Source organism: Telopea speciosissima, chromosome 10, assembly GCF_018873765.1.
Source record: "Telopea speciosissima isolate NSW1024214 ecotype Mountain lineage chromosome 10, Tspe_v1, whole genome shotgun sequence".
Lineage (NCBI taxonomy): Eukaryota > Viridiplantae > Streptophyta > Magnoliopsida > Proteales > Proteaceae > Telopea > Telopea speciosissima.
In genome coordinates this window covers 43,542,252-43,686,430 of record NC_057925.1, presented here as the reverse complement: position 1 = coordinate 43,686,430, position 144,179 = coordinate 43,542,252, and the positions used below count along the sequence as shown (strand labels likewise).

At 39.5% G+C, this 144,179-nt stretch overlaps 4 protein-coding genes and 1 pseudogene across 5 annotated transcripts; 1 reads left to right on the top strand and 4 right to left on the bottom strand.

The window, feature by feature from the left end:
- Positions 1 to 1,097, top strand: part of LOC122643137 — a 17,136-nt pseudogene extending 16,039 nt beyond the window's left edge.
- A 20,627-nt stretch (positions 1,098 to 21,724) lies between these two features.
- Positions 21,725 to 25,071, bottom strand: LOC122641341 (SURP and G-patch domain-containing protein 1-like protein). 2 transcript variants are annotated; one of them, XM_043834554.1, is made up of 2 exons: positions 24,737 to 25,071; positions 21,725 to 21,882 (listed from the first exon to the last, which is right to left on the bottom strand). In XM_043834554.1, the coding sequence occupies exons 1-2, from the start codon at positions 24,999 to 25,001 to the stop codon at positions 21,752 to 21,754; spliced, it is 396 nt and encodes a 131-aa protein (XP_043690489.1). In that variant the 5' UTR covers positions 25,002 to 25,071; the 3' UTR covers positions 21,725 to 21,751. The 2 variants fall into 2 exon arrangements, with proteins under 2 accessions (XP_043690489.1, XP_043690488.1); XM_043834553.1 differs by having other exon boundaries at positions 21,743 to 22,026.
- A 20,010-nt stretch (positions 25,072 to 45,081) lies between these two features.
- LOC122642949 (1,4-alpha-glucan-branching enzyme 3, chloroplastic/amyloplastic) lies at positions 45,082 to 80,808 on the bottom strand. The gene is made up of 21 exons (XM_043836570.1): positions 80,490 to 80,808; positions 80,337 to 80,408; positions 80,032 to 80,096; positions 79,208 to 79,885; positions 78,142 to 78,314; positions 77,967 to 78,056; positions 77,057 to 77,132; positions 76,330 to 76,437; positions 69,416 to 69,506; positions 68,453 to 68,554; positions 67,928 to 68,030; positions 65,849 to 65,986; positions 65,599 to 65,670; positions 65,312 to 65,416; positions 55,620 to 55,697; positions 55,436 to 55,546; positions 54,319 to 54,399; positions 53,250 to 53,354; positions 52,935 to 53,020; positions 52,778 to 52,832; positions 45,082 to 45,128 (listed from the first exon to the last, which is right to left on the bottom strand). Exons 1-21 carry the CDS (start codon positions 80,777 to 80,779, stop codon positions 45,096 to 45,098), a joined length of 2,712 nt encoding a protein of 903 aa, XP_043692505.1. The 5' UTR covers positions 80,780 to 80,808; the 3' UTR covers positions 45,082 to 45,095.
- Positions 80,809 to 88,356: 7,548 nt separating this feature from the next.
- Positions 88,357 to 105,102, bottom strand: LOC122643076 (pyridoxal phosphate homeostasis protein-like). The gene is made up of 7 exons (XM_043836708.1): positions 104,798 to 105,102; positions 104,455 to 104,521; positions 104,016 to 104,062; positions 102,421 to 102,508; positions 90,287 to 90,420; positions 90,092 to 90,190; positions 88,357 to 88,711 (listed from the first exon to the last, which is right to left on the bottom strand). The coding sequence occupies exons 1-7, from the start codon at positions 105,083 to 105,085 to the stop codon at positions 88,631 to 88,633; spliced, it is 804 nt and encodes a 267-aa protein (XP_043692643.1). The 5' UTR covers positions 105,086 to 105,102; the 3' UTR covers positions 88,357 to 88,630.
- Positions 105,103 to 120,330: 15,228 nt separating this feature from the next.
- LOC122643077 (pyridoxal phosphate homeostasis protein-like) lies at positions 120,331 to 140,734 on the bottom strand. The gene is made up of 7 exons (XM_043836709.1): positions 140,400 to 140,734; positions 140,038 to 140,104; positions 139,626 to 139,672; positions 138,095 to 138,182; positions 121,106 to 121,239; positions 120,917 to 121,015; positions 120,331 to 120,638 (listed from the first exon to the last, which is right to left on the bottom strand). Exons 1-7 carry the CDS (start codon positions 140,685 to 140,687, stop codon positions 120,558 to 120,560), a joined length of 804 nt encoding a protein of 267 aa, XP_043692644.1. The 5' UTR covers positions 140,688 to 140,734; the 3' UTR covers positions 120,331 to 120,557.
- Between the last annotated feature and the right edge of the window lie 3,445 nt (positions 140,735 to 144,179).

Here is a 144,179-nt window from a genome sequence, read left to right as displayed (position 1 = left end):
CGGTGAAACGGCTTATACCGCCATGATCGTCTCGTCGTCCCCTACCATTCCATATAAAAATATTTGGATTTTGGTGGCCGGAGACGGCAGTGGCCGGACAAGAACGATTCAAAACCCGAAATTTTTTAAAAAAATTAAATCTGTTTCCAGATCTATGTAGGTTGGCTCTGATACCACTTGTGAGATTCAAAGCAGTACCTTGATCTCTAAACAATGATCCTACACAGATATGGAAAACAAACAAATAAAGGAGAAATAGATTCATACCTTTTTGGTTGAAACTTGTAGTCGATCCCCATGCTTGAATTTCTCCTCAGGCGCCTTCCACAACCTTTCACCTTTATCTCCCGTGAGTAGAAATAATAGAATAATCAGAATGACGGCTGTAGGGACCTTGGGTTGAATATATAGCATATTCCCTGACCCTAATCACATCCCCACAATGCGTTAGGTCAGTTATGCCCCCCTGACTAACTAGAGTGGGTTAATAACCTTTATGGGCCCAATTAAAAATACTTGTGTTAATGAGGCCCAAAACCCAACAGTATTACTCTACGAGATCAAGTTGAAGAAATACAAAGTTCTTCATTGCTTAATTAATTTCTCTGATATCTTTTGTATGTTATGGTCTAGATCTCAGACTTAGTAAGTAGTCTGCAAGTAAGCTGGCCATCACTTTCCTGTCCCAGCAGCGACGACACAAGTTTTTGGTCACGAATGGTATAAACACGTGCTCGGAATCAGTCCTTAATGAACAGGATTACTTCACAGCAGCTCTCAATCTTAAAGGCCAAGTGAATCTCCTCCAAATCCTCAAAAGCGTAGGAATCCAACCAGATGGTGGATTTTACAGTGAGAATAGTATCACACAAGCAATAGCAGGAGCAGTTGGATACACTCCTGGAATAGATTGCAACAAAGACGCATCAGGCAACAGTGCTATACCAGATAGACCTATGTGTAGACACTTCTGGAGCCAACTTCATTGAGTGCCCAATATTGCTAAGTACCAAATGCAGTTCAAGCATTGAATTCCCTTCTTTCTAACATTAAAATGGAACAGGGTTGGTTCTCTCTTGATTCACTGATGATGCCATGGACTCAATGAGAACAAGCTTCACCACATCACAAAAGAGTTTCACCCTCCAAGCTCCTTATCTCAACCCATCTATTCTCACTCAAGTCTAACTTGAATATATTCGGGTTCCGGGGATAAAGCATGTGTACAAATAAAAGCTCTCCCTTGAATTCAGCCATGAATACAGCTCTCCACATATAATTCAGATCAGTAAAACGAATGGGCATAGGTGGAGGTACAGGAAGGATACTCCAAGTATATTCCTTTAACCCATAAACAGCAAATTGCAATAGCTCATCCTGATAGAAGTGATTAATGGCAGTCCACTGTGAATCTCCGAAATGCCAAATGTTGATAGTAACACCTGGAAGTGTATCTGGCTAAGTATCTCTAATTGCAAAAACCATGCAAGCAGAGGATGTTGGAGCACAAGGTAAGTTAACTTCAAGTTCTTGAAATAGTTCAGGATCAAGATAAGGAAAATCAATTTTGGAGTTGGTGAAGGGATTTAGTAAGTAAACCCAAGAATGTTGCTGGAAACTAAAAGCCAATCATCCTTGCTGGAGTAAATCACTACATTTAATAACTCTGGGACGATCCAGGAATTCCAATTCTTACATATGAAAAACGAATGCTGTCTTCCAGGGTGAGATTGGTTTCGATGAGCTTGAGGAGATCTATTGGTAGGTCAGACCATGGTCTCTGCTTTTCTACTGGAATTTCTTCTTCCAACCTATATACACCCCATTAATTAAGTCAACAACTGTAATAACAAAAGAAAGAATATTTTTTGAAAAACAAAGAGAGGAACCCAGTGAATTAACTCACAGTTTCAGCAATTTTTTAGTCCTATACTTCCTCTTTCGACCCATTTTTGAAGAACAATCAAATTATCTAACTCTCTCTCTTCACCTCCACAGCCCACACACACAACCCCCTCCCTTTTGCAGAGGAGGAGGAGGAGGCGTATGGAGCATGTGAAAACCTGTGAAGCCATCGTTTGTATATATATTGAGATCGAAGGAAGAGCAATTTGAAGAGCCAATTCCTCTGAAAACAACACTTTTTCACGAAACGTTGCCAAAGAAAAGGAACATTCCAGAAGATGTGATGTTTCAAAAGACAGTAATGTCTGTTACCTTTTTCCGGCTTTAACGAATATAAAACTGATCTCAGTGACTCGTTGACTTTGGCTGACCTGTGTCCTATAAAATTCAATAAACCCAAGTGGAGTTGTACCTGCAATTTTGTTATATATGTGTCGAATTCTTGTATCTGTTTCCAAGATTGAATCACTCTGATATATTCTTTGTGAATTTTTCTCTTCTCAGGTTCCCTGTCCGGTCAGGTTCGTTTCTCTCTTAGGGGACCGAAAATGACGACCCATCCTTCGAATGGGATTTTTTCTGAGATGTGTGGTGGATCAACTGCGAAACAGGTACGAGCTAGACCCCATTAGAAAGCCCAGGCCTAGGCCCATTTGTGCTGGTTCCAGCCAGCAGCCCAAGCCAAGACACAAGGCAGCTGGGCCAAAATTAAATTTTTTTAAAGCGGGCCTAATTCGTTGTTGAGTGTTATAGCTAATTCTTGATTGCTGGGTTGAATACCGATGACAGTTTGGGGCAGTGAAGTTTTCTTTACAACCAAGTTCCTTAAATTTCAAATCCTCCTTGTTGGAAAAAAGAAAGAGAATCACAGGAGAAAGACGAGCCCAGGACATCATCAGTGAATCAAGAGAGATTTTTGGAACCAAGATTGCCATATCCTGAAACCATAAATTGGCAAAGCCCACAAAAAGGAACAATGGAGAGATCCATTTCTCTATAGTGCAAGAACTATTTTTGTTTTTGATTTTGTTTTTCTTTTATTTTATCATGGAAGCATGTAGTAGGCTGTGATATCGATTATATAGTACAAAATTTATGCATTACCAACTTATGATCTCCTCCATTCTGTTTTAAAAGAAAACCCACAAAAAAAATAAAGACCAAATTTTGAATTGCGATAGGAGATTGTGAACTGCCTGAGCTTTACACAAACCTGGCCCAGGATTAGTTGGGCTGGACTCAGTGTTAGAGAGAGTGGATAGAGAACATTGTTTTGAAAACTTTGTTTGATGTAAGATGAGCTTGAAGAAGTATGGGATAGAGTTACACATTGGGCCAAGCTAACCTTTGTTCTTATAAGTGCAAAGAAAAGGTCCATATTCGGCCCAACTATAGTTTTAGATTTATTGGACTAGCTGATCCTTGCTGTTGAGTACATGGATTTGTAGGGCATGCAGCCAGGCCAAGTATTTGGATCAAATCGGGCGGATCAGGACCGGCCAAACATGGATCCATCTGATACTTGCTAATATTTCATAGTATTGACTAAAGATTGTATTGGATTGGACCAGATCAGGATCAAGTTGCACAGATCCGGTATCGGAGGTTTAATTTCTTGTTTGAGATGAATGGGCTTTATATATGTTTGAAATATAGATGGACAGATCCATCTTCCATTCTCTTCAAGTTCAAATGGGCATTGTGACACAACAAATCAAAGAGGTGTGAAGACACAATAGTGATGCATGCCTCACTAAACCTTTATTTTTTATAAAAGAAAAAGAACGTTGCTTGATCGAGTGGGTCCTATATCCAAACACGTGAGTATGCAAAATTACCACCCAACCCATCCTAAAAATGAAAAAAAACCATATGTATTGATGCTCCGGTTCGATTTAGAGTTTCAATCAGGTCAGGCCATGAGTCAAATCACCAACTATATAAACCGGGCCGAATCCCAAATATTCATCCGGGTTTGATCAACACAGAGAATTGAAACCTTTTCCCCTTCTCGAGATGGGATATAATACCCTTTTCTATCATTGGGTGTACTTTTGTTTCTTGTTGTAACAGTCAAAGATATTTTCTAATTTTCTCCTTGGGAAAGATCAAAGATGATTTGGTTCAAACCAAAATCAAATCCTCGAAACCCATTGGCCAATCAAAACACGACACAGTGTACTGGCATGGGCATTTCATAGACTAAAATCTCTTCTGGTCTGTGTTGCTCCCTTTCAGTTTTCTCTGACTATAGATACTCTTTTGTCCTGTCAATCCAATCTCAAGTGCAACCCACAACCCATCTTTTAAGAGTGGGTGGTAGTGGTGCGACGATGAAATTCTTTAAACTCACCACTAAATGCAACAACTTAATCTCAACCGTTTATTTTTTGACCTTTTAATCTTATCCATTAAATAAAAAAACACATAAACCTATTCACCGTGAGAGCACGTTTCTTCTTCTTTTTCTTTTTTTTCTAGTTCTTTATTCACAGATTTCTTCCTCGTTGCAGGGAGTGCTTCAGGTTTCTCCTCTCTCTTCCCCTACAAACCTATTTTCTTCTTCTTTGTTCACAGTTTGCTCCGTCTCTGCCAATCTCTCAATTGCTATTGTGGATTTGGTTTGGGTTGCAGCAGAGTTTTTATTTTGTCCATTTAGTAAAGGTATAAAAAACGAAACTCCAACCATTGAAAAGAAGAAGATGAAGATGACCCAAATCCGATGAGATGGCTTAAAACCAAATCTTCTTTCGTTTCCTGTTAAGACTAAGACCCTTATTCTCTAGGTTCTTGGAACCGAAATGCAAAAAACTCCATCTTCCCTTTCATGAAAAAAAAAAAAAAAAAAATCATCTTCCCACCCACAATACACAGGGAGGGCGGAGGTGGGAGGAGACAATACTCTTGTTCTTCTTCAATTTTGCTATTCTTTCTCCGGTGGCTGTTTACCCCACAAAAAAAAAAGTATGAGATGGGTTTGGGGTTGCAGGGGTGGGTTTTTTTTTTTCAGGAGAGCTATACTGTATTTGGGAGCCACTTCAAGAGCCAAATTGCACTCTCTGATGGCCCTGGGGTAATCGGCCAGACCCATCTGTGGAGGTGGGCTACATCTATGTGATTTCTGGGCAACAACTTGAGGGCTTTTTCATACTTTTAAGAATGCTCCTTTACAATCCCTCTTTTGAAAGAGCTTGTTCCCTTCCTCCTTCAGCTCCTGAGACATAGTGATGAAGACGGCCGTGTCTGTTGGCCTAAGGAGACCAAAATATTTATTCTTAGGGTTTTGCATGCCCTGGGTTAACCCATGGTGTCCCATGGGTGCCACATTTTAATTTTTAGGGCTTCCCATGGTCGCCCATTGGAACCTGGTGCATCCCTGTTAGGGTTTCTCCTTCCCTCATGTGTCCCATAAAATTATTATCATAGTAGGGACGAAGAAACTCATCCCTAGTCCATCACATGGCAAGGGGGATCCATCCCTAACTCGAATGCGCAGCAGAAAAGGTCGATTCAAGTTTCTTTCGCATCCCATAAATATTAATAATCAATAAACTGAAGGAATTAATGAAGAACTGCTAACCTGGTGAGCCTCAAGTGTTGCTCCTCCAATAGAGAGTGGTTCTTCCTCCAGCGAGTGCTCCAAGCAAACAAATCTGAACCTCCAATGGTGCTACCAAGGTTCTATACGCCAGTCCCAGATACCCTCAAACTCCTTAGCACAGATCCAGGGTTTCACAAACCCTAACTCTCAAACACAGGTGAGAGAAGCAAGAAGAAGAAGAGAGATCACAAAAGGGAGAGAGAGAAACCAAAAACACAGGAGAGAGAGTGTCTGCTCCAAAAACGTGGAGAGCTCCCTCTTCTGCGTTTTATGGTCCCCTATTTATAATAATAGGGTTTAATTAAATCCTAGATAGATTTAATAGAGCCTTAGTGAGAGTCTGACTCTCTCTCTCTCAGTCTAGCAGTTCTGTTTAAACTCAAAGTGCTACACAGGTGAAGAAGCAGAATCTAATAGGAAAATTATTAATTAGTTTCTTTATTTAATTATTAATGGATAATTATAATTAGCACCAAATCCATTAATTAAATAAAGAACCAATTAAATTAGCAAATTCCAAATAACTCCCTATATGATAACAATTTATCATATACAACCCCCTCACTAATCAACACCATCATTATGGAATCTAGGGCATGTACACATGTACTGTCAAACCCCAATCCATAGTACATGTCCATATAAGAGCGTCTGTGCATCCGATCGGGTCCCGTAAAACTCGATAAAACACTTTATTTGAAATAATTATAAATAATGTAGCATTTTATGTAAAATAAATTTTGCAAAACCATTTCAAAAGCATCTGGATCCAGTTACGATCCGACCATGCACGAGCAGTCTCTATCTTGGTGTTCCCCAATCGGGTAGTGGTGACTGTATTGGATAACTCCTTCACTCACAAAGTGTTCACGCATTCCCAGAACACCGGCTTTGACTCGCTTGAGTCTCAGTCATTGATGAACCAAAGAATGTGATCACACTTTGCAGTGACAGGGTTCCCTCAGGTACAGGGTGTCGGTGACACATGTCTATCCCTTCCTACATCTGGCAGTAATACATGAGGGAATCGACAAAGTAGATTCTTTGCCAATGCACACATCAAACATGTGAGCACTCGCATTCGTACCCTGACATCACATGTCTAGGCATACCCAATGCGACGACCATATGATAAGGGTGCCCAGCCCAAACCCTAGTCGTGACTACCATTTTAAGTATAACTTACGGACACATAATGCTCAAAAAATTTATATCGCATGTGACAATATTAAACTAAAATGTATAAATGTTCAATACAAAGGTGAACCGGGTTGAACCGGACCGAACTAGGTTTGATGGACACACACTTGTCCAACAATCTCCCACTTGTACATCAAAGCCAATTCTCCATATATTTTAAACCCATGCCCTCCATGTGTTTCTCAAACACTTCTGGTGACAAACCCTTTGTCATGGCATCAGACACATTTTCAGTTGTGTCCACTTTGGAGATACTCACATCACCCTGCTGGATAATCTCTCTGATGAGGTGATACTTCCGTTGCACGTGCTTGTTCCTCTGATGAGCCCTAGGCTCCTTAGCTTGTGCAGCCCCTCTGTTGTCACATAACAGGGGAATAGGGCCCTTGACAAGATCAGGAACTACCTCTAAATCTGATAGGAATTTTCTCAGCCAAACACCTTCTTTTGCTGCATCACAAGCTGCAAGGTATTCTGCTTCGGTAGTAGAATCGGCTGTAGATTTTTGTTTCGCACTCCGCCACACAATGGCATCTCCACCCATTAGATATATCATCCCGGACGTGGATTTTCTATCATCCTTGTTAGTTTGGAAATCCGAATCTGTGTATCCCAATACTGACAACTGATCAAATCCAAAAACCAAGAAATATTCCTTAGTCCTTCTCAGGTACTTGAGGATATTCTTGATAGCACTCCAATGCTCGCGTCCAGGGTTAGATTGATAATGACTTACCATACCTACTGCATAGCAAATGTCCAGCCTCGTACACAACATAGCGTACATAAGACTCCTTATTGCTGAGGCATAGGGAATCCTCTTCATCTCTTCAATGTCTGTCTGAGACTGAGGACATTGAGATCTGAAAAGACTGACTCCATGTCTGAAGGGAACACTTCCCCTCTTAGAGTTCTCCATACTAAATCTGGCCAGGACTTTGTCTATATAGGTTGCCTGTGACAAGCCTAGCATCCTTTTCTGGCGATCTCTTACGAGTTTGATCCCAAGGATATAGCTAGCTTCACCAAGGTCTTTCATTGAAAACGTTGTGGATAACCACTGTTTTACTGATGAAAGGAATCTTACATCGTTACCAATCAGCAATATGTCATCTACGTATAAAACAAGAAAACATACTGCCCTCCCATTGATCTTCTTGTAAACGCATGGTTCATCCATGTTTTGATCAAAACCAAACGATTTGATTGATTGATCAAACCTGATGTTCCAGCTCCTGGAAGCCTGCTTCAGCCCATAAATGGACCTCTGCAATTTGCACACCTTTCTTTCTTCCTCCAAGGAAGAGAACCCCTCTGGTTGTTCCATGTAGATTTCCTCTTGAAGGAATCCATTTAGAAATGCAGTCTGCACATCCATCTGCCAGATCTCATAATCAAAGTGTGCTGCGATAGCCAATAAAATCCTGATGGATTTCATCATCGCTACTAGTGAAAAGGTTTCCTCATAGTCTATACCCTTTTTCTGGGTATAGCACTTTGCTACCAGTCTCGCTTTGAATCTTTCGACCTTTCCATTTGCGCCCTTCTTCCTCTTGAAGATCCATTTGCATCCAATTGGGTTGACGCCAAGTGGTGGATCGACTAGAGTCCAGACCTTGTTGGAATGCATCGAATCAATTTCAGAGCGCATTGCCTCCAGCCACCTAGTGGCATCAACATCCTTTAGAGCCTCAACGTATGTCATTGGATCATCATCCGATTCAACCGATACCATGTGGAACTCTTCCACAGTTTCCTCTTCGGTTAGAAGAGTTAGCCTGGTGGGTGGTCTAATAGTCCTCCCACTGCGTCGAGGTTCCTCAGGTGTTGGTATTTCAGCGGGTATGTCAGTTGGTCTCACTTCTGGAAGTGACGTTTCTGAGCCATCTGATAGCTCTTTTATGACTACTGGTTCGGACCTCCGGGTCATCATTTCTTCCTCAAAAAATGTGACATGTTTACTTACAATGACCTTTTGTTCAACTGGGTCATAGAAATAATAGCCTATTATGCCTTTGGGGTAACCTAAGAAATAGCATCTCGAAGTCCTGGATTCCAACTTGTCTGTCTGTTGCTTTCGCACATGTGCTATGCAACCCCATAACCTAAGGTGTTGAATACTGGGCTTTCGCCCCTTTCACAACTCAAAGGGTGTCTTGGCTACAGACTTAGATGGAACCCTATTCAAGATATATATCACCGTCTCTAAAGCGTACCCCCAAAAAGAAAGAGGCAGCTCACTATAAGTGAGCATCGTCCTGACCATATCCAATAGGGTCCGATTGCGTCGTTCGGATACACCATTTTGTTGTGGTGTGCCCGGATTAGTTAGCTGACTAACTATCCCTTGGGATATGAGATGTTTTTTAAACTCATTCGATAGATACTCCCCTCCACGATCTGATCGTAAGGACTTGATGCGTTTATCGAGCTGTCTTTCGACCTCGGCTTGAAATTCTTTGAATTTATCAAAGGCTTTCGATTTCCTACGCATCAAATATATATAACCATATCTAGAGTAATCATCGGTGAACGTGATAAAGTACTCATACCCATATCTTGCTTGTATGTTTATGGGTCCACACACGTCAGTGTGTATCAACTCCAACAGATCTGTGGCTCTAGCACCTTTATTGCTAAAGGGTTTCTTAGTCATTTTGCCCTGAAGGCATGACTCACAGGTGGGGAATGGTTCCACCTTCAGACTCTCTAAGGGCCCATCCCTCACCAATCTACTGATTCGGTCTACATTTATGTGACCCAATCTTAGATGCCACAGATATGTTGAGTTCACTGGAGTTGCTTTCCGTTTAAAATCAACATTTGAAACAACATTCGTTCTAATAGGGCAATCTAGAAAATACAAACCACTTTGCATATATCCGGATGCCATAAAGGAATTATTAAAATGAATAATCAATTTAGAATTAAAGGAAAAACTATATCCATCCAAAACAAGTTTTGAAACTGAAATTATCTTCCTCTTGAAAGAGGGTACAAAATAGCAATCCTTTAAAACTAAACTAGCAGAACTAAAATTTAAAATAAAAGTTCCCATAGCCAACGCCATGGTCTTAGCTCCAGTGCCCATCCGAAGACGCACTTCATTTCTTTCCAGGTTCCTTGTCTCCTTGAACCCCTGCAAATCATTGTAAATGTGAACAGTGGATCCACTATCCACCAACCAAGAATTGGTCGGTTCAAAAGATAAATTAGACTCATAAAGAACGTGAACATCACATGTACCTTCTTTAGCAGCCTCTGTTTCATCCGGCTTCTTGTCTTTCAAAGTTGCCAGGTAAGCACGACAGTTTCTTTTCCAGTGACCCTCCTTCTTGCATTAGAAGCACTTGCCTTTGCCTTTATTGCCAGACTTCCCACCCTTGGCTTTCAGGGTCTTGCCCTTACTTCCCTTTTTCTTCTTCTTCCCATTTGAAGAAGGCTTTGCCTCAATTGCATTGACCTCAGCCTTGTCCTTTTTTAAGGACGCTTCAACCTCTACCAGTGCATTAGCAAGCTCGATGAGCTCCATCTCCTTCTCGGACATCTTATAGGACATCCTAAAAGGTGCGTAGGCAGAAGTGAGTGACGCTAAGATCACATCAGTCTTGTATCATAGGCTGAAATCAGTCCCCATGGATTTCAATTTTTCAAACAGATTGATCATTTTTATTACATGATCCATCACTGGAGTCCCCTGGGACATCTTGGAGTTATGGATTTGACTCACCGCATCAGAATGTGCGTGTGTCAACTGCCTGTTGAACAATTCAGCAAGCTTATCCATTTTACCCCCAGCAGTGTGTATATCCTTGACTGAGTCTACAATTGACTTTTCCAACGATCCTAGGATATAGAGTGATGCCTTGGAATCCCTCATGAGAAACTCTTGCATCTCTTCATTTGCCTCAAAATTGTTCGGGTCGGGTTGAGGAGGAACTTGTTCATCTAGAACTGTGTACAGTCCTTCAGCAGTCAGGAGCAACTTAATGCTCCGGTACCAATCGACATAGTTTGTACCATTAAGTTTGTATTCGCTAATGAGTGTTAACAGGTTGGAATTAACGGCAGCCATCGTATATTAATCTACATGTGCACAAGTAAATAACCACATGCTAATTAATGACCATTGAAAATAATAAATTGAGCACACACACATCCATGGTCTTTCATGATTTGGGTTTCCCTCATAGCCCAAAAGATGAATTGGATACCTACAACCCTTGCATGCATAACTTACCTTGTCAGGAGTCATTATACACACCATGGTAGTGTGGACTAAGCTATCCGTCTCATGGGCTTCCAATATTTTTGGCCACCTGGGTGTCATGTCCAGATCCTATCTGCTGACATACACCCAAGTCTTGTATTTACCTATTGCATTAGTTAGAATCATGGAATCATGAAAGATGGCCCACTATCGTAGTGCCCTCTCAATATCCATATCCTAACGTATCTAGATAGAGGTAAATATAGATAAATGTGTGACAGAGGTCCTGGCAATGTCCTGTCTGCTTATGCGGGGTCATGTCACACACTTTCTACATTTATCTTCAATAGGAGGCCATGAACATGTCTACCGATTAAGACTGATCCATATCATACATGTATTGTGAATAAAGAGGAATTAATTAACTCTCACTTACATGGATAGATTTAAACAACATAATTAATCAACATTAATTAAAAGTGATTATGGGATGGCGGCATTTTTATCAGAAGCAATTAAAGAACCCTCCCAATAAAAATAAAACTAATAACTTTGGGTGCATTTATCATGCCATGGATGTCACGCCTCGATCATCTCCTCCGCCCGATTACGTCTTCAAAGTAGGTGACTTGCATCTCCATAAGCTTTGAGCACCACATGTGGATCACCATCAACATGCCCTGGGAGCCCTAACTCCTCTAAAATTATAATGGAAACCTAAGAAAAATTCTATACACTTTCCTTTCCATAATAATAAAGAAACTCCGCATGAAAAAACCAACCCACTATTTGGGCTGCCCATGGGGTGGAGTACATTTGTTTATAAAAAAGATAGAGGAAGAGAGAGAAAGAGAGAGAAGCATCACATCCACCCATAACCCCATGTATCACATACATAAACAATCCATCCATTTATTAGAATGTCATTCCCATAATCACATCATAATATAATTCCATGCATGGCCATTAAAGCAAGTAAACCAAAAATTAAAACATGGATTCCTTCAATTATTGAACCACCACATCGCATGTGATAACATGTATCCAAGCCCATAAAATTAAAATCGCATTTTAATTGCCAGTGGGTAAAGAGAGAATCTCTTCACCCATCATCATCCTCCAAAAAAACAAAACAAAATAATAAAATTCTATTTTAAAAAAATCTGTTATTTTTTTTAATTAAACTGGAGGGAAAACAAGAAGATGCATGCAGCCCACTTGCGCAGGCTGCAGGCACTCCCTGTGCATCCCGCAAGCCCAAGGCCCACGGGCAACAGCCCATGGCCAAGCCCGCAGGCCTGCTGCCCATAGGCTTGTTGCCCAAGGACAGCAGCCTGTAAGCTGCAGCCGGCAGGCTTGTTGCCCGCAGGCAGCAGCCCGCAAAGGGAATGCGCACAAAGGCAGGCAATAGGGGGAGGGCGTGCGCAGAGGCTTGGTAGCATGCGCTCCCCCCCCCCCCACACACATATAAACATGATTAAAAAAATTTAAATTAATAAAATTAATAATCACTCCTTAATTGGATACATGCTTCAATAATTGGAATAAATAAAACAAATCAAATCCATCATCACATGGGTAGGTTGTTACACTAACAACCTTGTAACTACCCATGTGCACATGGGAAGGTTGTTACAACAACCATATTCTAACCACCCATGTGCCAACTTGCATCCCACTCATAATAATCACCATTAATTATTCAATATTCATGGGTGGGAAAGGTGGCTCTGATACCACACTGTTGGCCTAACAACGGTCCAGGGATCAAACCATGGTTCCCTAGGGAGACCAAGATATTTATTCTTAGCGTTTTGCACGCCCTGGGTTAGCCCATGGTGTCCCATTTTAATTTTTAGGGCTTCCCATGGTTGCCCATGGGAACCTTGGTGCATCCCTGTTAGGGTTTCTCCTTCCCTCATGTGTCCCATAAAATTTATTATCATAGTAGGGACGAAGAAACTCATCCCTAGTCCATCACATGGCAAGGGGGATCCATCCCTAACTCGAATGCACAGCGGAAAAGGTCGATTCGAGTTTCTTTCGCATCCCATAAATATTAATAATCAATAAACTGAAGGAATTAATGAAGAACTGTTAACCTAGTGAGCCTCAAGTGTTGCTCCTCCAATAGACAGTGGTTCTTCCTCCAGCTAGCGTTCCAAGCAAACAGATCTGAACCTCCAATGGTGCTACCAAGGTTCTACACGCCAGTCCCAGATGCCCTCAAACTCCTCAGCACAGATCCAGGGTTTCACAAACCCTAACTCTCAAACACACGTGAGAGAAGCAACAAGAAGAAGAAGAGAGATCACAAGAGGGAGAGAGAGAAACCAAAAACACAGGAGAGAGAGTGTCTGCTCCAAAAACATGGAGAGCTCCCTCTTCTGCATTTTATGGTCCCCTATTTATAATAATAGGGTTTAATTAAATCCTAGATAGATTTAATAGAGCCCTAGTGAGAGTTTGACTCTCTCTCTCTCAGTCTGGCAGTTCTGTTTAAACTCAAAGTGCTACACAGGTGAAGAAGCAGAATCTAATAGAAAAATTATTAATTAGATTCTTTATTTAATTATTAATGGATAATTATAATTAGCACCAAATCCATTAATTAAATAAAGAACCAATTAAATTAGTAAATTTCAAATAACTCCCTATATGATAACAATTTATCATATACAACCCCCCCACTAATCAACACCATCATTATGGAATCTAGGGCATGTACACATGTACTGCCAAACCCCAATCCATAGTACATGTCCATATAAGAGCGTATGTGCATCCGATCGGGTCTCGCAAAACTCGATAAAACACTTTATTTGAAATAACTATAAATAATGTATCATTTTATGTAAAATAAATTTTGCAAAACCATTTCCAAAACCGTACTGGATCCAGATTCTGATCCGACCATGCACAGACAGTCTCTATCTTGGTGTTCCCCAATCGGGCAGTGATGACCGTGTTGGATAACTCCTTCACTCACAAAGTGTTCACGTATTCCCAGAACACCGGCTTTGACTCGGTTGAGTCTCAGTCATTGATGAACCAAAGAATGTGATCACACTTTGCAGTGACAGGGTTCCCTCAGGTACAGGGTGTCGGTGACACATGTCTATCCCTTCCTACATCTGGCAGTAATACATGAGGGAATCGACAAAGTAGATTCTTCGTCAATGCACACATCAAACATGTGAGCACTCGCATTCGTACCCTGACATCACATGTCTAGGCATACCCAATGCGACGACCATATGATAAGGGTGCCCAGCCCAAACCCTAGTCGTGACTACCATTTTAAGTATAACTTACGGACACATAATGCTCAAAACGTTTATATCGCATGTGACAATATTAAACTAATATGTATAAATGTTCAATACAAAGGTGAACCGGACCGAACCAGGTTTGATGGACACACACTTGTCCAACAGTGTCCTCGTCGTAGGCTTTTGTGCCCTGGTCTCCCGGCTTGCTCTTCGCATTTGCACCCTCAGGTTTCCCTTCTGCCTGTGTCGTCTTCTTCCCTGTAGGCTTCCCCATCGCTAATCAGGAAACAACACCTCTAATTTTCCTCCAATCAAACACCTTGTAATAATCCTACACAATTAGACCCACACAGAACCAAAGAAGATCGGTCACTACTCAATCGAGAGTCGAGACCGAGCTTCTCTGCAATAAAACCAATTCAGAACCACAAAATCCCTAGTAACTCACCCAGCCCAATAACTCTGTTCTGACCCAAAGTCCTCAAACACCCCAATTCTCTACAATTACATAAACAAAACCACTCAAAATTCACAGACTACAAATTCAAATGAAAAAATAACCAAAAAAAATCCCAGGGCCATCAGAGAGTGCAATTTGGTTTTTTTTTTTTTTCCTGAGTTTTGCAAAAAGTAGCTTTGCAGGGGAAGAGAGAGGGGAAGAGAGAGATGGGAGGTTTGCAGGGGAAGTGAGAGCGGAAGAGAGAGAGGAAGAGAGCGCTGAGGAAGAAGAAGTGAGACAACCGGCAATCGGTTGAAAATTGAACGGTTCTGATCAACTGGATAAATCTCAACGGCTGAGATTCATCCGTTGAGTTTAGTGGTGCGTTTAAGATACTTTATAGGTCGCGCTGCGACTTTTTCTCCTTTTTTTAAATTAAACAATTTTTTTTTTTTTTTTTTTTTTTTTTTTGGGGGTTAAAAACCAAACACTTAAAGTACTACTGAACTTTTTTTTTTTTTTTTTTTGGCGCAAAATCTAATCATTTCCTTGAATCAAAAAACAGGATACAATATTCAAGATCTCCCTTAGAAAGGGGGACCAAGAAACAGCTCTCCGGGCAAGAAAGAACCCATTTTGAAACCTTGTGGGCTAACACATTCCTATCACGATTAACATGGGCTAAGCTACAAAATGAAAAAGCAGATTTTAGGATGCAAATATCCTGTACAACACTAGAGATAGAAGTAGGAAGATTTGTAAAAAAGAGCAAACACTGGATGAGGGAGAGACAATCCGATAATAACCAAATCGAAGAAACTCCAAGCTCAATTTGATAATAGTACAAAAGGGTCATTTTGCACTTATCCACTTGCATATATGTTAGGTTTATCATTATGATACCAATGCAATGGATTGTACAAGTTTATAGTAACATAATGGCGTACAAAAGGAGTCGACCACCTACTCTTCCCAATTGGGTTCACCCATTTCTAGGTAAAACCTAATCATTAAAACCAGGCTAAAACTTTATGGCCATGAGAGATTGAGAGCTTATAGTGGCCAAGTGCCTAGTGCACTTCGTAGCTAGTGGTGCGTAAAGGGCCATTGCTATCAGGAGGTCTTGAGTTCAAATCTCCTGGTTCACATCCTACATCCCCCTATCTATCAAAAAAAAAAAAAAAGAGCTTAAATCACCCCAACTAAAATCCTATTTTTCTAAGTTTTTTCTTTTAAAAAGGAAAAAACAATCACCATACATATTTTTGTGCACTCCTCACAAACACCCATGGATCTCATACACCCTCTTCTCAATAAGTGCACTCTCTATTGGATGATTCATCACCCTACTCTCCTATTGGTGCAAAATTACAATTTTGATGTCATATGAAATCCTCTCTCATTTTTTTAGCAAAAGATTTTTCTGATTTGATGACCAAAGATTGAACAAAATGATACGGATTCATACACTAATAAAAAAAATTACATTAGCATTTTTTGTCTCCTATTAGACAAAGTATTCTTTCTTTTATGAACAACCGATCACAGAACCTCTTCACATTTTTTGCACCACCAGTGAGTACAAGGATTCTTTCCTATATCACTTGACATCCTGATCATGTGGGTCTCACATTAACACACACTCTCTCTTCCTTGACCATATGAGACTTATATAATTATACTAGACAAAACCATTTCCCATGCGATGATTGGTGTAGAATAAAAGATCCCATTCACCCAACTTTCGGTGTGGGACACCCTCTCCTTTCCTATTCCTCCTAGTCTTGCCTAGTTTGGTTCGTGAGGCCTCCTTGGTCCGCTAATGCTTTATGCACTAATGTATTAATTGGATAGTATGAAGTCAGGATTAATTGGGGTGGGGGGGTGGGGAGCAGAGAAGCGGGCTTACCAAACCAATTGGACCAGATGGTTTCTTGTGATGGAACATGTGGTTGCCAATGTCGCTATATTGTGGGACTTGTAGGTCAATTACCAGTTAATGTTAATCCAAAACATTTAATGAGCATAAAAACGAACTGTATGGCTGAGGTTTTGGTAATTTCTTGATCTAGTTGAACATGTTTATGTTACATTAGGCAGCAACTTGCCAAATTGCTTCCTTTTTTTTGGGTTTGAACAACTTGTCCAAATTGTTTCTCTTTTTTAGTTGAAATTTGGATGAGGGTCTTAAGTATTCAGCAAAAGGCAATTGATCCTCTGAATGTGATGGCTGAGGCTTTTTCACTTTTTCATGACTTACTAAACTGGTCTATTAATGGTATAAAATGGAAAGTTTCAAAAATTGTATAGCATGCAGCTTCTATTCATAGTCCGAAGGTTTACAATGTTATTTAGTTGGTCAAAGACTTCCTTATGGTTTGTATTGAGAGCATGGTTCGTAATCTCAGAAATTGGATCCGGATCGGTCTCAGTCGATATTGCATCGGATCGCCCTGAATCGAGCCAAATCAGACAGATTTATCTTTTCTTTTAACAAAAATTGGTTTTTATTACTTTTTTACTCTTCGATCATATCCGATCTGAGAATACGAACCATGATTGGCACAGCCATGGCACATGAGGAGACATGCGTGGGTGTGACTTGTGGCTCGATAATAGCCCTTGTCTTGAAATAGAGTGTACGTAGTAATACCATGGCATCATGCTGACATTATAGAAGAAGGAACAGGAGCGATTTGGAAAACCAATGAGTCGTGACAATTCAAAACATGACAATGTGATTTTTCGAGGTAATTGATGTCTACTTATCGAAAAGGGCGAAACACTTAAGAATTACCCTGTGGAAGGGTGGTGTGTGTCACCCTCCTTATTGCTAATGGATCCTAGCATGCAATCGTGGTTCTGGGGGTTGGCCTCGCTGAGCATGCATGGACAACACATGTATTCAATAGATGGATCCTATAGATGGGCACTCAGAGCGAGAGTGGATGATGGGTGTTTCCCTAGTAGGTTTGGTTACTAACAAAGATCATGTTCAGCAGCAGCTGCTATCATAGTGTATTGTCGAGTATGTGGAAGCTCAGGATTGTAGATGTACTAGCACTAATTATGCTTCAATGCCACACAGGCTTAAGCGAGTGGACTATCCAGCCAATGTATTATACGAGGGTGTGCCTATCTTGGAAAACACTTGGGTTTAGTGTGCCTAGGATGAGTCTATGTTGGTGTTAGTTATCAGCACAGCTTGTGCGATAATGAAGACTGATATGGATGAGTGTATCGCAGATCTGGCACACCTTCAGTGTACATTGTGCTATTCAAGTGGTTCTATTTCTACATCTTAGGAACATGCATGATGGTCAGCTTAGTGGTAACCTTAAATTGGAGTGGTATAAACGATAAACTAAAATGACTAAATAAAAAATTAACCCAATATTAGATGATAATATATATACACGATCACTTATCACTCAAGTTGAAAAACTCAAAAAATAAAGAATAATTTAATTTGCTCCAAAAAAATAAAGAGTTTAAATTGATTTATGTGCCAATTTACAAAATCACCCCATTCTCATTCAGTCATACTCGATTATTAAAAAGAAAATGGGTTATTTCCAAATGCCTATCTCAAAATGGTCAAACTTACAGTTGCCCCCCTGAACTTTCACTAATTCCACGTGCACCCTTGCTTTTCAAACTAAGTACCAATATAGTCCCTCCCGTTAGTCAGAGACGTTAGTTTTTGAAAATTTATGGACCATTCTACCCCTTGATAGGGTAGAATGACAAAAATACCCTTATTTGAAAAGAAAAAAAAAAAAACCCTGCAACTCATCTTCCCCAAATCGTTTAGGGTTTGGGGAAGATGAGTTTTTTAATCTGAAATGAAACAATTTCCCACGACCAACTTCTCAAGGTACCCTAACCTAGGGTTTCTTCTGGAACCGATCTTGTTGAGCTTCTACAAATCGATCCCTTACGGGAGCTTTGTGGCATTCTCTGCTCTGTACCTGGGCGTCGTGAGAAACCCTAGGTTTAGCAGTTACGTGAGGTTCAATTCGATGCAGGCAGTTGATGAGCACATTTATGTGTGAAATCTTAGGGTATAAAACATTCATTTTTCCACATTGAACAGCGCTACTCGGGTACTTTTTGTCATTTTTTAGGTTTAGGGGCATTTTTGTCAAAATGGAGAATACATGTCTAGTTGGACCGCCAAACGCTGGGTTACAAGGTTGAAGAATTCAGTCGGGTTAGCTTTCCAATGCGCAACATCGAAACACTACAAGAAAACTCATTTTTGGCGACGGTTTTTTTCCGTTGCCAAAAATCGAAATCCGTTGCTAAATATGTTGGCGACGGTTTTCTGAGCCGTTGCAATCACCGTTGGCATAAATGGCGCAGCCAAAATTAGGCAACGGAATAAGGGGTTCCGTTGGGAAAAATGTAATTGGCGACGGTTAAAATAATACCGTTGCCCTAAACCATTCTTTAGCAACGGTTAATAATAAACCGTGGCCGAAGATAATAGTATGGCGACAAAATAAAACATACTGTTGCAGAAAACCATATTTTTAACAACGATATTAACCGTTGTAAAAAAAAAAAAAAAACCGTCGCTAAGGGCGATATGGTAAGGCTTTTTGGCAACGGTATAAAAAAAACCGTTGCCAAAACTAAGATAACAAAAAAAAAATAATTTAAAATCAGTATATTTCCTGTAATTACATTAATATATTGGTCCATATGAAAAAAAATAAAATTAACCATACATCCAAATAAGAATACATTTCTTACACTTCACTTCAAAAAAGTAATACAATCATAATTAAAAGAACTCATGACTCTAATTACATTGTATTACCTTCATAGACTTTGCACTCCTCATCAGACATCAACTGGGTTTATCTTGCAAAACTCATTCAATGGATCAAAATGGTGCGACGTACAGTAGTTTCAAGACAGCATCACCAGCTTGGGAATCAACTCTCAAGAGATCTCCTAGACCAGCCATCCAAGAAAGGTTTGGTCATAGCAATCTCTGGTGTGAGAACCCATCAATATGAGAAATCCATCTTCAGTTCTAAGCCAATCTGATTGTATCACTATACCAATTAAGAGTCAGTGTACCATTAAAACTAAATTTCAGAATAAAATGAGAAAGCTTCATCTATCTATCTGCATTGAAAATTCATTGACTTGTGTGCAAAAGATCTAATAGGTAATATGATTCAAAATCATATCAAAAGATGAAAACAGTAAAAGATCCAATGATACCTTATCCAATGTAACTACCATAGGACAGCAAGGATGAATCAAAAGATGAAAAACAGTAAAAGATCCAATGATAGCTTATTCAATGTAACTACATAGGACAGCTAGGATCAATCAAAATATGAAAACAGTAAAATCCAATATATGATAGCTTATCCAATTGAACTTGGAAGATGACAAAATTTTGAATGTAAGCTCTTAGCAAGACAATGTCTTACAATTCCCCTTTTCCATTCTATATCATAGGTTAACTCATAATTACTAATGTTTCCTCACATGTCAACCCAATTCTTTTCCAGCTCTTCCCTTGTACATCTACCATTACCAACTTTAGCAATATCAATTATTTAAAGTTACCATAAGTTGTCTTTGTTCACTAACAAAAGCATCCAATTGACCTTCTGGCTTCCATCATCTTTTGACTTGCTGGTGCTGCTCCCAAGTGCACTCAGATTCATCTGTCTCTTATTCTGTCACGCTAGCCTTCATTACTTCATATATTTCTACCGAACAACTTATATTTGCAAACAAGAAAACAGAGAGTAGCACATTAGGATTTGAATATCCAGAATCAAATCCGTATACTTGACGTAAATATACATCAGATACAAGACAAATTCAAATATTGGATATGCTAATTCCAGATATTAGCTTATCCACTTCAAAATCGATCCATTTCCATCCAAGACAAGTTTGGCTGCCAACATTCCAACTAACTCTGCACCAATGACAAAAACCACTCCCAAGTATCCGACTACTTACAAATAGAAGGATCAAGGATTAACTTTGCTTTCATAAGCAAGCTGAATATCCCACCTCAACCATTCCAACTAAAAAAAAAAAAAAAGAGAAGAAAAAGGAAAGAAGAAACACAAAAGAAGCCAGTTTTGAACAAACATTTGATGTAATCAGAGCCATTAACTACCCATCTTGAGGGCATCATAGCCCAACTGCTTTATGTATTCAACTAATTTCTACAACTACTACTGTGGATATTGCTAAGCTCTTTTCCAAATGCACCTGTAATATACTGGACTCTTAAACTTCGTAAAATTAAGCATTCTGTTCACTTTCACATCTATTTGGAAATGACCAGTTAACCACAAGTAACAGAAGAATCAAGTCCTCAGCAAGGCATTTCCTTCAACAGTGACTCTATTTAGAAATCAAAAGCAATTAAAGATGGTACTGAAGACGCAATAATCGCAAAAGGAACAACAACAACATCCAAGCATTATCCAAACTTAATAGGGTCGGCTACATGGATCCTATAAGAGAAAAAAAGGTAAAAAGAAGTAAAAAAGGAGAGGGGGGGCAAACAACATCAACACAAATCTCTAAGGTATCGACCCTTCTTAACTACGTACCGCTTCTTAACTGCCCAACACTCTGCACTAGGTCTCGAAGAGGGGTGGATACACACAACGGCAACACACAACAAAGACCAACTGACCGCATGGATCTTTGATCTCCAATCAGCTCTATTAGAGGTCATACTCGGGGCAAGGCCTAAGCTAAGCATGTCTTTCTTCACTACTTCTCCTAAGCTTATCTTAGGCCTGCCTCTAGTTCTTTTGGTTCCCTCAATCAGGATCATGTCGCTCCCCTCCGGACTAGAGCCCCGGAAGGCCTCCGTTGGACATGGCCATACCATCTCAAACGATTCTCTCTAAGTTTATCATGGATAAAATTGCTAGATGAAGTTAGAGAACCATGCGGCATATAGTGACAAGCACGAATACAGTAAGTTCAAGCACAATTTCCAATACAAACAACAAGGAGATTTTACACAGTGACCATTTAAAAATACAAATAAGGTAGATGATTAGAGAAGCAATAGAAGAATTATCTTGTAGCATTCAGGGATTAAACACATAATCATAGGAAACTTACTTAAAAGGTGTATCTCCAGGATTTCTTTGACGAGTAATGTGCTCAAACTGCCTTCCATTTTTTGCTACAAAACTTGCTAATTTGTCTGCAACTTTCTTCACTCCAGGATCGCTTGGGGAAGGTGGTGCTGCATGTCACTTAAAGAACTGATTAATACCAAGAGCATGAACAGGGGAATGCAAATTACTCTTGTAGCAGGGTGTGCCACATTTTTCAATTCTTTCATTCAACATCTCTTTCCACCAAGGTCGATAGAGACTTAAGACATAAGCTGCATTCATGAGACAAGAAATGTTCAAGAATGTTCTGTTTTCACCATTCATCACTTTACGAACAGAGAAGGCATAAATTCCCAGCTGGGTTGAGGAAAACACTTTCCAAGGTGAAAAGGTAGTCTCAATGCGAAAAAAAATATAATGAGGGTAAACATTCTTGTGCTAACATAAAATAGCCCAAAATTATCAAAACTATGTATCAAATGCCCCTTATATTCTAATATAGATGTCTACGATCATCAAGCTTGGAGTCAGGACTAGCCATAGCCACTGAGGTTTTGTTTAGTTAAGTGGCAGGCAGAGGGGTTCATGCAAAGCAGAAAGCCCCCCTTCCTGCTTTTTCATCTCACCAGTCTATAAAGAGGTACTTGCATACTAACCACTGAACATTTTACCTCAGTTTTTACCCATGCGCTTTCACAAGAATCACTCCACTTCCATGAAAACCAAACACATCCCAAGTTACAACCACCTGAACAATTGTTCTAACACCTTCCTAAAGCACTCCACCCCACAGCAGACCACAACCTAAATAAGATAATAGCAGGAAATGAAAATATATATTCATGTCTCCTGATGTAGATATATGAGAAAAGATGGCATTATGTTAGTGGAAATATGCCTTGGTTTGGGTACCTATACATTGGGCTTTTGTTTCAATGGGTTTTCAATGTAATAACCACTTTAAGGAACTTAAAATCATAGTACTAAAACTCACGAAATTTCAGTCGAGATATCGAATATTTCGAGTATCTCGACCTGTCCGAAATGAAATGCAAGTTCAAAATCAAAAAATGCAATATTTCGAATATTTCGGAAATTTCGATGAAATTTCGGTCATCTCGTTTCGGAAATTTCGAAAATCTCGGTAATTTCGGTCATCTCGTTTCAAAATTTTCGAAAATCTCGAACATTTTTGGCATTTTACACCCACAGAAAAATACCATATTTCGACCGAGATTTCGACGAAATTTCGGTCAGACCGAAACACCGAAACGAAACGAGATTTAGTACCATGCTTAAAATAAGGGTAGGACTTAGGAATACGGGATTTAATTTATAGGAGTTGTTAAGTCTTTTATTAGTCAATTAAGTAGCTCTTTTATTACTAGTTGGTTTAGGAAATTTTTGGTCATGTTAGGAGTCATATTTTAAGACTTAAGAGTCTACACACACACACACACACACACACACACACTATATATATATATATATATATATATATATATATATATATATATATATATATATATAGCCAGCCCTTCAGGCACACGAATTGATGAAATAAAGGTTTCAGTTTCTCAAAATTTTGGCTCTATGGAATCAGTACTTATGCCTGTCGATTGTGGTGTTACTTGGGGTTTCCAAGTGAAGACTGATGTCGATTTCTTAGTGGAATAGTGGATTCTCTTTGCAGGCTTTGGTGGGCTCATAGCCTGTTATGTGGATTCCTAAACTGTTTTATCTTTCTATCACTGTTCTATCATTCAAGCAAACTTCAGCTTTTAAACTTTCCCAGTGACGGTAGTTCTATAACTCAGGATCCAACTATCAGAATTGGATCAAAATTTGAAGACTTCTCCCTGCTGGAGTGACCGTTCGATTACTGTTTCAAGCACGTCAGATCTATTCTGCAGAAGTAATTAGAGTTTCTAAAATTCTAGTCCTAGTTACTATTTCCTACGATTGGGCTAATCTCCCACTGGATTTTCCCTGGATCGGGATTAGTCTTTATAAATTTCTTAGGAAACCCTTCAAAGCCTCTCTTGATCCCATCTTGGAGGTGCTTCCTGGAAAAGTTTTAACCATTAGAAAGATAAGCTTTGCTTCTTACTTGATTTCCCATGCAGCCAATAACTATGAATCAAACATGGGTTGCTGTTTAATAAGTTGACAAGCATTGACAACATTAAAATTTTCTTAAAATAAATCACAGTTTCATGAACATTTTGTAACTGAGACAAACATAATGCAGAGATTAAAAACTGCTTTGTAACACACGAGCAAACACAGTGCATGCAAATAATGAGAGATAAGCAAAGATCACTCACCAAGGGAAAACGAAAAACATTAATAGAATTATCAGAAAACTGTATACTAGAATGAACTCCTAAGAGCTTCAATGCAAGTTTGCAAGAAGATAAAATTGAACTTCAGACGGACTTGCAAGTAGGTCATCTGAATGCAAAATATATTACATATAAAATCTATTATCCAGAGCTAAATAGCACAACAGCCCCATTACTATAGAAGAAGCTTCGAGAAATATAAACATATAGGGCTGACTTGCCCATGCATTTCATTATAATCAGTGGATACATACCTAGTACAGAAGCAACATCAATCATTATGCACGAAAAGAAGGATGTCTATTGGATAACGAAAGCCAACCTAGTTAGACGCTCAGAGGAATGGAATATTTTATCCAACAGTAAATAAGGTTGCTCCATTGCAACCTTGTGGTCGCGGGTTCAAGTCCAGAAACAGCCTATCTGCAAAGCGGGTGTAAGGTTGCGTACATTATGACCATCCCCAAACCCAGCAATGGTGGGAGCCTCATGCACTAGGTACGCCCTTTAGTAAATTTGGAATCTAAACAATTCTTTACTTTTGCAATAGAGAGAAAGCACAATAGGGAGAGCACAATGGAGAAAGAACCAAAATGCACTCAAAGAAGATAAAGGTATGTATTCAAGTAGTTATTACCAACATCCCCTTTACATGGCAATGGAACAGATGCATTAGGTTGATCCAACTTCTGCCGCTTTGGCGGTCCATCTACTGACCCATTTTCTGCATCCCCTTCATCTTCATCCTCATCAGCACCCAACTTAACAGGGGCTGCCGCAAGTTTAGATTTCTGTTTCAAGCTGAATGCAAGTTTGCCACCTGAAGCAGCAGGGATAGCCTTGCGTGTCTCAGGTGCTTTTGAATCCATGCCTGTTTTATAAATGGAAGGATTGGCCCTCATAGTCCCAGATGTATTTATGCTTGACTTAGACTCCTCCAATCCAGCTTCCTTTTCTTTCTCTTGTTGAAGTTAACCTGAGATATAGCCATTTGGTAGAAACCAACACTGCATGTAGACACAGCAGTAGGAAAGAAATAATTAAGGAACAGAAAAAGAAAAAATCAGTAGAGGAAACAGAAGAGTATATGTTTCTTCAGTATCTTACCTGTTATGATCTAGGCTGATATTGTTGGCAAGGCCAGTAGAGAAAGACATGACAGTACCCACAAAAAAGAGAGAAGAGTATATGTTTCTTTTTGAATGTAGGCCCTTAGTCTTGTTGGAATACCAAACTAGTTAATATCCAAACAACCTAGAGTTAGACTACCTACCCTTGGCTTAACGCCAGACTCGTTCCTTTATCAAGGAGTAACCCTAGTCCATTGTTAGCCCAACCCAATGATGGCATGCTGTATTTTTTGAAGAAAGAAAGACAATATTTTGAAATAAATCTGTCAGGTTCGTGTGTGGACCCAAGCAAAAGTAATTGGCTTTGCTTATAAGCCCCAAGGGTTGGTGTTCAAACCCTTGACTCGAAACGATGTGTGGAGGATATGACCTCCGGGCTAATGGACTGACATTGTACCCATCCACAAACTCGATTTACAGACCTAAGGGCCATTTTAATGTAAGCCAAATGACCTATTGTTGAAAATCAAGAAATGATTCAACTTTAAGATCCATGGCTAAGAAAGAAAAAGGAGAGAAAAAGGAAAATCTTTTGTTTTTATTGAAAAATACATTTTGAAGGAGAAAGAAGCCATTAAAGAATTTTCACTGAAAATAGATCAGCCTAGATCTAGACTAGATTGACCCCACAAATGAAGAGGAAATCGGTAAAACAACACAAATAAAAAAAAATCAGAAAGATATTTTGCGTTAAACCCGAAAATCAATGGTGAAACCATATGAATGCATCAAGGTACAACAATGGGGTTGTTGTGAGATGAATAACTAATATAGCAATAAAACCTCATGGAAGTGAATCTTTACATACCAACATGGATGCATGGATTCGATTATATCTCATCTTCGTATCAGCAGTATTCTCAAAATAAGTGGGACCTAAGATCTTTACCTGCAATAAAATCCAATTCTGAACCTGATTAAAATCAAGAAGAAAATGGCCAAAACAATAGTCTATTGGCCAAACCAAGAGGAAGGACCTTCCATATATATCCAAAATAGGTTTTAATTACATCCAAAGTAAGTTCAAGTGTTACACCACCACCCAATCTCCTTCCATATACTAAGGTTAAACTGGAAAAAAAAAATAGCAAGATAACTATTCCACTATAAGAAATGTATTTAGAATTACTTCCATATCAAGATTCCCAGTTCAAAACACTTTAGACCTATAAAAGATGCTAAATTTAAGTAGTTAAAAATTTCCCCAAAATGGGAGTGATGCAGAATGATCACCAAATAAGGCTTATTTCTTTAGAAATAGGCCTAGGGTTGGGTTATATACATGTTGGGCCTTTGTTCCCAAGGGTTTTTTTATGTATTAGGCCACTTTAATGAGCCTAAATTAGGGGCATATAGGTTGCATACGGGATTAGCCCAATACTTAGTTTATTTTCCTATTTTTAGATTGAACCGGTTTAGAATTGGTTGCATCCAATTGGTTCAATTGGTCCAATTTAAGTGAAGTGTTCCTATTGGTCAATAGGTCCTTATATCCTATTGGCTAACATGGGATCTACTTTAAATTAGTTGTTTTTAAGTTAGATTCTCTTATTTTAAGTTAGTAGGGGTAGTTAGGATATTTTACTGTTTTAAATTAGTAATTTGATTGTAATTAGATCTCTTCCACGATTTTAAGTGAAGAGGAGATTAGATTGTATTAGGATTTGGCTTAGGCCTTTAATTATAAATAAAGCAACCATGGGAGGCTCCCCACATTGAGATTTGAAATTAAAATACAGAATTCGTGGGCTCGTCTTGCTCCTGCTCCTTGCTCTTCAAGAGTGTGTGCATCCTTGTGGGTTATCAAGGTGGAAGGGTGGGTGGAATCCTGCGACTCCTTACGCCGTGACGGCTGGGAGGGTCTCTCTTCGAAGGTGATTTCATCCTTCATCCCTTAACTTGCTGCCGGTGGAATCCTATAGTAAGTTGAGATTTAAATTTCTATTTTTAGTTTCCTTCCCTCCCCCATTCGATCCCTCTTGTTTTTCTATTTGAATTTCCAAAACCCTAGATCATCTAGGCATTATCCAGCCATCATCCTACCTCTGTTTTACACCAAAATTAGAGCACAGCCTTCCCGTACCATCTCCCCCACTCGACCAGACTTGCTGCCCATTCTGTCCAGCCAAACCCTAAGATCCCTCTTCTCCATTGAACCCTAAAAACCCTAATTGTTTGCTGGGACACATTCAGCCATCAGAAACCTTCCATATGGCAACCGAATCTTCCCCCTAGCCCCTCTAACAGTCGACCTTAACCCCTGCCCCTGAATCCTACTGTAAACCCTAGTTTTGGCTATTTTCTTAATTTAAAAAAACCCGAAACCCTAACCCTAAATCTGCAGAATTTTGAAACCTACCCAAATCCAGATATTTTTATATCATAATGACCCTCTAAACCTGCAGATTAAAACCCTATAAACCCCATTCCCAAATTCCCATCCTAAACCCTAATTTTGCCCTAAAACAGCCCCTAATAAGCCCTAAACAGCAGGCTTACCCTAAGCTTGGTTCTACTTGGTTCCTAGTGGGATTAATTCCTATTCTAGGACTACATTATTTTGGTATCAAAGCCATGGAACAGCATGGTAATCAAGTAGTAAGTCCATCAGTAGATCCTATGGCTGCTATGTTGGAATTGTTCCAAAAATTTGCTGCTGAACAAAGGGCTGCATATGAAGCCATCTTGGATAGGTTGCAACGATTGGGAGAACAAAGAGTAACCCCTGCCAGAGATTACAGGGATAGACTCAGAGGTTCCAGAGAAGACACAGACAGGTATAGAGAACACATATTTTCATTGCCAAAGGAAGTTGAAAATAAATCTGAAGTGGCAGATAATTGTGATGAAAAGAAAGAGACAGCCCCTATAGCTTCAAAGATGGACAGTCAACATGTAGAAGACCCTATTGAAGTGGTCAATGTCGAAGAAATCAAGGAAGACAAAGCGGAAACAGCAGAAGATGAAGAGGTGGTTGAGAACACTCCACAGGAAGGCAAGGACCTTCAAGATGCTGTTCTTGAAGAGGTGAAGCTTGTGTCTCATGCATTAGATGAGAAGGTTGCTAACGCTGAAGACTCTATGGACGAGACATTGACAGTTGCTGCTGATTCAGCAAGCGAACACATAGAGTTTGTTCTGCCACCATGGTTCTTTGAAGAGAAAGCTCCACGCCTTGGAGATTTTATCCCCAATGTTCCTGCTTCACCGGAATTCTGTTTGGGGATGGTCAAAGCTGCTGGTCACATGTTGATTCCCTCTCATCACTACAAAATTCGAGGACGAATTTTTTCAAGTTGGGGAGAGTTGATGCAGAATGATCACCAAATAGGGCTTATTTCTTTAGAAATAGGCCTAGGGTTGGGTTATATACATGTTGGGCCTTTGTTCCCAAGGGTTTTTTATGTATTAGGCCACTTTAATGAGCCTAAACTAGGGGCATATAGGTTGCATACGGGATTAGCCCAATACTTAGTTTATTTTCCTATTTTTAGATTGAACCGGTTTAGAATTGGTTGCATCCAATTGGTTCAATTGGTCCAATTTAAGTGAACTGTTCCTATTGGTCAATAGGTCCTTATATCCTATTGGCTAACATGGGATCTACTTTAAATTAGTTGTTTTTAAGTTAGATTCTCTTATTTTAAGTTAGTAGGGGTAGTTAGGATATTTTACTGTTTTAAATTAGTAATTTGATTGTAATTAGATCTCTTCCACGATTTTAAGTGAAGAGGAGATTAGATTGTATTAGGATTTGGCTTAGGCCTTTAATTATAAATAAAGCAACCGTGGGAGGCTCCCCCACATTGAGATTTGAAATTAAAATACAGAATTCGTGGCTGTCTTGCTGCTGCTCCTTGCTCTTCAAGAGTGTGTGCATCCTTGTGGGTTATCAAGGTGGAAGGGTGGGTGGAATCCTGCGACTCCTTACGCCGTGACGGCTGGGAGGGTCTCTCTTCGAAGGTGATTTCATCCTTCATCCCTTAACTTGCTGCCGGTGGAATCCTATAGTAAGTTGAGATTTAAATTTCTATTTTTAGTTTCCTTCCCTCCCCCATTCGATCCCTCTTGTTTTTCTATTTGAATTTCCAAAACCCTAGATCATCTAGGCATTATCCAGCCATCATCCTATCTCTATTTTACACCAAAATCAGAGCACAGCCTTCCCGTACCATCTCCCCCACTCGACCAGACTTGCTGCCCATTCTGTCCAGCCAAACCCTAAGATCCCTCTTCTCCATTGAACCCTAAAAACCCTAATTGTCTGCTGGGACACATTCAGCCATCAGAAACCTTCCATATTGCAACCGAATCTTCCCCCTAGCCCCTCTAACAGTCGACCTTAACCCCTGCCCCTGAATCCTACTGTAAACCCTAGTTTTGGCTATTTTCTTAATTTAAAAAAACCCGAAACCCTAACCCTAAATCTACAGAATTTTGAAACCTACCCAAATCCAGATATTTTTATATCATAATGACCCTCTAAATCTGTAGATTAAAAGCCTATAAACCCCATTCCCAAATTCCCATCCTAAACCCTAATTTTGCCCTAAAACAGCCCCTAATCAGCCCTAAACAGCAGGCTTACCCTAAGCTTGGTTCTACTTGGTTCCTAGTGGAATTAATTCCTATTCTAGGACTACATTAGGGAGCCATTGCTACTCCAGTGATCCTTCTTTTCCAAGTTACCAAGCCATCCTGCAAATCAAATTCAATCGAGATATATTATTAACCAAAATCAATAGCATTGCCTACAACATGTGAATAAATTAATGAAGAATTAATTTGTATAGGAATTTAAGTCTACATTATAACTAGAAAATGCATATTGTATGAATTTGACGACCTCAAGTCTATATTGTGAAGACAACCTGAAAGATGCATCCCTTGAACTTCCAATCCAACTCCTAGACATAGTTTTCACGTGTAACTGCTAAAAAGAAAAAATCCTTAATATTAAATGTCATTTTGCATATCTCCTTGTCATCCACTAACATGAAGAAATAATATGGTCAAGACAAAAGTTCAGCGATGAGATCACAAATAGAAAGCTAGACACAAGTGCATTGATCAAAGAATTAAACAACCAAAGAGCCAGAAAACACCGGACAATTGCTCAGACATAGCTTTGGTACCAAAACAAACTACAGAGAACAAGTCAAGGCCCCTTGAACTTCACCATTCAATTATGGAAGGGAGAGAGATAGAGTAAAAGGGAAGATATAAGAAGCAAGTAAGTAGCTACAATGGAGAAAGAGGAGAGAGAAAAGAGATTGAAAGAGGGAGAGGAGACAATTATTCACACCACACAATCTCAAAATAAAATAATCTATTCCAACTAAGCTATCGATTGGGGGGTACATATCTTTATATAAAAGCAGAAACAAGAATTTAACTAGATTATATAAACTCCTAAACCTGTTATTACAATCTCTTGGGCTTTGGTTTCCAAACTCTATTGCCATAGCATCAGATGGACAAATTGCCCACCCAAATTATGATTTTGGGAGGAAAATAATAGAGGGGAAGGTAAGGATAACAAAGATCAATTTCCAATATACCATGTGGAATATGATAAAATTCCATAGTGAGAGAGAGGGGGAATACAAGTTGAACTAGATGGGTCCTTCGGCAATAAAATCATACACAAGAGATTAATATGGAGGTGTCCACCTTCAACAGCAAGGGTGTGGGCGATAGAGCATGCCAACCCATGAAATGGATTTGACTTGCAAAATCAATTAACTTGGACCAGGCTCCCAGTCGAATATAGCTTCTTGGATCTTGTAACTGAGTTACAAGTTAAATAACCTAGAAACTCTGTGAAGAAGAGTGGAGGACAGAATTGCTTTTATTTCCTTTCTAAAGTCTCTGACCCCATCCAAAAGTTGGAACTTCATCAGGTTGGGTTTCTGTAGAGTGATTGTAGGGAGGGTACATAAGCCTTTGGAGAACATCCAAGGACTAGCAGGGCAAACAGGGTTTGATTCATTGGCTGGACAAGTTGGTCTTTATTCAAATATTGAGGAGCTATACTTACTCAGCCCTAGAGCTCTTCTCCCTTGCTTCGTGGTAATCTGCAAGCCCTGAAAGGGAGAAAAAAGAAAAAGTGTTTGCAAGTTATAGTTTTGAAATTTTTTTTTTTTTTTTGGTAGTACTATAAAATTCCACTTTTCTTCATTACCACCCTATCACATATTTTGATTCTTCTTTGCCATTTCAATTTGGAATCTATAAGGATCCCATCCTTCTGCATTCTTGAACTTGCTTAGAACTACCTCTAGCATGTTTGGAACCTCAACAAATAATCATGGTCCATGTTGTGAAGTCATCATCCAAGTTTGTTCAATTGTAGAAAATTCCTTTCCCTTAAAGTTTGTCTTTTGTCAAATATAAATGTTTTGGAGAATTGTTATGACTCTTTAAGAGTCCTTATAAAGTAGATCATTGTCAAGGAAAAGGGCTCAAACTTGTCAACCATATATTGGTGTTCAATCACTTCAAAAATTTCACCTACTTTTGACTTCCATGCTCAGTATTACTGTAGAAGAAGGAGAAAGAGAAGAAGAGTTAACTAAAATAATGGGACAAGTGCAAGGGTTGAATGCTGTGTACCCTGGCCAGACAAATTTGATATTCTCTTCTAGTCTATACCTTACCCCTCATTCACTGTCCTTCTTAACTCTTTTTGGTGCTAGAGCAGGCTTATTAAAGGTTAAGTCAGGAACTCAGGCCTCTCTCTCTCTCTCTCTCTAACTTCATTGGTTCCTTTGAAAGAGTTTTCACTATCACAGGTTCAGTAAATGCATTGGTTGTGTGACTTGTGTCCTCTTGTGAAGGCTATAGTATGAAACTGTAGACTTTGTGATGACTGTTCAAACATTGCTGCAGGTTATATGGGCCTTTGTTTTCTTCTTTGAAAATTTAAGAGGGCAAGCTGCAGTGACTCAGTGAGAGAGGGGGAAATACAAGTTGAACTAGATGGGTCCTTTAGAAATAAAATCATACACAAGAGATTAATAAGGAGGTGTCCACCTTCAACAGCAAGGGTGTGGGCGATAAAGCATGCCAACCCATGAAATGGATTTGACTTGCAAAATCAATTAACTTGGACCAGGCTCCCAGTCTAATATATAGCTTCTTGGATCTTGTAACTGAGTTACAAGTTAAATAACCTAGAAACTCTGTGAAGAAGAGTGGAGGACAGAATTGCTTTTATTTCCTTTCTAAAGTCTCTGACCCCATCTATGATCTATTTCCCAGCTCCCAAACCCACCCCTATTCACTCACCTTTACTTCCTAATCTCAAGCACATATAATGCAGACCTCTTTTCCATAAAAGACATCACAAGCACATATAATGCAGCCCCCTTGCTGATCAAGTACACATTGTACTCTCTGCTGATCAAGTACACATTGTGTACCGAGTCTGTTAATCATCTTTAGGAGGGGTATTTATGAACCCACACACTCACCCCCAGCCCTTGCTGCCCCTACACTCACACACTCACCCCAGCCCTTGCTGCCCCTACATACAGTCACACACTCACACACTCACACACTCACCCCTTCCCCTTGCTACCCCTATACACACTCACACACTCACCCCAGCCCTTGCTGCCCCTACACAGGTCACACAGTCACACACTCACCCCCACCCCTTGTTGCCCCTATACACACTCACCCCAACCCCTTGCTGCCCCTACAGACACACCCAGACACTCACCTCCACCCCTTGCTGCCCCTATACACACTCACACACTCACCCCAGCCCTTGCTGCCCCTACACACTCACACACTCACCATACCCACATGTTCCCATCACCATGAAATTCTCCACCATCCAATCCAATCCAACTCAACCCCAACCATTTCCCTGCTTGTTCCATGACATCTAATTACTAGAGCCGTTGAAGAATAAATTGTTGGTTGGGGTGCCCCAACTGATTTGCAGTAGAAACCCTTCATTTAATAACCAACTATGAATTTGGCACCTTCTTCCTCAATTTACTGTTTTTTAAAAATGAATTACTCAAAGCATTTGATCACTAAAATTAATGGCTGGATCATAAAACAGAGCTGGACTCACATGCAACTAAGAACGAAGAAGAGAATATCTCCTCTGTTGTTCCTCCTATAAAAATCCTTTCTTTACAGCTTTGGGTGGCCAGTGGATTGGATTGCAAGTGACCTTCAGGCTCTCCCAATCTTTCCCAAACATGGCTTTTTCCACCCCCATAAAAAACAAGAATTCATAAGCCCACTTCTGCAACTTGCACCTCATCTCCCCAGTTGGGGAGAAAAGGCATTATCAAAAAGAAGAAAGGTGATGAACAAAGTAAAAGTAAAGTAGTGAATTGCAGATTAAGTTTTACACACATTAAATAAAGGATAAAGGGAAAACGTAAAAGTGAAGCAGATTTCTTCAATTATATTTCCATCTTTCTAAAGGAGATCCTAACTGTAACAAGAACTGGTAGGAGAAATCAAAAGACAATAATGAGTGAAACAAGAATCATTAATCATCTTTATTTCTAATCACATTTATATATTTATAAGAAAAATAAAAACGACATTACCAGAAAATAAACACAAAGCTAGCCTTCAAGAATGGGAGAAGAGTAGTAGCGGAGACAAGTGAGATACACAAGTGGAGGCCGTTAATTTCAATTTCACCATTTCTTCATTCCTATCAAGAGGTAAGAACATAGAAATAGAAGAAGAAGACAAATGATACTAAGAGAAACAACTAGAAAATCAAACACAGAAATAGAAGAAGATCATCAAGAGGATGAGAATACCTAACCCGGCTTCCTTCCTCAACCGACTGATTAATTCCCTGGATAACAGCCAAAAGAGAAAATCGATAGAGAGATAGAGAGAAATCTATGCTGATTAAAAGAAAAAGGATAAAGAGAGAGATAGAGAGAGAAATCAATACTGGTAAAGAATAAAAGATAAAGATAGAAATCATACCTTGCAAAGGCGTCGAAGAATGCCGAGAGGACTGCATAAGATGGGAGTCAGCCAGCCTCCCCGACGGGCTTGCGATGATTCCACAAAGAATGGGGCGCGTGGGTAGCTCAGAGAGGTGAGATGTAGATCCTTGGAGGATAGGGTTAAGGTTGAACAGAGTAAGATAGAGGGTTTCCAAAAGCGAGAGGGAGACTAAGAGAAGAAAAGCCAGATAGATCGAGAGGGACAGACAGAGAAGAGAAACCGCGCGCGGGAATGTTTTTTTTTTTTTGGTAGAAGAGCGGGAATGTTGAAAGACCAAAAAAATAAATACAATCTCTTACAGTAAAAAATAATCCGTTGCCCTAAGTGATATAAGGCGACGGTTCTTGTACAACCGTTGGCCAAAATTGATATAAGGCGACGGTTCTTGTAAAATCGTTGGCCAAAATAAATACAATCTCTTACACCTTAAGTGATATAAGGTGACGGTTCTTATAAAAGACGGTTCTTATAAAACCGTTGGTCAAAATAATATAACACAACGGTTTGTATTATGTCGTTGCTACAAATCGTATTTTTCGTAACGGTTATAGAATAACCGTTGTATTAAATATTTTTTTACGACGCTAATATATTTTTCGTCGCCCTAAATGAAATTTGGCGACTCTATGTTAGTGCACGTAACTATAAATCATATTGGACGACGGATTATATATTACCGTTGCTATAAATTAAATAAGGCGAGGAATGGTAAACTACCGTTGCTATAAATATATATTTGGCTACAGTAAAATTTTTAACCGTCGCCAAAAATGCTTTTTCTTGTAGTGAAAGTCACTTAATTAGAGTCGATTCGACTTTAGAAAAATCAAGAATAGGGGCATAACGATAATTTTGGAGAATCAAGAATCTTTCAGAAGATATCAGATATTGGGCTCATATCGTCTGGAATTTAAAATGGTGCAACTTCCGTTGGCTTGATCTTCATGATCTAATAGCACCCCTTTACTCTCCATCTCTTCCCCAGCTACCTTCCTCTAGTTCTTTTCAAGTGTTGGTATGCTCTTCCGTTGTTGTTCCTGAGGATTTGAAATCATGGGCTCTCGAGAAGCATAACCTAGTCTCCGGTCTTTTATTGGTCAATTTGGCGCACTTAAGCTTCTCTTCTCCTTTCGTATTATGATCAACTTCCCTGGTTTGCATGCGGGCATTTAATTCTCTGGCTATGCTTCATCGTCATTCGCCAATGCTTCTGTAGAAGGCACTACTCCTCTTCATCCACTTCATTTCCAGCTTGGTGATCAGTACCGTGTATGCGTTAAATCTCATTTGCGGCTAGATTTCCCTCTGATCTAAGGCAGTTCATCCTTGCTAGCCGTCTTTCACACCCCCAGATGTACCCCTTCTGTCCACCTCTGTGTGTTCTATTACGCATTCTTCCCTATCCTTTAGTTTCCAATTCTGCTATTGGTTCATTCGCTTCATCTCCCAATCGCTCACCAATGGATGCTAAGTATCTACAATTATGATCATCTGCATGCGTCCCTCCTCACCTCTAGCACCTTATTCTTGTAATTATGGATCCTATATGCTATATTCTCCGAAGGCTTACAATACGAGGATCTCACTCCTTCCTGCTTCTATTTATTCGCTTGGTTTGGTTGGTAAGCTTTCTCACCCTTCTTCCTCCCCTGAAGCAACCCCCTCTGGTGTGTGTGCTCCTGTGGCCAAGTCGTGCTGTGAAACATCTTCCACCATGTCTCAGCCAAGCAACCCTCATCTTCTAACCATCTCTAACCCTCTTCCATCCTTCTCCAATCCTGAGAATCCCAGTACCCAAGCCTTTGTGGAATCCCTAGCAGCTGATTTCTCTGCCAAACTCGATTTGCCTGACATGCAGATACCCCAAGTAGATATTACTGAATCTGCTCTTCAACAAGCAAGAACCAATTTGTAGTACACTATTATCGGATGGGTTCTGGACAATGTCCATGTTTCTGCGCTGGAGTTGCACGCTATGTTTAATCGCGCTGGTCACTAGCGGGTTCTTAAAGTGGACGAAATTCATCTGGTGGACAACGCCCCTGATCATTTTATCATCAAGTTCAAATGTGCCAGAGACATGCATGTGACATTGTTTGCCCAACCTTGGATCTATTTGGGGCACCTTGTCGTTATGCAGCAGTGGAATCCAGAGATACCGGCGGATCAGGTGATTTTTCCTATGGTAGTGGTATGGATGCAAATCGAAAATCTGCATTGGATGTTCTATAGCACCGAGATCCTCACCTCTATTTTCTCACAAGCTGGAAAATGCCTTGACATGGAGTGTCCCACTGGCTCGATTAGCTCCACCCTCAACCCTGCTGCTCGCATCATATTACCTCTCTCTCACAGGCTCACTCATACTGTTCTGGTTAATCTGAGTCCTACACTTTCAACCCCCATCACCTTGGCCTATGAACATCGGCCAACTCTGATATGCCCGAACTGTTTGCTCTTTGGTCACAAGGGTGCTGATTGCCCATTTAAGCCCAGGGTTGATTATTTAAGAGCCATTAGTAAGCTGGACCCTACCACTGAGAATGATCTCCTCCCTCATGCTGCCATCCCACCTCATAGGGTCAGCCTGATTACTGAAATATGCATGGTCTATGATGACTTTTTTTTTACCACTGCTGAAACCCAGTCTCAGCCCAATGCAAACCCGACTGAATCTGCTCCTACTGGAACCAACGCCATTAATTCCCATAAGCACAAAGTGGAAATCCTCCAATCCATCATCACCATGGCTCATATGTTTGGCATTGAACTCCCCCTCACCTCAGCTAACACTCGTCGGTTGGCTTTGGACATTATTAGAAACAATGCTCTTCAATCTGTTATGAATGTTCAGCTACAGCCCCAAGTCTCCGCAGGTATTCAGATTGTGTCACCACTGGTCAGCAACAATCCAACCAACAATCTGATGGCAGCCACTAATTCCAAACAGAAAGAAGTCATGGGCTCGGAAACTGATTCGACACGTGAAAACTCCACTAGGCCAAATACTCATCATGGACACTTTCGGTAGCTCAAAGGCACCCAGATTACTTTGCAGGGGGTCCCCACTCTTCCTAAGAAGAGACCTATTCTGATCGAAATGAATGATCCTCTTGCTCTGCAATTGGGCCCTCTAGGCACTGAAGAACTGGCTAAGAAAGCTAAGGCTAATAAGAAAGCAGCAACAAGCGGCACCTCTAAGGCGGTGGTGACTGGCCAGAAGCAGTCACCCAGTCAGAAATGATCGTCATGAGTCTCAACTGTTGAGGGTTAGGTCACCCCTCGACACGACGGGAGGTCCATCAGCTTATAATAAAACATAGACCTGTTGTTTGTTTTCTGTCTGAAACTAAGTTGTCATCCTCCAACCCCCTCAACGCAGCAAGATCCTTATCCATGCCTCACTATTTTTGTACTCCAGCAATGAACGGAGTTGGTGGTTTATTGTTGTTATGGTCTGATCGTGCTCAGTGTACTGTACTTTGGAGTAGTAACTGGTGCTTTCATGTAGAGGTCTTTTTGTTGGATCTTACTCAAACTTGGGTGATGACTTTTGTCTACTTGAATTGTCTTGAACACCTCAGAAAGGTTCAGTTTAATACTGTGCTTAATTTGGCTCCTTTTGTTCAACATCCTTGGATTCTTGGTGGTGATTGGAACACTTATCTTAACCCATTGGACGAAAAAGGAGGTAGGCTCATCACTAATGCACAACTCACTCCTTTTACTTCTTTCACTAATCTTGCTTGTGTCTAAGAAGTTCCATATACTGGGTACCATTACACTGGTCTAATAGACAAAATGAAGATAGGAGAGTGGAAGCTCGTTTGGACAGATTCCTCTCCAATGATGAATGGTTCTCCAAGTTCCCGGATGCTATTGTTTTTAATGAAGTTTTATCTTCATCCGACCACAGAGCTATATTCCTTCAACCTGAACGTCCAAGACCAAGAGGCATTCGGCCTTTCCGGTTTGAAGCCCTTTGGACTGTGGAACCCACCTATAATGACACAATCTCATTTTCATGGTCTACTTCACGACTTAGAGGCTCTCCCTCTTTCAATTTGCACATGAAATTACACTCTCTGCAATCGGTTCTCAAGGGGTGGAACAGACACGTTATTGGAAATATTTTTCAACAAATGGAAGAGGTTCGACACCAACTAACTGCCCATTATTTTATTCCCCCAGAAGAGCGCAATGTTCATTGGTTCCCAGAAGAGAAAAGACTTATTGTTGTGCTCAATCGTCTGCACCATCAAGAGGAATTACTTTCGCTTCAAAAATCTCGTTTACGCTGGAATCTAGAGGGTGATCGGAACACAAAATTTTTTCACCTATCCACTCTCAAGAGAAGGACAAGAAATTATATTAGGTCCATCAATTTAGCTGGAGTCTCTCTCACTGATGAAGCTGAAATTGGGAATGCCTTTGTCAATTACTTTAAAAGCATCTATCAAACACAAAATACTAGGCTGCAGGAGGAATACTTTCTCCCAATTCGAGACAGAGTGACTGTTCAAGGTAATGCTAGCCTCAACAGCCCAGTTACTGATGCTGAAATTTTCAATACAATGATGTCGATGCCCTCTGATAGAGCACCGGGACCCGACGGCTATCCGGAGTTATTTTATCACAAGTCATGGAATACTATTGGAACTGATATTAAGGAGTTTGTGAAAAGTTTTTTCAACTCAGGCACTTTCAACCTGCCCCATAATCAGACATTTATTTCACTCATTTCGAAAGTGGAGTTCCCAACATCAACTACAGAGTTTAGACCAATCAGCCTGTGTAATTTCTCCTACAAGATCATCTCTAAAATTCTTATCAATCGTCTCAGGCCTATTTTGAATCGAATCATTTCATTCAACCAAAATGGCTTTGTGAAAGGTAGGCAGATCCAAGATAACGTTCTCATTTTCCATGAACTACTTCACAAAATCAAAAGTTCAAGAAGAGGACGGAAGGGATTCTTCTCGTTGAAGATAGACATGAATAAGGCTTATGATCAGTAGGAATGGAATTTCTTGCACACTACTCTCATCCAATTTGGATTCAATAGCAACTGGGTGGATAAAGTTATGTTCTGTGTCACTACAACTCAACTGGGAATCCTTCTCAATGGCACTCCTCTTCCCTACTTCCGTCCTTCCAGAGGACTTCATCAGGGAGACCCCCTCTCCTCGTATCTGTTTGTTCTTTGTGCGGAGGTTCTGACAACCAAACTTTCACTTGCAATGGCAGAGCAAAAAATCAAGGGCATTCAAATTAGTAGGGGGGGAGAGAGAATTTCCCACATGGCTTTTGCGGATGATCTAATTTTATTTGGCGAGGCCACCATGTCTGAAGCCAGAAATATGGAGGATGTCCTCAAATCTTACTGTACTCTTTCGGGGCAAGCTATCAACCTCTCTAAAACAAGAGCTCAATTCAGTCCTAATGTTGATGCGGACATCAAAAGGCGCCTTCATGAGTTCTTTCAGATCACCCCTACAGCTTAGCTTGATAAGTATTTGGGCATTCCCTTCGTTGGAGGTAAACTTTCCAAGGCTCATTGTTCAGATCTTATTTCTAGAGTGAATTCTAAACTCCAACATTGGAAAGCTAAATTTCTTAGCCCTGCTGGTAAATGTGTATTAGTTCAGTCCACCCTATCAGCCATGCCGTTGTACACAATGTCTTGCTTTCAACTCCCATGCTTCATCAACCAAACTCTGGAGTCCATCTCTCGAAATTTCTTCTAGTCCAACGGCACAAAATCAGTTGTTCCCACCATTGCTTGGAAAACCATTTGTCTGCCCAAGAGAGCTGGAAGTCTAAACATTAAATTATCCTCCCTATGATCTTGCTATGCTTGCAAAAAAGGGTTGGGAGCTTCTGCATCCTCCCTCTTCTCTCTGGGCTAGGTTAATGAAGGCAAAGTACTTTCCCTCAACCACTTTTCTAGCTGCTAGCTGCCCCCATTCCTCTTCTTGGGGGTGGAAATCTATTTGCTCTACTTGAGCATTTCTTCAGAAGGGTGCCTTTCACCAAGTAGGCAATGGTCGTAATATCAACCCTTGGATCGATTACTGGATCCCGGATTACCATCCTTCTCTTACCCCTTTCCCTCTTCTCCCTGACTCCCCATTATTTGTTGACTACTTCATTGATCCAACTACAAATCTCTGGAATCGTGATCGCATATTCCATTGGTGGCCTCCGAACATTGCCTTTGCCATCCTTTCGATCCCCTTACCCACCCATCTTCCCCATAGAGGATAAGATTATCTAGGCCCACACGGCTTCCGGTTGTTTTACTGTGGCTTCTACCTATCGTCTTGCTATTGGTGATATCTCCATGCATCCCAATCGGCCGTGGCTCAAACTCTGGCATCTCCCATCAGCTCCAAAAGTTCAACACCTCCTTTGGAAAATGCTCCAACAAGCTTCCATTACCTGATCTTCTCAACTCCAGGGGATTTCATTTAAATCCGCTTTGTTACATTTGCCAACCGAGTCCCCAAAGTGCCACTCATTTATTCCTTGAATGCCCCACGGTTCAAAGCACTTGGAATCAGGTTGGATTTGATCAACTACTTCTTTGCCCCAACATTGAAGAAGGCGTTACTTAGATGATCAACTCTATAACGCAACATCACAGGGATCAGAACCTCAAGCTTGCACTATTTTGTAATGTGGTTTGGCACATATGGAGTAGCTATTGGGATTTGGTTATCAGGAATTTGCCATTTAATACATCTGCTATCATCCTTCGGGCTAGTGTGCATGTCAATGACTTTGTGATTCACAGCAAACCATCTTCTCAACGTAGCATTGCTCGCATTTCCTGGCTTCCCCCTATTGATCCTTATCTCAAATTCAATGTGGATGGTGCTAGCCACGAGAACCCTGGCCTGGCAGGTATTGGAGGTGTGTGTAGATCTGCTACTTCTTTCATAGGTTGTTTCGCAATTGGTGCGGGCTTCACGTATGCTCTAATCGCAGAGGCACTGGCCGTTCGTCAAGCCCTCTCATTTGTTGTTCTACTGCAACTCTCTCACATCATTGTGGAAAGTGACAACTTAGTATTGGTAGAGATTCTCAATCATCAGACCAGGAACATTCCTTGGCGAATTTTACACATCGTGCAGGACTGTTGGAATCTCCTTTCTAATTTCCAAGATGTTATTTTCACTCACACCTTAAGGGAAGGCAATGCTACTGCAGATATATTAGCCTCAGTTGGTGCTACCTCCCAATCCCTTCCAGTGTGGTTGACACCCCCCCTCCCTGTATTTCCTTATCTTTGTACTCTGACTTTGTTGGAACTTCGTTCCGGCGTAAATAAATTTCCTTTTTATCAAAAAAAAATCTATATCTTGTCTCTCCGATCAGTATCAATAAATTTCCTTTTTATCAAAAAAAAATCTATATCTTGTCTCTCCGATCAGTATCACCTCCAATTCTGACACCCTTCAATTCCCTCCAATCCCTCACATAGGAGCGGAAATGACCACCTACCCACTGCCTGAACACACTGCCCAAGATAGGGTAGGGTGCTCATTTCAGCTCCTATGTGAGGGATTGGAGGGAATTGGAGGGGTGTCAGAATTGGAGGCTCTCCCACTTCCTCTTAAATTCTCTCATCTCTCCTATCTCCTTCCCATTTCCCTTTCACGAGCTCTCTCTCCCCCCATATAAAATCCATCTTGACCGCACTCCAGCCGCTCTCTCTCCCTTCAGTCCTTCGTTTTCTTTTTCAGTTTTATTTTTCTATTAAATAGCATCAGTGCCGTTCCTCTTCGTTATACCCGGGCTCTCATCCTCTTCTTTTTATTTTTAGTTTTTAGATCTTATGTAATTAGGTTATCATATGAAATTTTATTTTTTTTAGAATCATTGTTAGAATAAATTTTATTTCTCCATCCTTTCGAACATATGTGTAATTTTCATTATATACTTTGGTAATTTGTTCTTCAATATTGGATGCGGCTTCAAGTGATAGGATTCAAGTGACGGAATCATCTTCGTTGAAGTTATTCGAATCACCATTGCTCGACAAAACTTAGTAATTTTTATTCGATGCATTGCATGCATTCACAACTACCCCGAAGAAACCTCGACGACCAGTACCTCTTCAACTCCTTCTCTTTCTTCTCTAATCACAAGTGATTCCTATATTTCTTCTCTAGAAAGCTCTGGTTCTCAGAGCTGTGGAATGAAGGAGTCAAAACCCTAAGTTTGTGAGGAACAATGGCGACATTTGAGGAAGTTCCACCTGGCGATCCAAAGGTTGGAATCTCTCTCTCTCTGCTTTACCGTCAAATTCCTGAAATCGAGCAGTAACACCTGAAATTGATTTGTGACACTTGCTCTCTTGGCCTAAAATCGATCTGCGACTCATGCTCTCTTGGATTGAAATCGAAATGCTCCTGGTTCAGCCTATTTCGCCTATTTTTCTGTTTGGTTACTTCATATTTCCCAGTGAATAACCGACGCTCCTTGTAAGTATTTTATTCTCCTCCCTGTCAAATCCATTAACACCTTGACATGTGAAGTTTGAATGTTTGGGTTGTATTTGATATCGAGTATAGCAGCACTAATCTAAACTAAATGTGGTAAGATTAATGATGGTTATGTGGAGCACTTACTGATTAAATTGCTTTCTATGTGCCTGAAAATCACTAGTACGTAACTGCGCGGACCTTTTCTTTTCTTTTTCTTTTTTTTTGTTTTTGTTTTTGTTTTTTAGTGGATATGGATCTAATCAGTTGGAAATGCAATTTTCTCTGCCAATGCTACTAATGGGTCGATATCCTACCACTGCAGTAATAGATAGAATGGCGAGTATAGAATTATTTACAGTGGCCGGAAATGGGTGGGGGAGAGATAGCAGGGGAAGGGATGGGGGAGAGAAGCTTAGGTAGTCGGACAGCAAGGAATGAGGGAGAGAAGCTCAGGTAGTCAGACAGCAAGGAGTGGGGGAGAGAAGCTCAGGTAGTCGGACAGATGGGGGAGTTAAGTCTCCAACGGTAAGAAATGTTTTAGGAATAGGTTTTTTATGTTTTAGTATTAAGGGCATTTTGGTCAAAGAAATTTCATAGGTTACCACCATTTAAAAATGGATAACGATTGATATTATGGTAGTTAGTGGGTGTGCTTTAAAATATATGCAAACGTCGGGGGGAGGGGGCGTTGATAATTTTCCTTTAGAATTATGGTCCGACAGAACACCATTCTGTTGATTTACGCAACCAAACGCTCCCTAAATAAACGCTGCCTAGGTCTTCCATCTGAATACATCCAAGCCTTATCCATCTATGAATTCTTATTCCAATTTTTATTACCCACTTCCAGTCAAATTACTGAGAAGCCCTTTTTTCTTGCAGTTGTTTCAATTACATGCTATTTTTTATGGCAGATGCGCAACCAATGTCTCGTTTGCCCTCCAAATCCTGATATATCCAACTAGATTAAATTTACTTCTCCTTAGATTACCCATTCTCCTTCAATAGTGCCCTCCTTAACCATGTCTGATTACCTTGAGCTTACAAAACCTGGTTTTGCCACTATTGTATGTAATGAGAGCTTTAAAACTGATTCTTGTGAGGCAGGATGGTCCTCTGTACTTACATGCAACAACATTTCTGTTGATGCTCGTATGGATTTTGGATTCACAGGGAGTGCAAAAGAGGGCTGCTCTAGGGACTACGCAAAGCTCAATCCTTAAAATTCGACATCAACATTTGGACCGATTGTAAGGCTTTACTGGCATGGATGAACCAGGATTCCTCTCATTGGCCATCGGAGATCTCTGTTTGGCTCGACATCAAATCTCTTTTGAACCTTTTTATCATGTATTGTATTAACAAAAAACAAGAAAACTCTGTACCGAACCAGCTCATCAACTTGCAATTGAGGCTAGGGCAGTGAAAAGAAGATAAATGTTGTTGATAATGTACTTTATTACAATATTTGCTAATCACAATCAAAGGTATCTGTTTCTTTCTCATGTATCTAGAATGATCCTGCTTAGTGCTATAAGAAAATTTGACTACTTGGTTCACAATTGAACTTGCCAAGCTCTCACCCAACCACCCACCACAAGGAGTCCCCTGCTATAATTTTTTTTTATAAAAAGTTAACAGAATCTTACATTGTACTTCAATACCAGATCAACCTATAGTCCTTACAGGAGTGAGGGGTCATGAAACATCTTTTTTCTTACTTTATATCCAAAACTATAAAACATGAACATGTTGATTTCTATACCATCCAGAAGCAATCTCAAATTGTTCAAAGTCATTGTACAAATAGCCCCATCTTGAGGTTAGGATAAAAAGGAAAAAGCATTTGAGACCAACATGTTTCCAATCAGGGAAAGCTGCGGAGTTCTCTTCGTAAGATTCAAAATTCCCTGTCTTCGATAAATTTCAGTGGTCAATTGGAAATGTACACAGGAGTCAGAGCCTTGATTTCCCTTCGGATGAAGCTATGAACCCGCAAATGTCAAAAAAACAACTGGATCAGATGATGGCAACCCTTTGAGATACGTCCTCCTTTGTGTGAGCGAGAAGCACAGCCGTGGGGACTGAAAAATGGGTCAACCAGCAGGATCAGTTGTACGATAACTAATACAACAATACCATTCAAGAATATATCTTGACCAAAAGACACGCACGGCCAGTGAAATGGTACCCATTACAAAATCATAACTCCCTTATGGTAGGCTGCTCAGCTCTGGATCAGAATTTAGTCTTTAGAAGGAGAGCCAAGGAGGTAAGGAAGAGTATCCAAAGAGTGAATTAGCAAAGGGACCAAGTGCTCATGTCCTTGAAATAAGCATCTGCACTGTAAATTCACTTGGCAAAGCAGAACAGCTCATATTCTTAAAATTCGAGTTAACTTATAAACCTGCGATGATGAAAAAAATAAATTAGTACAGGCTCTACATACTATGTGTATTTACTGATACTGGAACAGTTGGATATAAAGAACCAGTTTTGGCTTTTGATCTAACAAAACATAGTCAACCAGTGGTTGCCACACCTCCCATGAAAGACAAACATTTGTGTCTACAAGGTGTGAACTGTGGAGTGTTACAACAGGCACTTTCGAAGGTTGAAAGCATGGGCCCTGAACAAACCATCTGCAGATAACAGGATTTTGGCCAAGGTAGCCAATGATCAAAATACCAAAACCAGTAGATCCTTCTGACAGTTTCCGTACCTTTCAGAATTATTCTTTGACTCATTTAAACCAGCATAGGCTTATTCTAATCAGCCTAGCATTTGAAAGTTATAAGAGTTCTCTATGATTGGCTTGATGGTCAATCAATTAGAAATAATTGGGTAGAGGTTTGATCAAAGGCCTGCGGTCGCTGCTATTCCATAAATGCATGTTTTCAGATATGTTTAGAGTGCACTAGTTTATTTTCATATTTATTTTTTAAACTGTTCTACACTGCCGTTACTTGAGTTTCTACCATTTGCATCTATTTCTATTCAGTTTATGTATGAAGCCATGGCTCTATCAGGTCTTTTTTCAATAGAAGAATTCTATTAATTCCAGGATTTCTCTCTGCTATTTAAAATCTGCCAGTGTTTGCTGCCGGTCCCAAAGCCCGGATAAAAGAGGATGGTTGGTGCATCAAGTCAGCAGCCGGCACAGAAAAAAACCCTAGCTGAACCCTTTTACATGGATTCTACAACCTTGTATTATAAACACTATGCTAAGGCACTCCCCGAGAGAATAAGCGATGTGCTACACTATGACCCGGGTGTAGTGAAAAGTCAGCAAGGATTAGCTAGGGTGTCCCCTCTTAGCGACATGCCGTGTCGGCACCCGGATGTGGTGACAAGTAGGCCAGGGTTCTTGCACCGTGGACGAGTGTGGGTAAAGAAGCTAGTCCAAAAGCGTAGGATTAGATTACCATCTTGGAACATTGGATCTTTAACAAGAGTCTAGAATTGATAGATGTTATGAGAAGAAGAAGGATTGGCATAGCCTGTATTCAAAAGACTAGATGGAAGGGTAAAAAAACTAAGGAGTTGGGCGACTTTAAACTTCGGTATACGTGGGATAAAAGTAATAGAAGTGGAGTGGGCATGGTAGTGGATAAAGATTTAAAGAATGATGTGGTGGATGTTAAAATATTCGGAGATAGGATTATATCCATCAAACTTGTGTTGGAAAACGAGGTTGTCAATATAATTAGCACCTAAGCACCTTAAGTAGGATTGGTGAAAGTAGTAAGTTACAATGGGAACACAAGGATGGATTAGTGCAAGGTTTTAGTCAAGGATAAAAGATTATTACAGGTTGGTGATCTAAATGGACATGTTGGGAAAGATTGTAGAGGCTATGAAGGTGTACATGAAGGAAATTCTTTTGAACAAAGGAATGAGAAGGGGATCTCAGTATTAGATTTTTCTATGGCTCATGATTTATCCATTGTAAACATTTATTTTGAAAAGAGAGGAGCATTTAGTTACCTTCAAAAGTGGGCATCATAGTAGCCAAATATATTTCTTCCTAACTAGAAGGTTCGATAGACTGTTACGTTAAGGACCGTAAGGTTATACCGGGGAAGAGCCTAACCAACAACATAGATTAATGGTCATGGATATGTGCCTCCATAGAATCGTAAGAAAGGTGAGCTTATTTGCCGTAGGATAAGGTGGTGGAGCTTAAAAGGAGATACTTTGAAATCATTTACTGATGAAGTGGTCAAACAAGGAAAGTGGGACTTTGAGGGAGACTCTAACACGATGTGGAATGAGATGACTATTTGTATTAAGAAGGTTGCTAAAGATGTCCTAGGCAAATCGAAAGTAAAACCCCATTCTATAGTTGTCAAACTGTCGCCTAGGCAGGAAGGCTTTATTTATTTTTTTTTGGAACCTAGGTGTTCCACCGTCTTGTTGTATTGAATACCTTGGTATTTTTTATTATTACATAAGATTAAATACCTTCCCTATGTTTTGATTGAGTTTGTATAGAATGTTTATATAAGTGTGATGCATGGGACCATGCCTTTGTAGTTTGTATTAAAAAAAAAAAAAAATGAAAGGGAGAAGAAGATTTCATCGTGGGACAAAGGAACCAAAGTTGGAACCCTATTTACTACTTGCTTCCTTGGTCAGTTGGTTATTTTGCCTAAATTGTTTGGGTTTAATATAATGGTGAAAATTATATACAAAGGGACAAGGAAGGAAAAGAGAAAATAGAGTACAATTGGTGGATGGAATTTATCCAATTGTGCCCACATGTCCTTTTCCAACCGGCAGTCTCAAGAATGTCTCCGTGTGTCGTGTGACTCCTCATCTCCTCTGTTCCACTACCCTTACGATTCATGTGTGTTTTAATAAAGACAATTTTATATATATATACTGGGTGAACTTGTTTGTCCTTACGTTACATACTTACTTTACACCAAAAGGGGACTTCAGGGTGGACAGTTGTGTCCATGAACCCTGCCATATGGTTTGTCCTTTTGGGTTTGAGAAGTAGGAACTGTATCTATGTTTTAAAATCATTCATGCACGCTTACGGTGCCTAGGCGCAGCCTAGAGGCTGCCTCATCACCTAAGCGCTCAGGAAGGCCCTCCAACACCTTGAGTTGCCCAAACGCTTTGACAACTATGCGTCAGTCATCAAGAGAGACTTGGTGGTGGAATGATGAGGTTCAAGCAGCCATTAAGACTAAGAAAGCTAATTCTAAGACATGGCAAAGGACCAAGTATGTAGAGAATCTACAAAGTTATAAATTTACCTGAAATGAAGCTAAAAAGATTGTGGGAAAAGCAAGGGCGAAGAAAAATGAAGACCTTTATAACAATCTAAGTACAAAGAAAGGGGAAAAAACTATTTATTAGATAACTAAAGTGAGGGAAAGGAAGAGTCGAGATCTCAACCATGTTAGACGTATTAAAAGTGAAGATGATGAAGTACTAATAAAGGATGAGGACATTTCGAAGAGATGGGAAGGTTATTTCTGCAGCCTACTAAATGAAGACACTTCGAGTAATAATGTTCTATAAGACTGCATTACCCATCAAGACACCACATGTTGCCGATATATACAAAAAACTAGGGTGTCTGAAGTAAAAGAAGCTTTAAGGAGGATGAAAGTAGGCAAGGCACAAGGCCCATATGAGGTCCCGATAGAAGTGTGGAAGAGTTTAGAAATCTGCGGTTTATCTTGGCTAACCAAGCTGTTTAATAAGATTATAAGCACAATGAAAATTCCAGATGAATGGAGGAGAAGCATCGTGGTTCCGATTTACAAAAATAAAGGTGATATTCAGAGATGCAATAACTATAGAGGCATAAAACTAATGATTCATACTATGATATTATGGGACAGGGTTATTGAAACCCACCTGACAAGAAACTTCTATTATGGAGAACCAATTTGATTTTATACTAGGAAGATCCACAATAAAGTTATTTACTTGCTTAGGAGACTTATGGAAAGATTTAGAGATTGCAAGAAGAATCTCCATTATTGAACTAGAAAAAGCTTATGACAGAGTCCCTGGAGAGTTAGTTTGGTAAGTACTAGAGAAGTGTTTCAAGTAAATATGTGGACATAATTAAAGATATGTATGATGGTGTGGTAACAAGTGTAACAACTATGGGTGGTTAAGGTAGTGAACCCCAATTACAATTGGGTTACATCAAGGATCAGCTTTAAACCCTTATTTGTTTACGCTTATCATGGGTGACTTAACCAGAGACATTCAAGATAAGGTTCCTCGGTGTATGCCTTTTGGTGATAATATTGTTTTGATGGATGAGACAAAAGCAGGGATTAACGCCATGTTGGAGTTATGGAGATTAACCTTGGAATCAAATGGTTTTAATTGGGGCAGGTAGAGTAAGGGGCCAGAGATAAACCAGATTCAACATAGAAGTAGTAGAGTGGTGGATGAATCAGGGTTGGCGCTTGGGGAAGATCAAATTTCAAGCAAGTAGCCAATGCAAAGTCGGTTTTTAGGGAAATTCCGCAAAGTGATTATTTTAAGTATCTAGGTTCAATCATAAATAAAGAAGGTGATATAGATGATGTTTCATAGAGAATTAAAAAAGGATGGATGAAATGGAGAGGTGCATTCGGAGTACTGTGTGATCGGTGTATTCCTTTAAATCTTAAAGGAAAATTTTATAAGATAGTCATATGACCCCGTAGTGGCAGGAGCCTTGTGCAATGGGTATGCCCTTTAGTCATATGACTTGCTATGATGAATGGTGCGGAATGTTGGCAGTTAAGAAGTATCACATAGATAAACTTAGTGCAACGGAAATGAGGATGTTGAGATGGATAAGTGGCAAAACTAGGAAGGATAAAGTAAGGAACAATCATATTAGAGCTGATTTGGGAGTAGCTCCGATACATGATAAGCTATGAGAAAGTCATTTGAGGTGGCATGGCCATTTCAACAAAGGCCTTTGGATGCCCTACTACGGAGGAGTGATTTGATTCAGATTGAAGGAACTAAAAGAGCCAGGGGCAGACCTCAAATGACCTTAGGAGAAGTGGTGAGGAAAGACACGCATAACTTAGGCCTTGTATCAAGTTTGACCTCTAATAGAGCTGATTGGAGGGTAAGGATACATGTAGCCAACTCCATTTAGTAAGCTAAACTGGATTTAGCTCACGGTCTGATCAGCTATGCTAGAGTCATATTTTAAAGGCATTCAATCCAAATCTAAGTGACAACTTCGTCTCTACTGTCAATGATTGTGGTATATACACGGTTCCCTTCTTCTTACCTATCGTGCAATAGATTGTAGAAGAGTGAGGTGTACAAGCGAAAGAGAGAGAGAGTGGGAGATAATTAGGAGTTGGGTTCTATTGAGGAAACCCTGCCTCTTCTACACAAGTAGATTAGTGATAACCTTCCTACATTTTTCATTAACAATAGGACTTTTAAGGGAATACATGTATAACTACTCCCTCCCCTACTAATAAGAGACCTAATAGATTCCATTACTTAAACAACACACGTTCCATCACTTAACTACTCCCTATAACAATGACTCCCACAATAATAAGAACTCACTTATCTACAACTACCTCTTATTCCCATAACCTGCATAATGGGTCTACTACTTCCACGTAGATAATGCTCCCATGCATCCCATGTATACCATGTATGATAATCCAGCATATGTGCTCCATGGTTCATACGATATCCAGCTGTGCATGTAACACTCCTCTGCCCTTAAAAATTGATCTTGTCCTCAAGATCAACCTCTTCTTCATAATAACCTTCGAGTAGGAAAATTTTTTTGCAACGATGACCGGGAACAAATCTTTCATGGCAGTTGAAGTAAAGCCCCTTTGCCCTCCATTCTTGCATTTCAGCAGGTGTCACCCTTCGAATGGGTATGGAAGTGCTTCCGCCAATTGGTTCATTGGCAGTTGGAGTCATCCCTCTTGTCTGAAAGGTGAGAGATGCAAGGCCCTGGGAGATGTTCGTAGCCTCATATAGTAGGGCTAACCCGATGGCAGAAGACAAGGTGGTGGGGCGGCTGGCAAGAACATCTGCCTTGATGTCATCTTTCAAACCGCTGATGAAGCAGCTCAGCTGTCGACTGGGTGATAAGGATCCCCACCTTGGCTACTATCTTCTCAAACTTCGATTGATACTCTCTAATTGATCCCATTTGTTGAAGCTTCGCCAACTAGCCAAAGAAATCCTGAAACTGTGTAGGGCCAAACCGAGTATGGATTCCGTCGCAAAATCCTTGCCACATCACCCACATTGGCCTCATCTTGCTGGTACAGCTTGCACCATAATTGGGTGTCTCTTCAAGATGGAAACATGCCAAACCTTTTCTTCTTCAGGAGTCTGATGATACCGGAAGAACTTTTCGACCCTGCATGTCCAGCTTGTTTATGCTCCTCGCTGTTGTAGCAAGGAAAATCCAATTTACTAGCTTGGGTATGAACGATTGTTGAGACATAGTACGTTGGGCATAATTCAAAGGGGGAGAACGAGCCGAACCAAGAAATTGATTGGCCGATCTCGAAGTCCCTTCCAACTCGGGGGTGTTCGTGTTAAGACCAGCCGAACTCATTTTCTCTAAAAGTTCGGATAACTTGGTGAGGATTTAGTGCTGCCCGTCAAGTCTGGATAGGATTTGCTTCTGTCCTTCATTGGCGGAGTTAACGTCATCCTCAAGACGGTCGACCCTGTCATCCATTCCCTTGCTCTGATACCAGTCTGGTATATAGACGGTTCCCTTCTTACCTATCGTGCAATAGATTGTAGAAGAGTGAGGTGCACAAGGGAAAGAGAGAATGTGAGATAATTAGGGGTTGGGTTCTATCGAGGAAACCCTGCCTCTTCTACACAAGTAGATTAGTGATAACCTTCCTACGTTTTTCATTAACAATAGGACTTTTAAGGGAATAGATGTATAACTACTCCCTCTCCAACTAAAAAGAGACCTAACATGTTTTATTACTTAAACAACACACGTTCCATCACTTACATAACTACTCCCTAGAACAATGACTCCCACAATAATAATAACTCACTTATCTACAACTACCACTTATCCCCATAACCTACATAATAGGACTACTACTTCCACGTAGATAATGCTCATAAGCATCCCATAGTGCTCCCATTCATCCCATGCATACCATGCATGATAATCCAGCATATTTGCTCCATGATTCATACGATATCGAGCCGTGCATGTAACAGATTTACCAAAGGATAGAAATTCATGGTCCTCACATCAGTGTGTTACAACTAGGAGAGCTCTTGTTATGTGTCATACAAGTGACATGCACACCAGTTTATGCACAGTTGTCGGGGCAATTAAGTTTTCCAAGGCATAGGAGGGGCAACTAGGCAACACGGCCCTGGCCTAGGTGTAGTACATGATTATATATAATGCAGCAATAACAATTTTATATAATTATGCTTATACGCAATATAGAAGCCATATCAATGTAATATGATATAATTATGCTAGCAATGACCTAATATAAGAAAACCAACATATGATAAACAAAGCATAAGATATAATATAAACATATTCATTATTAAAAAATAAATAAAAAAACAACAAAAAACATAAATTAGTATAAACTCGTGAAGCGTCAACAAAGCGTGCTGTCTCCTTGGACCCAAGAAAGAACCGGCTGCCTTGACAACTATGAGTTGATGATATACTGAAAAAGGATATCTCCAAAGTTGAATCACACCCCTTTAAAAAAAAAAAAAACAAGGGCGTACCCAGTGCACGAGGCTCCCGCCACTGCGAGGTCTGGGGAGGGTCATAATGTACGCAGCCTCCCTGCTTTCGCAGAGAGGCTGTTTCCAGATCACAGTTTCTTTCCCTTCCTTCCGCCCAGGGGGTTGTTTGGGGGAAGAGGGATTTCCATTGCTTGTTAAATTTCTTCATTGATGGGAAAACAAATGCGTTTGATTGTGATCATCAGAATTGATTGCATCAAGAAACTGCAGGATTTACTATGCAAGAGCTACCCTCTACTCTACAGAGTGGCTAACCCACAAGAGAGAGAGAGAGAGAGAGACCTGAGCACTTCTACGAGGCAGTGGAATCTCTAAGCAGTTTCGAAGGCCATCAACTCTGCAACATACAAAGTTCAGAGACATTGAAAGAGACTCACCAAAACATCATGCAACACAAAAGAGGATCTACGCCAAAAAGATTCAGGAACTGCCATAATACCTTTTACCAATGGTTTTTTGAGTATATTGATCATTTTTTACATGTCCTTCACCTCCATATTTGATTGCATCAGTATTCAGTATTACCTGTCCAATGTTATCCTCTTTATAAATCTTGGGAAGTGACAATAGCTACTTCAACCATCAATATCTACTCAGTTATGAAAGAAAACAAAGATTATATCCAATGCATTTATAAATAAAATTTGGTAACAGAATAAGGAGAATGGAACTACAATTCAGTAAGAGTTCCCTTACGTGTGATATAAAAGGAAGAGGTGCAGGGCATTTTTATTGGTGTAACCAAGTCAATTACCTGATACTCTCCAGCTTCCTCTACACCTATACTGTATCTTGCATAGGAACTCTTAGGATGGAAATTGAATACAAAGAGAAAAGGACCTCTCATGTAAGATATCACCTGTGATAAACAACAAGTACTATCATATCCAGTGGTTCCAAGAGTGCTTTGAAGCTGACATGCTTTTCAGGTGTTGCAGAAAATAATGTAATTGAAAAATAAAATGTATACAAATGAAGTTGGCTGGATAAATATTCATACTACTTAAAGTTTGGATAATCCCATCAGTTTGGGTACTTTGATCTAAGATCAGTTTAATGTGAGCTGTCAGACTGGACTACCACCACTTCTGATTTACTTAATATCAACAAAATTTACAGGCATATATGTCCATATCAAGTTATCAACTACTTGCTTCTGTTTCCTCCAGTGCTCATGGAACCGGGAACAGATCTGCCTATGCAGATTGGAATTCGCCACATCTGATCCTGAATCCAGCCAATCCATCAGCCGATTCCAAGAACATTTTACTGATTCTAGGTCATTTATGGCCAATTCTTACTGATTTGGATCGGAATTGGCGGCAACTGATTCCAGAGCCGATTTCAATCTCTTGAACTGTAGTTTCCCCAGACAATACCTGGTTTGGGAATGACATTGTATACTTTATGGAGCAAATGCAGAATCTTTTCCCTGATTAACACAGAAGGAATGCGTCCGTGACTCGAATGCAAATCAGCACTACAGATTATCAAATCAATGAACATGTAAAACACATAGAAATTAACGAGAACAAGTTCATCATGGTCAATCTTCAGAAACCATGAACTACTGATATGAGCCCATCCAAGGACATTGCTTCAATCACTCTAAATTATATAGGAAGCTAACTCACACTGAACAAAAAGATATCACTAGGTGCAGCTCAACCTTTTCCTTACACATTAATGCATAATGCCCCATCTGAGAAGATTAATTTCCACAACTTTCTTCACCTTAGAAGACACATGCATTAACTTGCTCTTCCTTGGTTGTTGACTGAATCCAGAATAATTTTAGCAAATGAGTGGAAGAACATTCATACCATGGTAGTGTCATTTATATGGTGGATGTTGGATTGACCTCTTGAAAGCATTCTTTCATTTTCATCCAACTTCATCATGTCCTATGTAACACAAAACAACAGAAACTGCTCACACAGCCAACATCAAAAACTTCCAGATACAGTCCAAAAAAATACCGTTTATAAATTGTACAAGTTGGAAAGCGGGTGGTTATTTATATCACTGAAAATGTAATTACTGTAGAAGGAAAAGTTCAAATGAATATAGAGGACAGAGGGAGTTATTAGTGCAAGAGGCAACCAAAAGAAAAAACCCACAATTTCCGATGGGTAAAATAACAGATCATGCTCTATTTCCTCAACCAGAGGAAGCCCCTGCCAAAGCTTATGCTTTGTTTGCTCAAACAGAGCCCCCAACCACAGTGCACAAATGACAAAAATGGTGTAGAAAGGCTCACAAATTGGTGCAGTAGTGCAACAGCAAAGCTGATCCTCAATAACATCGAAGGCAACGTTTGACTATGACAAGATCAATTTAACTTTTTGGGTAGGTTTTGTGGGTTCAAATGTATCTACATGCACCTTTCTGTCTATTTTACCCACCAAATGACCAAAAGGGAAAAAATTTAACTTGGACATTGATAACAATAATCTATAAGAAAAATCTTTCAGAGAGTGAGTATTTCGAAATCACTAGGCTTGCTCTGCCATATATAGCAATATTGGTTGTACGATACTTTGCCTTCTTGTTATCAACAACAAAAAGAAATAATTGTATATTCATATTTACATGTGTATTAAGTGTACAAAACTAAAAATGGGCATCCATTATATTTCAAACTCTTCTTTTTCTACCTCTTTGAATTCTTTTAGAATGGAAAACCATGCTCACGATAAAAATAATAGCAATAATAACCCAAAAACAAACTATATGCAGTACACTTGTAAAGCATTTAAATTTACATCAACAATAAGGTTCAAATTTCTCTCTCTTCGCTTTCTTATACATCTGAAATTTTCTGCAGCATTCACACTCGAGAATTTAGTTTCTTGAACCCAATTTGTCTGAAATAAAGTACGGAGGGCCAAATTTGAAACCATAGCTCTAGGGTAAAAACATGAATGATGAAACCGATACCTTATCAAAGAGAAACAGATCATTATGCACCCCTTTATCCTTCAACAAATCCCAGTTACGGTTGGCAAGCGAATACGAGAAGTTGTTGCTAGGCATAGGGAATTCGATCCTCTATCACACAACAGAATAGTTAATCAGAGATAAAATAGAAGTTCCATTGATATTCAAGCCAATAAAACCCTACCTTTGGATGCCCAAATTCATTTCCCATGAAGTTGAGGTAAGCATGGCCACTTATGGTAAATGTAATTAATCTGATCATCTGACAAAGCAAAATGAGCATTCAGGAAAAGGAGTAAAACAGGAGCCACTGTATTTTCAATTTGGGAGGGGGGAACTAATGCCACACATAGTGAATGCCATAGAAGAATCTTTACACCAGATAAGGTTGTAGTTAAAATTGTTAAGAATTAATTTGTGTCACAGGGGTCCTTCTGTACTTATGTTTTTCTTTCAGGGACGTGTGTAAATACACATAAGTCAGGGGCCTTATTGTAATTTACTGAACTTACAATTAGGGATAACTTTCCCAATCGGTCTGCTCTCTCTTTCTCTCTCTTACTTATCTTCTTTCTTCTTCTCTTGTGCAACACTAAATACTGGTTAGTTTTTATTCTGATTCTGTTACATGGTACAAGAGAAAACTTAACCATTGTTAAATGTGTTATAAACCCATCAATTCTGGTTAGAGAGTCTTCAAGGAACGACGTGTGGTATGCGCAACAACTACTGCTGCTAGTGTACGTGATGTGTTCCCTGTTAGTTGAAATTAGGAGACAAGGGATTAATGTGTTAATGTGATTTGGTCTGTTACGTGATCTGATCGAGGTATGGCCGTGGTTTGATTTGGTGTGTGATACGGTGCCATGTACAATACTGTGTGGGATATGATTGGTTATTGGTTATTGGTTATGGTGCTTAAAAGAAGCAAGTATTCCCAGCCTTATTCTCCATTGATACATTCCATTAATCACAAATCTTTTCTGCATTCTGAATCGATTTTCTTGAAAATCCCTGTGGCAGTAGGATTGTTCAAAAGGAAAACTTTCCATGGTTGGATTCAGCCCATATTTTGTAGACTTGTTCTATTAACAAAAGCGGTCAATCGACCATAACTTCAGACCCATCAGATCTGTTTTAGTGCAGTTTTTTGATAGTCTTTATACAAGTAGGACTTTTCAGAAAGGCAACTTTCCTTTTTCAGAATCAATCCATATTTTGCAGAGATGTTCTCCTTATAGAACAGCTTATTCGACCTCAATTTCAGAGCCATTTTTTTCTTTGTGATTTGGTTCTACTTCTTGAAATCTGGCTATGTTTTCTCTTGCGGTTTGGTACTTGTTCTGCTCTGCAGTTCTGGTTTGTTTTGTCACCTGATATTTGGATCTGGGTTTGGTTCTCGTGTATCTCTCTGTTATGTTTCTGATTCGATATATTGGTGCTGAAAATTATTTGGTTCTGGTTTGATATTTGGTGTGGCTGCTGATTCTGAATTATTACAGTCACTGGTTCTATTTTGCTGTACTTTCTTTACCTAGTTGTCAAAGCACCACCTAGGTGTCCAGGCGGATTTCTAGGGGTCTGGGTGACAGTCGTCTTAGTGCAGGGCGCCTTGTACTGGTTTAATTGGTATCGAACCAGGTCCTGGCACATATTTATGCCAAATATCATTTAAGTAAATGTCTTTATATTCATTTACTTAATATATTATTCATAAATAAGCAATTACCTGCTATTTTATTCCATTTAAATAGTTTAAAAAAATCAAATTTCAAAAAGGATAAAAAGTCAACCCCCCAATTCAAGAACAAAAACTAGATTTTTGGCGGTAGGTGAAATTTTCAACTTTTTGATGTTGGGGTTTTTCTCAAATCTAAAAATTCCATAAATTTAATATGGTAAAACAGTGCTGAAAACCAGAAGTGTGGTAAAAATATTCATTTGTTTTGATATCTAAAAAAATATTTTCATTCTAAGCAATTTTGACTGCATTCGCGCACATCAAATAAGGTTTGACCGGAACATAACTCCTTCAATATAAACTAGATTAAGAAATATTGGATTTGTTGGAAACCTGGTTTTGTGCTCTGCCTAATACAAAAAGTCTCGTGTACAAATAAAACCATTAGATCAATCAAACTTCTTAGAGAACATGAACATTTCTCTAAATCGAGAGCAGTTTAATTATTTATTGATAAGATCATATTTCTAAGAACAGTATAGACCAAATGTGAGACTAGGTATACACATGGTTGGTTTTAAGTCTCTTAACTTACTCGCCCATAGTAACCGATACGTATCTTATTTTTAGGGTACCAATACGATACGGCACGATACGCTACCTAAAAAAAGTATCCATTGTATAGGGTCGATACATGACCCAATAGGATTGATATTGATCAATACACTTTATACATCTCTTATAAACTATATTTTACATATTACTTATTTATAGTGTTTTATGCTTGAACATTGTATTTCGCATGTATCCTTAACATTTCCATGTGTATCTTGCGTCTCTTCGATACTATACGATGTCTCTTAAAATCACCCTTCCAATACGATACCTGATACTAATATTTTAATCCTTGGGTATACCTGGACAATAACCAATTCCAAGAATAGTATAAACCAAGTGTATGTTTTGATTATTTCAAACTTCCAATAGCTTGCTTCTTTAGTTATGTTGTAATCTAGTTCTATGTTGATTTTTGATAACTTGATGTGGCTTAATATTGATTTTTGATGACTCGATGTGGCTCAATGTTGATTTTTTATGATATAAGGTACATATTGGAGCATACTTAATAATGTTAATGTTGAGAATTAGGGGTAGTTTGGTCATAGTTATTTTGGGTTTTGGGGTTTTATGCTATTTACTTTCTTTTTTGTCTTTATTTGTGAATTTGCAATTGGTATGGACTTAGGGGTAGTTTCATAATAATCCCCTAACTAACTTACCTTTTTTGGTTTGTCTTTTATTATTAATAGAACCCAAGACCTGCGATAGAACATAAAAGCTCTATCACAGGCTGCCTTCATCTCTCTCTCGGCAGTGTCCCTCTTCTCCTCTTCTCTCTTCTTATTCTTCTCTTCTTCTTCTCCACTCTTCTACTGATTAGTTAGTGTCTGATTTGTAGCATGGTATCAGAGATTTGTAACATGGTATCAGAGCTTTACTAATCAGTAGAAGGGTTCTCTCTAATCTCCTTCTGCTGATTCCTCTTTCGATTTTTCAGTTTTTTGGTGTGCAGCCACCTGCTGCTGCTTCTTTTTTTTTGGTTTAATGGATTGAATACTCCTTATACACGAATGGAGTACTCTTTGTGATAGTTGTTGGTGATGTGCAGACTTTCCCTTGAAGTTTTGATTGGGAAGGTTTCTATTTTCAGAATTCAAAAGAATGGAGTTTCTTCGAAAATTTGGTATCTCCTATTTTTGAGTTTTGGAGGACTATTCGTATCTGCATAGAGGAAGACTCGACCTGTTTTTCACTCTGGTTTGGTGGCCTGATCGATTGCCTTTGGTCTTTCTACATATTGTGATAGTTGTACCTGCGGCTGCTCTGTTTTCTGAGCCTTTTTGAGCCCTACAGTTGTATTCACAGTTTCTGCTCAGCTTACTTGCTCCACCTGATCTTTTGGGATTTCATTCCCCTCTCCAGGTACTAGCTTCGATCATCATATCAGATTCTTCTACCCTGCTGATTGTAAGTTCTGCAAAATCTCCCTTAAAACTGCCGCCAGTGCTGTGTTTTGGGTTATTTGGTTGGTTTTGCTGGTTCCAAGCTTGAATAGTGGTTTTTTTATTTCTCTCTACTGCCTATTATTCTGGAATCCTGCTACAGTTGATGATTTGTGTGTGATTGCTGTTCTATTGTTGGATGCTATAGTTGGTGACTTGTTATTCATTATTTGTTGAGTGGTTGCTGCCCTATCGTTGGCTGGCTGTTCTCTTGTGGTATTCTTTTTTACTGGTTTTATTTTTTCCTATTGGTGTTATGGGAGAAAACAAAAATAATCCACTGGTTACATCTCAAACTGACACTGTGAATGTTACTATCACCTCTATCAAGCTGAAAGGGAGTTCAAATTATTTGTTAAGGGCTCAAGCTGTGAAGGTTTACATTATGGCCAAGAAGAAACTCAAGTATCTTACCTCCAATCCACCTGCCTCCGCTTCAAAAGATTATGAGGATTGGATGCAAGAAAATGTCATTATTTTGATTTGGTTATGGAACAACATGGAACCAGAGATTGCTGCAAACATGAAGTTTCACACCACTGCTAAGGGTGTGTGGGATGATTTGAAGGATATCTATTCTCAGGATAAAAACATGAATCGAGTCTATATCTTATATGAGAAACTCTTTCAGCTCCGGCAGCCCCACAAACCTCTCCAAGACTACTACAACACCTTTAAAGGCCTTGTTGAGGAATTAAATGTTTTTCAGCCTCTTAACACCGATATTGACAAATTAAAAGTACAGCAAAATGAGTTTTGAGTCTAAATTTCTGGCTGGGCTAGCTTCTGATTTGAAGTCTGTCAAGGGACATATTCTTGCTGGAGAAACTGTCCCTACTCTTGCTGACACGTTCTCTCGCCTACAGCGTATCACTTCTCTTGGGAAATCTGACTTTTCTCCCAAGGAGAATTTTGCCTTTGTGGCTGGTCATGGACATAGCTCAGAGGGAGGACGTGGTGGTAGTGGTGGTGGTGATGGTCGTGAACTAGTGATCAGTCAGGTGATAGACCTTTTCGGAAGTATACTCATTTTGGGAAGACTGGACACACTGTTGATTTTTGTTGGGACAAGCATGGTAAGCCAGATTGGACGACTCAGTCAGCCAATCATGCAGCGTCTGAAGGGGGTAGTGATGGTGCTGGTCATAGTGATTCTCCACAGGTTTCCCTACCAGTTAGTGGTTCTACTACAGCTCCTCACCATGATGATCTCTCCCAAATAGGTAGATAATACAGCGTTTACAACACTTGGAGGCATCCAATCTTACATCCACTGGGCCTTCTTCTTCTTCTGCTACTCTAGCTCATGCAGGTACACCTGCTCTTCTTACCACTATTACTCCATCTTGGGTTATTGACTCCGGAGCTTCTGCTCATATGACTAATAAGTCATCTTTATTTACCAGTTATTCACCTACACATTCATCATCTCCTGTTATCCTTGCAAATGGTTCTTCTACGGCTCTACCCCTATTTCTGGGCATGGTATTCTCTCTCCCAGTTCCTCCATGAGTTTCTCCTCTATGTTGTATGCTCCTCAATTACCATTGAATCTTCTTTTTGTTAGTCAAATAACTAAAGCCTTACATTGTTCTGTGACTTTCTTTCCTTACTGTTGTGTTTTTTAAGATCTTCACACAAGGAAGAAGATTGGTGGAGGGTGTGAAAAAGATGAACTCTACTACCTTGATCATGGTGCTCCTGCCTAGCTTGCCGTTGCTGCTTCTGTTGGTGGAGTAACTCCGTTCTAGTGGCATTGTCGTTTAGACCATTTCTCTTTAGTTAGGTTAAAGTTGTTATTTCCTTCTTTTAACTCTGTGTCTCAGTTAGAGTGTGAAGCCTGTGAGTTGGGAAAACATCACCATGCCTCTTTTCCTTCTCATACTATCACTTTTAGTTCGTCTTTATTTTCTTTAGTCCATTCGGACATTTGGGGTCCTTGTCGTGTTAAAAATCAGAGTGGTTCCGTGTATTTTGTCACCTTTGTGGACAACCATTCTCGTCTCACATGGCTATACCTCTTGAAGGATTGTTCCGAGTTTCTCTCTACATTCCAAAATTTTTGTAATGAAATAAAAACTCAGTTTGGTTTACCTATTAAAATTTTTCGTTCAAATAACGCTTTGGAGTATGTTCAACGTGATATTTCTGATTTTTGTATTTCTCTTGGAATGATTCCCCAAACTAATTGTTCCTACACTCCACAACAAAATGGGGTAGCGGAACGTAAGAATAGACATTTACTTGAGGTTGCCCGCACTATTATGTTCCATATGCATGTTCCAAAGCAATTTTGGTGAGAAGGGGTGCTTATTGCCTATTACCTGATTAATCAAATGCCTTCTGTTCCTGCCGACAAGTCTCCCTTTTCCATTGTTTTTCCTGGTCAGCCCAGTTTTCATTTACCTCCTTGTGTTTTTGAGTGTATTTGTTTTGTTCACAATCTACATGCTCATTCTAATAAACTCTCTTCCCCGGTCCACTAAATGTGCTTTTCTTAGATATTCTTGTACCCAGAAAGGGTACAAGTGTTATGACCCTATCACCCATAGGTATTTTGTGAGTGCTAATGTCACCTTCTTTGAGGACTGTTCCTATTTTTCTTCCCCCTCTGTCTCAGAGGATGAGTGGCGTGTTGATGCTCCTCTTCCTATCCCTGCTCTTGTCCCATTCTCTACACCACCATTACAGGTTTATCGGCGGCGTGACAAGGAAGTACCATAGGAAGAGGTTCCAACGGCTCCACCTGTTTTACCACCTCTGCCAACTTGTTCATTTAGTGAAGCTCCACCTTCCTCTTCAACTGATGCCTTACATATTTCCTTGTGTAAAGGTACTCGCTCTTGCACTCAAAAGTCCACTTCTTTATATTCTATTGATAAGTATGTGTCCCTTTCTCACTTACCCTCTTCTATTCATACGTTTGCTTTATCCTTGTCTTCCCACTCTATTCCCAAAAATCATATTGAGGTTCTTCGTCTTCCGGGTTGGAAGAAGGCCATGGATTTGGAAAAGGATGTTGTCTTATCTCGTCACACTTGGAGTTTGGTTGATCTGCCTCCTAGAAAGGAACTTGTTAAGTATCGCCGGGCTTACACAATCAAATACCTTTCGGATGGTTCTGTTGAGCGGCTTAAAGCCCATCTGGTTGCCAAGGGGTATACTTAGACTTATGGTGTGGACTATTTTGAGTCCTTCTCTCCGATTGCTCGGCTGTATTCTGTTCGCCAACTTATTTCTATGGCAGTTAATTTTGATTAACCCTTGTTTCAGTTGGATATTAAAAATGTCTTCTAGTGTGGTGATCTTCATGAGGAGGAGGTCTATATGGAGCAACCTCCTGGGTATGTTGCTCAGGGGGAGAATAGTACTCGGTTGTGTAAATTGCAGAAAGCAATCTATGGCCTCAAACAATCACCCAAAGCATGGTTTGAGAAGTTCAGTGTTATAGTTGTATCGTGGGGGTTTTCACAGTGTTATTCTGATCATTCTATGTTTGTTCGTCGTCATGGTGGCAAGTTGGTTATTCTTGTTGTGTACGTTGATGATATTATTATTTCTGGTGATGATGTGTCAGCCATTGCTGAGGTAAAGGCTTATTTATAGTAGAACTTTCAGACGAAGGGTTTAGGGGATCTTCACTACTTTCTTGGCATTGAGGATGTGAGAAGCAAGAAGGGTATCAGTCTTTCCCAGAGGAAGTATGTTTTAGATCTGTTATCTGATACTAGCATGCTTGCATCTAAGCTAGTGGATATTCCCATGGATCCTCATCAAAAGTTTGGTGTAGATGATGGAGATCCTCTCAAGGATGTGCACCAATACAGGATTTAGTTGGGAAGTTGATTTACCTCACTGTAACGAGACCGGACATCTCGTTTGTTGTTGGTGTTCTGAGCCAGTTTATGCAAACTGCTCAAAAAGCTCACTGGGATGCTGCCATTCACATTCGTCGTTATTTGAAGGGTGCTCCCGATAAAGGGTCGATTTATCGTGGTTGCTTATTCTAATGCAAACTGGGCTGGATCGACAAGTGATCGTCGTTCAACTATAAGATGATGTACGTTTGTTGGGGGTAATCTTGTCTCATAGCGTAGTAAGAAATAGACTACTATTGTGCGGTCAAGTGCAGAGGCGGAGTACCGGGCTATGGCCCACACTACAGCTGAGTTGATTTGGCTCAGGTCTCTCCTTCTTGAGATGGGATTTTCGGTGCCTACGCCGATGAAGATGTATTGTGATAACCAGGCAGCTGTGTAACCCTATTTACCATGAGCGGACCAAACATATTGAGTTGGACTGTCACTTTGTTCGCGATGCTGTCTTAAAAAAACTAGTTGAGACCCCGTTTGTTTCATCTTCAAATCAGCTAGCTGATGTCTTCACCAAGTCATTGTTTGCCCCTAATTTTCACACATGTTGTAACAAGCTGAGCATGGGAGACCTATATGCTCCAGCTTGAGGGAGAGAGTTGAGAATTAGGGGTAGTTTGGTCATAGTTATTTTGGGTTTGGGGGTTCTATGTTATATTGTTATTTACTTTCTTTTTTGTCTTTATTTGTGAAGTTGGAATTGGTAAGGACTTAGGGGTAATTTCATAATAATCCCCTAGCAAACTTACCTTTTTGGTTCGTCTTTTATTGTTAATAGAACCCAAGACCTGCGATAGAAAATACAATCTCTACTGCATGCTGCCTTCATCTCTCTCTCTCGGCAGTGTGCCTCTTCTCCTCTTCTCTCTTCTTCTTCTTCTTCTTCTTCTCCACTCTTCTACTGATTAGTTAGTGTCTGATTTGTAACAGTCAGAAAAGAGGGGAAATAAAAAATAACACTTGGGGCGCCTTGGTCGCCTAAGCACTCAGGCACCCCTCCACCACCTTAGGTCACCGTGGTGCCTTGAAAACTATGTTTCTTTCTAAAATGCGTGATTTTAAACATTGGTGGATGTTGTTAATGTACAAATCACAGCTATAAAATTTAGTTGGGCCTCTAAGTACTTATTGTCGGCACAAGCTGTGAAGATTTACATTAATGCAAGAGGCAAACTAAAGTACTTAACTTCAATACCTCCACCTGAAGGTTCCAAAGTCTATGGTAACTGGATGCGAACAGAAGGAGAATATGACTTTACTAGTTTGGTTATGGAACCTTCCATTGCTGCAAATGTTTCATAATACTGTTGGGGAAGAGAGACCAGTACTTTCCTTGCTAATAACTCCAACAGCTCGGTCTAGCACAGAAATTGAGTACAGAGCCACGGATCATGCTGCAACTGAATTGGTGTGGCAAAATCACTTATCATGGATCATACTCATTGATATGTTCTTTGACAATCAAGCAGCTATTTATAATGCTAGTAATACAGTTTTCCACGAGTGGACCAACCATATAGAGGTTGAATTATTTTGTTTGAGATACTGTTATGCAGAAGCTGATCTCCATTCATTTTCTTAGTTCTGCAAATCAACTTGGTAACCTGTTTATCTATGCTTTGTTTCAGAATGTTTTTCTTCAAAATTGTTCCAAGCTGAGCATGAGTGATTTATGCTCTAACTTAAGCGTGAGTGTTAAGAATTAAATTATATGCTGCTTGGGATTTTCTGTAATTCAGGGACCTCATTGTAATTTATTGAATTTACATTATTATAAATATATCCTTATCAGCCGATTAGGGATAACTTCTTTCCACTTCTTTCCCAATCAGTCTGCTCTCTCTCTCTCTCTCTCTCTCTCTCTCTCATTTCTTCTCCCCTTTATTCTTCTCTCGGGCAACCCTAGACACTTGTTAGTTTTTGTTCTGATTCTGTTACAAAAAAAAATGGTAATTCTTCCGCTTTTATTCAATTCTTACATTAAAATGCACTTTATAATTTTGCAGAAAACAACAAATTCAACAAGTATAACAAGGAGTAGCATAAATAAAATTGAGGTAGTCAGAAAAAGTTTTAAATTAAATTTGCAACACCCCTAAACCTTTAGAGGGTTCCTTTTTTTAACCAGAAATAAAACCATGATTTGCCAAGTAAGCAAGCATAGGTAGAAAAAAGGAACGAGCAGTGCCAGAGAAGAGCAGATACAGCTAAAAAATTATTTCTGTAGTGAAGAGACTAAAAGAGCCATGTAGCATCATACTTTGTATAGAGAAGATCCTCTAAGCACTGGATTCTCGGAATCAAAGGAATCCTCCTTTACGTCACCAAACAGTATTTCTGCAAACGAACAGCCTCCAGATATGGACTGCAATGAAATTGCTATAATGGATCACCAAGAGATGTAACTGCTAAATGACACCACACACGCCATGGAAGCATGGACATGCACATGTGTGCGCACGCGCACACACACACGCACACGCATGTGTACACATGGGAAAAAGAATAGTAAACGTATTTCAAACTGAGCACTTGCAGAAACATTACTTGATTGTGGTTCTCAGCATACACAAGCATCTTATCTCTATTTTGTTTGCTGCCTCCTAGTACACTCACAATCTGCATTAGTTATGAATTTAGTAGTATAAGAAATACAAACTCGAGGCTAAATTTTATTAAAATCTTAATGAGACAACATAATAAAGTCACTGCAGTTAAAATTAGAAATCAAAACCCTCATTTCCAAACACAATATATTTAATGACAGATTATTAATGTGCAAATCATATGATAGAACCTTATCCATGCTCCATTCATGCTCAGGGACATTCCCAAGGAACCACAACCACATCTCTGATGCAGAAAAATTGACATAATAATCAAATCCCAAACCGCCTTGCGAAGTTGGCTCACAAATCCCAGGATAAAGTGTGACCTGCTAAACATTTAACAGAGAATATTAGTATCAGTCAGATTTTATGATGAATCTAAAATAATACATAGAAGAAAATGACTTTCGTTTCAGCAAACCAGTTCTGTAATATATTTCACCACAGATAATGCAAGGCTCTAAAAACTTTGGGAAAAAAAAACCAAAAACTTCTGAGATATAAGATTCTGGCTGCAGACTCTTAATCCTTTGACCCCACCAAATTCATAGTAATCAGACAACTCTAACTTGGCATTTAAACAGACAGGGTCGTTTTTTTTTTTTTTTTTTTTTTAGGGGGGGGGGGGTTGGGTGGATGGAGAAGGGGTGTTCTCTCCAACCTAAGTTGGAAACTCAGTCCAAAATCAATTGATTTTTATGACCATGAACTGATGCAGCCAGCCAACCCTGATTCCAAATTAGGAATCAAAGATCAGATCGGTTGCACCACAAGCCCATATCTGAATTATTTTCTTGATAAAACAGAGTTGACAAGGCTTGCTGATTTGTTGAGTTCGGCAGCCTGCAATGGAGAAAGAAAGAGAAAAGATAGAGGCCTTTTTTGAGACCGTGAACATTACCCGTAAATAGTAATGTGAGGAAAAGAGAAGAGAAAGAGGGAGAAGAGGAAGCCTTCTTGGCTGCACAATTTAAATCCAAATTCTATATTCCATCCATTCATAAGGGAGGAATGAATACATGTATTTAAATATTCAGAAATAATAAAAAATAGAATCCTCCTCATATCTAATTTTCCTAAAATGAGTACACTAACTTAGAAGCTACCTTTAGGACTCTTATCTTGCTAAACTACGACCTTAAAACAGAAACTCAATCTAATATGACACTATTCAAGACAAAACTTTAACAGCTAAAGAATGGGCCCCACAAGATCCTCATAACAGCTACTATTAGATAAATCCTAAACTAATACCTAATGGGCCATGCCACTCACTAAAATATTTATTATCTTTTAGACTGATTATTCAGCCAAGTACCAAAAAAAAAAACCCAAAGAATTAAAAAACTGTATACAATACATATTAAAAAAGGAGCAATATTTGGACCCATCCTGCATTATGAACTCCCTGAAACTTTGCTCTCTTAACCCTTTTGGAGGATGGAGTATATTGGGAATCATATTCTTATTGGGCTCAGGACTACACAATCACTGGCCATCATAAGTTTTTATTTTTTTGGATTGGTTGGCCCCAAGGAGAGTTGAACTCATGTCCTCCTAACTGTGATGTGTTGGTCCTTGCCAACTGGACTACCCCCTTGGGCTGGCCGTCATAAGTTACTTATTGAGGAAGACTCACCATCTTCTTGTGCAGATGATTTAGCCAAGTTAGGGGCAGCAAGGAATTTGATGGACATAGGGAAGTCTCTCAAGGCTGAATTGTTGATTATAATAAGCCATGTTGAGATTCTAGATTTTAGGGGGGAGGGTTGTAATTCATTTCCCTTCTAATAAAATTAAAAGAAGATCATCAAAAGATAAAGTGAGAAATAAAAAGAACTATAAGTTACCCTAGTTTGATCATAGAACATAACCAATTACTCGTTTATACTGAAGCAACCAAGTTATGTAAAAGGCTTGCAGCCCAAAACTCACAATCTAGACATAAGTATACAGACAATTCTTAATTAACTTTTGTGACTCTAATTCCATTCATATGAAATTCACATTTACCATCTTCTCCATTCTGTACATCAACTATCAACCATCAACCATTTATTCTAAATGTGTAAATCATAGCACAAGAAGTAGACAGTCAGAGTCCTAGTGATGTGTTGATATTTTAGGAGTTTTGAGGTCTATATATTTAAGACTTGGTATCCATGCTTGACACAGAGACATTTTGCCATCTATAAGCCACATACCATAAAAGTGAGAAAATTAAAATCTTGGAATAATATAGAGACTAGCAGAATAGAACTTCTTACATCTTCAGCAATTGTTATTATATCAGGATGAAGCTCGTGTAGCATCTCATTTGCCAAGATCAGGTATATCAAAGCATCCTTGTCTACATACTGATTGCAATACCTGGAAATAAACAATATTTATTTTTAAGGTTTTATTAATTAACAAATACTTGTGGCAAAATCAGCAAAGCAAGAAGGCAATCACTTGAATACATATCCACCAAAAAAGTTTATTGGGGGGAATAAAGTTAAATGATTAATTAAGCATTAGAAAAGTATGCGCCTTCCAAGGAGAAGTGTTGAACAGAAACTAATTCCTTTACATCATATTGACCAAACTGAAAAATAAGGTTTTTTATCATTCCAATTGTCTGACCAACTGTAGTCAAAATATTGATGCATACTAGATTGAGACCTATGATCAAGTTAATGATGCAAAACTCTCATTCTTAAGCCAAATATCTTGTAAAAAATGATCTTTTAACACTTAAATTTGATTAAGTAGTTACTGCATCTTCTAGATTACTTCGATGGAACACTTACTCTTCCATGTCACCGGTAAAAGAAGCAAAACCATTGTGTGTATACATCATGGATGCGAGCGAATGGAACTGGAAACCATCAACTTGATACTCTACAACCCACCTGTTCAAATTTTATTTCATAAGAAATGCACAATGTAATCTATACCCAGAAAAGCAGTAAAGAGAAGATAAAAATTATTAACACCCCAAAAATATGAGGGAGGATAAGAAATTAAACTGCAAAAAGCATAAACAGTAGGGAAACAACTGATGGCTAATTTGATGAGACTAAATTTACCCATCAAACGGTGAGGGAGACAATATTTGTTAAGATATGTCCTACATAAGGGTAACAGGGCATTTTAGCATTCCAGAGTATTAAATGATATTCGCACCGAAGTTTCAAAGAAAGCTATTTTCATAAGAATGCCAAACTTGATCAGTAGTTCCTATGGAAAGGGCGCGTTTCTAAAGTGTGCAGAATATACCAGAAATTTTGGAAGCATAATTAGTACCCTCTAGAGAAATAAGGAAAAGTTTTGATGACTACTGCATTTGCTTTTTTTGATAAGGGAGTTCAGGGGAAGAGGAGATGAAGGTAGGATTTGCTCTTCAGTCTTCCTTTAAAATAATATTATTTTCTACAAGAGTGAAAGAAATTTTCAGGGAGAGTAATGCACCAAGAGACAACTAAGCAGTAGGGCTCCTTAAGTTCTCATAGGCACCTAGGTTGGCTAATGTAGTTATAGATTCGTTCATAAAGGTCTGGTTTGTTAGGGTGATCTGCTCCAGTCGTGATCTTAAAAGAAAATTTTCATTTTTCTCTATTTGATGCTCCTAACTTTTAGCAGTCCCTTTAATATATCCTCCTATTGTTCCTTAATATTTTCCAAGCAATAGGACAGTCTTAAAAAAAGGCACAGGCAGTTCCAATAATTCAAAATATTTCAAATGGAGGATCCATGGAAGGTTCATAGAGTACCACTTCAGATTTGAAAGAAGATAATGTAGCACATCAAGATCTCCATACTTGAACATTCTAGTACCCCAGTATTTGTGATGCCCTCGTTTACCTATCCAAGTAGAAAGTTCGAACATAGAAAAACATAAAATTGTTTAGTATTAAAGTCCATGATATTGGTGTTTACTCCTACCAGATCTACAGTAATTACTATTGCAGAACAATTGTCTACACAACATGAGCTATGGCTCCAAAACCACAAATTCTCGAAGTGTTCTTATTGTCAAATATAGATCCCTATAACAATGATTTCCGTCCATTAACTTTTAGTAAGAAATAAAAAACTGAAAACAAAATCATTTCAATAAATATGAATTGTATTACCCTATTAATAAAACTGTAAATAAGAAAAAGAGAAGAGAAGAGGCTGAGGGAGAAGCTGGTTTCTCTAGCTAAAGAGACCAGAACTGAAAATCTCTTTATATTTATAGGACAGCAGCACATTACAGGGGCATAAAAGGAATAACAAGAAATAGAGGGGAAGCCCTCGTATGAGCACCAGATTGTCTGACGCTAATCTTGAGAGAGTTCTTCCCTTTTTACCCTCCAACATATATTTCTAACACCCCCCCTCAAGCTGGAGCATATATATCAATCATGTCAGCTTGTTACAAATATAGTCAACCCTCCCACTTACTAGAGGCTTGGTAAAAATGTCACCAAGTTGTTCTCCAGTCTTGACATACTTTGTAGAGATTACGCCATATTGGAGTTTTTCTCTTACAAAGTGACAATCCACCTCAATATGTGTAGTTCTCTCATGGAATACGGGGTTTGAGGCTTATGTATCGCTACCTGGTTGTCACACCACAATTGCGTTGGTGTAGAGCCTTCAAACCCCAACTCAGTCAACAACATCTTCAACCAAACCAGCTCACAGGTAGCATGAGTCATAGCTCGGTACTCAAATTCTGCACTAGACCTAGCCACCACATTCTGTTTCTTACTCTTCCATGAGACAAGGTTCCCTCCAACAAATACACAGTAGCCTGTAGTTGACCTCCGATCCATCGGTGATCCAGCCCAATCTGCATCAGAAAATCCCTCAACTCGTGTATGACCATGATTAGTATACACTAATCCTTGTCCAGGAGCCTACTTGAGATACCTTAAAATCCGAATCACAGCATCCCAATGAGGTGTCCTAGGAGATGACATGAATTGACCAGAAATGAAATATCAAGTCTAGTGAATGTCAAGTAATTCAGCTTTCCCACCAATCTTCTGTACCTTTCTGGATCATCAAGGGCATCTCCCTCATCTGCAACAAGCTTGATATTGGGATCCATTGGGTTATCAAGAGGTTTGCACCCTAGCATCCCAATCTCCGTAAGCAAGTCAAGAGTATACTTCCGCTGTGAGAGAGATATTCCCTTCTTGGATTGAGCCACTTCAACTCCTAGGAAATAATTCAACTTTCCCAAATCTTTAGTTTGAAATCTCTGTTATACATGAGTTTTCAAACTATCAATTCCTGTAGGGTCATCACCAGTGATCACAATGTCATCAACATATACAATCAGAAAAATTCTTCCAGCATTTGTTTGACGGTAGAAAAGAGAGTAGTCACTATTGCATCGTGACAAACCAAACTCAAGAACTACTTCTATAAATCGGCCAAACCAAGCCCTTAGAGACTGTTTCAATCCATACAAAGATTTCTTCAATCTGCAAACTAACCCAGACTCCCCCTGAGCAACAAACCCTGGAGGTTGCTCCATATATACCTCCTCTTGGAGATATCCATGAAGGAAGGCACTCTTAACATCGAGTTGATGCAAAGGCCAATGATGAGAGGCGGCAAGAGAGATCAAGACACGAACAAAGGAGAGCTTGACAACTGGAGAAAAGGTATCCAAGTAATCGACACCATACACCTGTGCATAGCCTTTAACCACCAACTGAGCTTTCAGGCGAGCAAGAGATCCATCAGCATTAACTTTGACCACATAAACCCAACGACAACCAATGGCAGATTTCCCAGGGGGCAGTGGAACAAGGTCCCAAGTGTAGTTATGTTCCAACGCTTGTAATTCTTCTTCTGTAGCTGTCCTCCAGCCAGAAATAGATAATGCCTCTACAATGCTCTTCGGAATAGGATGAGATGCAACAGTGGAAATGCAAGTTTGAAAGGTGGGAGATAAACCAGCATAAGAAACATTAAAAAAAATTTGGTGTTTAACACACCGATGGGTACCTTTCCGATGAGCAATGGGTTGATCCAAATCAGAAAAGGGAGGATCAGGGATAGGATCCAATAATGGCAAAGACGTGGCAGCAGGCGGAGCATCAACAGGGGCAGCAACTTCTTCCCTTGGACGAGGTACATGGTGATAAACACGAATGACTAGAGGCCGAACAACAGGAGGCTGCACATGGGGTTGAACAACACAAAGGGGAAGATCCTCATCCAAGGAAGGATCTATAACAGTCTCAGGTACATAAGACTGAGACTCAGAAAAAAAAATCAGCAATAATGAAATACTTGCGAAGAACAGGAGAAAAACATCGATAATTCGATACCCCTTCTGAACATGAGAATATCCCAGAAAAATGCATTTAATAGCTTTGGGGTTTAATTTCGATAACCCTGGAGTATGGTCTCGAATAAAACAAACACACCCAAAGACATGTAGGGGCAAAGGGAATAAAGGTTCAGAAGGAAAAAGTAAAGCATGAGGAATGCCCCCACCTAGGATAAAGGAGGGTATCCGATTGATAAGGTAACAAGCAGTTAACACTATATCAACCCAGAAAGACTTGTCCATTTTCATTTCAAAGAGAAGGGACCGAGTCACTACCATCAATTGATGGTTCTTCCATTCAGCCACACGATTTTGTTGGGGTGTGTCAGAACAGGAAGAATGATGAATGATCCCATGAGTGGTCATAAAGTCAGAAAAAGGGGCAGAAAAGTACTCCCGTGCATTATCACTATGCCACACTTTAATATAAGATCCAAATTGATTCTTAATTTCAACAATAAATGAAGAAAAGATAGAGAACAATTCAGAATGCCATTTCATTAAGTACAACCAAGTCACACGAGAGTAGTCATCAACAAAAGTAACAAAATATGTAAAACCCAACTTGGAAGTCACACGACAAGGACCTCATACATCTGAGTGAACTAAAGAAAAGGGATGTAAGGCCTGTTTGTTGACACGAGGGGGATAACTCACATGGTGGAGTTTCCCAAACTGATACGACTCCCAATTTAAAACTTAAAGGAAATGCAAACTAGGAAACAGTTTTTGCAAACTCTGTAAAGACGGATGACCAAGCCGACAATGGAGTTGATGAGGGGTGATTGTACCCGAACAAGAAACTGAAGATGTGTCCTTAAGAAGATATAGCCCCCCCAGAGACCCTGTCTCTACCAATCATCTCTTCGTCTACAAATCTTGAAAGACACAAGAATTAGGAAAAAAAGGTTATGGAACAGTTGTAGGCAGTAGTAAGTTGGTTAACAGACAAGAGATTAAAAGGAAATTTTGGAAAATACAAGACAGAAGATAGGGACAAGAAAGAAGTGGGCTGAATAGTACCAATACCTCGGACTGTAACACAGGAACCATCAGCCCAAAGTAACACTTGAATGAAAGGTTTGTAAAGAGTAAAAGATACCAGAAGTTCCAGACATATGGTCTGAGGCCTCTGAATCGATAATTAAAGGCCTAGAGGTGGAGAGACACGCAATGGCATTATCTGTCTGAACAAAAGTAGCAGTGGAAGAAATGTCCTAAGAAGCCTTTCTCTGGCTGTAATGAGCATATTCCTCCTCTATCATAGTCAAAGTCGCACAGTGGTCCTCTATAGGGGTTGCAGGGTCAACACTAGTAGTGTTAGCTATCTTGGACTGTAGAGGTTTATCATGTAATTTCCAACAAAAACGCTGAATGTGACCAGGTTTGACACAATGATGACAAGTCCTCAAAGGAACAGATTTCTCAGACTCTCAGATGAGTCATGAGCACTAGCAGAAGGTGCAGCTGGGGGGATCTTGGCAAGTTGACGACCCCCACTGCGGCCACTACTCACAAGAGCGGTGCTATCACCAGATTTACTCGAGTAGTGTCACGAGACGCACGAAGAACTCGAGAGAAAGTGTCTGCAAGAGATGGAACTGTAACACCTCCAAGAATCTAAGACCGTACGGAGTCAAATTCAAGGCCCAAGCTGCCCAAGAAACCCATAACTGCTAAATGCTCACGTTGTGGCTGCATCTATGTAACATCAGAGGTAATGGGCAGCAAAGCATTCAATTCCTCATACATTCTCTTGAAATCAACAAAGCGTTAGGTCAACGGACGACCCTTCCAATCAACTCAATAAAAATCTTGAGAGAGTTCATGAATCCTGGAGAGGTTGTTCTGTCCAGAATATAAGACAGCTAGATAATCCCATAGATCTTTGACAGTATCAATATGAGTCACAAGATCTACAATGTTACTATCCATAGAGTTTAACATCTGACCCAATATATGAGCATCAGTAACTTCCCAAGTATCACCATCCATGCTAGCAGGTTTCTTTCTAGTCAAGTGATGTTTCTCACCCCTCCCTGTGAGAACCAAAGTCACAATCTTGTGTCATTGCTGAAAATTCTGACTTCCTTCTAACTTCTTAAAGGTCATAAATTTTGGTGATGAGGACACCATCTCAGTTACAGCCTTGTTGTCCTTAGATGTTTCTCCCATAAAGGCCACTATGAAGATACCAAACAAGCACTAGAAATAGTAACTGCCCACCAAGAAGTACCAAAAATAAAGGCAGCAGATCAACTTAAGTATACATGGGCACTAAAGAGCCACCGAAAAGGTATAGCAGGTCAGCCAAACAGTACACAGCTGGGAAGCATCAAGGACATTGACTTAGGCATTTAATCGAACAGTTCATAGCCCATACAACTCAATAACATCCATAACAGTCCATAACAGTCTATAACAGGCATTTAATCAAACAGTTCACAGCCCATACACCTCAATAACATCCATAACAGTCTATATCAGATCACAACAGTCCCTTAAAAATCGATCTAAGAATCGATATCAAAGCCAGGAATACTAGCAGCAAAAATCAGGCCAAAATAGGGATTCAATCACCGACAAAGCAACACACAAGACATCAAACCTGAGATGAAGGTCTGACCGATGTCTTCAAACCATTAGAGCAGCCTTCCAAACACTTCAGAAATGGGGCAAGATACCCCTTACAGCAGATGAGACCCCTTGAGACTACAAACGGAGACTTAGTAGAGCTCTTTTTCTTCTATCGATTGGAGAAGTAAGAAAGGCACCGGCAGAAAGAAAGAAATGGAAGCAAGCCCTTCTTGATCAGATGAGCTCTGATACCATGTAAATAAGAAAAGAGAAAGAAGAAGAAAAGAAATAGAGAAGAGAAGAGAGTGAGGGAGAAGCTGGTTTCTCTTGTTAAAGAGACCAGACCTGAAAATCTCTTTATATATATAGGACAGCAGCACACTACAGGGGCATAAAAGGAATAACAAGAAAAAGAGGGGAAGCCCTTTCGGTATTAGCGCCAGATTGTCTGACGCTAATCCCGAGAGAGTTCTTCCCTTTTCACCCTCCAACATATACTTCTAACAAAAACCATACATTAAAAAAAGGGGAGAGAAAAAAGAGCTTGTATAGAAAGTAAGGGCAAAAGATTATGAGAGAAATTATTTCAAGAAAGAATGATATGAAACAAAGGAGCACCACGTACAATGAAACAATTAGATGTAATATTGGATTTTGATGCAAGTAGCTACATGAGGAAGTTGAAAGAAACAAGGGGGATCCCAAGATTTTGGGAGTGTTATAATACTTTTTTCTTTTTTTTTTTATAATTCTGCTTGAATCAAATCCATACCCTGTACTATCTAAGGGATCTTATAGTTATTAGGGGAAAAGATCTCTACTTGGGGCCTTGTTTTCTGCACATGGATGGCTGATTTCGCCACTCTGGCTGTTGGATTAGCTTGGAATGGTCTAGACCAGCTCGGTTCTTGAGATCCATTTCAACCATATCACCCATCATGTATTGAACCATTTGTATTTTCAACAGTTCAACTGTTTTAAAGATTATTGACCTTTTCAACCCTTCACAATGCCACATGAGCTGACTTGACCAATAGTCCACAAAGTTTTTGTGCCAGCTAAGATGCCATGTGGCAAAAAAAAAGCCCCAGGATAATTATTACTATTACTATTATTATTACAGTAAGAGATTCCTTCTTGGCCATGGAGAGAGCCTTTTCTTCCTTGTCACATGTTTTGCCACGTGGCATGATCAGATGGGACCCAAATTTTGTGGGCAAGTAAACCCTAGGGCCTTTACTTACATGTTAAGTTTCAGCCCAAATGGAGTTTTCCAAGTGGCAAAATAGGCTTCGAAAAATCCAAGAAATGGGAGAGTGCATGGTACTGGCTGGAATATTGTACAATGCATGGCAATACATGGGGAGTTATATTATATGGTTGAATATGAGTGAAATTTGATACATGGTCTATCCAGATCATTCCTTGTTTATCCAAAGGTAGGAATTTCCAAATCATCCTCCACATGGCAGAATTAGGGGTCCTGTGGAGAGAAGCCTCTCTACACTAGACTGTATAAAGGCACCAAAACCTTTATTATGCTAGAGTATAATTATTAAAAATGAAAAAAAAAAAAACAAAAACAAAAACAAAGGGAGAAGGGGAGGATAATTATTAAAAATGAAAAAAAGAAAAACAAAGTGAGAAGGGGAGGCTAACTTAGTAGCACCATTCTCCTTAAACCAAATGTCATAGAATGCAAAACATGTTTCTACGAGACCAATAGAAAGATTCATCTGAACTAAGTCCAAAAGTCAATAATATGAACTTTACCAGTATGAAAGTAGCAATCATTTGATCCATCAAATAGCGACAATCCAACCATTTCATCCGCAGCTGAGTAGGAATGGACTATATCTAAGAAGACTAGCAACCCATGCCCTGCAAACATTAAATAGAAGATTGCAAAAGAAAAATATAAAGAATCAGAAACTAACCACAACATACTAGATAACATAAATCCCTAAATTTTGATATAAATTTAAGAAGACAAGTTGATAGATATTGACAACATATACATACAGATACAGAGTCACAACCCAATATATTCAAAGAATCAAGATAACTGTGAGCTAAAAAGAATTTCAGGCATGGATTTATGCCACCCATCGACCCAGACAAAAACAAATGTTGTTTCAAGATTAAACATTTGAGTTGAGACTAAAGTCACACAACCAGTGCCTTTTGCAATGTCGGTCCCCAAGCTCAGAAGAAGGAAAGCAAATGGATCAGGCTGGCAGCCAGCTTTTCGAACTTTTATTAGACCTTGTAAACATGGAATCTATAAATGAGCTATTCCAACCTCATGCGCAGGCATTAGAAATGGCAGGTCAGGATTGAAGTTGCCAGCCCAAGTAGCAGGATAGGCTTAGTTTGAGCCGAGTTTTCTTAAGCTGAAATTATATCCAAAAAACTTTCATGTGCTGGCAAAGAAAAGATAGAACATTTTTTTTTGACTTAAGAAATTAATGCTATCAAGTAAAAGTCTCTGAAAAATGACCATGTGCTTCATCAACCAAACGCTTGAAGTCATCAGGAGTGCCAAATCGACTGCTAACAGCGAACAAATTTGTCACCTACAATGCAGTTGAAGGAAGACATTAAATTAATAGAACTAGCCCATAAAGCATTGCCTGTAAAGTGAACAACTGAACATGGAATCTAAAATGAGAAATAAAATGAGAAAAGTAAAAGATTAACACTCATTTTTATGGGAAATCATCAGTGGCTTAGTGGTCAGTTGGCACATTACAGGGTTAAAATTGGGGGGTTCTCAAGTATGCAGCATGGGAACTTCACCGGTGAATCTAGTAGGCATCTTCAAGGGAAAAATAACCTCCTTGAGTGGGGGAAATCATTCTTTATGAAACTTTAACATATTAAGAAAGGATAAAAATACAAAGAATAGGTAAAAGATGTAGTAACATACACAATTTTCCTGCCTAATGATAGTTTTTGACAGCGACAACCAATTCTGAATTTTGTATTAGCTCATTTGCATTAACAAAGAAAAGAAATTCCCTAGAAACAGATAACATTGGATCACTAATCTAAAACCAAGCTATTCCCTTTTGTTATCAATATTCCACATATTTTGTTTGCTGTTTTTCAAGACATCTTATTTTAATTACAACAATTGCAAATTTCAATTAAGTTATCTACAACCTATGACGCAGGACAAGAGAATTGCCCAGCAGGAATATTATGTTCATTTGAAATCCATAATAAGAAATTGCACTCTGCTACCAAAAGGCAGAGAAGTAAGAACACCTACGACTTTAATGAGCTTTGTCGAACACCAGATAGGAGAAGGATTGTTTAATTTTTATTATTATTTTTTTGTGAGAAAGAGGGAGGAATGAAGCAAACAAGATATTCAGCATACAAAGAGTACAGAAGCTTCAACTCACTTTGTAACCAACAGAAGAATAATCTTTGTGCTCAATAACTCCAATCAACTGAATTACATTGTACCCTGCTTCTTTTACATGTGGAAGGACCTGAAAAGGAGCAATGGAAACATAAAAACAGAAAGGAAAGAGTATAACGATACAGGTAAAACAGATACACAAGTGTGGAACTTACCTCCAAAGTGAATTCATTGAAAGTTGAAACTTTTGGCTCTGATCCACTAATCCCAATATGGCATTCATATATACGAAGAGACTTTGGCACTTTCGGGCGCATGTTTTTCCATTTGTATGCACTTTCAGGAGGTGGCTCCCAGTGCACGGCATAAGATTGCTTTCCATCTCCATCTAATTATCACCATAAGATCAAGAAAACATATGTCCAATACTAAAGAGATTGTAAGATCATGAAAAGAGAGCACCAACATAAAAGATTCTGAAAAAGATGAGCCATATGACATGGAACTGATAGCACTGTTGTATGCCTAACTCATATACGCTGGTAAATGGTAATAATAGATGGAAGACTTATTTTAAGCAGCGGAAAATTCTGTCTTGAATTATCATTTTCCTTCTCCTGCCCCCTCCCAATTTCTCTAAACCTATGCAGAAGATAGTCATTGAAGAAGAAAGTAATATTGATCATAGTTTTGAGAAGCAGGTTTACGAAATCATAGGTGAGTGATCTTCAAATCTACGCACCAAAATTTATGCCAAAGTATAACTCGGATCAAGAGGCAACAATATGAGGCCAGATAGCTTCTAGAATAAGGCCTTCAAAAAGTAAATGATGAATAAACAAAACAAGTTAACAAGAAACAAGTTAACAAGAAATAAGTGAGGCCAAGGCGAGGATAGGAATGGTGTTCTTCCTCTATGGTCTAATGAAATCTGATGAAACTGTTGAGCCAAAGGTGGAGCACAAGAATTAATTATTGGATACTGCAATTTTGATGAGTTCACATGTACCTCATTATGGGTGGCCATTAATTCATATATCTTATCATTAGAATTATGCCTACTCTTCTATATATTGTTGTTCAATCTCATCTGTTATTCTTAATCTTACTCTTCTAATTCTTATAAGCTTGTGCATTCTTCCCCTGAGAAGAAAACTCAGACCAAATCCCAGCAAGATATCAAACTTTAAACAAAACAGATGGCATATCCTAAAAGAGATCTCTTATTGAAGAAAATGAAATCATAAAGCAACAAAATTACTTCAGAAAAAGCAAATTTACCAGGAAACACATAAGTAGCCCAAGCAGGAACTCGTTCCAAAGGTCCACTGGGAGTGTTGAAATAAACCCTGTATCTACTTCCATGAGGTATGCCTGGAGTGTATTTTTTTAACCATGCTTTCCTTCCTTTTCGCATCTCTAACCAATATGCCACAGGAGGCTTCTTAGCACGAAACTTTGCTCGCCTAACAGGATCATCTATGACATTGTAAATGTCATATTCCTTTCCATTATCTATCACATCAAAGGGAGGTAAGTTGCTTGGAGGATCATCTTTGTGCTTTTCTTTCCATGCTTTATATCTTGTTTCCGCATCTGGTATTTCTTCCAGTTCCTCTTCCGTTTGGGGCCCATTAGGACCAAAAATCTGCTCGTATAACTTGGCTGGAATCTCAAAACGTGATTTAATAAAACGGTCCTCTCCGGGTTCCCAATACTCATCATTCATCTTCTTAAAAATTTCTTCTATGGTAACACCACTGTCACCTTCATCATAGTCATCCACATAGTTGTACTGCTGAAAATAGAATTCATCAGGTTTTTCTCCCTCCCTGAGTTTGTCTTCAATAATGATTAACCAATACCCATAATCATCTCGGCCAAAGTGACCCTCTCTTGCACTGTTCTCTGTCGGTGACCACCCATTAAAATCACCCACCAATGCACAGTAGCGAGCACCTGTTCCAGAATTTTTAAACCTCATGAATGACTACCAACATGCAACAGCAGTCAAGAAAATCTAAAGTATGAAATAAGGAGGGTCAGGAAATAGATATTGCCCATTCCATCAAATTTCGATGATTATTTATAAGCAGGGGAAGTACCTGGAGCCCACTCCATGAAATCTAGCCGATGATGCACATTACGATGCACGCCCAATAACTCATATCTGGAGAAGCAGCATGAAATCATCTAAAACACTACGAGTCTAACATAACTTTTAACACATTGACAATAACCCACACAGATTTAACATTAACGCAGAGTAGATGTTGCACTCCAACGTCGAAATTGAAATCCAAGAGGAAGAAAAGAAAAAGGAACGAAACCTTTTTGTGTTTTTTTTGAAGAAGGGGGAGTAATTCGAGGGTGCTCGAAGAGCAGCTAGAATAGGGGTTGTAAAACTCACCCAGAAGCCATCTCCATTAAATTAGCGAAGCGCGTCAAGAGCTGAGCTTTGAGGTCCTTCAAGGATTTATACCTGAAACCAATCCATTAAAAAAAACAAAAACAAAAACAATCTTCAGAACATCAGACATGAAATTCTTCCTTCTCCCGGTACCTCTCGCGAAGAGACTGAGCAAAGGCTTTGTGAGAAATGCCGAGTTTGGTGAGGAAACCAGATGGGTCGACTCCAGTCTCTTCGTTGGCAGAGATTTCCTTCTTCAGAGGTCTCTTGGATTTGCTGGGATTGGGAACCTGCTGGTGCTGTTGAGGTTCCCCTGTAGCAGAACATCTCAATCTGCCTGCACAAAAAGTTTCTCTTCCTCTGTAGCGTGTATGAGCAGGTAAAACAAGAGAGCGGTCGTTCGACGACGGAAGAAAGAAAGCACACAGCGTAATCGAAGCCATTGGAACACTTTTGGTGTTGTTGCAGGTTTGCAGTGACAGAGAGATCACCCCGTTGGCCTGTTTGCAAGTATGTAGCGTCGTAGCGATAAAGCCGATAAAAGGGCGGTATTCAATTCATAACAGGATAGACGAGTGACGAGATATGCTGTGCGGGTCGGGCCAATATAACCGAGTCCAGCTGCCACTGTCAACGATATTAAATCAGTGATGTAGTACAGATAGAGGGTAAAACAGTCAAAATACAATACAACGTCGATATATGTGTGGACGACAACATCTGATACGGCCTATATGGACCTGTGAGTATTACAACTCATTTTTCTCCCTAATTGAAATTTATGGAGAAACCATCATAGGCTGAAACTCTAAGAATTTCTTCTAGGGCTGGTGCACTGAGAAACGTTTCAAAAAGGAGATCTTGCTCTCTTGGGCAAGCTTATTCCCAAACGGTTATATAAAAAATTGGGAAGCAGTTTGTACTCCTATGTGTCCATCTCTCTTCTCATTAAAAAAAAGGGAACAGAGATGTCTTTTCACATGAGGAGGAGAGAGATAGACTCACACTCTCGGATAGAGAAATTTTCCTCTAAAAAATTTCATTGTTTAGTGCCGAAACATATGTTTGTGCACCAATGGTAGAAGCTTCATTCAAATGATCTCAAATTATGAACTCATATTAGCTCGATCGACACAGCATATCTCGTCACTCGTCTAGATATGGACATATCAAACCTATTTTTCATTACAACATGTGTTGGCATCTGTCCTTTGTGTTTTAGTATATTCATTTTTTTGTTCTTTTCAAAATGTAATGAATCTTCAAAGTTTTTTGGTAATAAATCTTCAAAGTTTAATATTGCCACATGGTTAAGTTTGATTGAGTTCAAAATTGATAAGTAAATAAGTAATCATGGGGCATACTTTGTACAAAAAATTTGGGCCCTAACTAATTAGCCATGTATGTCAGAACATTTTGGACTTTCCTGTTTTGTTCTGCGTAGGGGTTGACTCCGCCAACTTGAAATCCGTGGGTTGGGCTGTTTGCATTTTGATAGGTGGCAAACTCTTTTTGGAAAGTGTTGTTTCTATAAGGAAACATCATGTTTTGGAATCTGAGTTGACTAGCATTTTTAATGGTCTAATCCTAACTCAAAAGAGATGAGTGAAGCTAAAAGAAGTTTGGTGTGGTGATAATTCCTTGCCTGGACTTCTTCCAACTCCATTCCGATCTCCTTGGCCATACGAACTGTTAACCCTTTTTTTGTAGACCTCTAAACTTTCTATGGATGTTTTCTTTAGACAATTAGATGATACTAGGTTGTTAAGTTGGCTAAAATCTAAAGCACGTGTAGATGCGAATCAGAACGTTCCAAGTATGACAGAACATTGTAATAGTTTGCCTTTTCAGGCTTAATTTATCTTCTTTTTTATCACCAAAAAAAAAAAAAACTAATTAGCCATGTGGTGGATAAGGTCATCTAGTTTGAAATTTGGTCTGAATACCAAAATTTTGATCGAAATGAAATCGCCAACGACTTGATAGGTTTTCAAGATTTCGGTTGAAATTTCGGCAAAATAACCAAAATGGTCGATATTTTTCACTCAAAATTGTGTAATGTTTTCCAATTTTATAGTTCTTCATTTCTATTGCGTATTTCAATTTTATTATTGAATGTTGTATGTGAGGACTAAACTACGTGTATAATAGGCTATACAAGGGAAATGATATAGTTGTGTATGATGTACACAAACATCCTAGGTTCTAAAGCTGAACTACTACCACTTTGGATCTTACCAAAAAAAAAAAAAAACTACCACTTTGGTTTTTTTTTTTTTTTCTCAAGCTAATGATTCAAACATGTGTAAATATACTTAGGGGTGCAACTTTGGTCCTACCGGCCCTGGCCCGCTCTGAGCCTGAACAGGGCCTGGGCTGAGAAATCCTGGCCCTGAGGGCAGGGTCAGGGTTGAAAATTTCTAACCCTGAGTCAGGATCAGGTCGGGTCAGGGTTGAAGCTTCAAGTTGAACCTGACCCGACCTAGCCCGGCCTTGTTTTAAGTTATCCTATAAAATATATATTGATATATATATATATATATATAATATAAATTTTAAATATCATCCACATTTTATTATATATGAAGATAATAAGTAATATAATCATTTTATTATAGTGTTATTTTACCTAAAATTGATAATTTTCTCCCCGGTGCAATCCAGCCTAGCATCTCCCTTAACCCCCTCCCATGATCAGGGTCAATCAGGGTCAGCCCGACCCGACCCTGAGAACGGCTCAGGGTTGGATTTTTTAGGCCCTAAGTCAGGGCCGGATCGAACTTGGCCCTAGCTAAAGAGACTCAGGGTTGGGCTAGGATTTTAAAAAGCCCAGCTCAACCAGACTCTGTTGCAGCCCTAAACATACTTAAATAAGTGTAACAAGAGGTTTCAGGGCGAAAAATAAACAAAATAGCATGGCAAAGTTAACGAATAATATTCATATATTTTCTGTATCTTTGTATAATAAGCCATTTGGTAAGCATATTTCATTAATCATGTATGTAGATGAGTCATGTGCAAAATTTACTATCATTCATACTTGTAGCAAGTCTCAACTGCTAGGAAACTCATTCCCCAATCCCCAGCATTCCTTGTGGAAAATTATGTCCAGCAATTCCATGCCCGGTCCAGAATCCCGAATAAGAAGAGGCATAAAAGAGAGATACATTAAGATACAGTTGGTAAAAGCAAGAAATTAATATAGGTAATAACCAAACTTATAAAAAACTACAAATAGATAAGAAAGATAATATTGCTTTTTACCTCCTAACGCATTGGGTGCATTCATTTAATGGGCCAAAGGAGATCCCTTGGTAAGGCTGTCAAAGCGCCCTGTCAATCCCAGGTGCTGCATGTTGCCCGGATTGACAGGATCTTTTTCCTGCATCAAGGCCTGCCCTCTTTCAATTGCTTGTATAATTGATGAAAAATAACAAAAACAAGATTAAGTCCAGCCCAGGGGTGAGATACTTCAGCTTGACCTCAGTCAAGGTGGGCTTAGGCTGAGCCCTAAGGACTACGGGCTGGTAGTCCTGGTTGTTTAAAAACCTAACCCAATCCAATCTGGCCTGGTCGCACTCTTGATCGGATTGGGCAGATTGATCGAATTCTGACCTAGCTATGTGCCAACCTGAAGAAGGTTTTGGCCTTGGGGAACATTAACTTAATTGGCCACTTCTTTTGACCAACCTGCGCCACATCTTGGGGCCAGAATTCAACCTATCTTCAAGAAGTGGTCTATGTTTAGTCTGAATTTAGTTTGTGCAAGGTTTAGTCATTGGTTTGCAAAGTCCTTGGCAATGATTTTTCATATTGCAAATGCATGTTTTAACCCTTTAGTTATGTAATTTTTGGGTTTTTAGGTTTAGTAGATAGAGAGTTTTGAAGGTGACGGATACCGATCCAATACTAATCAGCCATCACAATTTTAATAATCTCATTGACTGTGGAGTTGGAAGGCCATCACAAGTTTGTATGAAGATTCATGTTTAATGCATTTAGCAATAAGAAAAACATGAACGGGTACATTTATTCATTTATTTACTTATTACCCCTTTTATTGTTTGCTATAAATTACTGATTGCTTTATGAATTTAGGATCATGGATGCTTGGGGTAGCGATTACTCAATTTTAGTTCGGTTTCATAGCCTTATTATTGAGATATGGGAGAAAACTAATAAAATATTTAGCTCAAATTTACATTATAATTTCAATTAAGAGATTTGATTGTAATTGCTGTTCTTGTTTTCACAAGACAATCCAAACTTTTTTTCTAGGGGGTTTTGTCTCCCTGGGAGTTTTTCCCCTCTTCTTTGAACTCTAGGTAGATGCAGTTTTGCCCTTTCTTGTTCTTGCGGTGGAGGAATTGGCAAAATCACAAAGAAGGGCTCATAGATTATACACAGGAAGGTTTTCATGGGGGAGAGACGCCGTCGTTGAACCGATTTTCTCTTCACATTGCACGAAGGGGATGGCGATTGGAACCCCCTCTTCCTATTGCCTTTCAGTGGAACAAGCATTCTTGTCTTCAGAATAATTACGTTCATTTCATGGAGCAACTAGACATCCCGAATGAATAGTGTTTTTTGTGAAACAATGCAGGGACTGAAGTTTAAGTGCAAATATGGAGACATTTTCGAGTTTAGTTTCTTATCGGTTGTATAATCAATCAATAGAAGATTAGCAATTATGAAATATCAAAAAAATATAGACTAGACGATTAGACATTTTTTTTTTTTTTTTTTAAACTAGGTAATTTGGGTTATATCTATTAGATAAAAATTAAGGAAAATTTCTTGGACACCCCCTAAAAGTATCCAATATCCTAGAAACTTACCATACTTGGTCAAAATATCACAGATACCCCTTATTTTTATGAATTTGTTTCAATTTAGTCCACTCCGTTAATCTCTGCAGTTAAGTGTCTGTTAACCCTTTTTAAATTGTAAAATTATCTTTACCACAGTGATATCCCTGTAATGCCCTTAATGATGAATTAATGATGTTAGAAATTAGTTTTTACAAAAAGACAATTTTACCCTTGTTTTTATTCAATACCTTTTTTTTTATTCCTTTTTTCTCCCCCTTCTTCTCCTTCTGCTGTTTCTTCCGCCGCCGCCGCCGCCGCCGCCACCACCACAGCCACCCCCCTCCAACCCTCCTTCTCTTGCTTCCCTGCAACCCCGCCACCACCCTCTCCAGTCTCCCCCACCCGACCATGCTCTCAGCAATCCAACCCCATAAAAACCCTAAGTCTACAAATTAAAACCCTAACCTATTCGGTGCGGTTGCTCTGAATCCAAGACCTTGAACCATGATTATCAGTTCTGGTCTATTCTTAGGCCTGCACATCCATCGAAGTCAAAAGTGTCCTCATTCTACCATACTTATCTGATTTCAAAGTTTCTGAGTTTGTTTCAGAAATCTTGTTTCTGTTATTTGTTCATGCATCAGTTTCTAATATTCCTGCTTAATTGCTCTCTTAAATAATTATGTTGTGATTTCGTTATTTCTTAATATCGATTTCTGGTTCTTGAGTATTCCACCGTTAGTAGGATTCTTTCATATCTCAGAATCTGACCCTTAGGTTGCTTTCATCTTTTGATATTTTGTTCTCTTGAATATCCTAAGCATTCGACCAGCTTATTAGCCAGATCAGACTCTTAGATTTTCTGATATTTAATTTCTCTTGAAATCTGGTTGTTCCTATCCCTGCGATTCTTGAATTTTACTGCAATATCTGATACCAAATCCTTAGGTGACTTAGAAACCCCATTAGAAAGCATGGCTTCTTTTTATTAGGTCTCATTCCAGATACTACATTCTGGTTTCTAGATTTTTCTCTTCACCAAAATATCACCCACTCTGACTTAATGGAAACAGGAGATGAAGAAGAAGGTTGCAGCTGCAACGATTGGGCATCGTTGGTGCTCCAAGATCCGGCGATTGAAGAAGACAATTGGAGCTTATATCAACGCTTGCAGTAGAGGAAAAAGATTCAATGGCAAGCTTCACTCTTCTCGTTGTCTTCTTCCTCCCTCTCTGTTTTCCTCTCTTCCGGCGAAGACTTCAGAGACCATCGGAGTTGAAACAGGTGATGGTCGCCGGAGCCGGAGCCGGAGCAGGTGATGATCGCCGGAGCCGCAGCCATAGAGGGAAGAAGATGAAATGACAGTTTTGTCCTTTTATTTAAATAACTAAGGGGTAAAATGGGTATTTCACCTTTGGATACTAACTGTCCTTAACGTTTGGGGTGTCTGTGTTATTTTGACCAAGTATAGTAAGTTTCTGAGATATTGAATACTTTTAAGGGGTGTCCATGAAATTTTCCCAAAAATTAATCAATTGATGCTTTTGAGATTAGTCCTTTTTATGTTGGGGTTGTTACATAATAGAAAGTTCATCGTTGTCTGTATGGATTGTGTCTTCAATTTTAATGGATTGGAACGAATTTGTATTGATGTGATCTTCTTCAATTTTTATCGACTTACTTCAAATATAGACCCTTAAGTAATCATGTGTACTGTACATAGTAATTAACATAATGTAGTTGAATTCTATTTGAACAGTTTGTTCATCATCATTTATCCATACAAGTTGGTATAAGATATTTATAAAAGAAGAATATTCGAAAACAAACATCTAGTAGAAAGACCGGTTTACCTGAGTGAGGTGGGTGCCTAACACATTCCCACTTACCCCGAATCTCATACCAGACCAAATGAAACCCCTGAGTTTTCCAATCTCTTAAGCTCTCACTCTCTCGTTCTCTTTCTTCTTCAAATGAAGAAGAAACCTACTGCCCAAAAACCTTTCTTGCATTTGAAAACCGGAAAAACCGATCTCAAACCCCTTTGTTTCTCTCTCTTTCTTTGTCTCCCTCCTTTCCTCCCTCTATTTTTTAGAAGAAAAGGGATCAAAGAGGAAGGCAGAAGATATGAGAACTGGGGAAGAACTTGGGGTTGCGACTGTTGTCCCCTGATTGAGAGATATTATTGGAATATCACATTACATAAGAGCATTTTGGGTTTGAATGAATATTAAGACTGATGTCATCACTTAACAACGATTTTTCTTGGAATGGGTACAATTGATATAATCTTTTGATTGTAAGGAACAGAGAGCTATTACTCAACATGTAGGGGAAGGACCTGTCATTAGGGCATAATTGAGGGGAGGGGGGAGTAATTTACTATTAATTTAACTGCAGCTCATTTACTATTATCTGTGTTGGAAGTTTTGACATGCATACTCGTGGAGCTAGTTGGGCTTCCATTCTTATTTGCAATAAAACTTCTAGCTTTACTTCTTATGGTTATGGTTATGCTGGTTGTGCTCAAGAGTCTGAAGCGAGAAGACTCCTGCAAGGCCTTCTCAGCGCCAAGCCTTCAGGTACCATTTCCATCGTCGTTTGGACTGATAGATAATAAGCAGTTGGTCGATTCGGTAGAAAGCTGTAGAACAGCTTGATGCCCATGAGATATTTACTCTATTTTGATCGATATTTCTTCTTGTGTTGAATATTTTGAATCTGTAATTGGACAAATCAAAACCATTCAGGATGCCATGTATTAGTTAGATGTGGTCCTAATACAATCATACGGTGCCTTATATTGCATATTTGTATGACCAAAAAAAACAGCAATTGTTAGCTTTCCTCCCTCGTACTCGATTCATTTTTTCAAAAGAAAATCTCACTACATTTGCTAAAGGAAATGTAAAATAGTCGATAATAGTACCTTCTCTCAAACTCAATTTTCATTTTTTTGGGTAAATCTTTTTACATTGAACGAAAACTGGAAGGGGGGTATTATGGGAAAACTGCACACATGTCCACCTTTTTTTTTTTTATATAAAATGGGTAACAGTAAAATAATCAATTCCAAAGTTTGTTCAATAGGGAGTAAAAAACAAAAGGCATGGGAAATTCAACAATGAGGCCCAGTAATATATGTCAAAAGGACTGAAAAGGAGGGAGGAGAAGAGGAAGAAAATAAATTTCAGAATTTTTTTTTTGGGGGGATAATAAAAGTTTTTCACTAGTTTATTTATTTCTGTTCAATGTAATCTGAGTACTGGAGGCTAACCAGATAACTGAAGCTCAGATTACAGTCATACAGTTTAAATAAAGAGAGATCATAAAAATGATTAATGAGAATTAGTAAATACACATATTTTCTCTCCTCCACCTTGCCCACGAGATGCGATAGTAAAAAGGATATCAACAAACTGACAACTTCAGATGATATAAAATCAAATTAAAAGCTTACCAGAGCCACCAATTCAAAGATTGCTATTTTGCCTCTTTCTTGGTATACTCCCTAGCTCCAAATATGGTTGAACCAATTCTCACATTGGTACTGCCCATTTCAATCTGCAGAAATCCACAGGTTCAATTATTTAGTCAAAGTGAATCTTCTGACTGCTGCTCCAGTTAGGCAAATTTTTTTTGATGCAGAACCAAGGGTACTCAAGGAAGAAAAAGAAGAAGGCTGCTGCCTACCTTGGCAGCCAGCCACGATTTTGATTCTCAACTACTGCTGGTGTAGCACTGTTCTGTTCTATTGGGTTGTTATGTTTTAATTTTTGAGTCATGTAATAAACCAATGAACCGGCTGATTAAATTGGTCTAGTTTAAGTTATGGTCAGCCATGTGGGCTACGTTAGTAGTCTAGGATATTTGCTTTCTAATTTCATGTTAGTAGTTAGTTTCTATTTTCATAATTAGTAGGTGATTAAAATTAGTAGTCACAACAGTTAGAAGCTGATTGTGTTTTGTAATTTTGTAATCCAAGTCAAAACTTAGAAGTTTCTAATTTAGGACTTTCAAATTTTGTTCCTGTGCTTTTTCTCTCTTTATGACTGTCAATAAATACAACTCAAGAGGCCATACAGGCCACGATTTCTATTCTCCAAATACTGCTGCTTGCATGTTGCTTCAATGAAGTTATTTCCATGGTGTTCGATCCTTGGTGACGGCGCTGGTGTGATCCAAGCTGACTCCTTGCAGTGGGAAGCTCAGGAGGTTATTCTTCAGTCCTTGTTCTCTTTCTTTTCAAGCAATCCAGCCACTAGAAGACATCCCCACTCCAGCTGAAAACCACTGCTGCTGTGACTGCTTTGAACCTATTTTCAATACTTTCTAATTCCATTCTCCCTCTCTCCTACCCTATCCAGCCATCACTTTTCCTCCATCTTTTGAGCACCTTTTCCCCCCATCCTAGAGCTCCACTCGATTCCCCTTTCAGCCCCTTCTGATCTGTTGAATGGCCCTCCACAAGAAATCTTCCCAAAACCAGTTAAATCCCTATTTCCTAGCCTGCTACTACTCAAATCGGCAGAGAAGAAAAACCTTCTGCAGATTTGTTTGCTGGACACTCCTTGTTTTTCCTATTGTCCCAGACCTATCCCTCCATACTAACCTCACCCTATAACTAAACCATACCCTATCAAACCATCCCAGCCTTAACTCATCGAACTGAACCAATTTTCCTTGATTTCAGATCCTGTTTTGGGACTAGTTGAATTTTCATTCCTGTCCTACATTATTTTTGCTAACAAAAACAATCAGAAATAATTCCTAGGCGCGTCAAAAAGTTTTCAGGGATTTAGCAGTAATCTGTTTTCCTATTTTCTATTCATCATTTTATTTTAAATTTGAGGATTCTGATATCAGCTCTTAAAAGTCAACCTATAATTGTTGTAGCTGTCAGCTTGTACTAGACTTTTTAACCTACAATTATATAATCCTTACCGCTTGCTCAAAGTCACCAGACATCCCCATTGATAGATCACAGTTTTCCTCTGCTATTCCAAGTGCTTTGCAAACCTCAAGCCTACAGTTTGACATTGTCTAACTCAACCAAATAAATACAAGGAATCAGAAAAACACAGTAACATGATATGGGAAATGAATTAAACAACAAAGCACAAGTCCCAGAATCATCACTTTGAAATTCTCTGGAGTTGATGTGTAATCCAGCATCCCTATTGTCATTAGTCCAGAAAACTCAAGGTTCGGGCATCCAAGCTTAATATGCTTAGCAAGTTCTACGCAACCTGATGGTTCAACTCCAGATTTTGCTGCAGTGAAATCACATGGACAAATAAATTGGTCTATTCACACAACCTCAATGCAAGCCAGAAAACAGTTAATTAGCGTAAATATTTAGAGCAAGGTTCGACGAAGACCACAAAATCGTTTTAACTTGACATGGAGCTTCCTATTTAGACTTTTGAGACATGACCTTGATGTGATACTCTATATGTGACAACATATGAATAAAGTATCAATCAGTCAGCCAACTAACTAGTGGGCAATGGCACCAAAGTTATTGGTTGAACATTTTTAACTGTCTGAATAGTGAACAGATCTTGAATGGATGAAAGAAAATGCCGGGAACAGTTCCATACGTTGATCAGTGGATAGTCAAACAAATAATGGAACTAAGAGTTGTGAAGAAATCAGTAGGTGGACAGTATAGATTGTCTAGTGTGCATGGTTCTTTGGACATAGCTCATACATGACTAGGCCATTGATTGAATTATTTGGATTGATATGTACAGGTGTAAGTGATTTAGTTCATGTTAAATTGTGCGGTGTTTTGATGTATACCACAATAGGAGTCGTCCTATCGTGGAATATAGTCTTGCAGTAGAAGTTCTTAGGTGTTAGTGTTTTGCTTATTTGTTTCTTTCCTAACTACACTAGGATAATAGGATACTTTGTTATTTACTTTCCTAGTTTAGTTAGGTTGCTGTTTTAAGTCTTCTAGTCTATCGCAAGGACTTCCACTTAGGAAGTCCTTGGTCTCTTGTATTTTGAGGCTATATATAATATGATGTTTTGGAGGGGGGGGGGAGACTACTGCATCGACTGTGAGTTTTCTCTAGCAGTCTTCTTTCTCTCTCTCTCTCTCTCTTCTTCTTCTTCTTCACTGTGATTACTGATTTTAATTCTGATATTGTCACACGAGCTCAGATAAACTAGTAACATCCTCAATCAATTGCTGTTTTGTAACTATTCTCGGTTCTGGTTGCAGCACCCTATGCTGCTTACATATTGTTCTTTACCGTTTATATCAATGCGAAAGGCAAGATGAAGTATCTCAAATCACACCCACCTTCTTCTAATTCCAAAGACTATGAGGAGTGGATGCATGGGAGCGCCACACTTCTTATATAATTGTGGAACACATTACACCACTGTCAAGGGCGTTTGGAATGACTTGAAGGAAAGCTTCACCCAAAAAAGAACATGACTCGTATTAATGATCTTTATGACAAAATCTTAAAATTCAAGCAGGGGGACAAATCTTTGAATGTGTACTACAGTGCCTCTAAGAGAATGTGGAAAGAGCTCAATGTTGATCAACCTCTCTCAATACTAACCTGGAAAAATTGAACATTTAGCGGGCTGTGTTTCAAGTTGCAAAGTTCTTGGCAGGGTTATTCTGATTTTCAGCCAATTAAGAGCTAGTTGCTTGCTGGGGAGAAGATGCCTTCCATGAATGAGACCTTCCCTCATCTTCAATGCATTGCTTCTCCCTCCACAGCTGACGTGTCATCCTTTTCCAAGGAAAGTTCTGCTTTTGTTGCTGGTTGTGACCGTGGTTCTACTTTTCCTGGGAGAGGTCGTGGCTCAGCGGGAGGCCATAGTCGTGGTGGACAACAGACAGATAGGTCTTTCAGACTGTGTAGTTTCTATGGCAAGCTATATCATACAATTGAGACGTGTTCGGCTAAACATGGTAAACCAGAGTGGGCTCAGGAATTAGCTAATACAACAGTGCTGGATGGTAACACTGAAAAGGTATCCTTTAGTGGCACCAACCTTGCCACTTCTTCTGGAGCTTCTCCATGAAGTTTTGTCTCTTGAGACAATTGTAATTAGATTCTTAAACGTCTCCAGAATCTTAAGTCATCTACTGCTACTTCCTCATATACAGCTACTCTAGCAAACAGGTACATTAGCAATTCTCACTACCACATTTTCTACTCCTTGAATAATTGATTCTGGTGCCTCCACTCATAAGACTGGTAAGTCAGATTTGTTCTCTTCCTTGCATAAAATTCACCATTCTTCCCCAATAATTCTTGCTAATGGGTCTTCTACCCAAGTAACTGATCATGGTGCCATTTCACCTACCTCATACATGACTCTGTCGTTTGTTTTATATGTGCCACAATTACTTTTAAGTCTTTAATCTGTTAATCAACTTATAAAAGCACTAAAGTGTATGGTCACCTCTTATCCTTTTTATTGTGTTTTTTCAGGATCTTTAGACAAGGAGGATGATTGATGGAGGGCTTAAGCAAGATGGGCTTTATTATCTTGATTGTGTTGTGCCCTCTTTTGCTGCTACTACTACTTCCGGTGGTATTTCTCCTACTTAGTTGCATTTTTGGTTGGGACATCTATCCTTGTTAAAACTCCAACATATGATTCCTAGTTGCAAGTCTATGTCTCACCTTGAGTGTGAAGCGTGTGAGCTCGGGAAATATCATTAGGTCCTCTTTTCCTCCTCGTAGTAGGTCAAGGAGTCCTTTATTTTCTTTAGTACATTCAGAAATTTGGGGTCCGGTCGTGTCAAACTTCGGTCATTTATTTTTTTGTATTTTGTTACTTTTGTAGACGATCATTCCCGTCTGACATGGTTCTACTTTTTGAAAAATAGTTCAGACTTTCTTTCTGCTTTTAAAAGAATTTTACAATGAAATAAAGACTCAGTTTGGTGTTTCTATTAAAGTTCTTCAGTCTGATAGTGCACTTCAATACACTCAACATGAGAGATCTATTTTTTATTCTGCTCATGACATGATTCATGATATCTGTGAAAATCAGAGAATAGAAGAGGAAGAAGAGAAGAAAAGAAGAGAGAAGAGTTGCAGCCGTAAACATTCAATATATTCAATAGAGAGACAAAAGAATATATATACATGGGTATAGGGTAAGGGTAAAAAGACGAAAAAAGCCTCATAATTGGGGCTTAAGGAATCTCGTGATTAGCGCCTGCCTGGCGCTAATCACGAGATCCTATATGGACCCCACGACAGCACTCTAACACTCCCCCTCAAGCTGGAGCATATATATCAATCATGCCCAGCTTGTTACAAATATACTCTATTCTCCCATTACCCAATGATTGAGTAAATACATCTGCAAGCTGCTCTCCAGTTCTGATATGGCTTGGAAGAATCACTCCCCTCTGCATCTTTTCCCGAACAAAATGGCAATCAATGCAATGTGTTTCGTCCTTTCGTGGAACACAGGATTGGAAGCAATATGAATTGATGCCTGATTATCACACCATAATTGCATGGGAGTCAGAACCTTGAACCCCAACTCAGACAATAGCTATTGTATCCAGATTAAATCACATGTTACTTGCGCCATAGCTCTGTATTCTGACACAGCACTGGAACGAGCCACAACACTCTGCTTTTTGCCCTTCCATGAAACCAGATTTCCTCTAACAAAAGTGTAGTACCCAGTAGTCGACCTCCTGCCAGTTGGGGATCCTGCCCAATCAGCATCTGAAAACCCTTCAACTCTAATATGTCCATGATCTTGATACACAATTCCTCTACCTGGAGCTTTTTTGAGATACCTTAGGATGCGTACAACTACATCCCAATGAGATGTTCGAGGAGAGGAAAGAAACTGACTGACCACACTTACTGGAAAAGCAATGTCAAGTCGAGTAACTATTAAATAATTTAACTTACCCACCAGCCTTCTATATTTCTCAGGATCATCAAGGGCATCTCCCCCTTTGGCCACAAGTCTCACATTCTGGTCCATGGGTGTGTCAATCGGCTTAGATCCAAGCATACCTGTCTCAGTAAGTAAATCCAACACATACTTTCGCTGTGATAAGAAAACTCCTTTCCGAGACTGTGCCACTTCAATTCCCAAAAAATATTTTAACTTCCCCAAGTCCTTGGTCTGAAATTTCTGTTGAAGGTATGACTTCAACTCTGTTATACCAACTGAATCATCACCAGTGATGATAATATCATCAACGTACACAATCAGAAAAATCCTCCCTGCATCTGACTGTCTATAAAAGAATGAGTGATCACTCCCACACCTTGACATGCCAAAGGCCAGAACAACTTTAGTAAATCTGCCAAACCACGCACGAGGAGACTGTTTCAGCCCATATAATGATTTTTAATTTACACACCATTCCAGACTCCCCCTGAGCAACAAACCCGGGTGGTTGCTCCATATAACCTCCTCCTGTAGAGTCCTATGTAGGAACGCATTCTTAACATCAAGCTGGAACAAAGGCCAATGATACGTGGCTACAAGTGATATCAAAATACGAACAGAAGCAAGTTTGGCCACCGGGAAGAATGTATCTAAGTAGTCTTTACCATACACCTGCGCATACCCCTTAGCTACAAGCCTCGCCTTCAAGCGAGCAAGGAAACCATCTGGATTAACCTTCACTGCATATACTTATAGACACCCGACGACTGTTTTCCCTGGAGGCAGCGGTACAATATCCCAAGTATCATTCACCTTTAATGCCAATAACTCTTCCTCCATAGCTGTCCTCCAGCCAGGATCAGATAATGCCTCTGTCACAGACTTAGGAAGGGGATGGGCCTCAACAGTAGATAAAAAAGAACGAAATGGAGAAGACAAAGAAGAATAAGAAACAAATCTGGAAATTGGATGTTGAGTACAACTATGGGAACCTTTCCGTTTAGCAATTGGAATGTCGAGGTCAGAAACAACAAGTTCAACTGAAGGAGTAGCCGTGCTAGGATCTGCAACAGAAGAGGACGTGACAGAGTCGGCGAGAACAGGAGGGGCAGCAACTACTTGTGGGCGACGAACATAGACTTTGGTTGGCAGCAATTCCTGTGCAGGAGTTGATGGTATGGGAGCAGGAGCATGAGTTTGAATTACATACACCGGGAAGTCATCATCCAACTCAGAGACATTCACTGGATCAGCATGGTACGGTGTTAATTAAAAAAAGGAGGCATCAGCTGTGATAAAATACTTCCGTAAGGATGAAGAAAAACAGCGGTACCCCTTTTGGATACAGAAATAGCCTAGAAACATACACTTAATCGCTTTAGGATCCAACTTAGACAGTCCAGGCGTATGATTTCGAACAAAGCATGTACAACCAAAAATACGGCAAAACAAACAATGGCTCGGTGGGAAACAATAAGGAATGGGGAATTCCGCCTCGCAAGACAGATGAAGGCATATGGTTAATAAGGTAGCACACAGTTAAAACAGCATCAGCCCAAAAATGTTTGGGAACCCTCATCTCAAACAACAGGGAACGGGTTACCTCTATTAAGTGATGATTTTTCCTTTCTGCCACACCGTTTTGTTGTGGTGTGTCAGAATAGGAAGACTGGTGGACCATACCATGCTGTACCATGAATGTAGAAAAGGGAGCAGAGAAGTACTCTTTGGCATTATCACTACGAAGGATTTTCACAGTTACACCAAACTGAGTTTGAATTTCAGAGACACGCACAAAAGATAGAAAATAATTCAGATCTATTTTTCATTAAATATAACCAAGTCATCCTTGAATAGTCATCAATAAAGGTAACAAAATACTTAAAACCCAAATTTGATATGACAGGACATGGACCCCATACATCAGAATGGACCAAAGAAAAAGGAGAAACAGACCTCTTATTGACTCTAGGGGGATAACTCACACGGTGGAGTTTCCCAAACTGACAAGATTCACACTCAAGACTAGAAAGAGAAAGAAAACTACAATTTAACTTCTTAAGACTTTCCAAGGACGGATGACCAAGTCGACAATGAATTTGATGATGTGAAGCAACAAACGGAGATCCATTAAGCAAATATAGCCCCCCTGACTCACGGCCTCTACCAATCGTCTTCTTCGTAACAAGATCCTGCAAAACACAAGAATCGGGATAAAATGTCACTGAACAATTAAAAGTATTGGTTAATTTACTTACTGACATAAGATTGAACGGAAAATTCGGAAGGTAGAGAACAGAAGGTAGGGATAATGAAGAGTTCGGATGAACAGTCCCAGTGCCCTTAACCTTGGCTAAAGATCCATCGGCTAATGTAACACTGGATGATGATGGAGACAAAGAAGAAAAGATACCTGACATTCTTGACATGTGGTCTGATGCCCCTGAATCAATGATCCAGGGATGAGAAGCAGCGGAAAGGCATGCAGTGGCATTACCAGTCTTAACCAAAGTAGCAGCGGAAGAAGTCGGCTTTGAAATCTGAAACTGGTTGTACTGTGCATACTCTTCATTAGACATAACAATCACCTTACCCTCAGAAGGTTGAGACTGAGGGGCTGAATCACTACTTACAGCAGAATTTGCAAACTGCTGCTGTCCAGGCTTCCCATGAAGCTTCCAACAAAATCTTTGGATAGGGCCAGGTTGACCACAATGATGACATGTCCGGACAGCAGTTGACCCATCAGAAGAGGCATTAGACTGCCCATAACCTTGGCTGTTACCGGGCTGAAATGTACCACGGCCTGTACCACGACCAGCCCCCACGTCCATGGCTTCCCCCACGGTAACTACCATCTCCACGGCCACCTCCACTGGCTGCATTTTGGGAAACCAAAGCTGAACTATCAACTGCTGGTGAGGAGTCAGGAGATACTCGAAGAACACGAGCAAACGTATCTATGAGTGAGGCAATGTGTTCACTTCCAAGAATTTGTGATCGGACAGATTCGTACTCCCGCCCGAGCCGTCCCAAAAAGCCCATAACAGCCAACTGTTCTCTTTGGACTTGCATCTACTTCACATCCGAAGAAATAGGAAGAAGGGCATTCAATTCTTCATACAATCGCTTAAAATCAGCGAAATATTGGGTGATAGAACGCCCCTTTCTTTCAGTTCTGTAGAACTCCTGTGACAACTCATAAATCCTTGATAAATTATTTTGGCCCGAGTAAAGAACTCCCAAGTAGTCCCATAAATCTTTCACAGTATCACTATGAGTGACCAAATCCACAACATGATTCTCCATCGAGTTTAACATCTGTCCAAGAATTCGGGCATCGACCATCTCCCAAGTTGCATCATCTGCTGGTTTGGGTCCTGTCAAGTGTAGCTGCTGATTTTGCCCAGTCAAAACAAGCTTCACGATTTTTCTCCATTGCTGGAAATTTGTAATGCCTTCAAGTTTCTTCTTTGTGATTCGATTGGAAGATGAGGATACTACCTCAGTAACCACTGCACTACCTTTATCTTCATCACCCATGTTGTCTTCTCACAATAAAATTTCAGAGATCAAGGAATACCAAACACACCTTCAATAGATGATACCACCAATCGAATCACCAAAAAATCACCCACGGCTTTACCAACTACTGCTCCAATAGCTACTGCCACCAATCAAGTCCAAAAACATCACTTACGGCTTCAAAAACTGTTGCCCAACCATACATCGAGCCTCCCAAAGACATCATTCCACCAATATAGCACTCAAACAATCACAAACATCGTCGCAAACACACCAAAATCTGCTTTTAATTAAGAAATAGCAGATTTACATCATACACTACCAAATAACGATCAACCAATACCCAAAAATAATCGCAAGGGTGAAAATCACCCCCTCTTTCTAAGACCGAGAGCCTCTGGTGGTGTTACCAGATATCGCAGAGAAAAAAACGAAAGAAAAAAGGAAGAAGGGGCTTGCGCAGATCTGTACCAGGCCTAGAAACTTGGCTCTGATACCATGATATCTGTGAAAATCAGAGAATAGAAGAGGAAGAAGAGAGAAGAATTGCAGCCATAAACATTCAATATATTCAATAGAGAGACAAAAGAATTTGTATACATGGTTATAGGGTAAGGGTAAAAAGATGAAAAGGGCCTCATAATTGGGGCTTAAGGAATCTCGTGATTAGCGCCAAGCGCTAATCACGAGAGGTGCTAATCATGAGATCCTATATGGACCCCACGACAGCACTCTAACAATTCATAAACGAGTTGTCTTTATACCCCTCAACAAAACAAGGTTGTTGAAAGGAAAAACAGACATTTATTGGAAATTGCTTGGTCTATACTGATTTACATGCATGTTCCAAATATTTTTTGGTGTGATGTTTTAACAATGTGTTATTTGATTAACTAGATGCCTTCTTCTGTTTTCAATAACTGATCCCCTCCATCTATTGTGTTTCCAAATTCTCCTTTGTTTTCTTGACCACCTCAAGGGTTTGGCTCCACTTGCTTTGTTCACAATCTGCAACCATATGTTGATAAGTTATCTCCTCGGGATGTCAAGGGTGTTTTTCTTGGTTATTCTAGAAGTCAAAAAGGATATAAATGTTATGATCCTGTTACTCATAAGCAATATGTAAGTACTAATGTTACATTTTTTGAGAATACTCCATACTTTCCAACCACTAGTCATTCTCTTGACAAAGATGTTGTTAGCTCCCAACCTATTCCTACTATAGTGCCTTTCGATGATGTTTCAACCACACCTCACCAACACCATTGAAAGTGTATTATCGGTACAAGAAACCAGTGCGGACTTATTTGGTTCCTCCTGCTTTACAATACACCACACGGTTTGATCCTCTAGCTAGAGTTCCTGCTTCGTCTTGTCTTCTGTTGACTTACCAGTTGCTCTTCGCAAAGGTACCCACTCCGGCACTCAAAAATCCATGATTGCTTATCCTATTGAAAACTTAGTTTCTCTATCTCATCCCTTGCATAGGTTTGCCTTGTCCTTTTGTACTCACTTTATTCCTAAAACCCATCGTGAGGCACAATCTCATCTTGGGTGGAAAGTAGCTATGGAAACAGAAATGGATGCCTTAATTTCTTGACAGACATGGACCCTGGCGGATGTAACACTAGGTAGGACATTGTGTGGTGTCGTTGCGGTGTACACTATTAAGTACAATCCAAATGGCTCTATTAAAATGCTAAAAGCTTGTTTAATTGCGAAGGATTATACTTAGACCTTTGGTGTGGATTACTTTGAGACGTATCCTGTTGCTCTGCTTACTGTAGTTCATGTGCTCATTTCTTTAGCTTTGAATTATGATTGATTTGCTGGATATCAAAAATGCCTTTTTATATGGTGATTTGCATAAGGAGGTGTATTTGGAGCAACCTTCGGGGTATGTTGTTCAAGGGGAGAATACTCTAAGAGTTAGTAAGTCATACAAGGTGATAACTGGCCTAAAACAGTCACCTAGAATAAGTTCAGTTTGATTGTTACTCGATGCAGATTCTCGCATTGTTATTCTGATCATTCACTGTTTGTTCGTCGTCGGGATTGTAGGGTAATAGTATTGGTTGTGTGTGTCGATGATATATCATATCTAGAGATGATGTATATGGGATTACAGAGATGAAAGCTTATTTACAACAACATTTTCTGATGAAAGACTTAGGTGCCCTCAGGTATTTTCTTGGTATTGAAGTGCTTAAGAGTAAAAAAGGGGTTAGTCTCTCATAGAGAAAATATGTTTTGGATCTTTTGCCTGAGACTGGTATGCATGCTTAAAAATATTTGATACACTTAGGGACCCACACCAGAAGTTTGGGACAAATGATGGCAAGGAGCTTGATGATAAGCACCAATACAGGAGATTAGTAGGAAAACTCATTTACCTTACTATGTTACTAGGCCAAACATATCATTTGTTGTTGGGGTTATTAGTCAATTTATGGAGTCACGTAAGAAGGCTCACTGGGAGGCAGCTTGTCTAATATTAAAGTATTTTAAGGGTCCTCCAGGAAAGGGGGCTCATTTACCGACCTAATCAGCACATTGATGTAATTGGATATTCTAATGCAAATTGAGCTGATTGGGCTGGTGCCATAGTTGTCACGGCAGTTAGGCGACCCAAGGCGTTGGAGAGGGTAAAAAATCAAGGCAACACCAAGTAGGCGACCAAGGCGCCCAAGACGGCCAAAGCGTCTGGACAGGCGGCTCCTAGGCGACACCTTGACAACTATGGCTGGTGCTGATGGTGATAAGAGGTCTACCACAAATTACTGTACTTTTATTGGTGGCAACCCTGCAACATGGAGAAGCAAGAAGCAAATGACTGTGGTCAGGTCCACTGTTGAGACTGAGTATAGAACCATGGCTCATACAACAACCGAGTTAATGTGATTGAAACCATTGTTTTAAGAATTGGGATTTCTAGTTTCTCAACATATGAAGATGTTCTGTGATAATCAAGTTGCTATTTATATTGTCAACAACCTGATGTTTCACGAAAGAACCAAACACATTGAAGTTGATTGTCACTTTGTGAGAGATGCAGTAATGAGGAAATTGATTAACACTCTGTACGTTTCCTCTGTAGATTAGATAGGTGATTATGTTTACCAAGCCTCTGTTTATTCCCGTTTTTCAGAAAATTGTTCGAAGTTGGGCATGGGACCATGGGTGATCTATATGCTCCAACTTTAGAGGGAGTGATGATGTACTATATGCAACCACAGGGGTATACTTGTTTGGTTTATTTATTTAATTTTAGTCTACCACATAGACTTGAGGGTATAGTTATCCTTGGCCTTGTAATCTTGTTTGCCCTATCAATATGATACTGTGAGAGGACTTCCAGTAGCAGTATTTCACTCTTTTTCTGTTGGCAGCCGCTTCTCTCCTTCCTTTCTTGCTTTCTCTCTTGTTCTTTTGTTCTTCCTTCTTCTGTATCACTGGTTCTCATCTACCGCTTCAGATATTGTTTTAGGATTTAAGGCCTATACAGGATCAGTGTTAGTTTCTATTTTAGTAAGTTGTATACTGTATAATAGTAGCGTTTCTAGAAGGCTGGACGTATATCTACATTCCAGCCTATAGTTTCTATATTGTTAGAGTCCTAAAATAGTTTTTATTTCGAAGAAGACTCAAGTTGTAAGGGATTCTCCTACCATACATAGGGGTTCACTATGTTGTTGATTGCTATGAAGTTATAAATAGAGAAGGGGATTATACTACCTCAACAATTTGAGAAACAATTTAGCCTTGAGCTTGTTTGTGTTTTATGAGAGACAGAGCATGATTATGTGGGATTCAAAACTGCTCTACTGTGAGATGCAATTGGGAAACCAGTTGGTGGAATTCCTTCTCCACAGTTAGGTAAGAGGCCTAACATATCCTTCCTTTCTTCTATCTTCTCAGATTCTGCCCTTCAGTTTTGTGCATACTATCTCTCCTCTTTGGTTTGATTGCTTGGACATTATTCTGTCCACTAACTATTGTCAAAGTTTCTTCTTAAATTGGCTAGGGTTTTATGCTGTAGTTATCCCATCGATTCCATCAATTGATGGCAGTTTCTTGCCAACCTTTAAAGTCCTGTGGTAGGCCATATTTGTTTGGTTTCTAATTCTGTTTTGCTAGTTTCTATTTTCTATATTCACTTACTACCTTTTCTCATTAATTACTAATTCCATTCCTCAGTTTCTATTTTACATTAGTTGTGGTTTCCCTCTGGTTACTAATTCTGAATCCCAGTTTCAGCAAGTTGCTAATTTGGTAATCTTGGTTCAAACTGTAAGGGTTTATTCTCCTTCCCTGTTAGCCCAATCGACCAGAATTCTGGCAACATCAGACTTGTCTTTTCTTTGTTTAATTAATTCCCAGTTGCTGGTTTTGGTTCCTGCTTCCTATGATTCTGGAATTACATGAGGTTTTCAAACCCTAATCCTTAGGTGATTAGAATACGCTATTAGTAAGGTATTACGGTATCTTTCCATAATTTTGAGCTTCTTGTTACAACCCACACTAAATAAATAAATAAATCCAAGATTTTTGGGTTTGATACTTCATTCATGTAGATATAAACAGAAGAAAAGGATACAAAAGAGAAAAATAATAGCTTGACCCACCAAAACGACTACCTTCATATCAACCTACAGAACTCCAGTGTCTCCATTCCACTCTATTTAAAGCATTAGACTTACAAGCCATACGAATGAAAGAGGGAAAAGAAGGACAATATCTTATTTTTTACCAAGTCTAGTATTTCTATTTCATTCTTGAGCCCAACAGGAAAACTATGTGGGCTTCGACACATTGGGTTATGCTTTCTATATTATACTCACATGCTTCTCCACTGGAATTTACTTGGACCATAACCTTAAGAGGCTTTCTTCCGATGTTTGCAACTCTCCGATCAAGATAATTTGCAATCTGTGAAGCAAAGGAAACATAGTAACACATCTGAAAGTGAACTACGGATCTGAAAATGAATGGGAGAGAAGTTTCAGGGATGTGTGATGTACTCATTGATTCATTTTCTTTCTGTCTTCCTCTTCTTCTATGTGGAAGCAATATAGTTTGCAAATTGGATTATGAAGGTTGAAAACAAACACTAAAAGTAGCTCATTAATGGAATAGAATGGAAAATGTATGCTGATAAAAAACTGTGAAAGATTTTCCCTTTTCATTTTCCCAATTAGATGAATTAGTGAAATTTCCTTGAGAAGTATTACAGTTTCATTAATTATTACAATATGCAGAGCATCATTCATAATCAATACTCACTTTGATAGGAAATTTACATCAAGTAGGAAATTATAAATACAGTTACCTTATGCCAGTACATTAAGGTGATTGGAAAATATATTACGACCACAAAAAGTAACAAAAAGAATACCAGAGGTTTTACATTCTATGTAAGAGAAGAAAAAAAGAAGTCAGTGGTTCTGATCCTAAGAAAGAACAGTCTATCCCATAGAAGAAACTTGTGAAGAAAACCTTCAAACTGAAGGCTAATAAGTTCCTCAGATTGAAATTTTGTAAGAAAAAGACATGTTACACCATTTACAGGATTCTTGATTTAAACTGAGAGACCACTAGGGCCGACGTTTAATACACAAGATGAAAAAAATTACGGTGAACCTAAAAAACTTAGTTGGAAATAGTAAGTAGTAACACGGGCCAATAAGTTGCATCTTAAAGCTGTTCACACACAAAAAAAAATGTTTTACCTAATTGTAGGGCATTGACTTCTATAACATTTGATTGACACAAGGTGAACCTAAAAAACTTAGATGGAACTTGTAACACGGGAGAATAGGTTGATCCTAAGACTTTCCAGAAAAGAAAAAAAAATGGTTTTACCTAATTGTTGGACAGTGAATTCTAGAAAATTTGATTGAGAAACTGTCTCATTCATCAGGCCTTGGACTGTAAATGAGAGAAGTTACTTATTTAGCTCCAACTGTAGAGATTGAAGTAAATTTGAAATGGCTCAGTTTATAAGAAGCTTGACTGATCACATTATGTATTTGTAAATCACCTTTTTCTGCTCATCTTGTTCTACACTTTATTTCATGGTCTTGGAATTTATGCTATAGAACATGCTGGGTATGCTGAAGTTACTCCCCAATTCTCCTCCCCCCCCCCCCCCCAAAAAAAAAAAAATGTAACCTCAAGGGATCAGTTTTTGTACCCAATGCACATTGTACAGGATCTTCTCTATTAGAAACTTTTTAAGCCTACGGAATGGGCATGACCAACAACGGTGATTGGTGAATGATGATTTTAGATAGTTTCAATAATAATAATGGAAATGCTTCATCTCAAAATGAACTACTAAGCCATGTACTAAATTTTCCCACAGAAGAAAAGAGAAAGAAACTTAATTGAGATCCAAGAGGATTAATGCTTCTGTCAATGCCCATTAGATGTCTACCTTCTCATCATCTACACTCTCAACCATGGCCAGATTTGGGACAGCCGCTGTAAAACAGTAAGCAAGGAAGACATTAAAATTCACCAATACTTTTCCTTAAACACAAATACAGAAACCAATAAGCCAGAAGTATCTGATCCAAATGAAATACCAAAAGAGAGAGAGAGAGAGAGAGAGAGGTGGTGAATAACAGAAGAGTTATATGAATCTAAATATGTAAGAAAGAAATATCAACGTATGATACAAACAGAAGAAGACAGGTCGGTTAACGCCTGCTGTGTTACAGTCTTTGAATTCAATTATTTAGAAAAAAATGGCAGCTTTGGGTGCAAATAAACGCAGACCAAGAGACATGAGAAAATGATCTAATCAAATCACACAAAATATAATTCAGAACCCTCAAAAAGGAGGTAGAAAAGATATTGAAAAGAGTGCATACAGAGAAGCACTTTAACTTTGTTGCTCTGCAAGTGCCCGATGAAATGCCAATCGATATCATCAGGAAGCTGCACATACGAAAATTTTTCCAAAATCAAGTTTTCCCCAACATTATAATAATAAGGGAAAAAGAACTGCTGGAAATTTTTTTTTTTAATGGGAAAAGAACTGCTGGAAATGAAATCAAGTTTGAGCGATTAATCAATTGAGTAATCGTGTAGATTTCGGGATAGGACTTCTGGAAGTGAATCACAGTTGAAGTTCAGTCCGAAGTCCAAAATTCAATAGGTTAGGGTCTAACAGAGATAATATGGAACAGAATATAAAGATTGAAGAGTGAGGACCTGAGGTGCTTTTTCAACGATCTCTTGGACGTAGTTTTCGCCGAAGCAGCGATGACCAGCGTCGTAGACTTGGCGGATGACAGAAACAGATTTGGTCTTGCTGACGGCAACCACCTTGATTTGATCGGCCTTGCGCCCTGATCTCTCGGCTGCTTGTTGGACTCGGTGGAACACCGAACGCAGACTCGTCACCGCTGCACTATCCATGGCGGGAGCAGCCATGCCAGAGTTCTGCTCTTCCGCCTCTGTTCCTGTCTCTGTCTCTTTCTGGTTCGTCCCGCTGCTCATCTCAAGGCTGCAGCAATGCCAGAGTTCTACACAGCCTATTACAGAGAATCTCGGCTGCGTGCTAAGACCGGGAAGTCGGGAACTGCGATGGTTCGTAATCTCGGATTTTATCGGCCGATGTCGGCCAGATCGGATCAGTATTCGCCGAGGCCAATCCCGAGATGCAACCGATCCTTGACTCTTACTGAAGTTTTTGGATTTTTTTGGAAAGTTTTTTATATTAATTTGAACGATCCAATCTGATCCCGAGATCACAACATTGACCAACTCTGGCTGATACATGACTCAATCCATACAAAAACGATTTTGAGGGATTTTTGATCGATCTTGACCGATTTGTACCAATCCGATCCTGATCTGAAAATGTATCAGCCATGACCGATACCAAGTTTGATACTAGGATTTTAAACCTTGGGAACAGGTGATGTGCGACAGCAAGACCCCCTACTAATTTTGTGTTTGGCTTGTGAATCAAATTCATGTGTCAAGTTTTAGCTCAAATAGTTATCCCACAAAGTATTAAGAAATGGGGTAAGAGTTTTCTTGTGGGGGAGCGTGGCCCTGCACATGCACAATGGCCAATGGGAACATGTTTGGCGGCATCAACATGGCAGTCATTACCACCATCTATGGGGGTGGGGGCAGTCATTTCGCCCTCTTTTGTGTCTAAGCATAGGGAGCACATTCCCCCACAAAGAACTTTCTCCCTAAGAAATGGGCAAGAGATCTTTGTCGGGTATGGTCATGTAGCGTCTACATAAGCATGTGCCTAATAACAGTGTGTGCAAGGGCATTTGATTGAATGAAATTTATTAGTTAATTGAGGGCTAAGCAGTAATTTTGTGCGATCCTTTGTTTAGGTGATGGAACCACGCAACTGATAGCTTTCTTTTTCACTTAAGAAATTTGGAATTATAAAAACGTATATAAGCATATAAACCGACATACTAAATTTTCCTTAGGCTATGGAGGAATGGGAATCCATTAATCTCAGGGCCTCAGATGCTTGCAAGAGGGTATTTTGGGGGAACATACTAAAACCCTACAAGGGTTCGTGAATCCTAAGATTTTGTGGTGAACCTTCACCGCGTGGTGAAGTAAAACTTCTCCTAAACCGTATGGAGTGTTTGAAGTATGAACACACAAGAAGTAAGCCATTATTTCACCCCCCCCCTAAAAAAAAGTATGCCATTAAAAGGGTATATGATTCAATTTGGGCATGAAACTAAGGTATGACATATCTTAGACTATTTCTTAAATATCTAATGGTCAGATTGACTGCATGACCTTTATGCATGCAAAAATAAATGAGTAGTAAGAACAGTGAAGGTTTTTGGACCCGTGAGATGGAAAACTTTTGCCTAGTTCAGCTAAACAAAAAAAAAAAAAGAACTGATTTTTCCCTAACCTGTGGTGAATGGGAATCCATTTACCATGGGGTTTCAGATGTGTGCGGGAGAGTATTTTGAGGAACATACTAAAACCTTATAGGGGTTTGTGAATCCTAGGATGATGTGATGAAACTTCACCGCATGGTCAAGGTAAACTTTTTCCATACACAAAAAAAGGCAGCATCCGTATGGATGGAAAATTGGGGCTCATATTAATAATCTTTTTTATGTTTTAGAATGAAGTTTTTCTAACCCACTAGATCTAGAGAAACACCATCACAAATACCTATTACATGGTAGATTGGATAAAAATAAAGTTTTGTAGATAGGTGGACCTGAAGGTCTCCTTTTTTTATTTTTTTGGTAGAAAGGAGTCTATTTATTAACACGCGACCAACGCAAGGAGTCTTGGATACAAAGATCAGACAGCCAAGTAGTGAAATTTGGCCAACAAGTCCTGCACGCTAAGGACCCAGCCTTCCTAGCCAGATAGTCAGCTATGCTATTAATCTCTCTGGAAATGTGATGAAAAGAACAAGAGATAAAGAAAGATGACAAGTATTTGATATCATGAATATACTTATCACTTCCAGATTGGGGGAGGAGCTGCTTGTGGTGAGGTAGTCAATCAATTCCTTGCAGTTCGACTCCACCAAAAGATTATCCAAGCCTTCAGAAATCCCTTGTAGCAGACTAGATCGAATGGCCAACGCTTTCCCTTGGATCACCGATGAAAAGACTAAAGGCTCCGAGACTGCAGAGATGGGAGCTCCATTGTTGTTTCTAATTATAAAACCAATCTCACTTCTATTTTTTGAATGGGAAACATCATAATTGAGTTTAAAATACGGGTGGGCAGAGGGAGTCCACGAAGACCTGAGAATGGAGGTAGTTGTGTGGCCTGAAGCAAGATGATGGTGACTTGCATTTGAAGCTTGAGCCATATCAAATTCTTGAAAACCCCTTTCAACATTGGAGATAACTTCTAGAGGAGACCATTGCTTTCCATTGAAGATGGATCATTTCGGGCATTCCATATCCAGCAAATATAGGCTGCAAGCCCTAAAACCTCCTAATTCAATGATTTAGAACCAGCTTGAAGAGATCCCCAACTTTGTATCACCTTTGTGAGCTGAGGATCAACCATTGGGGGGGGGGGGAGAGAAAATATAGCTTTGAGCCAAACCATACGGCTCTTGCAAAGGGGCAATCCAAAAGGATATGGCTTGTTGATAAAATACTTGCCCCACACCGAAAACAAGATGGATCTATCGAGACTTTTCGACAAACTAGGCCTTTTGCTGAGGGAACTCCGTTCGAACACGCACACCATAGAAAGTGTCTGATCTTTGGGACATAGTGACAACTCCAAATCTTCTTCCATACAATATCCAAAATAGGTTGGTGCAAATAAGGTTTGATGAAGAAGCAGCATTAGCTTTCTTTAGATCTTCATGATTTGAGAGAAGATGTAGGCTGATTTTACCGTGAAAATTCCATTTTTGTTTACACCCCAATTCTAGACATCAAGTATCGAACAGACTTAGTTGGATAAGCTTAATTACTTTGACATCATCAGGATGGAAAACCTCACCCAACCTGTTTGTAAGCCAGATTCTGTTTTGGTGGTCAATAAGTTCAGACACAAGATGAAGCGATGGTCCCTATACTGAGGATGTTGGATCTTCAGAGTGGGCGATGATGGCAGCCAATAGTCCTCTCATATCTGAATCTTCTCTCCATTTCCAACTATCCACAGCAGCCCCAATTTAAGCACGTTTCTTCCTTCCACTATGCTCAGCCAGGTCCAGGAAGGGTTCGAACCTAAACGAGCATTAATAAACTCAAACTTTGGAAAGTAAATCTGCTTCATAATGGTTGTCCAATATGACGAAGGATCATTCCACAATATCCAAACCAATTTCCTGAGCAAGGCTTTGTTATGTAAAGCTGGATCTCGAATCCCCAATCCCCCTTTCTTCTTTGATTTGCAGAGGTGTTCCCAGGAAATCTAGTGGATGTTATTCTTTTCCTCCTTTTCATCCCAAAGGAAACGTGAAACTACTTGTTTGGTTTTAAGATGATGAGAAGAGGAAAGTTTGAAGTGAGTTGCTGCATAGTTACTCATAGTGAGGGCTGTGAGGACAATGACATGGCGGGGGGATCGCCACGTGTCCTCCACCTTGTCCCTCTTTGGGGAGGAAGAGAGAGGTGCGTAGAATGTTAGAATCGCCACCATGAGGAGAGTCTAGGACCCATAATGTAAATGTAATGACCGGTGAATCTTATGCCCATTGGGGACTGATCCGTCCATTGGTTTGGGTACGTGTCAAGTTACGATCTGGGGAAGGGATTAGGCACCCCAGCCCGCCCAAACTTGTCGGTCTTTCTATTCCTAGGCACAATTAGATTATAGCATGCTTTTGAATGGAATGTAGAATTAAGCATCCCAGCCCGCCCAAACACATATGGACAAAACTTTGAATTTGTAATTGAACTTAATGGATTTGATTAGTGATTTTGGATTTTTTTTTTTTTTAAGTGATCGGTTGTGATGTTATTTCACCAAGATGCCTACGTACCCTTAGGTTTTTAAGGGATCAGGTCGAACGTAGTTCTGTTGTTTAGAAAACTTTAGACATAGTACTTCTTGAGCTGATCCATGTTTGTTAGGTAAGGGAGCTCAATCCCATCTAGATCCACTATTTGAACCGCCTGGCTAGGTAGTATTTTCTTAAATATGTAAGGGCCACTCCAATTGGGCCTAAATTTGCCTTGTGGATCATTTATGGGTGCTCGCTACTCTTTAAGCACCAAATCACCAATGGATGTGCTACCACCTTCTTGTTAAATGTTTATATCATCCTTTGTTGGTATTTCTTTATATTGTCCATGGTATGCATCCTTTTCTCATCAATGAGGTTTAGCTCTTGGAATCTTGTTTTAACCCATTCTGCTTCTAGACTGTTACTAACCATCATGACCCGAATGGAGGGTATCTCTAGCTCGATTGGAAGGATTGCTTTCATTCCATAGACCAATGAGTAGAGTATTTCCCCAGTCGAAGTTTGGATGGATGTTCTGTATACCCCAAGTGCATAGGTTAACTTGTCGGCCTAATCATTGTGTTTGTCGTTCATTTTTTGTATGATCCTCTTGCTATTCTTGTTGGCGGCTTTCACTACACCATTAGTTTGAGGTCTGTTAGGAGAAGATGTATGTATTTGAATATTCATTTTGTAGCATAATTTTTTCACTTCTCCTCTGAAGTGGGATCCTTGATCAGATATGAGCTCATGAGGGACTCCATATCGGCACATGATATTGTTGCTTATGAACTTAACTACCTTAGCTGTCGTTAGTTTGGCATAAAACTGTGCTTCCACCCACTTGGTAAAGTAGTCGATGGCTACTAAGATATACTCATGAGCATGAGAAGACTTAGGGACCATTTGGCCTATGACGTTAATGCCCCAAGTGGCGAATGGCCAAGGAGAACTCAGAGTGTGCAACTCTAAAGGTGGTGTATTTATTAGATTGTCGAACACTTGACACTTGTGACACTTCTTCATGTATTGTGCGTAGTCGGCTTCCATGGTGTTCCGATAATATCCTAGTCTAAGGATCTTTGTGGCCATCATTTTTGCGTTCATATGTGACCCACATATATCTTGGTGAATTTGATCCATGACTAGTTTTGATTGTTCTTCATCAACATATTATAGTTGTATTCCTTCATACGACCTCTTGTATAAAATGTCTTTTTGTAAAATGGATTGTGTAGCGTATCTCCTCAAGAAACGCATTTCTTTTGTTATAGCATCTTTAGGATATCGCCCTTCACTAATGAAATCAATAATGTTTGCATACCATAGCCTTTCATAAACCATCAAGGTATGGATGTGATTGATGTATGTCGGTTGATGTCTTAGCTTAATCGAGAATGGGTGTACCTTTGTTTCGGATTCCATCTCAATCATGGATGCCGAAGTTGCAAGTGCATTGGCGAACCGATTGTTATCACTTGGCAAGTAGGAAAAGGTGATCTCTTCGAATTCCCTAGATAGTATCTCAACAAATTCTTAATAGGATATCAATTTTTCATCCCTACTTTTCTATTTTCCTTGCATTTGGCATATGACCAAGGAGGAGTCCCATAGACTTCTAGTCTCTTGAGCCCTATTGATAAAGCAGCTTTAAGTCCTATGGCGCAAGCTTCGTATTCTGCCATGTTATTAGTGCATTCAAAGTTTAGCTTAAATGCCCAGAGCATATGGGTTCAATCGGGAGTGATCAGTAGTATGCCAACTCCACAACCCTTGTGATTGGCGGCTCCATCAAATAGTAATTGCCAGATCGTATCGACTTCTTCTGGTTTCAAATGTGCAATATCCTCGTCTGGAAATACATCTTCTAATGGTCTAGTTTCAAGGGTTGGATGTGCTGATAAGTGATCAACTATTGGACATAAACCTTTGTTGTTATATCTGTCCTTTAATTGATTTTTGTGTCACATGTTTGACATCAAACTCTGATAATAAGAGTAACCATCATGCTAATCTCTCTGTTAAGGCGGGTTTCTCGAATAGGTACTTGATCAGGTCCATCCTCGAGATCAAGAATACGGGGTGGGCTAGCATGTAATGCCTCAACCACCTTGTGGCCCAAATTAGAGCCGTATAGACTTTCTCTAATGGTGTATATCTAGTCTCATAGGCCACAAATTTCTTGCTTAAGTAGTATATGGCTTGTTCTGTTTTGCCATCTTCCTGATGTTGCGTTAACATTGCTCCCATGGTTGTGTCTGTTACAGACAGATATAACAACAAAGGTTTACCAGGTATCGGAGGTGCTAGTATCAACGGGTTGGCCAGGTATTCTTTGATTGCATCGAATGCAGCCTGACATTGGTCATTCTATTCCTTTGGCTCATTCTTCTTGAGTAGCTTGAAAATTGGTTCGCACACCATGGTTAACCATGAAATGAATTGATTAATGTATTGGATTCTCCCACGAAATACCCTAATTTCTTTTTTGGTTTTGGGTGGTGGCATGTTCATGATTGAGTTAATCTTGGTAGGGTCGACTTCAATACCCCTGTGGCTGACATGAACCCTAAGAGTTTTTCAGCGGTGGTTCCAAACACACATTTCTGGGGGTTTAGCCTTAGCTTGTATGTCTTAATCCTTTCAAAGAATTTCCTGAAGGCTTCAATGTGTCCTTCACGTTCTTTTGACTTGATGATAATATCGTCAACATAGACCTCGACCTCTTTGTGCATTCGATCATGTAAAATGGTTGTTGCCGCCCTCTGATAGGTTGCTCTGACATTTTTAAGTCCAAATGGCATTACCTTGTAACAGTGTGTTCCCCATTGAGTTATAAAGGATGTCTTTTGCATCTTCTGAGGCCATTTTAATATGATTATACTTTGAGAACCCATCCATGAAAGATAGAAGGGCATGTTTGGCCATATTGTCTATGAGTATATCGATGTGAGGTAGGAGAAAGTCGTCTTTTGGACTCGCTTTGTTCAAGTCCCTAAAGTCTACACACATTTGTATTCGTCCGTCTTTCTTAGGTACCGGCACAATATTGGCCAACCATTTAGGGTATTCCATCACTTCTTAAAGTTGTTTAGTGACTTCCTCTTTGATTTTCAAGATCCATTTCGGTCTCATTCGTTTTAGTTTTTGCTTCACTGGCTTCATCCCAGGATATAAAGGTAAGCAGTGTGTGACAATGTTGGTGTCAATTCTGGCCATGTCATCGTATGACCATGCGAACATCTCTATGAATTCTGTTAAAAGTTCAATCAGAGGTTGGACCTCTTGTTCATTCAAAGTTGAGTCAATTTTTATTTCTCTTGACAATTTCGATGATCCTAAATTGATGATTTAAAGCTCTCAGGGATTGGTTGAGCTATTTTTTCCACATTTTATTGAATTATTTTTAGGAGAGCAGGTGGAGGATCATAGAACATTTCATCCTCATTTATGTAAGAAGAAGAGGCACAATGTAATCGGAAGAAAGTAATTTATTAAAATCAAACTCATCATCTACGTCAGACTCAAACATGGACTCAGAAGAACTAAAGAAGAACTAGACTCGGTCTCGGACTCAAAACTAGAACTAGAAATTCTCAAAAGAAAACTAGGACTAAGACTAGACTATCAACGCCTTCGTAAAAGTGGTACTCTGAAAACTGGGTCCAATTGGGTATAGTTCCTTCAGCTGGGTAGATCATTGCTTGAGGGTTTGGATTCCAATCTTTAGTTTCGTGTAGTGCAGTGATCACTCCTTCGAACAGGTCTTCAATATGGAAAGAAGCTGCTTCATCTTGCTAGTCTTTGTTGGAGCCCACATGATCTTCTTGAAGGATCTCCAACTAGTCCATTTGATCTCAGCTTTTGGGCTCTTTGACTTCTTTACCCTCTTATACTTCTCGGGGTCCTCTTTGTATAGCTTCTTCATGTAAGCCTCATCTCTCATTTGTCTTTTTTTTTTTTAACAAGTTTGAAGAGATCCTCCTTGGTCGGGGCGTAGCCTAGACCGTAGTAATCTTTGTTAGGAGAGGCTAGTACAAGTTCTGACACTCTTTGGTGTGACTTTCTAAGGCTCATACCTAGAAAATACCCCAATTTTCTTGAGCATGTTTGGAACTATTATGTTGTGACTATTCAAATGAGTGAGAGGAAGCTTCTCTCTCAGGGGTTATACCGGGTATGTGGTGCACACTGTATCAAACTGGAATCCGGTTAATTGAGAATCTGCTACTTTGCTAGTCTCTAGATTGGCTAACATGCTTATTACTTCAGGATCAGCCAGGATGGTGACGACCTTGTCATTGACTATGAACTTGAGCTTTTGATGGAGAGAGGATGGTACTGCCCTGGTTGCAAGGAGCCATGGCCTCCCAAGGAGCATATTGATAGATGAAGGGATGTTAATGACTTGGAACTCGACCTGGAACTTAGTCGGACCCATAGTGATTTCGGTGTTCATAATTCCAATGACATTCCTTCTAGTATTGTCATAGGCTCTCACTCCTTGTGTGGAGAACTGTAACTTGGCTCGGTCAATCCTTATATGCTGGATGGTTTGTAGTGGACAGACATTCAGGGCTGAGTCATTGTCCACTAAGACTTTAGGGATTCGACTCCCATTGCAATCGATGGTGACATAGACTTTGTATGGTTTGGTCCCTCAGGTGGGAGATTCTTATCTGAGAAGATGATTGCCTTAACAACATAGAGGGCCCCTACAATGTTGGCTAGTTGGGTTGGTTCTATTTCAATCAGCACATGCACACTGGCCAATGATTTTAGGACTACCTCTGTATGGGTTCGAGAACCAGTTAACAAGCCCCAGATTGAGATGTTGGCTTGAGTTTTTTTGAGTTGCTTCAGAACCTCATTTTCTGGTTCAATGGTAGCATGGTTCTGATTCTGGTTCTGGTTCCTTGTCAACTCAGCTGGGTTGTTAACATTGAGTCAGGCTGGCTTGAAATTGACCCATAGTGATTTCGGTGTTCAGAATTCTAATGACATTCCTTCTAGTATTGTCATAGGCTCTCACTCCTTGTGTGGAGAACTGTAACTTGGCTGGGTCAATCCTTATATGCTAGATGGTTTGTAGTGGGTAGACATTCAGGGCTGAGTCATTGCCCACTAAGACTTTAGGGATTCGACTCCCATTGCAATCGATGGTGACATAGACTTTGTATGGTTGGGTCCCTCAGGTGGGAGATCCTTATCTGAGAAGATGATTGCCTTGACCGCATAGAGGGCCCCTACAATGTTGGCTAGTTGGGTTGGTTCTATTTCAATCAGCACATGCACACTGGCCAATGATTTTAGGACTGCCTCTATATGGGTTCGAGAACCAGTTAACAAGCCCCAGACTGAGATGTTGGCTTGAGTTTTTTTGAGTTGCTTCAGAACCTCATTTTCTGGTTCAATGGTAGCATGGTTCTGATTCTAGTTCTGGTTCCTTGCCAACTTAGCTGGGTTGTTAACATTGAGTCGGGTTGGCTTAAAATTGATCCATAGTGATTTCGGTGTTCAGAATTCCAATGACATTCCTTCTAGTATTGTCATAGGCTCTCACTCCTTGTGTGGAGAACTGTGACTTGGCTGGGTCAATCCTTATATGCTAGATGGTTTGTAGTGGACAGGCATTTAGGGCTGAGTCGTTGTCCACTAAGACTTTAGGGATTCGACTCCCATTGTAATGGATGGTGACATAGACTTTGTATGGTTTGGTCCCTCAGGTGGGAGATCCGTATCTGAGAAGATGATTGCCTTGACCGCATAGAGGGCCCCTACAATGTTGGCTAGTTGGGTTGGTTCTATTTCAATCAGCACATGCACACTGGCCAATGATTTTAGGACTGCCTCTATATGGGTTTGAGAACCAGTTAACAAGCCCCAGACTGAGATGTTGGCTTGAGTTTTTTTTAGTTGCTTCAAAACCTCATTTTCTGGTTCAATGGTAGCATGGTTCTGATTCTGGTTCTGGTTCCTTGCCAACTCAGCTGGGTTGTTAATATTGAGTCGGACTGGCTTGAAATTTTTCCCACTTCTTGTGTCTGCATTGTTACACTCTTCATCAGACGGGAAGCAAAGCTTGGAGTCGAATTGGGCTAGAAGGTGGTCAACATCCTGATCTGACTCATCCAATTCCCCATCACTTATGATGATCATGTTGATTTCGGGTTCATCAGTGGTCACAATAAGTTCTTGAAGTTTGTCGCACATTGCCCGCACTAAGCCTCAATTGTTCGGGTTTCCTCATCCAATTCCATTAGGTGATCAAAGATCTCATTTTCATGGCAAGGGAATGGCAAGCTAGTTTGTCGCCTCGCACTCAGGTTGAGTCCTCCAGGTACATTTCTACGAATGTATGCATTGGATCCTTGAACTATTTCATGGATGGGGTTTATCTGGTCTTGGATACTGTTCCAAAGGTCTGTATGTCTATCCCACAGTCGTCAATATCGCTCAGTTCCCCTTTGAAGCTTGTTTCGCAAGGTCTCGACTTGCTCTTTCTGGGCTGCTATTATGTTCTAGCTCATGAGGTTCAAGTCTCTGTCTTGATTTTGATGTTCTCTGATAAATGCTTGCATATGTTGTTGTTGATTGGTCATGTCCTTAGTATTCCCTCTGATAAATTGGGCCTAGTTTTTGAGTTCTTGGGCTATGGTAGGGACCTTTGACCCATTCATATTGCCAGTAAGCTCTTCGACTATGGGGTCCAAATGTATTAGGAACTCTTGTGACATAAGTCCGAAGAGAGGCGTCAGCTTCTTTTATAATCTGGTAGGTCTCCTCTAGAGTGTTGTATAGGTTCTCATCTTATTCTTGATGATCATGCCCGAGTGCTATGATGGCGTATCTCAATTGTTGGACGGTTGTGGCAAGCTCGTCCCTTTCTTGGGTCTAATTAAGTGGTTGATCATTTCCAAACATGCTGTCATCTAAGCTACAGGTCGATCATTGCTCTGTTCATCAACGGTTACATCAATGAAATGACTATCCTGGTCATCTTCCTTTTGTTGTCCTTCAGGTATTGACTCGATGGGAATCTCTTCTTCTCGATTGGGATGCTCTTCACCAAAGTCTTGGGAATCTTCATCACTATCAATCCCTATGTTTATCATGAGGACATCATCAGGCAGGGCTTCTGCTAAAACAAGAGTAGTTAGGGCTTAGACCATCTCTTCAGTCCATTCTGTAACAGGAGGATCATGTTGGTTGTCGACCGGTGTGATCAAGGCTCATAGATTAATAGGCCAATCCTCCTCTTCAAGGTTGTTAATGGATTTAGAATTCCCATCATGCAGCTTGGTTTGAACATTGGGTTGGCTCGACCAGACAACAAACTTTCCCTTGTCAAGTAGATCTTGGACGGCATGCTTCAATTTATAACACTCATCAGTTGAATACTCATTTTGTTGATGGTACTCACAATAGAGGTTGGGCTTGTACCATTTTGGTAATGGGTTCAGCAAATTAGCCAGTTGGATCTTGGTCAGGAGTTCTTTTTGGATTAGCTTCTTAAGGACTAAGCTCATAGGCATGCCTACATCTGTGAATTGCCTTCTCTACCAGTTCGGTCCCGCTCTTGGGGCATTATTCTCAATCAAAAGTGGGGCCTCTATGGTTGGAACCACCATATTTACCTCAGTGTTCTTGTTTGGGAAGGTCTTTTTGCCAGCCCCAGTTCGCTGGTTATTTAATGCTATGCCTTGCTTGGGATTCCCTTGAATCCAGTCAGGAATCAGTTATGTTCAATTCAAACCGTTGATTTTAGGGTTGTTTAGAGTTTATTCTTAATTTAGGTTCAATTTTATACAGGTAAAATAGGTTCTGTTCAATTCAAATTGATGATTTTGCCACTAGAGCTGAAATCGAACCAAACCAAAATATATATCACTTTTCAAAACCAAAACCGATCCAGTTTCTATTCGGTTCAATTTTAAACGGGCAGTTTCAGTTTTGGTATTTGGCTTTGGTTCTAAATTGACACCCTTACACTAGCATCTTTTTCCTCTATCTCCCTCCTAACATGAAATGACCTTGTTGTCCTCCAATGTATAAAATTAAGAGTGTTAAACGGTTCGGTTTCGGTGTAATCAGTTCGGTACGAGAATTTTTAGTTGAAACCAAAACCAAACCGTTTATTAAACGGTTTCACTTATTGAAACCAAACCATTTACTAAATGGTTTCGGTTTCTCGATTTTTAAACGGTTTCAATTTACCAGCCCTGCATGGTTTTGGTCACGGTTTTAGATACTTGGTTCCTAAACGGTTTGTCTATTTTACACCGAATATAATGCTTGTTGGATGTACTCAATAAGCCACATTGAAAAGATTATGATTCTAATTTGGGAAAAAGATATCTGTCCGGGAGTGTGGCCTACGCCAGCACTCCCATGAGTCTATCTCTCTCTTCCTCATGTGAAAAGACACCTCTACCACCTTGTTTTAAGGAGGAGAGAGATAGTCTCATGGAAGTGCTAGCGTAGACCACACTCCCATACAGAAAACTGCTTCCCTTCTAATTTATAGAAAAGCCAAAGTACTCATAAAAATAGTGAATACTATTATACTAATGTATTTGAATGAATTCAACCCAATTATTTTATTACAAATTTCACATATACACTTCTACCAGTCCATGTTTGACTCTCATTGTTTTTAAATTTTGCAACAATCTATTATATTAAGGCATTGATGGTTAATTATTGCCAATACAGATTACTAATAGCTGTTTCGGTTTAAAAGGAACGATTTAAACCGTTTAATTAAACGGTCCCAATTTCAAAACCAAAACCAAACCATTTAATAAACGATTTTGGTGTAAACGTCTCAGTTAGATTTCGGTAAACGATTTTGATTTGATTTTGACACACTTATATAAAACTGTTTCATTGCACCTCATTGGTGTGCCATGTTAGCATGTACCTCCATCTTGGTTTGAACTTTATGTAATCAAACAATGGGAAAAAAAACTCTGTTCAGGAGTGTGGCCAACACCAGCACTCCCTTGAGTCTATCTCTCTCCTCCCCATATGAAAAGACACCTATAACCCCTTATTTTGAGGAGGAGAGAGATAGACACATGGGAGTGCAGGCGTAGGCCACTCCCGTACAGAAAACAACTTCCCAAAAAAATTCCTAAAAAGAAGGCAATGATACAAGGGGATACCATGTTGTGCAAGTGCATTGCTCCCAGGGAACATCTACATAGCTAACTCCAAGGTTCTCATACAATTGTTCATACTCTTTTGCGTTAAGTTTCAGTTTACTTGATTCACACGTGCAATTTTTTATTATTAAGGTTTTATTTTATATTTTGTGTTGCCTTCCAATTGATCTAATTGACACACTTAGGCTGTGTTTGGTATGCTTTTTTGGAATAGATTCTAGGTCTAAAATGCATTTTGAAGCAAGAAAATAGAAAAGAATTAGGTTTTAAAATGCATTCTAGACCCAGAATCTATTCCAAGAATGCATATCAAACACAACCTTAAGTTCAGATCAAGTCTTGTGAAACTTGAGTAGCACATCTTTCCATCGTGCCCTTTAGTTAAACGTGTCGGGGTTGCTAGCGAATTTTTATTTGCATGTCCCCACCGTGCACACATGGCCGCTGCTGCACCGCACGATGCATACAGCAGCGGACAAAGGTCCGTTGCTAGCTGGTTGCAACTTCGCTTTGAGTACCTTCAAGCTTTTTTCCATATTTGATCTTATCCATTCCTTTCTCTTTGTTTCAAGCCTGACTATGGCAGATACGAATATCTTTCTTGTTAATTTTTTTCCAATTACTGTCTATTTTGTCTGAATTACTAGGAACCAAGTTATTTTTCAGTCATTTAAACTTAACTTCCAGAATCAATTTCTATATCTCGTCTATCCTTGGCGGACTATATTAATTTAACTGCAGCTAATCATTTTACTATTATCTGTGATAGGAGTATTGACATGCAAACTCGTAAAGCTGGTTGAGCTTCCATTCTTATTTGCAATCAAACTATTAGCTTTACTTCTTATGATTATGGTTATGCTGGTTGTGCTCAAGAGTTTGAAGCGAGGGAAGTTCTACAAGGCCTTCTCGGCACAAGCAGGAATCGTTATCCTCTCCTGTTACTGCACTGTGCAGCACTGCATCGTGCGGTGGCTGCAGAGGCCATGTGCACCATGTGGGGCAACAGAGGCCATGTGGCACAATGGGCCCCACATGGTGCACATGGCCTCTGCAGCCACCGCACGATACAGCACTGCACCGTGCAGTAACTGCATAGGATAAAAATTCCACAAGCAGTTGGTTGCTTGGGAAGAAAACAGTAGATCAGTTGGATGGCCATGAGACATTTACTCTATTTTGATCGACATTTCTTCTTGTGCTGAATATTTTGAATCTGTAAATAGGGCAAAAGAACTCTGCCCAGGAGTGTGGCCTACACCAGCACTCCCATGAGACTTCTCTCCTCCCTATATGAAAAGACACCTCTGCCTCTTTGTTTTGAGAGAGTTAGACACATGGGAGCGTTGGCATAGGACCATATGATTGTATTAAGACCACATCTAACTAATACATGGCATCTTGAATGGTTTCGATTTGTCCAATTGGGCATACCATGTAGCAAAAATAGGGGTGTAGAAATTGCACTCGATCTACTTTTCTGGACCAAAATTCTGAAACAAAAGGAAAAGGATACAAAAAATGTAATGTTCTACATAAGCCTTTTTTTATTTTTTAATATTATCCATATTAATATCAGGTAATACTTGCATAGAAAAAAAAAAAAAAAAAAAAAAAAAAAGGTGATGCATGTCGAAGCAGGGATGGCAATAGTATTCTGTCGCATCATGTGTTAGTGTTTTGCTTATTTGTTTCTTTCCTAACTATACTTGAAAAAAGATAAACAAAGAGAGCCATTGTTAGCTTTCCTCCCTCGTACTTGATTCAAAAGAAAATCTCATTGCATTTGCTGAAGGAAATGTAAAATAGTTTATGACAGTTCATTCTCTCAAACTCAATTTTCATTTTTTTTTGGGTAAATCTTTTTACATTGGATGAAAATTGGAAGAGGGGTATTATGGGAAAACTGCACACGTGTCCACCATTTTTTATATAAAATGAGTAGCAGTTAAATAATCAATTCCGAAGTTTGTTCTATAGGGAGTCAAAAAAAAAAGAAAAAAAAAGGCAGGGGAAGTTCTACAATGAGGCCCAGGAATTTATGTCAAAAGGACTGAAAAGGAGGGATTTGGATAATAAAAGTTTTTCAATAGTTTATTTCCTTCTGTTCAATGTAATCTGAGTACTGGAGGCTAACCAGATAACTGAAGCTCAGATTACAGTCATACAGTTTAAACGAAGAGAGATCATAAATATGATTAATGAGACTGAGCAAATACACACATATTTTCTCTCCTCCAGCTTGCCCATGAGATGCGATAGTAAAAAGGATAACAACAAACTGACAACTTAAGAAGATACAACATCAAATTAAAAGCATACCAGAGCCACCAATTCTTTAGGAACAAAGCCACCAATTCGAAGATTGCTAGTCTTCCTCTTTAAGGGGATACTCCCTAGGTCCAAATATGGCTTGACCAACTCTCACCTGGTCACTGCCCATCTCAATCTACAGAAATCCACAGGTTCAATTAATTAGTCAAAGTGAACCTTCTGACTTCTGCTCCAGTTGGGCAAAAATTTTTGTTAACAAAAACAATCAGAAAGAATTCCTAGGTGTGTCAAAAAAGTTTTCAGGGATTTAGCAGTAATCTGTTTCCCTATTTTCTATTCATCATTTCATTTTAAATTTGAGGATTCTGATATCTACTCATAAAAGTCAACCTATGATTGTTGTAGCTGTCAGCTTGCACTAAATTTTTTGACCTACAATTAAATAATCCTTACCGCTGGCTCAAAGTCACCAGACATCCCCATTGATAGAACACAGTTTTCCTCTGCTATTCCAAGTGCTTCGCAAACCTCAATCCTACACTTTTTCATTGTCTAACTCAACCAAATAAATACAAGGTATCAGAAAGTAACATGATATGGGAAATGAATTAAACAACAAAGCACAAGTTCCAGAATCATCACTTTGAAATTCTCTGGAGTTGATGTGTAATCCGGCATCCCTATTGTCATGAGTCCGGAAAACTCAAGGTTCAGGCATCCAAGCTTAATATGCTTTACCAGTTCTACGCAACCTGATGGTTCAACTCCAAATTTAGCTGCAGTGAAATTACATGGACAAATAAATTGGTCAATTCACACAACCTCTGTGCAAGCCAGAAAACAGTTAATTAGCTTAAATATTTAGAGCAAGGTTTAACAAAGACCACAAAATCATTTTAACTTGAAATAGAGCTTCCTATTTAGACTTTGAGACATGACCTTGATGCGATACTCTACATGTGGCAACATATGAATAAAGTATCAATCAGTCAGCCAACTTACTAGTGGGCAATGGCACCACAGTTATTGGTTGAACATTTTTAACTGCCTGAATAGTGAACAGAAATTGAATGGATAAAAGGAAATGCCGGGAACAGTTCCATAGATTGATCATTGGATAGTCAAACAAATAATGGAACTAAAAGTTGTGAAGATATCAGTAGGTGGACAGTATAGACTGTCTAGTGTGCATGGTTCTTTGGACATAGCTCATACATGATCTGGCCAATGATTGAATTATCTGGATTGATATGTGCATGTGTACATGATTTAGTTCATGTTAAATTGTGGGGTGTTTTGATGTATACCACAATAGCAGGAGTCGTCCTATCATGGAATATAGTCTGCGGTAGAAGTTCTAAGGTGTTAGTGTTTTGCTTATTTGTTTCTTTCCTAATTACCCTAGGATACTAAGATACTTTGTTATTTACTTTCCTAGTCTAATTAGGTTGCTGTTTTAAGTCTTCTAGTCTATCGCAAGGACTTAGGAAGTCCTTGGTCTCTTGTATTTTGAGGCTATATATGATATGATGTGGGGAGGAGTGATGTAGAAGACAACCCTATGTATGGGCAGAAGTACCACAGGAAGAAGAGTTCAGCCCATAAAAGTTCTCTTGAAGATTCTAGAAGGTTCTCTTGAAGATACTAGAAGGTTCTCTTGAAGATACTAGAATGTTCTCTTGAAAATTCTAGAAGGTTCTCTTGAAGATTCCAGAGTTCTCCTGAAGATTCTAGAAGGTTCTCCTGAAGATTCTAGAAGGGTGCTCTTGAAATTTCTAGAAGACTGAAGATTGCTCTAGAAGATTCTAGAAGATTCTTGAAGACTCTAGAAGATTATTGAAGACTCTTAAAGACTCTAGAAGATAGTATATAGTATAATATATAGAATCTTGTCCTCTACTATGTAAAGAGGAATAGTTGGTTTCTAGAGAGATTTTGATGAATGAAAGTTTCAAGCTATGCTTGCTCCCAGATCTGTGACAGAATTCAGTTTTCAACAGTTGAGATAGCTGTGGGTGAGAGACCAAAGGGCTGAGAAAGCCCAACCCTATCCTTCTATCCATCTCCCTCTATCCTTTTCTTCTTTAATTTTCCAATCAATTAAGTGTTTGGTATTTTGTTGCAATCTATCATCGATCCTACTGTAGAGTTGTTCTTACTCGAAGTGACTTCTACATTAATTGGCATCAGAGCTATGGGAGAACCAAGCTCCAATCAGCTGACAGTTAAGGCTAGTCAGGAGCAACTCATCCTAGCAGTCCAGCAACTGTCCAATAAGCTTGCTGCTAAGGACCGAGAGATGAGGGAATCACAAGCCAACAGCCAACAACCTAAGGTGAACCATGTTCCTAGGCCTGTACCACATCCACCTCGTCGAGTTTTGCAAGCTACATATCCGGATGCGCATGAATATGGTGATGGATTTGATCCTAATCATCGACCACACGATGACAAGCACAAAGTGAAGCTGGACCTCAAGGAGTTCAATGGGAAACATGATCCTATTGCTTTCATTGATTGGGTGAATGCTTTGGATGATTACTTCAATTGGTTTGAAATGACGGAAGGACGTAAGATGCAGCTGGCCCACACTAAGCTCACTGGAGGAGCTAGAGAATGGTGGCGTACTCACGAGGCAAGACTTATACGTCAACGGCTGGAACCCACTACATGGAAAGGCATGAAGGGAATCCTTACAGAGAAATATCTTCCCTCTTCTTACCGTCGGCGCTTGCACGATCAGCTCAACACACTAAGCTCACTGGAGGAGCTAGAGAATGGTGGCGTACTCATGAGGCAAGACTTGTACGTCAACGGCTGGAACCCACTACATGGAAAGGCATGAAGGGAATCCTTACAGAGAAATATCTTCCCTCTTCTTACCGTCGATGCTTGCACAATCAGCTCAACACTCTACGCCAAGGTACTATGACTGTAGAAGAGTACATAGATAAATTCAATGATTTACTTTTCCGTACCGATGTTAATGAAGATGATGATCAGCTCTTATCCCGTTTCAAATTGGGGTTAAGGGCCAGGGGTGATATACAGGACAAGATGGCAGTCGTTACGGTGCATGGCTTAAATGATTGCATTGAAAAGGCTATGGAAGCCAAAGACTTGATAAAGGCAGCACCACGGTGATTCAATAATCCATTCGGTGATGTGAGAAGGGCTTTTACCTCTAACTGATCTGGTGGCACCCCTACCCGAGCTCCACAAGTTACACCAGATAAAGGTAAGGCCCCTATGGATGCGGCGAGCACATGATATTATCATTGTAATAGACTTGGTCACTATGCTATATTCTGCCCACGGCATGGCAAAGCCAACTCTATCATTGCCACTATTGAATCCAACCCGGAGATGTGTGTTTGTGAACCTCCGTTGGATGATGAGTGGGCCACCAATGCAGCCCTTGAAGGAGAAGACTTGGAAAACACCTACGAAGATGAGTATGACAATGACATCTACCAGGTGAATGCTGTGAACCGAATTCTGGTTTCGGAATCGAAGGGGGAAGATTGAAGACGCCATTGCATCTTCTATACTTTAATGCACAGTGGACCAGCGAAGGCACAAGTAATCATTGATAGTGGTAGTTGTGTAAACGTTGTCTCTCAAGCATTAGTATAGAAGGACAGCTCAAGCTTGAATCGCACCCCCAACTTTACAAAGTAGCTTTGCTTAACAACAACACTTTGGAGGTAAATCAGTGTTGCTCAGTGCCTCTTAAAATTTTAGATTATGAGGAAGATGTGTGGTGTCATGTCATCCCAATGGTTTTGACCGACGAACTTCTTGGAAGACCTTGGATTTATGACAACACCGTCTTGGTGGGAGGAGCCAATAATCAATGTTTCTTTGACTTCAAAGGAAAGCCCCTTGTATTGAATCCACTCAATGTTCCTATTATGAAGCCATGGCTGCGAACTGCACAAGCACATAGACAACACATATTGAGGTCGATAGCAAAACCACCAGAGTCCAAGGAAGCTGCCCAAACGAAGAATTTGAAGAAAGGAGTGAACGCAGCCAAGGGACAGCAATGTGATCGAAAGTTACTCGCTCTACCCCATCGGGAATTCATGGCTACAAGTGAAGAAACAGGTCTGATTTTGGCCCTAGTGACAAAGGAAGTTGTACCAGTAAACGAGGTACCTTTCCCTCCACCTATTAAGAAGCTTCTCGAAGACTTTTCAGACCTTGTAACTGAAGAATTACCAGATGAGTTGCCACCGATGCGAGACATCCAGCATGCCATAGATTTTGTGCTGGGATCGGTGTTACCTAATCTACCCACTTATCGTCTCAATCCTACCGAGCATGCCAAGCTGAAGAGACAAGTGGAAGACCTTTTACAGAAGGGATTTATCGTCGAGAGTATGAGTCCTTGCGCTGTACCAGCCTTGTTGACTCCAACGAAGGATGGAACGTGGAGAATGTGCATTGACAGCCATGCTATCAACAAGATCACGGTCAAATACAGGTTTCCTATTCCTCGTTTAGATGACATGCTAGACATGCTGACAGGAGCTGCTATCTTTTCAAAAATAGATCTCCGAAGTGGATATCATCAAGTACATATTCGGCCCGGTGATGAATGGAAGACAGCATTTAAGACAAAGGATGGCCTTTATGAATGGAAAGTCATGCCATTTAGTCTTACAAATGCCCCTAGCACTTTCATGAGACTAATGACTAAAGTACTACGACCTTTTATCGGCAAGTTCCTACTTGCCTACTTCGACGACATCTTAATTTACAGTCATGCCCTGGAAGAACACATTGATCATTTGAGGCGTGTAATGAGGGTGCTACGCAATGCAAAGTCGTACATCAATGTGAAGAAGTGTTCCTTCATGTTACCCAAAGTAAGCTTCCTTGGGTTTTTTATTTCATCACAAGGGGTTGAGGCGGATCCGAAAAAGGTCAAGTGCATAGTTGATTGGCCTATACCCAAGAGCTTGACGGAAGTACGAAGTTTTCATGGGCTTGCTTCATTCTATCGGCGTTTCATCAGGAATTTTAGTGCTATTGCAGCCCCTATTACGGAGTGCACAAAAGGGGGAAAAACACCATTCCAATGGACGCCGGCTACCACCAAAGCCTTCAATTTACTCAAAGGCAAAGATGACTGAAGCTCCTATACTTCGTCTTCCCAATTTTGACTTCATGTTTGAAGTTGCTACGGATGAATCCCACGCTGGGATTGGAGGGGTTTTGATGCAAACAGTACACCCTATTGCTTTCTATAGCGAAAAGATGAATGATGCTAAGAAAAGGTATTCTACTTATGACATGGAACTCTATGTCATCATACATATACTCAAGCATTGGCGACATTACCTCATCGGTAAGGAGTTTGTTTTGTACTCTGACCATGAAGCCCTCAAGTATCTCCATTCTCAAAGGTTCATTAGCCATCGCCATGCTAAGTGGATCTCATATCTTCAAGAGTTTGTTTTCTCCCTCAAATACAAAGCTCGAAAAGTGAATCAAGTAGCTGATGCACTCAGCCGGAATGTACTTGTGATGAACACTTTCACCATACAAAGCATAGGTCTTGACCACATCAAGGATGAATAGATACATGATGCTGATTTTGCTAAAGTTTATGAGAATTTACAGCATGGAGGTCGAGATAACAAATATTCTGTCCATGATGGATACTTATTCTTGGGCACATGACTATGCATCCCAAATACATCTTTGCGGCAGCACTTGGTTTGAGAATTACATGGTGGAGGAATGGGTGGACATTTTGGCAAGGATAAGACGAATGCTATGGTTGCTGACTTGTACTATTGGCCACGTCTACAACATGATATTCAGCACGCTATTCAGCATTGTCACCCCTGCCAGCTTGCCAAAGGGGACAAACAAAATACTGGTCTCTACTCTCTATACTCCATTACCCGTACCTCACACACCTTGGCTAGACATTAGTATGGACTTTGCTATGGGCCTACCACTTACTTGGGAGCGTCATGATTCTATTTTTGTAGTGGTGGACAGATTTTTGAAAATGGCTCATTTCGTCCCGTGTCGCAAGACCTTTTATGCAAGCCATATAGCCAAGTTGTTCTTTAAGGAGATAGTGCGCATACATGGATTGCCGACGTCTATAGTTTCTGACAGGGATGTAAAGTTTGTTAGCTATTTTTGGAAGACCCTATGGATGAAGACCAACACAAAGCTGAAATTCTCTACAGTATTCCATCCTCAGACTGACGGCCAAACGGAAGTTGTGAACAAAAGCCTTGGCAACCTTCTTAGATGTCTTGTTGCCGATCATGAGACTACTAGGCCCTCTATTTTGGACATTGCCGAGTTTGCCTATAATAGTTCCATCAACCGCACTATAGGACGCACTCCCTTTGAGATCGTCCTCAATCTACAACCACATAGGCCCGTAGATCTGGTACCTTTACCTCCTCATCCTAGGGTTAGCATAGAGGCAGATGAGTTTCTTCGCCATATTATTGAGGTCCATACGGATGTTCGAAGTCGGATGGCTCTTAGCAATGACCATTATCAGGCTACCGCCAATCGACACAGATGTTATGTGGAGTTTCAACTAGGAGATATGGTTATGGTTTGATTTACTCCGGAATGTCTTCCTCTAGGTACTAACCACAAGCTACACCCTCGGAAAATGGGACCATACAAGGTGTTGAAGCATATCGGCTCAAATGCTTACATGCTTGAATTACAGTCGGACATGAAGTTTAGTAACGTCTTCAACGTGGCTAACCTTACTCTTTATGTGGGGCATCATACTAATGAGGGTGATACGGAGCATGCCCTTCGGCTTCCCCATTTTGTGACCCCAACAGACGAGGTTATTGAAGATGTTCTAGACAACAAGTTTACTACCATGCGTGGTGGTAAAGGGTATTACTCGTTCCTCATCAAGTGTCATGGGCGACCTGACAAAGATAGCACTTGGATCCATGCAGATGATTTTCAGCGGTTTGATCCGGATTTCTACGAGCGCTATATGTCGTTCCTCCATTCATCGGAGACTAATGATTTTAAGAGAGGGGGAGCTGATGTAGAAGACAACCTTATGTATGGGCAGAAGTACCACAGGAAGAAGAGTCCAGCCCATCAAAGTTCTCTTGAAGATTCTAGAATGTTCTCTTGAAGATTCTAGAAGGTTCTCTTGAAGATACTAGAATGTTCTCTTGAAGATTCTACAAGGTTCTCTTGAAGATTCCAGAATGTTTTCTTGAAGATTCTAGAAGGTTCACTTAAAGATTCTAGAAGGGTTCCCTGAAGATTCTAGAAGATTAAAGATTGTTGCTCTTGAAGACTCTAGAAGAATATTGAAGACTCTTAAAGACTCTAGAAGATAGTATATAGTATAATATATAGAATCTTGTCCTCCACTATATAAAGAGGATCAGTTGTAGTTTCTAGAGAGATTTTGGTGAATGAAAGTTTCAAGCTATGCTTGCTCCCAATTCTATGAAAGAATTCAGTTTTCAACAGCTGAGATAGCTGTGGGTGAGAGACCCAAGGGCTAAGAAAGCCCAACCCTATCCTCCTATCCATCTCCCTCTATTCTTTTCTTTTATTTTCCAATCAATTAAGTGTTTGGTATTCTGTTGCAATCTATCATCGATCCTACTGTAGAGTTGTTCTTACTCGAACTGACTTCTACATTAATGTGAGTTTTCTCTTGCAGTCTTCTCTCTCTCTCTCTCTCTCTCTCTCTCTTCTTCTTCTTCTTCTTCTTCTTCTTCACTGTGATTACTGGTTTTAAATTCTGATCATAGTTGTCAAGGCAGCAAGGTGACCTAAGGCGTGGAGGGGTGCCTAAGCGCTTAGGCGTCAAGGCGCCCGACTAGGCGTCCAATTGTTATTTTTTATTTCCCATCTTTTCTAACATTATTTAGTATGCTACAATATGTACCTTATATCATCAAAAATCAACATTAAGCTACATCAAGTCATAAAAAAGTCAATATTAAGCAACATCAAGTCATGAAAAATCAACATTAAGTCACATTAAGTAATGAAAAATCAATATTAAGCCACATAAAGTCATCAAATATCAACATAGGACTAGAAGACAGCACAACTGAAGAAGCTAGCTATTGGAAGTTTGAAACAATCAAAACATACATTTGGTTTCTATTGTTCTTAGAAAATATGATCTTATCAATAAGTAATTAAACAGCTCTCAATTTAGAGAAATGTTCTTGTTCTCTAAAAAGTTTGACTGATCAAATTATTTTATTTTTACATGAGAGTTTTTGTATCAAGTAGAACACAAAACCAGCTTTCCAACAAATCCAAGATTGACTCTTTTATATTGAAGGAGTTATGTTCTGGTCAAACCTTATTTGGTATCCGCAAATGCTGTCAAAATCACTCTGAATGAAAATGTTTTTTTAAATATAAAAAAAAATGAATATTTTATCACACTTTGGCTTTTTAGCAATGTTTTACCATATTAAGATTTATGGAATTTTTAAATTTGAGAAAATACTCAGCATTAGAAAGTTGAAAAATTCACCTACTGCCAAAAATCCAGTTTTTGTTCCTGAACTGGGGAGGGGGGGTTTGACTTTCTATCCTTTTGGAATTTTATTTTTTAAGCATTTTATTGGATTCAAATACGGGGTATTTGCTTATTTATGAATAATATCTTAAGTAAATGTTAGTATAAATATACAAACATTTATTTAAATGATATTTGGCATAAATGAGTGCCAGAACCGGGTCTGATACCAATTAAACCAGTGCAAGGCATCCTACACTATGGTGGCAGTCGCCTAGGCCCCTACAGATCCGCCTGGATGCCTAGGTGGCGCCTAGGCGACGCCTTGACAACTATGATTCTAATATTGTCACATGGTATCAGAGCTCACATAAACTAGTAACGTCCTCAATCAATTGTTGCATTGATAGTCCATCCAAGGACTATTCTTTGTTCTGGTTGCAGCACCCTATCTGCCTACATATTGTTCTTTACCGTCTATATCAATGCGAAAGGCAAGATGAAGTATCTCAAATCAGACCCACCTTCTTCTAATTCCAAAGACTATGAGGAGTGGATGCATGAGAATGCCACTTTTCTTATATAATTATGGAACAATGTGGAACTGGCCATTGAAACGAATATTACCTTCCACACCACTGTCAAGGGCGTTTGGAATGACTTGAAGGAAAGCTTCTCCCAAAAAATGAATATGAGGCAGGAGCCTCAGTAAATTTGCTTTACGATTCAGCTTTACTCTCAAACTGCAATTGATTTAGAATGTTGAGTGTTTTCTTTGGAGCTTGCTTGGAGGTACTACCCTTGTGTTCGGGGACCTTTACTTCCTTGGGTGCACTAGGTGTCAGTCTAATCTTTTTCCCTTTAAATTCAAAGACACAGGTGTTAGACTTCCCTTAGTTTGTGACATCTTGGTCATACAACCAAGGTCTCCCTAAAATGATGTGGGCAATGTCTATCTCTAGGACATAGGAAGGGGAACAAATCTTTGAATGTGGACTACAATGCCTTTAAGAGAATGTGGGAAGAGCTAAATGTTCATCAACCTCTCACTACTAACCTGGAACAATTGAACATTTAGCAGACTGAGTTTCAGGTTGCAAAGTTCTTGGCAGGGATAAATTATGTTTTTCAGCCAATTAAGAGCTAGTTGCTTACAGAATCTCCAGGCTTTCCCTGTTGGTCTGAACAGATTCAGACTTCTGTCCTCTGCAAATGGGTCAGATCACATGTCATTCCTCGAGCCGCTCACGCATGTCAGAGGAACCCTTGTGCGACCCTACCATTCCCAGCTCCTCGGGCGAAATCCTAGAAGCAGTTGCTTTGCCGTCGTCTGAACCCCAGGAAGCTCCGTAGGTTGCTGCTTAAGTTTTGAATACGATTGATCTACCCTCTGCAAGAGAGATCCCTACTATTAATAGTTTGAAACCCTTCCGCAGCCTGGCAACCCTCTCCCTCTCTGTAACGTCTCTCTCCCCTGTAACCTTCCTCCGTCGCTTTCTCCCAGGCCTGCGAGCCTGGGGATTACCCCCTTCCTTAAAAGCCAAGCCAAAGCTTTCTTATCCCCTCGATCCCCTGAGGTTAATACTCTTGCGGTCCCATCTCCTTCTATGCCCCAGTCCACGACCCAATTCCCTATGGTTGATTCAATTGGTCTTAAAGGGACAGCAAGTCTTATCGGGCCAGCCCTTTCTAGCCATCCGACACATTGTCCTAACCCTTCTGTCCCGGCCCATCCTCACTTGGGCCTAAACTCCGACTTTGGGTTCCTCCACTTTGAGCCCCAGTCAATTGCCCCCCCATCCCTTCGAGTTTCTCGCTACCGTAACCCTAGCTCCCCTCCTTTTCCTAATAAACGTCCCTACATTGCCTATTCCTTACCCTGCTTGGAGAGGATTGTGCCTCTAAGCCCGGATATTAGAGGTCATACTCTTTCCCGTGAGCCAATGGATCTTGGATAGTTTGCTTCGGTTTGGCTAATTCGGTTTTAGTTCAGGGGTCTCCTTTTCTTTAGTATGTTTTTGTTGGGGATTTTCCCCTATTTTTTGGTTTGTCCTTACCTTGATTAGGCAAGGCTTGTTCTTGCCTCGTGTTTGTATATCCCCCCCTCTTTCTTTCCTTTGGTTATTGAATTTTTTATTCATCCAAAAAAAAAAGAAAAAAGCGCTAGTTGCTTGCTGGGGAGAAGGTGCCTTCCTTGAATGAGACCTTCCCTCATCTTCAATGCATTGCTTCTCCCTTCATAGCTGACGTGTCATCCTTTTCCAAGGAAAGTTTGCTTTTGTTTCTGGTTGTGGCCATGGTACTAGTTTTCCTGGGTAGGTTATAGCTCAGGGGGAGGCCATGGTCGTGGTGGACAACAGACAGATAGGTTGTTCAGACTGTGTACATTCTATGGCAAGACAAATCATATAATTGAGACGTGTTGGGCTAAACATGGTAAACCAGAGTGGGCTCTGGAGTTAGCTAATACAACAATGTTGGATGGTAACACTGAAAAGGTATCCTTTGGCTGCACCAACCTTGCCACTTCTTTTGGAGCTTCTCCATGAAGTTTTGTGTCTTGAGATGATTGTAATTAGATTCTTAAAAGTCTCCAAAATCTTGAGTCATCTACTGCTACTTCCTCATCCATAGCTACTCTAGCAAACAGGTACATTAGTAATTCTCACTACCACATCTTCTACCCCTTGGATAATTGATTCTGGTGCCTCCACTCATAAGACCGGTAAGTCAGATTTGTTTTCTTCCTTGCATAAAATTCACCATTCTTCCCTCCCAATAATTCTTACTAATGGGTCTTCTAGCCAAGTAATTGGTCATGGTGCCATTTCACCAACCTCATACATGACTTTGTCGTCTGTTCTATACATAGTTCAAAATCTCGCGAAATTTCGGCGATATATCGCCAAATTTCGTATATCTCGAGCTATCCGAGATACGATACCAATCCGAATTGAAAAAATACAATATTTCAACAATATATCGTGAAATATCGACGACATATCGTTGACTCACGATATATCGCGAGATATTGAAAAAGTAACAAACAGTGTCACGTGAGGGGCCATTTTATACCATATTTCGCAGCTCTTGGTCGATATTTCGACCGAGAGCTGCTGAAACTCTGTTTTTCTCTCTTCTTCCTCATTTTTTGCTCTTCTTCCTCCCTTTCAAGCATCATCCAAGCATTGTTGAAGCTCCTTATCGCCGGGAAGACGTCGGAGGGTCATCTAAGCTCATCCAAGCCTATTTACACTATTTAATGTAAATTCTATTTCTCTAAAACAAATTTTTTTTTTAAATACTTTGTACAAATGTTGTTGGATGTTGATGATATTAATATATGTTAGACACCGGAGGCCGATCTACAGCCTCACGGTGTCGAAATTTTTTTTCCGTATGTATTTTTTTTTTTTTTTCTGGTTTTAAAAATTCATTTTCCTACAACTAAAATAGGAAATAATTAGGGGTAATATGACTTGGATGGTAATGAATTAAATATATGCTGGTGGTGGTGATGCTGGTGGTGGTAATGCTGGTGAAGAAGTTGACAGCATGCGAGAGTGTTATGTGGTAGGCCAAGATACGGCGCCTGTAGAGCTACTCCGATTCACTGGAGAGACACAGTTTGATCATGCCACACAAGATACGGACCACAAAGCACGTGCCCCCGCACCCCCACCCTCAAGACGCCCGCTACAACCATTCAACAGGAAGCGTAGGGGTCGACAAACATAGTTGCACCCTGATCACATGGACATTGATGACCTATCTAGCTCTGTTGGTGGTTTGAGTATGGGCGATAGGAAGGGAGGACCGACTGGACATTGGCGTGCCCCATCTTTTGACGCACATACCACTCCATTGGCATCGGATTATGGTGCATCACAACCTTACGGTGGATATGGATCATCATCATATGGGTAGTTTACTGGGGTAGGGGACTATGACTACCAGTCCCAGGGACATACTGGATCATCTTTTGTATTTTTGCAAACCCTAGCAGGACTAGCTACCAACCTCACCAGCCATAAATGCAGCCAATGCCAACGCCTCTTGCGCCAGCGCCGACATCATATCACAGTGGATCATCTTCTTCACGGACTAGATCGATTGGTAACCCTAGTTTATATCCTAGGATTGGATACCTATAATATGTTGATGACTCCATTTACATGACACTTGCGGATGACTACACTCGTTTCTTCTCCGATTCTATACCGTGGTCCACATATGTCCTTCAAACAGAGAACAATGGACGTCGACTCCAGCGGGGTACGAGTGGGATTGATCCAGAGAGGCACAACAACTATTTTTAGCACTTGTAACTTATAAGTTGTAATTTGTGAACTTGTGACTTTGACAATTTCTGTATTGCCTTTAAGGCTTTAAGCATTTGAGCTATTGAATTTTGACTTTTGAGTTACTGACTATTAATGTATTATGGAGTTTATGAGAATACGATTATGAATTATGTCTTATGAGTTTTAATTAGTTTGCTTACATTTCTTTTATGTCTTTAAGACTTTAACTGCCTAACCAATGTGTATTTAACCAAGGTTTATACATTAGGGTCGGCGACCGTATGTCAATCAAGGGTGCAAGCCCAAAACACCAATTTCAATTCATGTTTTTGCAATTTTATGGTTTAAATGTGTTTATTTATCTTAAATAAGGGTGTCCATGAAGTTTCAAGCCTAGATATGGCCAAATAACCCCCGAGATGGACCCCCGAAATATTGCAGAAAAAATGCAATATTTCGCGATATTTCGGATATTTCGGATATCTCGGTAGGCCCGAGATACCGATATATCGCGAAATATTAAACCTTGGTTCTATATGTGCCACAATTACTTTTAAGTCTTTTATCTGTTAGTCAACTTATAAAAGCACTACACTGTACTGTCACCTCTTATCCCTTTTATTGTGTTTTTTCAGGATCTTTAGATAAGGAGGACGATTGATGGAGGGCTAAAGCAAGATGGGCTTTATTATCTTGATTGTGTTTTGCCTCTTTTGCTGCTACTACTACTTCCGGTGGTATTTCTCATATTTAGTTGCATTTTCGGTTGGGACATCTATCCTTGTCAAAACTCCAACATATGATTCCTAGTTGCAAGTCTATGTCTCACCTTGAGTGTGAAGCATGTGAGCTTGGGAAATATCATCAGGTCCCCTTTTCCTCCTCGTAGTAGATCAAGGAGTCCTTTATTTTCTTTAGTACATTCAGATATTTGCTGTCTGTGTCGTGTCAAACATTGGTCAGTTTTTTTTTTTGTATTTTGTTACTTTTGTCGACGATCATTCCCGCCTGATATGATTCTTCTTATTGAAAGATAGTTCATACTTTCTTTATGCTTTTTAAAGAATTTTATAATGAAATAAAGACTCAGTTTGGTGTTTCTTAAAGTTTTTCAGTTTTATAAAGCACTTGAATACACTGAACGTGAGAGATCTATTTTTTATTCTACTCATGACATGATTCATTAAACAAATTGTTTTTATACCCCTCAACAAAACAAGGTTGTTGAAAGGAAAAACCACACATTTATTGGAAATTGCTTGGTCTATACTAATTTACATGCTTGTTGCAAAAAAAATTTGGTGTGATGTTTTAGCAGCGTGTTATTTGATTAACCAGATGCCTTCTTCTGGTTTTGATCAATAATCCCCTCCATCTATTGTGTTTCAAAATTCTTCTTTGTTTTCTTTACCGCCTCGAGTGTTTAGCTCCACTTGCTTTGTTCACAATCTGCAACTTTATGTTGATAAGTTATCTCCCCAGGATGTCAAGTGTGTTTTTCTTGGTTATTCTTGAACTCAAAAAAGATATAAATGCTATGATTCTGTTACTCATAAGCAGTATGTAAGTACTACTGTTACATTTTTTGAGAATACTCCATATTTTCCAGACACTAGTCATTCTCTTGACAAAAATGTTGTTAGCTCCCAACATATTCCTACTACAGTGCCTTTGGATGATGTTTCAACCACACCTTGCCAACACCATTGAAAGTGTATTATCGGCACAAGAAACCAGTGCGGACTGATTCAGTTCTTCCTGCTTCACAATCCACCACACGGTTTGATCCTCCAGCTAGAGTTTCTGCTTCGTCTTGTCTTCTGATGACTTACCAGTTGCTCTTCGCAAAGGTACCCACTCCGGCACTCAAAAATCTATGATTGCTTATCCTATCGAAAACCTTGTTTCTCTATCTCATCCCTTACATAGCTGCCTTGTCCTTGTCTACTCACTTTATTCCTAAAACCCATTGTGATGCACTGTCTCATCTTGGGTGGAAAGTGGCTATGGATATAAAAATGTATGCCTTAATTCCTTGACAGACATGGACCCTGGTGGATGTACCTCCAGGTAGGACATTGTGCAGTGTCGTTGGGGTGTACACTATTAAGTACAATCCAGATGGCTCTATTGAAAGACAAAAAGCTTGTTTAATTGCGAAGGGTTATACTTAGACCTCTGGTGTGGATTACTTTGAGACCTCCCCTATTACCAGGCTTAATTCAATTCATGTGCTCATTTCTTATTTCTTTAGCTTTGAATTATGATTGACGTTGGATATCAAAAATGCTTTTTTATATGGTGATTTACATAAGGAGGTGTATTTGGGGCAACCTTCGGGGTATGTTGCTCAAGGGAAGAATACTCTAAGAGTTCGTAAGTTATACAAGGTGATAACTGGCCTAAAACAGTCACCCAGAATAAGTTTAGTTTGATTGTTACTCGATGCAGGTTCTTGCAGTGTTATTCTAATCATTCAGTGTCTGTTCGTCGTCAGGATTCTAGGGTAATTGTATTGGTTGTGTATGTCGATGATATATCATGTCTAGGAATGATGTATATGGGATTACAGAGATGAAAGCTTATTTACAACAGCATTTTCAGATGAAAGACTTGGGTGCCCTCTAGTATTTCCTTGGTATTGAAGTGCTTAAGAGTATAAAAGGGGTTAGTCTCTCACAAAGAAAATATGTTTTGGATCTTCTGTCTGAGACTGGTATGTGTGCTTCCAAACTACTTGATACACTTAGGGACCCACACCAGAAGTTGGGACAGATGATGGCGAGGAGCTTGATGATAAGCACCAGTATAGGAGATTAGTAGGAAAACTCATTTACCTTACTGTGTTACTAGGCCAAACATATCATTTGTTGTTGGGGTTATTAGTCAGTTTATGGAGTCACCTAAGAAGGCTCAATGAGGCAGCTTGTCAAATATTAAAGTATTTCAAGGGTCCTCCAAAAAAGTGGCTCATTTACCGACGTAACCAGCACATTGATGTGGTTGGATATTCTAACGCAAACTGGGCTGATTGATTGACACTCCGTGCGTTTCCTCTGCACATTAGATGGGTGATATGTTTACCAAGCTTCTGTTTATTCCCGTTTTCCGGAAAATTGTTCCAAGTTGGGCATGGGACCATGGGTGATCTAAATGCTCCAACTTGAGGGGGGAGTGTTGATGTAATATACTACCACAGGGGTATACTTGTTTGTTTTATTTATTTACTTATAGTCTACCACATGGACTTAAGGGTATAGTTACCCTTGGCCTTGTAATCTTGTTTGCCCTATCAATATGATACTGTGAGAGGACTTCCAGTAGCAGTATTCGACTCTTTTTCTGTTGGCAGTCTCTTCTCTCCTTCCTTTCTTGCTTTCTCACTTGTTCTTTTCTTCTTCCTTTTTCTGTATTACTGGTTCTGATCTACCATTTCATATAATGTTTTAGGATTTAAGGCCTATACGGGATTAGTGTAAGTTTTTTTTTTTAGTAAGTTGTATACTTTATAATAGTAGTGTTTCTAGAAGGCAGGGCATGTGTCTACATTCCAGCCTATAGTGTCTATATTGTTAAAGTTCTAGAATAGTTTTTATTTCGTAGAAGACTTTGTAATGGATTCTCCTACCACACATAGGGGTTCACTATGTTGTTGATTGCTGTTATAAATAGAGAAGGGGATTATACTACCTCAACGATTTGAGAAACAATTTAGCATTGAGCTTGTTTGTGTTTTGTGAGAGACAGAGCATGGTTATGTGGGATTCAAAACTGCTCTACTGTGGGATGCAATTGGGAAACCAGTTGATGGAATTCCTTCTCCGCAGTTAGGTAAGAGGCCTAACATATCCTTTCTTTCTTCTATCTTCTTCTCAGATTCTGATCTTCAGTTTTGTGCATACTATCTCTTCTCTTTGGTTTGCTTGCTAGAATATTATTCTGTTCACTAACTATTGTCAAAGTTTCTTCTTAAGTTGGACAGGGTATTGTGCTGTAGTAATCCCATCGATTCCATCAATTGATGGCAGTTACTTGCCACCCTTTGAAGTCCTGTGGTAGCTCATATTTGTTTGGTTTCTAATTGTGTTTTGCTAGTTTCTATTTTCTATATTCACTTGCTACTTTGTCTCATTAATTACTAATTCCATTCCTCGGTTTCTATTTTATTTCACTTGTTAGTCTACACATTAGTTGTGGTTTCCCTGTGGTTACTAATTCTGAATCCAAGTTTCAGCAAGTTACTAATTTGCTAATCTTGGTTCAAACTTTAAGGGTTTATTCTCCTTCTCTGTTAGCCCAATCGACCAGAATTCTGGCCAGATCAGACTTGTCTTTTCTTTGTTTAATTAATTCTCAGTTGCTGGTTTTGGTTCCTGCTTCCTATGATTCTGGATTTACATGAGGTTTTCTAACCCTAATCCTTAGGTGATTAGAATATGCCATTAGTAAGGTATTATGGTATCTTTGCATAATTTGAGCTTCTAGTTACACTCCCCGCTAAATCAATAAATAAATTCAAGAGTCTTGGGTTTGAAACTTCATGCATGTAGATATAAACAAAAGACAAGGATAAAAAAGAGAAAATAATTGCTTGAACCACCAAAATGACTACCTTCATATCAACCTACAGAACTCCAGTGTCGCCATTCCACTCTATTTAAAGCATTACACTTACAAGCCATACAAATGAAAGAGGGAAAAGAAGGACAATATCTATTTTTACCGAGACTAGTAATTCTATTTTCATTCTTAAGCCAAACAGGACAACTATGTGGGCTTCAACGCATTGGGTTATGCTTTCTATCTTATACTCACTTTCTTCTCCACTGGAATTTACTTGGACCATAATCTTAAGAGGCTTTCTTCCAATGTTTGCAACTCCCCGATCAAGTAAATTTGCAATCTGTGAAGCAAAGCAACCATAGTAACACATCTGAAAGTGAACTACAGATCTGAAAATGAATCGGAGAGAAGTTTCAGGGATATGTAATGTACTAATTGATTCATTTTCTTTCTGTCTTCCTCTTCTATTTGAAAGCAATATAGTTTGCAAATTGGATTATGAAGGTTGAAAACAAACACTAAAAGTTGCTCATTAATGGAATAGAATGGAAAATGTATGCTAATAAAAAAAAATGTGAAAATCTTCCTTTTTCATTTTCCAGTTAGATGAAGTAGTGAGATTTCCTTGAGAAGTATTACATTCTCATTAATTATTACAATATGCAGAGCATCATTGATAATCAATACTCAGTTTGATAGGAAATTTACATTAAGAAATTATAAATACAGTTACCTTATGCCAGTACATTAAGGTGATTGGAAAATATATTACAACCACAAAAAGTAACAAAAAAGAATACCAGAGGTTTTACATTCTATGGAAGAGATGAAAAAAAAGTGTCAGTGGTTCAGATCCTAAGAGCACTCTCTCCCATAGAAGAAACTTGTGAAGAAAACCTTCAAACTGAAGGCTAATAAGTTCCTCAGATTGAAATCTTGTAAGAAAAAGACACGTTACACCATTTACAGGATTCTTGATTTAAACTGAGAGACCACTAGGGCTGAAGTTTAATACACAAGATTAAAAAAAAAATTAAGGTGAACCTAAAAAAAATTAGATGGAAATAGTAAGTAGTAACACGGGCCAATAAGTTGCATCTTAAAGCTTTTGACCAAAAAAAAATGTTTTACCTAATTGTTGGACAGTGACTTCTATAAAATTTGATTGACACAAGGTGAACCTAAAAAACTTAGATGGAAATTGTAACACGGGACAATAGGTTGTATCCTAAAGCTTTCCACACACAACAAAAAAAGGTTTTACCTAATTGTAGGAGAGTGACTTCTACAAAATTTGAGTGACAAACTACCTCATTCATCAGGCCTTGGACTGTAAATGAGAGAAGTTACTTATTTAGCTCCAACTGTGGAGAATGAAGTAAATTTGAAATGGTTCAGTTTATTAGAAGCTTGACTGATCACATTATGTATTTGTAAATCACCTTTTTCTGTGCATCTTGTTCTACACTTTATTTCATGGTCTTGGAATTTATGCTATAGAACATGCTGGATATGCTGAAGTTACTCCCCAACCCCCCCCCCCCCCCCAATTGTACAGGATCTTCTCTATTAGAAACTTTTTCAGCCTTCGGGATGGGCATGACTAACAACGGTGATTGGTGAATGATGATTTTAGATAGTTTCAATAATAATAATGGAAATGCTTCATCTCAAAATGAATTACTAAGCCATGTACTAAATTTTTCCACAGAAGAAAAGAGAAAGAAACTTAATTGAGACCCAAGAGGATTAATGCTTCTGTCAAAGCCCATTAGATGTCTACCTTTTCATTATCTACACTCTCAACCATGGCCAGATTTGGGACGGACGCTGTAAAACAGTAAGAAAGGAAGGCATTAAAATTCACCAATTTTCCTCAAACACAAATACAGAAACCAATAGAAAAGGCCAGAAATATCTGATCGAAATGAAATACCAAAAGAGATAGAGAGAGAGGTGGTGACTAACAGAAGAGTTAACTGAATCTAAATATGTAAGAATAGAAATATCAACGTATGATACAAACAGAAGAAGATAGGTCGGTTAACGCCTGCTGTGTTACAGTCTTTGAATTCAACTATTGAGAAAAAAAAGGCAGTTTTGGGTGCAAATAAACGCAGACCAAAAGACATGAGGAACTGATCTAATCAAATCACTCAAAACATAATTGAGAAGATATTGAAAAGGGTACATACAGAGAAGTACTTTAACTTTGTTGCTCTGCAAGTGCCCGATGAAATGCCAATCGACATCATCAGGAAGCTGCACACAAGAAAATTTTCCAAAATCAAGTTTTCCCTAACACATTATAACAATAAGGGAAAAAGAACCGCTGGAAGTGAAATCAAGTTTGACCGATAAATCATTTGAGTAATCGTGTAGATTTTGCCGGGGTCCCAGGTAATAATCAGGATAAAAAAAAAAAATCGTGTAGATTTCGGGATAGGACTTCCGGAAGTGAATCACACTTGAAGTTTAATCCGAAGTCCAACATTCAATAGGTTAGAGTCTAAAAGACATAATATGGTGCAGAATATAAAGACTGAAGAGTGAGGACCTGAGGTGCTTTTTCAATGATCTCTCGGACGTAGTTTTCGCCGAAGCAGTGATGGCCAGCGTCGTAGGCTTGGCGGAGGAGAGAAGGCGGCTTGGTCTTGCTGGCAGCAACCAGCTTGATTTGATCGGCCGTGCGCCCCGATCTCTCGGCTGCTAGTTTGATTCGGTGTAACACGGAACGCAGATTCGCCACCACTGTACTATCCATGGCGAGAGCAGCCATGCCAGAGTTCAACTCTTCGGCCTCTGTTCCTGTCTCTGTCTCTTTCTGGTTCGTCTCGCTGCTCATCTCAAGGCTGCTGCACAACTAATTAACAGCGAATACTATTGCTACACAGCCTAAGTAATAAGCTAGATAATCTCGGCTGCGTGCTGAGACCGGGATTCGGATGTCTGTGGGACAGTATTTTGAAGCACATGCTAAAATCTTACAGGGGTTTGTATTCCATAGGATGGTGTGATGAAACTTCAACGCATGGGGGCTCATATTAATAATCTTTTTATGTTTTATGATGAATTTTTTTTAATCCACTAGATCTAAAGAAACACCATCACAAATACCTGTCACATGCATAAAAAATGAAAAAAGAAAAAAGAAAAAAAAACAAATACCTGTCACATGGTAGATTGGATATAAGTTTGGGAAATTTACAAATACCCCTTATGGTATTGATTTTTTATCGATGCATCCATCTGTACGCACTCTTTATTCGTACCTCTCTTACTTTTCATATTAATTGATAAGTTAGTCCAAACCGTTAGTTCTTCCCGTTAATCACAAAAGATTGTGTTTAATAGAAATTTAAGATCAAAATACCCTTGATAGGGTATTAGCCAATTTAACGTTGAACCACAACCCAAAATACCTTGGGCACGAACATATCCGCTTCACCTACAACTCTTTTTCTCCATTTGTAACTCTTCTTGCCACCTCCAACTGTGGTTACATCATCCAACTTGCTAACCTAGCTCATCGTGGGTCGCCGCGGCTCGTCTCGATAAGGCTGTGCACTGGTTTACTACCATCGATTGCAACTTGGAGCAAGTAAAGTGACGATTTGATCCCAACCGCAACTCTTCACTCGAAGCCTTATCTTCCCTATTGGAATAACAACAAACTACCAGAGGAGTAAGTGAAAACCCCTAACATATTTTGATGGAAAAATGAAATGTATGATGTGTTTGCTAATTTAGGGTTGATCTGAGTTCAGTAAAGTAGGTTTTATGAACTAATTGATATGATTTTGACTGTGTGTGGTAATTGATTGTGATATTAAGGTTTTATTTGATATCTGTAAACAATTTGTGATGAAATGTATGATACGATTTTACTGTGTTTGTTATTAGAAAGTCAAATTAGGTATTTTAAATATTTGAAAGTGAAATTAGGAATTTTACCTTGATTGGGTTTTAGGTTTATGAAATTGTTGGTGATAATGTGTGACCTAAATCTGTTTGGCCTGATCCACTGTGTAAATGCAATAGGTGGAAAATTTATGTGTGAGCTAAATGACCTTCCTATTTGTTATAATGTGTGTTACTTCTTAACATTTGAATAATGTTTATAATGATAGCCCAACAAGACCTCAATGGAAAGAAGTATATGCAGGGTAGTGTACCATTATATGAATGCTGAATGTAGAAAAATGGTAGATGTAGACAGATATGGATATCTTGACTTAGTTAGTGATATATATAACTCAGTGTTGAGTTATATACCCAAAGGAAGATCAGTGAACTTTTGTGTGAACTACATAATACCTAAGCAGCAAGCAGATATGCATGTGGAGACTGATGGATATGTACTGAAGATGTTTAACATCTTGAAGCATTTAGATGAGGCACCACATACCTTTATGTTTGCGATGTGCAAGTAAGTGATCCAATGGAATGCAATACCATCAATGGACACACAACCATAGTGATTGGTTGTGATACATCCAGTGATAGACCAGGAAGTGAAGAGCCATTAGTTCATCCAGTTGAAGCATGTGTTGGTGAAGAGGAAAGACCAGCCACTACTACTAGACCACCAAAAGCAACTATGAGAAGGGGTGGTGGAAGACAGGGAACTACAGTGAGGAATGATTGTAGTCAAATTGCGGTCCTTGGTGAAAGAACTGGAAGAAAAGATGGTATCATATTTTACAACAAGAGTAGTGCAATGCTGAATGATACTGGTAGGTCATTTGAAGAAGTTAGGATGTCTACGAGATGTGTAGAGATGGATGCTGGGTTTGTTAGGGCATCTGCCACAAATAATACAAGTATTGTTGAGAATGTTGCCTCAACTAGCATGTTGACAGCAGACCAGGGGATCTGAATGAAGATCAACAGTATAGTGAGTCATCAGATGAAGATTGGCAGGCTCGTGAATCAGATGAAATATCTGATAGTTCAACCAGCAGTGAAGATGAGGCAAGTGATGATGAAGTGGAAAAGGAGGAAGGGAGAGATGGGAACAGTAATGATGACAATTCGGGGTTGGTGGAGTCTAGTGAAGGAGACAATGTTTCTGATGTAGAAGGAGGTGTAGACCAACAAATCACATTGAGAGTTGGTAAAGTGTTTAAGAATGTGAAACATTTTAGAGAGGTCTTACAAGATTATGAAGTTCAAGAGGGTTTTCATACTTTAAAGAAAATGAATGAGAAATCTAGAGTAACTACAATTTGTGATAAGAAAGGGTGCTCATGGAGAATCCATGCCTCACCTATTGAGGATGGGATCACATTTATGATAAAGTCACTTAACCCCCATCACAATTGTACTAGATTTGGTACCAATAAGAAGGTGAATACAACTTGGATAGCAAGAAAATTTGGTTCCAATCTGAGGTATGACCCAGATATAACCATCAATGTCATGGAATCACTTTTGAAGGAGAAGTATAATGTAGAGGTTCAGACAATGCAACTGTACAGGGTAAGATGGATTGCAACACAAGAAAATGAAGGAAGCCACTTAAAGTCTTATGCTAAATTGGAGGCCTATGGGACAATGGTAAAGCAAAGAAACCCTGGAACTTCATTTGTGATCGAATACCAGAATGCAAAGAGATATAGAGTAGAAGTGAATGGAGTGGTGACAATAATTCCATAGTTCAAGCGTATGTTTGTATACTTTGATGCATGTAACCAAGGATTTTTTAAGGGATGTAGACCATTCATAGGCCTTGATGGATGCCATCTGAAAGGGGTATATGGTGGAGCGTTAGTTTCTGCTGTGTCATTTGATGGGAATAATGGTATATTTTCAATTGCATATGGTCTGGTTGAGTTTGAAGGCAAGGACAGTTGGCTATTCTTCCTTCATCAGTTACGTGAGTCTATCCAAATCACAATAGACAAAGCCACTTGTAGACCATTCACATTCATGATAGATAAACAGAAGGTATGTCTGCCTATTTTGCCTTATTTAGTTTTAAGCATATAATTGTTAAACATAGTTTACTCTAACAAATGATGTTTGGTTTTCCCTTTTAATATTTATGTTTTATTCTGTATAGGGTCTCATTGAAGCAATTTCAATCATTTTCCCACAAGCAAACCACAAGCACTATAACAGACATTTGTATAACAATTTGAAATCATAGTTTGGAGGTGGGAGTGGATTGAGGAGACAATTTTGGGCTGCAAGCAAAGCATTTAGTGTGCATAAGTTTAATATGGCCATGAATGAAATGAAAATAATAAATAAGTAAGCATATGATTGGTTGATGAAGAATCCAGTGAAGATGTGGGTAAGACATGCATTTGATCACAGCATCAAGAGTGATCAC

Bases quoted from the DNA above. Each gene is read 5' to 3' on its own strand.
- LOC122641341 (XM_043834553.1), bottom strand. From the start codon at position 25,001: ATGAGGGCCAATCCTTCCATTTATAAAACAGGCATGGATTCAAAAGCA. The intron at 22,027-24,736 runs GTAATAACTACT...TCATGAATGCAG, and splicing joins GCCATGTAAAGGGGATGTTG to CTTATGTCTTAAGTCTCTAT.
- LOC122642949 (XM_043836570.1), bottom strand. From the start codon at position 80,779: ATGGCTTCGATTACGCTGTGTGCTTTCTTTCTTCCGTCGTCGAACGAC. The intron at 69,507-76,329 runs GTAAAGTTCATA...CTACTTGGATAG, and splicing joins TGATTGCTACTTTCATACTG to GTAAACGAGGGCATCACAAA. The intron at 65,987-67,927 runs GTAAGAAGTTCT...AATGTTTAGCAG, and splicing joins TAATAACAATTGCTGAAGAT to GTCACACTTTATCCTGGGAT.
- LOC122643076 (XM_043836708.1), bottom strand. From the start codon at position 105,085: ATGAGCAGCGGGACGAACCAGAAAGAGACAGAGACAGGAACAGAGGCG. The intron at 104,063-104,454 runs GTATGCACTCTT...ACTGTTTTACAG, and splicing joins CAAAGTTAAAGTGCTTCTCT to CGGCTGTCCCAAATCTGGCC. The intron at 90,191-90,286 runs GTGATGATTCTG...TGGTTGAGTTAG, and splicing joins CAACTCCAGAGAATTTCAAA to ACAATGTCAAACTGTAGGCT.
- LOC122643077 (XM_043836709.1), bottom strand. From the start codon at position 140,687: ATGAGCAGCGAGACGAACCAGAAAGAGACAGAGACAGGAACAGAGGCC. The intron at 121,240-138,094 runs GTGAGTATAAGA...ATTTCACTGCAG, and splicing joins AAATTCCAGTGGAGAAGAAA to CTAAATTTGGAGTTGAACCA. The intron at 121,016-121,105 runs GTGATGATTCTG...TGGTTGAGTTAG, and splicing joins CAACTCCAGAGAATTTCAAA to ACAATGAAAAAGTGTAGGAT.